Source organism: Rhinolophus ferrumequinum, chromosome 12, assembly GCF_004115265.2.
Source record: "Rhinolophus ferrumequinum isolate MPI-CBG mRhiFer1 chromosome 12, mRhiFer1_v1.p, whole genome shotgun sequence".
NCBI lineage: Eukaryota > Metazoa > Chordata > Mammalia > Chiroptera > Rhinolophidae > Rhinolophus > Rhinolophus ferrumequinum.
This window is the reverse complement of record NC_046295.1, coordinates 50,215,894-50,337,850: the sequence shown is the minus strand read 5'-3', so window position 1 is coordinate 50,337,850 and position 121,957 is coordinate 50,215,894. Positions and strand designations below refer to the sequence as shown.

At 45.5% G+C, this 121,957-nt stretch overlaps 2 protein-coding genes and 2 pseudogenes across 2 annotated transcripts; 3 read left to right on the top strand and 1 right to left on the bottom strand.

Annotated features, from left to right (window-relative positions):
- Positions 1 to 24,171: 24,171 nt before the first annotated feature.
- On the top strand, positions 24,172 to 24,270 carry LOC117032594 (uncharacterized; annotated as a pseudogene).
- Positions 24,271 to 38,525: 14,255 nt separating this feature from the next.
- LOC117032574 (uncharacterized) lies at positions 38,526 to 38,674 on the bottom strand (annotated as a pseudogene).
- Positions 38,675 to 52,169: 13,495 nt separating this feature from the next.
- Positions 52,170 to 53,029, top strand: LOC117032001 (vegetative cell wall protein gp1-like). Its single transcript, XM_033123115.1, has 2 exons — positions 52,170 to 52,214; positions 52,367 to 53,029. The coding sequence occupies exon 2, from the start codon at positions 52,391 to 52,393 to the stop codon at positions 53,009 to 53,011; it is 621 nt and encodes a 206-aa protein (XP_032979006.1). The 5' UTR covers positions 52,170 to 52,214; positions 52,367 to 52,390; the 3' UTR covers positions 53,012 to 53,029.
- On the top strand, positions 52,886 to 102,721 carry B4GALT1 (beta-1,4-galactosyltransferase 1). The gene is made up of 6 exons (XM_033123114.1): positions 52,886 to 53,454; positions 79,348 to 79,583; positions 94,392 to 94,579; positions 97,334 to 97,456; positions 99,464 to 99,568; positions 99,780 to 102,721. The coding sequence occupies exons 1-6, from the start codon at positions 53,043 to 53,045 to the stop codon at positions 99,910 to 99,912; spliced, it is 1,197 nt and encodes a 398-aa protein (XP_032979005.1). The 5' UTR covers positions 52,886 to 53,042; the 3' UTR covers positions 99,913 to 102,721.
- Positions 102,722 to 121,957: the final 19,236 nt, after the last annotated feature.

Genomic DNA, 121,957 nt, shown 5'->3' with positions numbered 1-121,957 from the left:
CCCTACCTTACTATTCCCGTGCCCTGGCTTCTGTGGGGCGCAGAGAGGTACAGGGAGAGAGTTCTGGGCCAGGAATAGGAATAAGGTGATCTGGGTTTGCTCATTCCTTCAATATTTATTCCATACACTGCTCTATATTCCATACACTGTTCTAGTCACCAGGGATTCAGCTGTGAATAAGATGGAGAAAGTCCCTGCCTTCAAGGAGCTTACATTCTAGTGACAGACAACAAAGAAATATAAAATAAACACGCAATATGCTACGTTGAAGAGAAATGAAGTGGTCTGAGGAGAGAAGGTGACGAAGCGGAAGGAAGCTGCTCTTTTAGATAGTGACACGTGAGCAGGAAGGAGCAAATCCTGCAGCGATCTGGGGGAAGAACCTGCCACGCAGAGGAACTGCACGTGCAAAGGCCCTGGGATAGGAACAAACTTGGCGTGCTCAGGAAGTAAACAGCAAGGAGTCCATTATCACTAGAGTAGAGTGAACATGGAAGCGAGTGGCAGGAGGTGAGGGCCAGCAGATGCTCAGGTCCCAGCCCAGCCAACAACTTGCTGGGCGAACTTGGGTGCATTCCCCTCTTTGGGCCTGCGTATATGCTCCCATCTGAGAAATGGGCCCGCTGATACGTACCAACACCAGCCTGACTCCCAGAGCAGCTGCGAGGGCCTAGGAGCGGAGAGTGTGAGGTGAGATGTATGCAGCCATCATCATGCCAAGGAAGAGCCCTGAGTGGGGATTCCTGGAAGCAGGCAGAGGCCACACCCGAAAAGCCCTGGGTACCTACACAAGTGCTGGAATCAATACAACAAGGACAGAGATGCCTTAAAACTATGGCTTGGGCAGGAGAGCAAATGATTCCTCCATCTCCTGCCCCAGGTCATGGTGAAAGCTGGAACATGTGTGCCGGCTGAGCCAACACTTCCCAGCCTCACCCAGTAGCCTTCACGCTGCCTGCTAAGACTTGGACTGGTGCCCAGCTCCTCCAGGAATACAGCCCCTCCTTGATGACGACAATGCAGGATCCATTAGGTCTGAATCACAGGCCCGGCTGATGCATGGAGAGGACAGTTTGACTTATGGTGGATGAGCTGAGCTCAAGCAGGCCTGGGTCTGCCAGATGGCACAGACAGCATGGCCAGCTGGCCCCGGGACTAGCCCTGGCCCTTCAGCCCACATCCTGTTCCACCCTTCCTCCAGCCTCAGGTGCTCCCACCTCCCTGTCTACCAGCTGAGAAACCCAGGAGGCATGGGTTTAGGGTGGCATGGTCCGGGAACAGCCAGTTCCAAAGCCTGTCCAAAGCCACCTGACTCTGTGTCCCAGGTCTGGCCACTTCCTCATTATGCCTGGTCCAAAGCTGCAGGGCCCCCACACAATGGCAGTAGGAGGAAAGGGCACCCCTCTACTCCTTCACGGGGAGATTTCATCTACCTGTTTGGGATATGGCTCCAAGGAGGATTCAGTGGTAGAAATGGGCTAAAGTTATTCCTCCATGTTGGCACCCACCCTGCCATTCAATGGAGCACCTACTCCTGGGCACCAGTCATTGTCAGGTTCTGGCACCACAGAGATGAGTGAGAAACAGACCCGTAAGCTCCAGGAGCTTACAGCTCATAAGTGGCGGGGAAGTGGAATGGACACATGGACAGAAGCAGGTTTTTATAAAATGCTGTGGTTAGAGCAGTGCTAGAAACAACGAGGGAGATATTCATGGACCACTCACTCATTATGTCCCATCTCCTCCCCACCCAGAGATGCCCTACCTCCCAGTGTTGCCCAGGTGCCCTAAGCAGACCTGGACGTCACCCCACACTTCTCCCTTACCTTTACATTCAGGGAATCAGGTCTTTCTGATTTCACTTCCTCCGCATTGCCTCCTCTGCATTTCCTCAATCATTGCTCTCGTTTGGCCTCCGTGACCTTTTGCCTTCATTACTCATTATCTCCCTGCCTAAGATCTCACCACCTGCAATTCATCCTCCGTTCTGCTTCCAGAGCAATCTTTCTGAAATGCCAAAATGACCACGTGATCCCTCTGCTTAATGTTATTCAATTATTATTGCTAAATTCAATTAAAATTATTCAATCTCTATTGACTAAAGGATGAAAACCAAACTCCATGGTGTCATGCAGGGTGTCATGCGGGGTCTCAGTTCCTGCTCCACACATAAGAACGCAGGACATGGTGAGGCCAAAAAGGAACACCCACGGAGCCATAGACAGGGGAGTCATACCGCTATAGTCTCACTGGTGGCTGGGTTGGAGACACAAGAAACAGGATCCACACGATCTGCAACCTGCCGTCCGCTTCTCTGCCAACCAACCAACCCCACTTGCTAACTGCAATCCACCGTGCTAACTGCAATCCGCGCTTGCTAGCTCAGCCACCATCATCTGCTAGCATAGCCATGGCAGTTATATTAGTGGCCCATGGCTCACTGGTTACAGCTGACGGCCAACTAGCCACAGCTGATGGCCATCCAATCACAGTTGATGGCCATTTACTACCCAAGCCAGCACCTTTCCATGTGAGGCCGAGAGCCTGGAAACTGCACTTCGGGCTCTGTCCCCACACCTGGCATACACATTCCTCCATGACTGGGTCTTTGCTGGCCTCTCTACCTTCGTCTCTGGACACTTAACTGTCTATTCCGTCAGACGGAACCACCCACTAGGCTTTTCTGCCTCCAGGCCTTTGCTCATGCTGCACCCTCTGCCCGGCATGCCCCTCTATCACCTCCCTTGGGTGCTTTTCCTGGGACCTCAGCCATTCCCAGTGTGGTCGCCTCATCTGTACAGACATTTATCCCAGCAGCACCTACAATGTTCCATGTCTTTTTCTTGCTTATGTGAATATCTTTCATATTTCCTTAGAGAGAGGAGTGAGAGGACATTTGATCCACCTCATATCCCCAGTGCCCTGCACAGAGCCTGGCACACATATGTGACCATATAACTACATCTAGAACTGAATGCAACATCAGGACAGCAAGGAGCCCAACTCCAGATTCTCCGTCAGCTGGACATGAGGGTGTCAGAGAGCTCTGAGGTCTAGGTTAGACTTCAGTTGGCCCAGTGGGTCCAGCCACTGATTACCTTATGCTTTGTCCATATGTCAACAGAGGTGACACTCTACTCAAAGGAACACCTTTTTCTAGCTGAGCCCATCCGGCTGGGCCTCCCAGTGTCCAGCATTTCCTCCAAGACCTAGGTATGGTACTTCACTCCAAAAGCCTTCCCAAGCCTCTCTACAGAGCTCACAGACAGCAGCTTCAGTTCCTGACTTGTCTCTCGGTGCGTGGAATCTTGGCTTGATCACCAAGGGGAATTTTTAGGCTATTCGTCACCCTGTGAGTGACCTGGGGTCACAAGAGACCTGGTGTTCTGGAGCCATGTGCCATCCAAGCAGTTCCGTTCACAGGCGTAGCTCAGAGCTCAAGTCCTCTAAGCTTACATATGAAAGAGCTTAACAAAGGCTCATGAGACCCTCTTTCTCCCCTTCCAGAGCTCTGATGGTCTTTAGAAAGAAGACCGTAGGTTATTGTGGTCAGGCTCAATGTAACACCACCTCAGACCTCTATTAATTCTGAGAGGGTCCATGGGTTGCAAACAACAAAAACAGAGTTTTGCCAGCTTAAGCAGACTAGGAATTTTCCAGAAGAGTATGTAGTTGTCTTAGGTTGGACTCACTCAAGAGCAGACACAGAGATACTAAATCCCAAGTGATTTTCTGGGGAGTGATCCCAGGAAGCACTGGTAGGGCAATGAGGATAAGTGAGGCAGGGAAGGGAAAGGAACCAATAGGGTGCATCACTGAGGTTACCATTGTGGGAAACCGGGCTTCAGTCCCACTAGGGATAGGGGGGACACTGTGTGGAACACACCTCAGCTCTGCCCACTGAGGGGTGAGGGAGCTGGGTATATATCCTCCAACTCCCATCAGCCACTGACTGAGGGCTGCTGGAGGGTGGACCTTATCTCCCTGGCGCTACTGACCTGCCTCTCTCGTGTCCCTGGGCACCCAGAGAAAACCCTTAGTCAAAGGATCGCAGGAATGGAGGATGGAAGTACAGGTATGCCAGGAATGGTGAGTGCCAAGGAAATGTGTGTGGGGCACTGACCATGCCTGCTACCAAAGCTGCACAGAAAATTAGATGAAAATCTGAACAGCTAGGCCCAAGAAACAATTGGGTCCCCCAAACCTATCTGTAGTCATATGTCCACCTCCTGACCAGGGAAGATGAGACAGTTTGATGCACAGCCCCACAAAAATTGTATTCCATGGAGGACAATAGCTCTCCAAAGCATACTTGGGATCCTGTTACCAGAAGAAAGGCGAACGTTGCTGGTCAGACAAAAGCCACAGGTGTCACTAAACCTTCCCCATATGCTAATCTTTCACCTGGAGGATGAATTCGCCCACAGGAGACCAGGGCTTCTGAGGCTGAACCAATTAGGGAACCCACGAAGTTGCCTGGATACAGGCGCGCTACACAGAATAACAGTTCCCAGGCTCATGTGGGTTAGCTGGAGTGCTGAGTGCTGGCTCTCCTCTGGTCTGTGCAATGCCTTAGGGGTGAGTGAGGAAGCAGTGGTGCCATCAGAGCCTGTTCTCTGGAGTCTGGAGGCTTTGCCTGTGCAACCTCTGTCAAGTCCTTTCACCTCTGAGCCTTAGCTCCTCATCTATGATCAGGGCTACCACATGTGGTTGTGTGGAATGTGCTCATCTCCAGGGGGTGCCGTTCACATCATACATCATTGGTGCTGCAGTGTGCAGTGAATTGGAGTGGGGACAAGTAAGGTATTTAACATCCTTAGTGGCAACCACCACAGGTCATGCAACACGCCCACAGGATCTCCCTGGTGCTGGGACCACCAGGGCTTTGTTCCCAATCTCTCTCTCCCATGTGTCTCTTTGGAGGCTGCATTCAGTCCCAGATGTATTCATATAGTCTCCTGCTGTTGGACAGGTTTATTCCTCTCAGTCAGATTGCAGCTTACTTCATCCCAACTTTGTGGACTAAAAATACTGAAGGGGCTTCTCTCTTCTTTCCATAACCTCCTTCAGTGTACCAAATCCCAAGAGAAGACTCTGATTGGACTGGATAAGTCACATGCTCATCTCTTGGACCAATCAATGTGGTCAGGAGATTGGGCCTTGATAATTGGCTAGGCTAGGGTCACATGCATCCTGTTGTTGCCAAAGCAGCAGGATGAAGTGATTAGTGATTGTTTGGCCTGGAAAAAGACAGGACCTAAGAGCCCCAAAGGCTAAAGTCCTCAGTGCTGGTCTTGGGAGTCCTGGAAATTTTCTCCTTCATGCGACCCCCACCTCTGTGTCCAGTGTACCCATGGTGGTGCACACTTTCTGCAGGCAGTGTTCCCACTCCCAGCCAGGAGCTGTCAGCAGCCCATGGGCATTGGTCCAGAGAGGAGAGGGAGGGTCTGGTTCTCAGGTTCAAAGACACTTGATAAATATTTACTATGTCTTAGTGTTGACAGGTGAGGCCTCAGACTTTGTCTGACCCTCCATGGTGATTGTCTCTTGCCAAGCTCTGCAAGCCACTCAAAGACCCCTGCTGTATGTCGAGTATGTCATCTGGGCCAGTCCTGCCCACAGCCTCCTGCCCACTTCTTCCTTCTCAGTCTAGAGGAGGGGTCCTCAGACCCTCACCAGGATGTCCTCTGTTGATGCAAAGCATCAAGTTTCCTTTTTGGAAACTTTCCTTTTTGGAAACTTTCCTCCTTGGAAGAAGGAAGGCTAGTTTCCTCTTTTATAAAGGGAGATAACAATACCTATTTGACAGGATTAAGGGGATAATTTTGTTAAGTGCTGTAACCAAGCTTCTGGCACACTGAGAGCACTTCCTCATGGTCGCTCGCATGCTTTGTGGACCTGGTTTGGAGGAGGAAGGGACCTTTTGGGTGTCTGATCTTCCACCAGACTCACTTCACACAAGTCACAAATCCTCCCCAGCAATAACACCTCCTGCAGAACCTGAGAAATGTCTCCATGTGGCAGGAGCTTCTCGCTTTCCATGCCAGAGGTTTCCACCATCATCATAGGCCAAACCCCTGGACCATCAGATACTGAAACTGGAGGGCAACCCGCGCCACTCAGCCAATATACTGACACAGGAGTGGGGCTATAAGGTAAGCATTTGTTGTCAGAGCACCAGTGATCTGAGTAGACAGCAGGTTAACACCTTCAAAAAACTGCCTTAACATTCTCAGACCGGCTTGGTGTATTTAAGGGAAAATCTGGGCGTTCCTCCTGAGACTACGTGATGGCTCCAGGGGTCTGCGTGGAGCATTCCCTCTAGCAACGCAGCTCTCCTGTGGCTGGCGTCAGCAACCCAGGAATAATGACAGGAGTAGCCAGGAAAGAATGCTAGACCTTAGAGATTGTGATCAGTAAGCCTAAGGGTATTACTCATAAGTTTCTGGGTAATTTTTTAAAGCAGGGAACTGGGACAGTGGACATTCCAAGCTCAAGCCACAGGGGGATGACCTATTGTTAAGCTATAGGTCAAGGAAAGGTCAGGCCTGGACGTTGTGACGTCTCTACTACAGGGGTTCCAAGCAGGCCCTTCTTCAATACATTCGAAGGTCCATGGGGTCTCCAGGTTTACTGGGCTTTGTTCCCTGATTTTCCTCCTTTGCTGTCTTGTGAGTCTCCCAAATCTAGGAGCTTAGATATCTATTCAATCCTGCCCCCTTTTGGCCTCCTTGGACCAGGCCTGGTATTACGGAGCAGACATTGCTAGCTTCCCACAGAGCCTTCTGGTCCCCTGAAGAGCTGGAACAGATGACTCTGAAGGCATGTCACTCCACATCACTGGGCATTGCTATGGGAAAACCATGCAGTTTGACCACTTAGGCCAGAAGAAATGGTTGTCATATGTTGGCAGTTTATTACCATCTGCTCCAAGCTTGTGCTAAAAACTTTACATGTATTTTTTTTTAAACTTTTTTAAATTGGGGAATATTGGGGAACAGTGTGTTTTTTCCAGGATGTCAAGTCGTTGCTTTTTTTCAATCTAGTTGTGAGGAACGCAGCTCAGCTCCAAATCAAGTCATTTTTTCAATCTAGTTGAGGAGGGCGCAGTTCACTGGCCCATGTGAGAATCGAACCGGCAATGTTATTGTTAAAAGCTCGCGCTCTAACCAACTGAGCCATCCGGCCTCCCAAAATTTACATATATTAAAATAAAATAACATAAAATGAAACATTTACATGTATCATATAATCTTCACATACAAAAAAAATGGTAAGACTATCATTACATCCATTTTACAGATGAGAGTAAGGCTCAGGAAAATTAAATGGCATGTTCAAAATCTCAAAGCTTGTAAGCAGCAAAGTTGGCATTCAATTTGTTTGACTTTAAATCTTATAATTAGACCAGATTTCTCCACCCACTTGAGATTCTGGTTTCAAATGTATACACCCAGCAGCCCATCTTTGGTCAAGTAACTGAAATGGCAGGGACAGAAGGAAATGCACAATTTGAAGTGAGTCTTCTGGAAAATCCCTGTGGTCCAGTCTTGGCAAGAAGTCTCCAAAATCTCCAGGTATGGAGCACAGGTAGAGGGAACCTCCTTGCAGTTGGGCCTGGATGAGGTCCAGAGGTCCCTGCAAATAGGGCTGCTCCAGAAGATGATCAATCCAGGGGTCCAGGCAGAAGAAGGGAGGCACTGTCACACGTGCTCTGCAGCACGTAGGTTCAGTATTCGTGACCCACGTGAGCCCCGTTGACGTCTTCCCAGACATGACCTCCTGCGGCACCTATGGCCAGGCTAAGGTTAGACACTGAGGACACAAAAGACTGCCTCTCCCTGCCCCCTGCAAAGTGCACCCTCTCCCCAGCATTTACATGGCACCTGTATTGTATCAGGCACTGTTCTGAGCCCTTTCCATATATTAACTCATTTAATTTTTATGAAAACTCTATGAAATAAGTACAAGTATCCCCATTTTACAGATGAGGCAATTGTGGTACCGAGCAGTATCTTGATCTTGGTCACACAGCAGGGATTGGGGGCAGGTAGCTTGTCTCCAGAGGGCAAGGAGCTGTGGAGGCCTTTGGGAGTTTGCCCAAGCAGAGGTGGAGAGACGAGTTGCTTCTACTGCTCTGAGCCTTGGTGTATGGACAGCTGAGGCCTCAGGGATGGTACCGCTCCCTCTCCAGTCAATTTGTCCTGCCTGGAACTGAAGGCCACCCCTTCCCTTGCTGCCCTCCCTCTGACTGAGTGTGATCAGGCCATGGAGTCTCTTGTCTCCCTCTTCCTTCCTGGCTTTGGAGAGGGGTCCTTGGACCCTTACCAGGAACTCCTCCTCCTCATATGTCCAGCCCTAGGGTCTTCTGCCACCCTTTTCTCTCTGGGATGCTATGCCTGTCAAGGATCCAGCGTTGCTCCAAGGAGAGGAGGAACTGAAGGGTCAGTGTAACTTAGAGAAAGATCACTGATTTAGGAATAAGGCAGAACTGAGTTTGAATCCTGGTTTGGCCACTCACTAGCTATGGTAGGCAGAATAATGCCCCCCCCCAAAGATATTCACCTCTGAATCCCCAAACTCTGTGAATATGTTACCTTGCATGGCAAAAGGGACTTTGGAGATATGATTACGTTAGGATCTTAATATGGGGATGTTATCATATTATCGTGGATTATTAGGATGGGCCCAATGTAATCACAAGTGTCCTTATAAGAGGGAGGCAGCAGAGCCAGAATCAGTGAAAGAGATGAGACAATGAAAGCAGAGGTCAGAGTGATGCAAGGCCATGAGCCAGGGAATGCAGGAAGCCCCTAGAACCTAGAAAAGGCAAGGAACAGATTCTCCACCTAGAGCCTCCAGGAACAGAGAGCCCTGCTGACCCATTTCAGACTTCTGACCTCTAAAACTGTAAGATAATAATTGTATTGTTTTAAGCCTCTAAGTTTGTGGTCATTTGTCACAGCAGCTGTAGGAAACTAATCCACTAGTTATGTGACCTTGAGCAAGTTCCTCAGCCCCGGAAGCCCAAGTTTCCTCACCTGTGAAATGGAATAATAAAACCTACCTTACAGGATTGTTGTGAGTATTAGAAAAAGTAAGTATTAAAAGCCTGTTTCATGATTAAACTTAATAAATGGTGCTGTTATGAAAAGGAGGAAGAGAGTGAAGAGAAGCAGACAGAAGAAGAGGAGAGGAGGGAAAATGGATGGCAAAGGTACAGCAGACCCCCATTCTGGGCAGTCCCAGGTACACATGGTTCCCTGAAAACCTGCTTAGCTCTACCCTAGACCCATCATCCGGCTTTCATTTGTTTTGATTTCAGGATACTCTAATCTTCCTTAGAAGGGTCAGGGGGCAAACTGCTAATATACCCTTCTGAAAGTTTTGCCTCTTGAATGAGTAACTGAGATGTCTTAGTCCATTCAGGCTGCTATAACAAAAATACCATAGACTAGATAACAACAAACTTATTTCTCATAGTTTCAGAGGCTGGGAAGTCCAAGATCAAGGCACCGGCAGATTCAGTGTCTGGGGAGGGCCTACTTCCTAGCTCACAGATGACCATCTTTTCTCTGTGTCATCACATTCTAGAAGGGATAAGGGAGCTCTCTGGGGTCTCTTTTGTAAGGGCGCTAATCCCATTCATGAGGGTTCTGCTCTCATGACCTAATCACTCCCCAAAGGCCCCAACACATTGGGGATTAGGTTTCAACGTATGAATTTGGGAGGGGACACAAACATTCAGTCTATAGCATGAAGTAAAGAAGTTACAAGGGCCGGTGCCAATATATGTTTCTGGCCCCATCAGTGGTCCTACCGAACGGATGGAAAACATCCTGTTTGTCTTCTGACTTCTCAGTTTTCCGGGTTTGAACAACTGTGCAAATGTGGGACTGTGTACATCATTCCGATGTGCTTGTATGTCTGTGTGATAGCCGGTAGCCTCCAGGTTCTCCACGTCTTCCACATTTGGCTCTTAGCCTTGTAGTTAAAAGCTTCCCCCTGCAACCCGCCCCTTGTCCCCACAATGAGTGTAAAATGATATTGCATTTTGGGTTTAATTTCCATCTTCCTAAAGACTAATTATGTTGGACACTTTTTCATGTGCATTTTGGCTATTTGCATACCTTCAAGTTTCTGTTTAAGTCTTCTTGCTCATTTACACAAATTTGGTTTTTCATCTTTTTATTGTTGATATAAATTCATTGCTGGCAGATGTGTAGAATGATACAACTGCTTTGGAGAATTATTTTGGCAGTTTCTTAAAAAATAACAAACACATCTATTCTATGATCCAGCAATTCCACCCAAGATGAATAAAAACGTGTGTCCACACAAAGGCTTATCCATAAATATTCATAGCAGTTTTTTTATTCATATATTTTTTTATTTAATACCTGCTATATTTAGAATTGTTTTTATGCATTGCATTTATTTTTTGTTTCTTTTTTCTACATCTTTTTCTCCCTTCTCTTCTATATGATTTCATTCTCTCTCTTCTCTTATGATAATTATTCTCTTCCTTTGTAAAAATGATAGTGGTTACTGACTCTGGGTTGTGAACACACAATGGGATCCATAGATGATGCAACACAGAACCGCACACCCGAAATCCATGCAACCGCACCAACAATTGTCACCCCAACAAATCAAAAAAAGAAAAAAACTCAGTAAAAAAAAAAAGAAAAAGATACTGGTTGCTCTCAAATTTACAATACACAGTTTTAGCTAATCTAAACCCACTTTCAATTAACACCATATCAATTCATACATATTGAGGTATTCCCAGTTCCACTTTTTCATCTCATGACATTGCTGTCATTCATTTCACTTATTCCTATATTTGCCATATATTATAGATTGTTACTATTATGGCTCTAAACAGTTATCTCTTAGATCAATTAATAATAAGCAAAATAAGATATTTTATTTTTCATTAGTTCTTCTCCAAATAGCAGTTTTATTTGTAATAGCCCAAAAGTGGAAACAACCCAAATGTCCATCAACTGGTGAATAGATGAACTCTGAAACATCCATACATGCTTACTACTCAGCAATAAAAATGAATTATTGATATGTGCTATATGGATGCATCTCAAAAACATTGTGATTCTCAAAAGGAGGCAAACTCAAAAGAGTACATACTGTATAATTCCGTGTGTATGAAGTTGTACAATAGGAAAAGTTTTTATGTGACAGAAACAAACCAGTGATTGCTTCTAAAGTAGGGTGTGGGGGGGCTTTCCGGGAAAGAGCAGGAGGGAACTTTCTGGAGTGATGGAAATTTTCTATATATTGTTTAGAGTGATGATTATACTGATTTATACAATTTTCAAAATTCATCAAATTAAACATTTAAGATCTGTGCATTTCATAGCACGTAAATTATATCTCATTTTAAAAACTGAATTTAAAAAAAAAACTTCAATTTTAAATTGCTACCACCAGGTGGCAGTGGTACCTAATACCCAAGAGACTAAAGTTTGCAAAGTGTTCTTGAAAGCATGAGGCTTTGTTTTGCGGGCATGTATTTTTAATTTCAATCAATAGTATTATGCTGGAGGTCTCTTTCTGTTCCTTACTCTTCCCCCACCCCTTTCAGCATTGTGTTTTAAAGACCTATTTACATTGCTCTGTGGATACCTAGTTCATTGCTCCTTACAGTAATAGAATATTCTAGTGATGAGTGCCTTATTGGGTCCAGATCTCCAACCAGCACAAATAACTTTAGATAAAATACCTTCTTACATGTCTCTTTACGGACCTGTGTGAGAATTTCTCTAATTATATAACCAGGAGCGAGATCCTTCCCACCTTATTCATAATATTTATTTATACTTTTAAAAATCCCCTTTTACTTAATAAATTTCTTCCAAATTCCTTGCGCTAAAACAGCTGAATCTAAGCAATATCTGAAATTTTTAAATTAAAGGAAATACTTGCTGTGAGTCCTTTCATTTTCTGTCACCTTGCAAACCATGTAGTTATTTATGATGTGATTTAAATTTACAAAATAGTATTGTTGACTAAGATTTGGGCCTTCACATTGATAATCATGGATTTTATTCTACTTCATAAATTTCTCCCAATTCTTTGTGGTAAAACAGCTAAATGTAAGCAAAATCCTAAATTTTAAATTACAGGTGATGTTTTAGAACACCTATTCAGGCAAACTTTCTCAACAGTGGCACTGTTGGCATTGGGCTCTAGTATAGGGAGCTGTCCTGTGTATTATCGGGTGTTAAACAGCATCCCTGGCAATTACACACTAGATGCCAGTGACATTCCTCCTCCTCAGCTGTGACAACCAAAAATGTCTCCAGATATTGTCAAATGTCCAATGAGGGGGACAAAATTGCCTCCAGCTGAGAACCACTGTTTTTTGTTTTTTTTTAAATTAAAGTTTATTGGGGTGACATTTGTCAGTAAAGTTACATAGATTTCAGCTGTACAATTCTGTATTACATCACCTATAAATCCCATTGTGTGTTCATCACCCAGAGTCAGTTCTCCTTCCATCACCACATATTTGAGAGAACCACTGTTTTAAGGTAAAGGAACTCTGGGATTCACTTGGGGTCTTTTTCTGGACTCTTCCTCTCTTTGTCAGTTTATTTCAACCCTAATCTTAGCTACAGACTTGCATTTTGTGGTCCTTTTAAAAACATTTTCTCACCACCACCACCACCACCACCCTTCCTGCTTCCTAGCTGGAATAAAGCTCTTCCTGGAGATACGTTCTGGAGATCCTTAGCCTTATAGTGGACTGAGCACCAAGCCCCCATCCAGGTTTTCTTCTCTTTAGGTTTCCTGGCCTCCCTCTCTCAGCCCCTACAGTGCCTCAGAGGAGGAAGAGGGAGGCAAAATTCTCCCTGTGTTCCCCTCCCTGAGGTATCCAGAAGAGCTGGGAGAGCCCCATTGTGGCTGATAAGGTCTTAAAAGTCGCATGATTCAGTCTGCAAGGGGAATAGGAAAGGGATCTCTCTTTTAAGTTCATATCCTCTTCCCTCTCTTTTTAGTTCTCACAGCTATTCTCCCTCTAGATCTCCTTTGTAACTTCAATTGTATTTACAATTCTTTGATGAACACCCAGAGTGATGGCTGCCTCTATATTCCTCAGCACACTAGCAGCGTAAGAACCTTCTCAGGAAAGTTCTTTGTAGTCAAATCAGTGAGGATAATGCTGCCTACTGGATCCCTCTTTCGGACCCTGGCAATGACCATTGTTTATTAAAGCTTTTGAGAAGCTCTTCGGTTGTTTATTTCCCAGATTAAGTGACTACAGAACCCTTTCTACCCCTCCCACCATCATTTAACAAATATCTATTAACATGCCCCAGAATCGGTGTCCTAAATTGTCCCAATACAATTTAGGAAATGTCATCTTAGCTATTAACAACTTATATCTTTTGTAAATTGCCTTCAAAAGCCATTAATGTGTTCATTCATTTATTTAAAAAAACCCTGGAGTATCCACCATGCTAGGTATTAGGGCTACAAAGATTATTTGTCCCAGAAGTCCCCAGACTAGGAGGGGGACAGATGAGTCAGCATGTATGCCAGGGTCTAAGCCAGATGTTAAGGAAGAGATGGAACCCAGGGATTAGTTCTGACACTGGAGTTCTGATAATCTTCACAGATTAGGCAATACCGCACTAAACTTAGAATACAAGACTGGATCCCTTACATCATTTCAATATCAGGAGCCTGTTAGGAAGGCAGAATCTCAGGCTTCACTTTAGAACTACCAAGTCAGAACCTGCACTTTAACAAGATCCCAAGGTGATCTTCAAGTGAATTACTATTTAAGAAGCACCACCTTAAAATGAGCATACTTTCTGACAAGAATGTAAACAACCAAAATGCATTCCTGTGTGGTGTCTTTGCCAAAGGCTGACCTGGTGTCCTCTAGGCCAGGCTAGGCAGAAAGAATAGGAAGGGAAGACTGGTAAAGGCAACAAGTGTCTTCTCTCCTCTTGTAGCCCTCCCCTCACCTAGCAATGACTGATTCACCAGGTAAGGCTGCAGGTATGTCGTCTAGGAGCAAGGACAGGTAACGAGGTCATTCCTGTGATCCTTCCTGCCTAGATGTCTGCCTAGGCATAATGGGTATGACTGGGAAAAGGGGAATGAGCTGTGTTCAGAGGGGAAAGGGATACTTCCCGTTACTCTCCCAAAGACACCATCTCTGCTCTGGACTGGGCAACTGACCAGCCACAGGGCCACAGAGCCCCGGGCTCAGGGTTCTGTATAGAGAACTGTGAGCTTCTTCCTCTTGATCCTCAACACTGGTTGACAGAGGAAGTACAGGGAGGGTTCACGGCAGCCTGACCCATCAGGAAGCAAAGAAATTCAGGGTGAGTGTACCTAGAGGCTGAACAGGTGGTCCAGTTTTGCAGTCTTTTCCCCTCCCAACAGGTCATGCCCTGGGCACTGGTGGGGCGAGCTCTGCAGGTTACAGCGAGACTGCAGACCGGCTGGGCCACAGCTAGGGGGGCCTTGGTGAGGACCCAGGGAAAGTCCCTCACACACTCGGCTTGTGATGGGTGGAGGGTTACTAGCCCAGGTGTGGGGTAACTATGAGAAAGGAAACCACAACCTCAATAACCACAGTGAAGGAACAGAACATGCCACTCCAAAATATGCCCCTTTGTTACAAGTAGTCCCCCTTACCCGCGGTTTCACCTTACCTGGTTTCAGTTACCCATGGTCAACTGCTATCTGAAAATACTAAATGGGGAATTCCAGAAATAAACAATTCATAAGTGTTACATTATGTGCCATTCTGCTCTGTCCTGCTAGGTTGTGACTCATCCCTTTGTACAGTGTCTCTGCTCCCCGCTCGTTAATGACTTAGTAGCCATCTCAGTTACCAGATCGACTATTGAGGCATTGCAGTGCTTTAGTTCAAGTAACCTTTCTTTACTTAGTAATGGCCCCAAAGCACAAGAGTAGTGATGCTGGAAGTTCATATATGCCAACGAGAAGCCTTAAAGTGCTTCTTTTAAGTGAAAAGGTGAGTACAGTATAATAAGATATTTTGAGAGACTGGACCATATTCACATAACTTTTATCACAGTATATTGTTATAATTATTCTACTTTATTATTTATTATTGTTACTTTCTCTTTTTTTTTAACTTTTATTCATTTAAGTGTGTTTTTCCAGGACCCATCAGCTCCAAGTCAGATAGTTCTTTCAATCTAGTTGTGGAGGACACAGCTCACAGTGGCCCATGTGGGGATCGAGCCGGCAACCTTGTTTTTAAGAGCACCACGTTTTAACCAACTGAGCTATCTGGCCACCCCCTACTCTTAACAAAATTTATTTTTTATTTTTCATTAGTTTCAGGCGTACAAAACAATGCAGTAGTTAGACATTTCACCCCTCATAAAGTATTGTTACTCTTTACTGTGCCTAGTTTATAAGTTAAACTTTATCATAGTATGTACGCATCTGTAAGGTTTGGTACTATGCATGGTTTCAGGCATCCACTGTGGATCTTGGAACATATTCCCTGAGGATAAAGGAGACTACTGTATAGATTCTTTTGAGCTGAAGGCACTTGGAAAACAGCAAATGCAGGAAGAGGTTTTCTCTGAGCTCCCTTTATCTGCCTAAAGATAGATCCTCTAAAAGGAGCTCATTTGTCATAGATCCTCTTCCCAGAAGTATCATTAACCAGGGAGATTACCCCCTACCACAGGAGAGAAGACTAGAAGTCAACATCATCCCCAGAAGACAAACTTTGTCACTAACGATCATACGGCCCATCTATTCTTTTTTTTTTTTTTTTAAAGATTTTATTGGGGAAGGGGAACAGGACTTTATTGGGGAACAGTGTGTACTTCCAGGACTTTTTTCCAAGTCAAGTTGTCCTTTCAATCTTTGCTGTGGAGGGTGCAGTTCAGCTTCAAGTTGTTGTCCTTTCAGTCTTAGTTGCAGGGGGCACAGCCCACCATCCCTTGCGGGACTCGAGGAATTGAACTGGCAACCTTGTGGTTGAGAGCCCACTGGCCCATGTGGGAATCGAACTGGCAGCCTTCGGAGTTAGGAGCATGGAGCTCTAACTGCCTGAGCCACCGGGCCGGCCCCCCATCTATTCTTTTAAGGGCCCATTCATCTTTCCTAAAAAATCATTTCCTCTCATCTAAGAGGCCTACATCCCCCTCTGCTTTCCCTATTAAGATGGTATTTAATCCTGAATTCTAAGCCACCTCAGGGACTCACTTGTTTTCCCCTGGGTATTTCCCATGTATACATAAGTTATACATGTGAATAAATTTCTCTTTGTTTTTCTTTAATTAATCTGTATTTTATAACAGGGATCTTATCTAAGAACTCAGAAGGGAAAAGAGAAAATAATTTTTCCACCCCTACAACAACAAACCAAAACATCGAAATACCAACATTCTGTCAGCATATTTCCCTGCCTGAGCCTAGAGAAGGAAGATCTTACTTGTGACGCACCCGCCCCAGCAGGGGGCGCCTTCCATGCCCTCAAGAGGGCTAGAACAGCTGAGATGAGCATCCAAAGCCTGAATCCACCAGGATGAGGACTTCTTGCTATTCTACCTAAATACTCCAAAGGTAGGTCAGCAGCAATCAGGTAGACAGAGACAGGATAAGGAAGAAGGCATTTCAAGTGGAAAGAAGGGCCCAAGCAAAGGCCCAATGGCAGGACTACACTTACCTGGGCGGGAACAGGGACATCAACTTATATGGCTCCATCCAGACCTGATTAAGCTGGCCCTGTTGTGTTTTCCACTCTCCAAGGACACCATTTATACCCTGTGCATGTCACTGGTGGTAGAGTCCTATGTTTGTTCCCCACGGACAAGACTGACTCAACTTGTTTTCTAGCAGCCGGGTACCAGTATCCCACCCTAACCCTGACTGGAAGACTAAGAACTCCAAATATCTCCTCAGCAGGTGCTCAGCACAATTGAAATCACTGTAGCAACCCCATTTCCACAGGCAGCCCTCATCCTCTCCTACTCTTTTCTGAAGGAAGAGTGAAAACTTGGAGAGTTGTTTGCTGAGGCTCCTGACTAACCAGGGCAAAGCATACCTGGGGGTGGATCCCTTGGCCAGGGTCAGTCTGGTTTGCTCCCGATAACATGAGCAGAGCATGATGTATGTGTTCTCTTTAAAAAAGTTCTGGCTATAAAAATAATTTATGCTCATTGTAGAAAAAGTGGGAAATAAAAATATATATAAAGAAAAAAATCCTATCACCTGAAGGCAACCTCTTTGTACATTTTGGTGAATTCCTCACAAGTTTTCTTTTTTTCTATGCATATATGTGTACATATTTAACATAACTGAGATCAAAATAACTGTAAGTTTCATGCCTTACTTTTTTACTTGGCAGTTGAGGAATAAAGAAATAAAAGGGAGTCACTACTGTCAAGCTGCTGAATTACTGGTTGAAGCATGAGGAAATGATTCTATTCTTGTTTTAACTAGCCTAGGAACTAAAACTTCGGAAATTCCTAGCCCTGTATCAATGCCTGGATATATATCAAACCTCCAGATAAACCTCTGGTGACCCCTGAAGGACTAAGGAAAGAATGTTCATGTATCCAGACTGCTTGACATCCATTATCCAGACTACCAGTCTTCTAGAGGATTACCAGTCTGCACCAATCGAGAGGCTAAGAATGCAGGACTTTTTACTGTGAGAACTCTTGGCTTTTTTTTTTTTTTCCTGTGGTACACTCTGGGTATTCCTTGGTTGTGTTTCTGATTTGCAAACCCTAAGGCCCTTGAATAAATCTTTATCATTTACTTCTATCCAAATCCTTCAGATTCTTTTTCAGTTCATTTGACAGAGGTACTAGCTAGCCAGTAAGAAGTAAAGAGAACACTAAAGAGTATAAGAACAGCAGTTATGAGCTGCAGCCACCCCGCTAGGGTTGAGTTAGAACATCCAAGGTAGAGCCCCCCAACCCACACCCCAGGGCTGAGATCCAGAGCTTGTTAGAGAGGGCATAGTTGTGGTTTACTGTATGGTACAGAAATCTCTTTGATGCTGCACTGGTAGAACTTGCTGGAAATCCATCCTCTAGGGTTCTTGTTCACTGAAATTACTCCTCTACAAAACCACCTGTAGGAAGAATGCCAGGGGAAGCTGCTGGCTTTTGGATGATGCTGGCCACCATACACTGTTGGAGCTGGATACTAAAGAAGCCATCTGTCCTGCAAGAACCTGATGCAAAAGAAGTCACTTCCATTGCAGGAAAAGTCATCCAAGCTGAAGGAGCCAGGTGCCACATGCTACAGAGGCCTGATGAGTGGATGGAGCACACCAAAATCAGGAAGGAAAATTCTTCCTACAATGTCTCTTCAGTGTCCTCTACTGACAAAGTTTAACATCTATCAGCTGGCAAAAAAAGAAATTTTTAGATGGTCCATTACATTTCTGCAGAGCAAACAATGAAGGTTCAATTTTGAGCTGAGAGGCAATAGATTGATGACTAGCACAATTCCACGTCCATATGCCCAGAGAAGTGATGATGATTGGTCCAGCTGGTGGTACCGCTGGTCTGGTCAGTCACCTGTGCTAAGAATGGAACTGCATTAATAAAAAGGGAAGCAGTGAGCATGGAAAAGCAGGTGCAAGAAAGCCAACTGGTCATCAAGCAGCCTCCACTCTCCAGGGGAGAGAAAAAAGCATGTCAGTCACTATAGAAATAGTCTCTCCTATAGATCAGGGACTTTCATCAAGCCTCACCATGGTTTGAAAAAGTATTCCTCAAGGCTACCATTTTCTTTTATTCAAATATGCATCTCACCAAGCAACTTTCTGATTTTCTTTCCCATTCACCACAATGCCAGCTGGAAGACAAATCTTGAGCAGTGTACACATACATTCTGTTGTTTGGAAAGGGGTGTCATCCACTGTGGTCTAATAAATTGGCTTTGATGGCTACATCAGGCTTCAATGGTGTTGATGAGAGTAAGTCTGTCATCAAGAGTATGCTCTTATCTAGTGCAGTAAAAGAAAGCCAGATTTTGGGGTGGCTGGATGGCTCAGTTGGTTAGAGCCTGACCAGCAGGGTTGCCTCTGAACAACAGGGTTGCCGGTTCGATTCTCACATGGGCCAGTGAGCTGCCCCCTCCACAACTAGATTGAAGCTGATGGACAACCTGGAGCTGATGGACCTGGAGCTGATGGACCCTGGAGAAACACACTGTTCCCAAATATTCCCCAATTAAAATTTTAAAAAAGCCAGATTCTGACCCTGAGACACTGAGAACCAGGTTTTGGACTCAATCTCCTGAAAGATCTATTGCCTGCATGCTTGACATCACTGCTAGTACATTCCCCAAGGAAGAACCCTGCAGAACATATAATTGGGCATGGATAAATAGTATTCTGCAAGTGTCTAACTATTATAACAACCATTCTCTAGCAGTTGCTACCCTTCAGGCTGTTTCCAGTCTTTCACTATTATATATAACACAGGGATGAACATCTTTGTGATTAGTATTCTTTTAGCTGTTGTCTGGTTTGTTTTTGTATTTCAAGTGATTTCAAGTGTATTTCCTTAGGACAGATGATCAAAACTAGGACAGAATTAATGTCAAATCACATCCTCCTCTTTTTGGGGGAGGAAAAGCATGAACATTTTAAAGACACTTGAGGCCTACTGTTCAATGTTTTCAGAAATGTTGTACTAATTACAGTCCCACTAGAGACCATTTCAGGACATTCTGACTCATACAGAGTATTATATTTAATATAAGAGGTCAGACAATTAAGTTCGCAAACTTGTTGCAATGATGTTGCTAACCTTTTTTGATAGCAGAGGGATTATTCATTATGAATTTGTACCAACTAGACAAACAGTTAACCAAGTTTACTATTTGGAAGTGCTGAAAAGGCTGCATGAAAAAGTTAGATGACTGGAACTTTTCGCTAATAATTCATGGCTCTTGCATCACGATAATGCACCAGCTCCCACGGCACTGTCTGTGAGGGAGATTTTAGCCAGTAAACAAATAACTGTATTGGAACACCCTCCCTACTCACTTGATCTGGTCCCCAATGACTTCTTTCTTTACCTGAAGATAAAGGAAATATTGAAAGGAAGACATTTTGATGACATTTAGAACATCAAAGGTAATATGACGGCATCTCTGACGGCCATTCCAGAAAAAGAATAGCTTTGAAGGTGCACTAGGCCCTGGCGTCAGTGTATAGCTTCTCAAAGGGAGTACTTCAAAGGTGACCATAGTGATATTCAGCAATGAGGTATGTAGCACTTTTTCTAGGATGAGTTCGCGAACTTAATTGTTAGACCTCGTGCGTGTGTGTGTGTGTGTGTGTGTGTGTGTGTGTAGTTTAAAGTGTGTGTGTGTACATGCATACATATGAACTCTTGCTTTCTTTAGTTACTATTAGGGATAGATATTCATGCCAACATTTGTTAATCTCTTGTCTTCTTTTGAGAGTCATCTGTTCAGGTCCTTCACTATAGAGAAGTATTTTATTTCAATCTCTGGGGAATTTTGTGTCCTAGATTCTTCATTCTGCCCTCTTTTGGATAGAAAGGGGCTCTTCTCCTAACTCCATATCCTTTGGAAATTCCCCTTTGAATTCAAGTTCCTTTGGCATAGGAGGACTGGATTTGGGTCACTAAGAGATCCAATGAGACTGGAAACAAGTGTATGGAAGTATGAAACACGGAAAGCTAGTTGAGCTTTTATCCCAGGATGGAGAGTCTTCAAAAGGAAGGAATTGGTCTGTAAGTAGTTTTCTTTTTACTCTCCATTTTTAAACACTCTAGAGGGGCTCTGGATGTTTTTATTATTATTATTTAATTCAAATTTAGTCTCTAAATAAACCATGCTCCTCTTAGGAGCCTAAGACACACATTTAGAGGAAATGTGCCATTTAAAGTGTTTTGAAGTCACAAGATATCTCCTCACCACCCTCTGAGCTGTGTGCCTTCCTTGGCTCAGGAATATGAGAAAAACTTTCTCTTCTTCCTTCCTCACTACTTCTCCCTTCTAAGACACACAGAGAGTATGACTTGCCCTGTGAAACTTACACACAAGTGGTTAGTAGGTGGCAAACATAAAACAGTGGTACACACTAAGTAAGTGTGGCATGCATGGGAGTGCAAGAGGTGACAGCAATTCATTCATGTGGGGAGTGCAGCTTAGCAATGGTAATCAAGAGAGCTTTGGAGAGAAGGGGCCATTGGTGGTCACCTTAAATGATGGACAGGGCTTGGAAATATAATAAAAGAATCAGCTAAGTTTCTATCAGTTTCTACTCTTGTCTCACTGGTAGCATTGTGAATCCTGATTCTTTGTGTTTTTGCCAGAGACAGTCACCCACCCATCTATTATCCATCCATCCATCCATCCATCCATCCATCCATCCATCCATCTACCTATGTATGCATGCATTCATCTGACATTTCATTCATTCATTAGTTCATTCTTGCAATGATTCCTCCATCTTTCCTTCCATTCGTACACTATTCACCAAGGCCCTACTCTGTGAAGCATGCTGAATGCACAAATATTACTAAGACAAGATTCTAGCTTTCAAGGAGCATGCTGATGAGTGGTTAGCTAGACAATTTGAAAAATAGATAATAGGATAGAGACTCAGATATGGTGCCCACCTTATCTGCAAGCTAGGTAGGAGAGGGCTCAACAAAGAAATAATGGATTCTGCCAGCACTTCTTTCTGGGAGAAAGATGCCCCTCCAGTCCTCACTCTGAAGTCAGACAATTCAGTTCCTCCCTGTATGTCCCTGGCACCTTTCGAGCTGCTGCCCCAGTACTGGAACTCAAAGCGAGTGACTCCATCAGCAAGTAAGTCTGTGTTCAGGCCCTTTAAGAAGAATACCTGGGAGTCCAGTTACTCTCTGTTTCAGCCACATCTCTGCTGGTTTTCACAGCCAGAAGACTTCTCTTCCTGGTACTGGAACCCTGGGCTGGGGAGCCTAGTGTGGGGCTGGGACCCTTTGCTCCTTCAGGGGGTATCTCTGCAGCTGAGATAATCCTCCCTATTTTTAAGAGCCACACATGGATGTGTGTGTGTGAGACTAGCCCATTCAGCGTCTCCGCCCCTCCTACCGGTCTCAAGGTAGCTTCTTCTTTATGTCCTTAGAGGTAGGACTTTGGTTCAGCTACACTTCAGGCAATTCTCAGTGATGGCTGTTCTGTAGTTTAGTTGTAATTTTGATGAGGTCGTGAGAGGAGGCAAGCACAGCATTCACCTACTCCACCATCTTGACTGGATGATGTGTAATAGTTTTTGTGCACCTGGGAAGCCTGGATTGCAGGGGAGATATAAACAACTCTGGCCATTAGTTTGACCCTGTGATTGATTAATGGATGCCAAATAGACAAACACAGAATCTAAGAACACAATTAGATCATTAAGGGAGTTAAAGAAGCTGTCAGTCCAGTCTCTCCATTTTACAAATGAGGAAATTGATATTTATAGATGTAATGTCATTTGTCCAAAATCCAATGAAGCTTTTTAGCAGTGCTGCATGAAATAGAATTTCCATGCACTACTCCCAACTCTGTGACTTCTTTGCTACATTCTGTTGACTTATGCTAATATGCATAATTACTTATGCAATTCCCTTCACCATTGCTTGAGAATGTAAAGCAGAGATTGTCAAACTTTTTCTGTAAAATATCAGGTAAATACGGTAAGCGCATGGTGGAAAGCTCGTGAACTTAATTGTCTGACCTTATCTTAGTGTTGCAGATCATACAGTCTCTGTCACAGCTACTGAACTCTTCCATTGCAGCACTAAAGCTATAGACAATATATAAGCAAATGGGTGTGTTCCAATACAACTTTATTTATGGACACTGAAAAAAACATTTTTCACCAGATAATAATACAGTGCAATAAATACATCCAATAGAAGTTTGTTTAAAATACACCTGTATAAATGTTCCTTTCCCCGCAAAGGCCTTACTTGACAGCCCATTCTGTAATTTCTTTTTACTATTCTTTTTCATAATTTTCTTTTTCTTTTCCTTTAGCGTATTTATCACAATTTATTATTGTATACCTCAGACTCCTATGGATTTTAGCACATAGACCAGAGAAATTATGTCTGAATTGGAGAATACTTCAAGAGAAGGTGATATTTTCAAGGAAGCCTGGAGCTAGATAAGCCAGGGGAAGGCAATTCAGGGAGAGAACTGTATACCCACATAAGCCTGGATTAGCCTGGCCTTGGGAAGGATCAGTACAAAGCTCTGTGTGAGGGTCCCCAGCAGGGAATGGCCTGAGGTGAGAACTGAGATGTAGGCAGGGGTCTTGAACACCAAGTTTCAAACTGGGAGGTAACTCAGCATGCCATTTCCCCTCCCTACAGCTGTCTTGACTGGCCTGAGTCAGACTTCTGAGAGCTCAATTCTCGCCTGCCTTCCTTCTTCCTCTTTCCCCTCCTCCGTCTTCTCTCATCTCCTCTCTTCCCCTGAGAGTGAGACGCCCAGGTTCCCAGGCCAAACCCCCACCCCCATCCTGGTTTACCCGCTGACGTCAGCTTGGCTAGCGGGGTGTGTCTGCTTTGCAACTCTGAGCCAGATCTGGCCTGCCCTTTCCGGCTTTGGGGGAACTCCCAGGATGCTGATGTGCTCAGAGGGAGCCCAGTGGACTCGGGCACACCTACCAGGGGGCTCACCGGGGGCTTCCAGGGCTTTAGAGAAAGAGTCCCTTCCTCCGAGACATCTTGCTCTGGGGGAGGGAGCGGCTGTGTCAGCGCTGTGGTTTCTTGCAACCCAGGCTTGCGTCACTCAGTGCCACCCTTCCCAGGGGAACTGTCTCTAGGCTGCGCCCTCCAACCACACCGCTGACTCATAGCCGGACTGGTCTCGGGGTCTTCAAGTCAGTTGTGCCTGGAGGTGACAGAGAGTGATAGCAGCCTTAATAACAAATAGTTGGTACTATTTATCTAGCACTTAGTGTGCTGGCACTGAGTTACCTACACCATATAGTTCTCCACTTTGCGTAACCCAATGCCCCTTTCTTATAATAAATATTTTTCAACACCACTTTTAACATTTATAGATAATGTGATCAACCTACATCACAATTTCATAATATTAAACTGTAAAATGCCACAATGTAAAGGGGGAAATAAAATAAATTTACAATACAAGCACATATATTTGGTGCTCTCTTAGGCAGCACGTACACTAAAACTGGAATGATACAGAGAAGATTAGCATGGTCCCAGCAAAAAGATAATTCATAAAGCATTCTACATATTTCTTAAAAGTACACATATTTCAATATGGAAATGTTTGGATAGACCCCCACTAGAAGATATAATAAAGCAGTCACATACTGTGAATATGCAACTAGGAATATAGACTAATACAGATATGTTACATTATTGGCACAAATACTGCCAGCACTTGCCATTTGGTTATGATTTTCTGCAGGGGTGAACTCTCCTGCTAAAGTTCCAAATAAAACAAGAGTCCAGTCTTCCCTTGATTGACATAGTGTGCCTCTATCTTTATTTTTTTTGCCCCTCCAGGTCGATTCTAGCCCCCTCTCTACCCGGCTCTTGGCCCTGGAAGCCTGACCTACCAACCATACTCCTGCCCTCTGATTTTCTATTGCGTTTGGCTAATGAGAACCCTGGCAGGAGATGGAATGAGGAAAGAGAGATTGGAATACTTATTTTTCTGCCTACCTCCCTGGCTATATCCCTCAACCTAAGGTCACTGCTGCTTTCAAGGTGGCTATAGTAGAGGCTTCCCTTTCTTTCAGGCCCCTTTTGGCAGAGAATGCTAGCTTTCATCCTAATGGCCATACCCCCACCTTCCTTACTCTTGTATCGGGGGCAGCAGTGTGCCTGGCTGATAAAACCACATTCCTTTACCTTCCTTACAGGTGGGGATAGCTAATGAGAAGTCCGTGGAATTGATTGGGTAGGGTTTTGAGGAAGCTGTTGTGGGGACTGAAAAAACAATACTTGCCCTCTGACCTTCTAAGTTCTTCTAGCTGGCCTAGAGATAGATTAACAGGAGAAAATAAAATTTTAATACATGCACATGGGGAATTCACATAAGCATGAAAATTCCCCAAACAGTGAGACAACATTGGGTATATGTGACATTTTGGACAAAGGAGAAAAGGAGGGAACAAGGTCTTAGATTTCAGAAGTGAGAAGGGGAGATTTACAGGTAGCTGAGGAAGCAGGGAGCACATAAGCCTGGCAAATTTTTGCTAGGCAACCCAGAAACAATGAGAAACAAGAGGCAGGGGGATCTAGTAAACAGACCTCTGCCTGAAGCCCTCCCATTTACCATACTTAATTCAAATTAGGCTAAGGCAGTATCCTAAGAACACCTTCCTGGAGCAGACTCTTTCATCTGAATTTCTTAGGCAGGAAGCGGAGGATCAAAAGGTTCTTTCTGAGTCTTTTGTTTCTTAATAAACAGCTTAAAATCAATATCGCAAAAGACAGCTTCAGGGTGACAAAACTGTCCCCTTCACTGTTTAAAGGGGTTAACTTAGCTACCAAGCCCCCCTCTGCTCTTTTCCCCTATTCTTGCATCTTCATTTCTGTGCCATGAACTGGATAGGTGGAGCTCTAGCAGTTATATTTCATCCATGAGGTGACCTTAAGGATTGAAGTTATGTGCTGAGGATGGCAGAGTAGAAGACAGAAGAATTCCAGCTTCTGCGCCTTGTAGAGTCCCCAAATCAGCCTGGTCCGGTTTATCATGTGAGAAGAAAATAAGCCCCTGTCTTATTTTAGGTCACTGTTATTTTGGCTCTCTCTTACTAGTGGCTGAACAAAATTCTTCATTGGTGTAACCCTAAAAACACTCTCATAATTCAGTTTCTCTCCACTTAATAGTTCCCAAGTCATTCATTCAATTAATCATTTAGTCACTACTCACTCAAACACTCTCTGATTAAAGAGAACTATCCTATACAGTCATGTGTGGCTTAATAACAAGCATACGTTATGAGAAATGCATTGTTAGGAGATTTCTTCATTGTGAGAACATCATAAAGTGCACTTCCACAAACGTAGATGGTATAGCCTACTACTCACTAGCTTATTACTCCTGCAATCCTATAAAGCATGTTACTGTACAAAACAACATGAGATTACATCAAATAATGCAATCAAAAGACAGAGTAAACAGGAGAAGTATCAGGCTATTGTCCTAAGTAACAGGGCAAACTAGTTTACAGCTAACTTTTTAAAAGAGAGATAAAAAAACATAGTATAGTAAATACATAAACTACTAACAAAGTTGTTTATTATCATTATCAATCATTATGTACTATATATAATTGTACATGCTATACTGTTATACAACTGGCAGCACAGTAGGTTTACTTACCTCAGCATTACCAGAAACACTTGAGTAATACATTGCACTTTAGGACAGCTACATCATTAGGCAATAGGAATTTTCAACTCCATTATAATCTTATGGAACCAACTTCATATATGTGGTCTGTCGTTGACTGAAACGTCATTATGCAGCGTATGACTATTCTAGAGTCAGATGAGATTGTGTATAAAAGAATGCTGTAAATACCAATGCATTAAACCCATATTAGATTGTGTTACTATTAATTTTATTAATATTATGATTTGTTGTTACTCAAGTGTCACAGTTAAGGAGTTTTTAGTATGTGGTATGCAATTTGCTGGGGGGGAACTCCTGTTAAGTGGTGTTAACCTAAAAATAAAAAGCCAAAATGAGAGGCAACAAGCGTTTATTTGGGATGAAAGAATTGCAAGACTGGAAGCACAGATTCAGGAAGAAACCCACGTAATGTCCTGATTACAGGCTGAGGGCAAGGGTATTTTATGAGAAAATTGTGGGAATAATTACATGAATAGAAGAAATTCCTATTGGTGCTGACAAGCTGAGTTACTCTTTAGTTAAACATGGTAGGTTCCTGATTCTATCTTCAGAGTCCATAATCAGCAGTTCTTGTGGTCAGGATGTCTGCTTTCCTGTTAGCTTCACAAAGTTGTTTGGAAGACAATGTTTGAGTGGCTCAGTTCAAAGATTCAAGGAGCAAGACATGCAAGACATTCCTCTGGAATGGCTGTTCTGCCTCCATTTTAAAATGGTTCCACTTATGTCAATTTTCACAGTGTGTGAATTATTGAAACCCAGTGGTATTTTATGTTGTAAATAAAAGAAATAAAGGGTGACCTAGTGTGAGTGCTTCTCAAACTTTAATATGCACAGAGAAAAATTTGGGGGTCTTATTAAAATGCAGATTCAGAGTAAGAGGGCCTGGGGCAGGGCCTGATGGTGTCTATTTCTAGCTCGCTCCTAGGTGATGGGGCTGGTATTGGACCTTTGAATAGCAGGGACCTGTGAGATCTTTCCAGGTGCTGGGGAAAGAAATGATGAAAGAGGAAAAAGGTAAATTGAGAGCAGAGAGGAGAGAGTTTCTGAAAATGGGAAACGAAGTTATTTAGAGGCTCTATTTTCAAGCAGGTTAATAACTTAATTAATAAAAGCCATGAAATGTGCGTATGTTATTTCATCGGATTCTTACAACTTTACGTAAGGGGAATCACAATCCTTATTTTACAGCTGAGAAAGTGGAAGCTCAGAGAAGTTAAGGGATGTATCCAAAGTCACACAGCAGGTCAGGGGTGGGAATAGGATTGGGACCAGATTTTTCAGAGGCCAGAGCCCGTATTATTTTCTAACTACCCTGCTAAAATTCCAGAGTGAAGCTTACTCCTTTTTCTAACATCTTCTCCCTCACCCAGGAAATGCTAGTCAAGGGAGGGGGACGGGCTACCCTAGAAAACCAGGCATACCAGTATTTGCATCTGTTTGGCTCAACTCTTATCTATCCTAAAGGCTTTCTCTGACTGCTAAACTTTGTTTTCAAACACTAGGGTCTGGGAGCTGGAAGTGGGAGGGTCCTGGCGGGATGTTTACAAGTTTTGTTGGATAGTTTCCACTTCGTAAGCCCGGTCTCCTCTCTGGAGGTTGCCATATTCCACAGGAGCAGGAATTTAGCCTAAGAAGTGGGAGTCACAGGGGTGAGAGCAAACCCTGCTCGGGCTCTGACCTGGGACTTTGGCTTCTGATGCCTGTGGTCTTTGAGGGACTACTGAAACCTTAAAGTTTGGTCCAGCAATCGGCAAACTGGCAAGTGCCTGGCCCCAGTAAGGACCCTCTCTTCCTCCCAAGACAGGAGACAAACGGGTACTCTGTGTCCCCACAACGGGTCAGCACTCAGGGCGGAGGCTCTGTGATAGGCTCCCTTTGCCGGTGCTGATCCCCGGGGCTCTGGCGTAAATCTGAGCCGTTTCCTTCTCCAGTTTCTCACATGTGACTAGCCTTTGTCTAATTTCACCACCGTAGGGAGCTGGGGAGGGTTCCCTGCACAATAAATCTTTGATTGAGAAGGTGGTTTTATCATTTGAAAGGGTCATGTTAAAGAATGAGAAGATGTAAATGACTAATGTGTCCAGGTAATAATGAAAAGGAAGGCCTCAGGGATAAGCCTGCAGTGGCAGAGCAGGGGTGAGGAGGTGCAGGTGGAGAGAATCATGGAGGCACATCAGGAATGCCAGTCTGAGGCCTGATTGCAGAAAAGTGTGAAAGAACGTCCCAGCGAGAAGAGAAACCAGGACACATAGTGTGGTTCCTCTCTTCTCCAGTGGACAAGCTGTGGTCCACTTTGACGTTAGCTCCACAGATGTGCCAAGGTTATTGGATGCATTGCTTTCAGGCCTGGGGTCCAGCTACAGCAGCAACCCCAGAGGTGGGGAACGAGGGGGCAGTGCCCAGAGGTACCCTAGTGTGTAGTGTCTGCAGAAGAAAAGACTTAACAGCATCTACTCTGGCTCAGCCAAAATCATCCTCCAGCCTTCACTTCTTCAGAGGTGTTTCCTGTTCCCAGGCTCCCATCTCCCGTTGTTTCTGAGACAGCGTCAGCATTTCCAAGTCAGTGAAGGCCAAAGCCACCAGATGAGCTGCAACACTGAATGGTGTTAGATATTCCAGATCACTCTCACTCTGGCTGGTCTGGTCCTAGAAACAGAGGAGAGCCAGGAAAACCCTGCCTGGAGCACATGGCCTCCACTTGCTCCCGGGCACCACTGTCTTCAGGGCCGTGCTACTCCTAATGGTTGACAATACTTGCTGCCTCCACTTTCTCAATTACCATTCTCCCATCACTCTGTAGACTAACTTCTGCCCTACCCCACTGAAACTGCTCCCACCACTGGCACTAACAGTCTGGAGCTAAATCCAAGGACCGGTCCTCAGGTGTTACCTTTTCTCTGAGCCATTTGTCTGTTGATTATAATCATTTATTCTCAAAAATCTCCATTCTAGGGGTTCTTAACGAGGGATCCATGAGTCTCTAGACTGTCGTCAGGAAGAAACACCATGCAATCTCTGAAAACTGTTACACAGTGTTGTACAAACATGCATTTTTCTAGGGAGGCTGGTCTAGGGAATTCATTGGCTTCTCCAAGGGATCTGCCAAAATGTTAAGAACCAGTAGTACCCTTGAAATCTGTATTGGTATAGATGAGGTTCTGCTGGGAGTGATCCAAGATAACAATGGTTGATTTATCTATCTTTCAGGTATACAGCAGTAAGTCACCAGAGCTGGAGTGGTGGCTCTGACCTATGACGTCCTCAGGGACTCAGGCTCCTTCTAGCTCTGCTCTGCCAACATCAGGGGGTAGCCCTCAACCTCTGGAGCATCTCATGCTCCAGGCAGCATGTTGGAAGGAGGGACAAAGAAGGATGTAAAAGACATGCTCCTGCTGCCTCTCATAGATTCCTGGGAGCTGCCATGTGACATTTCTACATCTATATTACTGGCCCAAACTTAATCACATAGTCAGATCTATCTGCAGAAGAGGCTGGGAAACATCTTATTCTGGACAGTCATATGACCAGCTAAAACTTCATTACCATGGATGAAGGGGAGAATTGATATTGGGGGACATCTATCAAGACCTGTCAGAGCTTCTGGTGGATACTGGGGACTGGCTCACACAACATCCCTTTCCATTTCTTTCCATGGTATGGCTGGGAAGCCACACTTTCTAGACTCCTTTGCAGCTGGCATTACAAATGTGATTTAGGAATTGTCAGTTAAATGAACGTACATAAGACTTGAACATGGAACTAAGTTAAGTGGGGAGAGGCAACAAGTGAGGCATCAATTTTGCTGGCATGGATCATGGCGACTGTTTTCATCATGGTCACCAGCTTTCTGGTTCAGCAGCTTCTTGTAGTAATAGTGGTGGCGGCTTCTTTCCTGATCATGATGGCAAAGGCATGGTGATTCTGAGGGCTTACAGTGATCTCTGGAAGCACCATTTTAAGTCCACTTCTCCAGCTCTTTCAGCAACGTGGTAAACCAGAGCTTCCCAAACTATCATATTCATATGAATGGCCTGATGATCCAGCTAAAGAGTAGATTCTGATTCCATAGATATGGAGTGAGATCTCAGATTCTGCATTTCTAACAAGCTCCAGGATAATGTCTGATAGTAGGATGAATTTTTGAGTAGCTTTGTCCTGCGGTGTCCTCTGCTCAGCTATACCTCATCATAAATTCCTTTCTGCTTTAACTATCCAATGATGGTGTGGGGACAGAGCCAGGAGTGCAGTTTCCAGGCTCTCGGCCTCACATGGAAAGGTGCTCATTCGGGTAGTAAATGGCCATCAACTGTGATTGGATGGCCATCAGCTGTGGCTAGTTGGCCGTCAGCTGTAACCAGTGAGCCATTGGCCACTAATATAACTGCAGTGGCTATGCTAGCAGGAAAATGGGGGGCTAGCAAGAAGATGGGGGCTGAGCTAGCAAGCACGGATTGCAGTTAGCACGGCGGATTGCAGCTAGCAATTGGGGTTGGTTGGCAGAGAGAAGCGGACAGCAGGTTGGGGATAGTGTGGCTCCTGCTTCCTGTGTCTCCAACCCAGCCACCAGCGAGACTATAGTGGTATGACTCCCCTATCTATGGCTCCTTGGGTGTTCCTTTTTGGCCTCACCATGTCCTGCATTCTTAATGTGGGGAGCGGGAGCTGAGACCCCGCATAATACCCTGCATGACAGATGGTTTCTGACTGTCCTAATTTACTGACTGTTTCTTCCTTGTCTCTTTTAAGGAAACTTCTTCCTGTGTTTGTCCTTTAATATTGGTGTATGCCAGAAATGAAGCTTAGGATCCTTCTACAGACTCTTCTTGGATGATTTCCTGCAGTCTCTAGACTTCCATCACTATATATTTCTCAAATCCCCCAACTGTGTAGTCCAACCAGCTGCTTGTCCCTCCATCTTGGATTGTTTCCCATCCTTTCTTGCCACATTTTCCTTTTACATCATTCTTGAGGCTTTGGGTTTGCACCTCCACGACAAGTATCAGTATATAATCCTTGCCTCAGGCTCTGTTTTCTAGGGAACTTGGGCTAGTACAGCTTTCAACAAACTCTTCCACCCTTCTTTCATGGAATGTTAGTATCTTCTGGAACTCAGGTTCCTAGAACACGCTTTGGCAATGCTGTGTTTGTCATCTTTCCCTGTATATCACAGGCACCTGAGATTCAGCATGTCCGAGATGGAAATCAGTCTGTTTTCCTTTATATCTGTTCTTTTCTGGTCTGACCTTCTGGTCTGAGTCTTTCTGGTCTGAGACTTTTCTTCTCAGTCTTAGTGACTGAGACCACATTTGCCCGTCACCCAAGTTACCTGTGGGTCATTCTTGACTCCTTCTTTTCCTCTTTCATCCAATCTGTCACCCCCCTTCCTCCTTTCTTCTTCTCATCTGACTACTTAACAATTAGTCATTCTTAAAGAGGCAGTGTAGGTACCATCTTCTTACTACATTTCCTTGGTCTGGATGATGTACTCTGCTGAGCTCCCACAGGCCCCTGAAATTATCTCTCTTATAGCACCATACTTTATGGTAATACATTTTTTTTTCTTTTCTTTCTTTTAATGAATCTGTCTCCCCCACCACTTTTGGTGTTTTGTTCAATTCTTAATCTCCAGCACCTATGATGGAGAACTGATTAATTGATAGATGAGCGTGAATTAGACAGGTGGGAAAGAGAAAACTCAAATTTGTAATTTCCTCCTGGGGTAGGAAAAATAATTTCCCCTCTACCCTTCTGAGTTTTGGCTGAGATCTTTGTAATAACACACAGATTAGCAAGAGAAAAACAAACAGAAGTTTATCAACATTTTATCCTTCATGTGTATATGGGAGATACCCAGGGGAAAATGAGTAATTCCCTGAGGTGGCTTAGAATTCAACATTAAATACCATTTTAATAGGGAAAAGGGAGGGAGATAGAGGCCATTTAGGGGAGAAGAAATGATTTTTAGGAAAGATAAATGGGCCCTTAGAAGAATAGATAGGAGATACGATAATTTGTGACAAAGTTTGTCTGGGTGTGATCTCCAGTCTCCTCTCCTGTGATAAGAGTCAATCTTCCTTGGTTGATAAAACTCCCTGGGAGGGGATTTCAGACAATTGATTTCCTTTTGGAGGATCTGTCTTTAGTCAGATAAAGGGAGTTCAGAGAAAAGTCCTCCCTGCATTTGCTATTTTTCAAGTTCCTTCAGCTCAAAAAAATCAATATACCAAAGTGGCATGTTTTGGGGTGGTGTATCCTGAACTCCTGCAGTCATATTTTGGGGTGACATATCCTGCTACCCCTCTGCCTCCACCTTAAGTAAAGAGGAAGTATTATGAGATGGTGAGAAATATGTGTTTGCTCTGCCCTGGGTTAAAGTGGCTGGAAATTATACTTTATAATCAGCTCCGAAGCACCATTCAAAGATTTTAGATAAGTGTTCAAGGACTACTGCCACACAGTCCAGTAGAGCCACAGGTGCCTGGCTTTTAAGGAGGCACTCACTCCCAGGGTCAGCCCTTACAGGGACCTAAGAGTGAGTACCTCCTAAAATTCTGGGCACCTTACATGCCTAGCCCCTGTCCTGGCCCTACAGGACTTAAGCTGGGATTCCCACTGACTCATGTTAAAAATCAGAAATTCATACTTGATATAAAATGAAGTTCCATTTAGGGAGTGTATTCGTTTCCTCATTTGCCATAGCAACATATCAAAAACTAGGTGGCTTAAAACAACAGAATTTATTGTCTCCCAGTTCTGGAAGCTAGAAGTCTGAAATCAAGATGTTGGCTGGGTTGATTCCCTCTGAGGACTCTGAGGGAGAATCTGTTCCATGCCTCTCTCCTAGTTTCCCAGGATAGCTGGCAACTGTGGCATTCCTTGGCTTATAGATGCATCACTTCAGTCTCTGCCTCTATCTTTAAATGGCATTCTCTGTGTCTTTCTGGCTTAACATGGGGTTAGCCCCCTCCCACTAGCCCCCCTTTGGAGAAGCTGTCTTTATAGAGGACAATCATTCTTAGACTTCCTTTTTGGTTGCTCTTTTGAGAATTGAATACTTGTTCTAGATCCTCTTCCTAGAAAAAAGCAGTTAGAAATGTATGAGGATGGAATAAAATTGCTTGGTATTTCCTTTATGCTCAATATTCTGCAATTTCATCATAAATACACTAGGCATACATCTTTTTTTGTTGTTTTTTTGTCTTGGTTTATTCTTCTTGGTGGTCAGGGGGCCATCTCCGTGTGAAAGCTTATGCCTTTTTACACCTGTAGGAAATATGCTATTACAATTGACCCTTGAACAACACGTTGGGTTAGAACTGCACGTGCCCACTTATAGGCGATTTTATTTTTCAATGAATATACTGTTGACCGTCCATATTCCCTGGTTTTGCATCTTCAGATTTAACCAACTGCGGTTCAAAAACAGTATTTTTTTATCTGAGGGTGGGAATCCACAGGTGCAGAGAGCCAACCATATGCATTGCTCTATATACTATTTTATATAAGGGCCTTGAGCACCCTTATTTTGGTATTCGTGGGGGGTCCTGGAACCAGTTACCTGCGGATACTAAGAGACAAATAAGTTTTTGGGGCGTCAGTTATATGCGGATTTTCAACTGTGTGGGGGGTCAGCGTTCCTAACCCCCCACTTATTCAAGGTCAACTGTATTTATTTTTTTATTTCCCCCCCTCTATTCCCTCTGTTCTGTTATTCTGGATTCCTTTTAAATAAGACGGTAACACATGTGGATCCATCCTCTATGCTTCCTAACTTTTCTTTTATACTTTTCACCCTGTTCTTTTGAACTTAATTTCAAGAGAATTTCTCCACTTGATCTTTCAACTCTGTCATTCGCTCTTTAGTCATATCTGTTTTGTGATTCAGCCCATTGAATTTTTATTTGGAAAACTGAGTTCTTAAATTTCCAAAATCTCAGTTGATTATTTTTAATAAATGAAATATCCTTTCACATTTCTTGTGAAGATATTAATTACACTCAATTTAAAGTCTTCTTCTTTAGTACTTATTAATTCTGTTTCCTGGATGTCAGTTTTTCTGATGGTGGATTTCAATGGCTCTGTTTCATAGTCCTGACTTTACTCAAATGTTTAGTTCTAGATATTTGTTCAGCTTTTAATTGTGCCTTCTTGCTCTTCTCTGTTTTGTAAACTGTCCTGTGTATAGTAACTTTGTGGCATGAGTGGACTGTACTGGTTGGGTATAGATATCGGGGTGTATGTAATAAAGAACACAGCCTGTCTTATCTTTTGGATACAGCAATTCTCTTCCCTTCCTGGGCATTAGTTGTCATCAGGAGAAAGCTTTGCCTCTGGCCTAAGAGCCCACACTCACTGGATTGGTCTGAGATAAATCCCTCCTGCAGCTGGCTGATTAGTATAAATGTGAGGAGAAGAAAGGGGATAACTTCATCAGAGACTCCAAATGCAGTGTCCCGATTAAGCACCCCAAGGCCTGGCCCAGGGGTCTCTTTTCCTCATATCCATTAACTCTGAAATTGGAGTTCTTTTTTAAACATTTCTGCTTTTGTCCCAGTCTTCTTGTGCATATATTTTTTTATAAGTGTCAGTCTTTTCTTTATTGTATGCCTTTGGTGCTAAACTTAGAATGTCTTCCATACTCCCCTCCATTCCAAAATTATAGTCATCTACTTTCTTCTTTTACTATTTTTATGATTTCATGTTTTACATTCAGATATTTCAGCCACCTGGAATTTGTTCTAATGTCAGCCATGAGTTAGAGCACTAATTTAATTTTTTTCCTAATGGTGAGCCAGTTGTACCTACTATGCTTTCCATGTATGGGCTTTTAAAAGGCAGCTTAGGGGCGGATGGATGGCTCAGTTGGTTAGAGCATGAGCTCTCAACAAGGTTGCCGGTTCAATTCCTGCATGGGATGGTGGGCTCTGCCCCCAGCAACTAAAGACTGAAAACGGCAGCTGGACTTGGAGCTGAGCTGCGCCCTCCACAACTAGATTGAAGGACAATGACTTGGAGCTGATGGATCCTGGGGAAACACACTGTTCCCCAATACTCCCCAATTAAAAAAAAGTGTTTTAAAAAATAAATAAATAAAATAAAATAGAATAAAAGGCAGCTTAGCCCCATAGAGCTCCATAAAAGCCTACGAGTTAAGAATAGAAAAGCTAGGGCTATAACTCAGTCAGACGCTCATCTCTGCTCCATTACTGCTTACTCTGGGACTCTGGCAGAGCTCAGTTCTCCTTTGGGAAAAAGCTCCAACCAATGATGTAAGGCTGGGAGGGCTGAGGCAGTGAGAATAGGATTTGCAGAGAACCCTCTAGAGGAGGTTAATAGTTGCTGTGTCCCTGCCACTGTGCGTAACCTCTTCATGGGAAGAGCCTTGCAAGAAACTCCAGGGGCCCCAAGCTCTACCCCTTAACTGTTCTTTCTTTAACCCCCATGTCCTTTCCCTACCACTCACCCAAAGTCCAGCTCATGCTGCTCCAGTGTGAAGCCTTCCTGATACACCCAGGTTGGCTTAGGTGCCCCTCCCCTTGGTCCCCACTACATTTTGCACCGACCTCTAGTACAATCTTTGTAATTGTTTGTTGTCATGTCTGTCGTGGATGAATAAATTAATTAAAAAATAAACTGAGTTATCAGGCATGAAGCGTGCTATCTGCCAGGTACAGAGGAAAAAAAAACAACTACCAATGGACGTGCAGTTGCTGCTGCCCCCGTAGACATGTTCATCTGCAGTATTTTTTGAGACACAGGTGTTCGTGGCCCCGTGGTTGGCAACATAGAATGGCTGTGACTTTCATCAGGCTGCCCGAAGCTGAGGAGTCTATTCCCTTTTGACCAAGTGTTATGTCCCAAAGGTACCAGGAAGAGTCGACTTTGTCTCTTTCCTCGGGGAGCTAACAACATGGTGTATAAGTGTGTAGAGAGAATCTTGGAAGAAACTTGAGGAAAGGAAGAATCAGGGACATCATGACGTTCAAAGAGAACAAGGAATGTAAGGAATGTAGGTGAGTTGGAGAATGCTCCCCGGTCTATAAAATATGTGCACCAACAGCAAACCAGTATTTCCTGTATGCTGAATGTATGTGCATCTCTAATCTCTCAACACACTTTATCTCATTTCATCCTCATGAAAACCAGTGACTGACGTTATCAGTTCCATTTTGTAGTAGAGGAAACTGACGCTCAGGGAGGTGAAGCGATTTACCTACTGTCACAATTAGAAAGCCACAATCAGCAGCCCAGGTAAGGAAGGAGTTACAGTAACTACAGAAAAGAGAAGGACCTAATCATTGGCTGTCTGTACTTCCCAACCCTTTCCTTCTACTTGGAACTACCGGGTGGGGTTAAACAGAATTTTCAGTTTTGTTCTCTGGGCCGTTTCTATAGCAGTTTCCTCTTCCTGCACTGCCCTTCACAGCCCGTCACCTCTGATGAAATCTTAGCTTTACTTTAAAGCCCATCTCCAATGTCCTGGCCTTGGTAGGGCCTCTTCCTCTTCTTCTTCCCCTTCCTGTAGCCCTTTAGACAAGGGTCCAGCCGACCCTTGATTCACACTCTGATGTACATATCTCCTCAAGGCCTGCCTTCCTCCAAGGCTGTTTGTCCTGAGACACACTTGAACCTTTTGGTCTCTCCAGGGCCTAATACAGGGCCTGGCACACATGCTTGTTGAATGATGGCGGGAAGAAAACCAACATTTTTTGATCAAAGTCAATGTGTCAGTCTTGGAGCTTGTACTGTTCATAATTTATCCCTCTGAATCCTCACCTGAAGATTATGTGAGACATAGCCAAGAATCATAAAAATTCTCATTCCTTTGACTTGTCTTTTGCACTATATCCTTCGAAATTATCATTTTTTTAAAAACAAGTTATTTACAGGGGGGAGTGGGACAAAAAACCCCACAAAACACAAGTTCTTTACGCTTTGAGAATTGACAGAGAACTTCTTAAAATACACAGAACACAAAATGTATCATCTCAACCATTTTCAAGTGTACAGCTCAGTAGTGTTTAGTATATTCATGTTGTTTGTGCAATAGACAACATTTTCATCTTGCATTACCAAAAATTCTATACCCATTAAACAACTCCCATTTCCCACTCCTCCCAGTCCCTAGAAATAATAATTCCACTTTCTGTCTCTATTAAACTGACTATCTAGGTACCTCATATAAGTGGAATCATATGGTATTTGTCTTTTTGTAACTGGCTTATTTCACTTAGCATAATATTTTCATTAAAGTTTATTCATTTGTAGCATGTATCAGAATTTCTTGTCTTTTTAAGCCTGACTAATATTCCACTCAGCTGTCATTTTTTTGGTTTTGTTTGCCTAATTTTCTACCTTTCTATTGCTTTTCAGTTTCTGATTTTGCTATTAATTCCTAGTTTAAGTACATGGTAATTAGAGAATGTTATCTGTACTCATGCTACTTTTTGAAATGTATTGAGATTTTTGTTTGTTTTTGTGGTCTTAACAAATGTGGTCATTTGTTAATGATCCATGGGCACTTACAAAGAGTATGTTCTAGGTTTTCAAGATAGATGGAGTTTGATGTCTTTTAATTTGATCTACCTTACTAATTTAACAAATCAGTTCCTCTATATCCTTAGTTATTGTATGGTTTATTGATCAGTCATGGGCTAAGAGAGGTAAATTAAAATTTTCTACTATTACTGTCTTTCTGTCCATTTCTCCATATATTTCTTACTGTCTTTGCTTTATGAATTCTGGTGCTATATTATTTTGTGCATAAATATTTATGACAGATCTTTATTGTGGCTCTCAGCTCTTAACATTGTAACATTTTCTCCTGTGTTTTGCTTTCTGATTTTCTGTAAATTCAAGCATGTCTGATATTAATACTATAATGCTTGTTTTCATGTTGTTTAAATGCATTTGTATTGCATTTGTTTTTGCTTTCTATTTTTTTCCTATTCTTTTACTTTCAGTCTTTCTGAGGAATATAATTTTAGATGTATCTCTTGCACATGGCACTAGTTGGGTTTTATTTTGTGACTCCAGGAGCTGTTTCTAAAGAGTGAGATTACCAGGTCAAAGCTAGAGAAAGCTTTTATAGCTCTTGTTTTTTACTGGTTGGACAACTTTATCCTGTTACCAGCCATTTAGAAGCAAACTATCTCCTCACCATTGCCAGATGGCTGTTATACTGCTGCTTTAATTTTTTTTTTTTTTCAATTAGCAATAATCGCGCCTCGGATAAACCTCATTGGCTACGATACTGCCACTGCGCAAAGCTACTGCTTTAATTTTTAATAGGTGAATATGGGACCTCACTGTTCATTTGCTTTTCTTGGCTTTATCAAATTCTATGTTAAGTAAATAAAGGTTGAAGAAAGAAGAGGCCAAAATGAAACATTCCTTTTCAGATATCTCCAGTGAAATTAAGATGGGTGGTGGCATTTCTTATTCCAGATTCACATGACATTGGACCAATCACTTACCACAGATTTCTCAGCTCAGCCCTTGGATCTTCCCAGGGGAAATTGTCTAGGCTCCTTCCTCACAACGCTATACCTCGTTTTCTTTTCTTCTGTAGTGAATAGGCAACATTACATAATAGGAAGATATAGGCTCTGGAGCTAGAGTGAATGTATTTAAATTCCAGATCCATCTTTGCCATTTACTAGCTGTGTGATTTATGGCAATTACTTACCCTCTCTGTGCCTTAGTTTCCCCAAGGTTAATAATGATTTTAGAAGAGTAACACCTATTGGAGTTGTTGAGGGAAATAATTTATGCAAAGGATTCAGAAAGATTATTTCAGGCTCTACCTCTGGGAAATACTCGTTTTCCTCTCCAACTATGAGGTTTTGGTGGAAGCTTTTTCCTTCTTACGTGACCCTGCTTCTTTAGCCACTGCATTTAGTCTTAGGCCAGAGGCAGGCTCCTGACACAAGCAGAGTCAATCAGAGTCCTTTCCTAGGATCTCTGAAATTGAACATGAGAAACGAAGCCTGCAGTATTTCTCTGGTAGGGACTCTCCCAAATGTGAGACCCAGGCTACTGGCAGCCACTTTTCCAGCCTGTGGAGAGAAGTAGACATTAGAGATGGAAAGAGTCTGACATTGTTGGAATCCTTGGTTCTGGCTGTCCTCAAATGCACCTTATGAGCCAGTAAATATCCCATTTTCCCTAAGCTCTCTTGCAACCAAAAGGGAGTTTTAATGCACCTCCTAAGTCAACTTAGGACAATATAGATCGTGAGGTTTCCTATCTGTCCACTTCTCTCTAAAAAAGCCAAGATCTCTTGTAAGCCCCTCCTACACACACACACACACACACACACACACACACACACACAACACACACACAGAACACACACAGTCAGGGCAATTTCCAGCTTCTTGTGGTTCCTTCCCTGCCCATGCTGCCTCTACTTTTCCACACATACCAAAAGACAGCTGCATTGATGCCCAGTCCTAAGGAACTGTACTTGCTAAACAGGATGTTATCCCGGAAAGCTGTGGCCGTCTCTGTACACTCCTTGTCCTTTTTTTCACTGCCCTATTCAGTAACTTCACAAATATATAATGAGCACCTGCCAAGTACCATGTCAGGCCTGGGGCCCCAGAGAGGCAGCAAACAGTTTCTGCTGTCAAGGAACCCGCAGCTTGTGGGGCCATCGGGCTGTCAAAAGACAACTCCAAGAGAGACAGTGGGATGAGTGTTGAACAGATGTTACTACCAAGTGCTGCAGGAGCTCAGAGGAGGCACCGACACTGGTTGCCGGGGACAGCCGTCTGGCGGGCCTACCCGCCTCCAGTTTCTCTCCCCCCGGGCCCCCCCAGCCCACTGCTGCCAGAATGCCTTCCTCAGCACAGCTCAGCTGCTCCACTGCCTCTTCCTCCACAGGCTTCAGCCCACATTCCTTAGCCTGGCAAGATCCTAATCCAGATAGTGCCTCAACCTACTTTCTCAACCACATTGTCCACTCTTCCCCATTCACAGGCCTTCCTCACACGTCTGACCACCCCACTCCCTTCTGTCATACGCCTTCAGCATCTTCCGGTCACTGTGCCTCTCCTCACCGGGTTCCTCCTGTCTGCCATCCCTGCACCAGGTGTAGCAAATGCATTTCATCTCACACGTGCCGGCCCTCATCGTCTGGCTGTATTGCTGTGTAGAGAAGGATTCTGTGGACATACCTGGGCTCAGTGAAAGAGTAAAGGGATTAGGTAGCAAAACCTGCCATAGACACCAAATTGGGTATATGTTGGCTGGGAGGGGACAACACACTTGGGAGGCATTTGCAGACTTTGTTCCAGGTCCAGGTCTAATGACACCCCTGTCCCCTATCGCCATGGAGATTTACTTGCACCTCCAAGTGAAATTAATTAACCTTTCTTTTCTGAACTTTTATAACCTTCTCTCCATGTCTCTGTCAGAGCATAAATTGCCCCTACCTTTTTATGGGTACATCTTTTCTACTTGAGGAGACAGATATACCATCCAAAGGAATATGGTACAAAACATGTTAACTTAATGGGTAGAACCATGTAGAACACCATTGCCATCCAGCAGGAAGGGTGTACAGCTACTGAAGAGCTTCAAGGGGCCTGTCCTGAGTCGCTATGGGCCTCTGCCCAGCGCAGACTTAGAGGATGGTATTATTATGGCTGTGTTCTCACTCCTGAATCCATTTCCTGTGTTGTTACTTCTGTCGGACCAGTGATTTGCTATCTTCTTGTGAGTCTGTGACCACTGAGGTCTGAGCTGCCTGCCTTTTGCGTTCATTCTTTTACTCAGTAAACCATTACTGATGCCTCCTCCATGGCCAATTCTGCGTTCACTGTTAGGGGCACAGGGATGATGTCCTATCTTCAATCCAATCACTGACTTGGGGAAAGTGAGATAGAGGTGGAGGAAAGTCTGAGACCTGAGTAATAGAAGACAAGGAGAAGTGACATGGGCCCTATGAGAAAAGCAGGGTAAGTGCTGAGGGAGAACAGCAGAGGCTTCTGGGGTGGGAGGTGGAGGAGTGGAGGTTATTGGCACACCCACACTCACCATATTGCTTCTCCCTCTATACTCCTCAGCAAATCATAATGTAACCTCATAAGCAGGTTGTCTGACTGCCACGGCTGCAAGCTCTGTCCTCCACAGTCCCAGGACTTATATAGATGGTGTCAGCAAACATTTAAACAGCCTCAGTACATTTTACCACCCAGACCCCACTCCACAAAAGCATGTGAACCTCAAGAGCCCAGCACCAATTATCCTCCAGACCTGGGACCCTCAGGCCACCCACTGCACTCCCTTGAATCTCCTTTGCTGCAGTTCACACCTGGAACCCTGGGTCCAGGTAACCACCCAGGCTCCTGAGCTCCATGGGGCCCTATTTTTCCTGTCCCCAGGTCTGGGCGACCATCGTGGGCATCTATGATATCCCAAAATTACTATAGAGGCTCCAGAACTATTGGCAGATTCGCTAAGGCTGCTCCACTCCTGTGGGTTTCTGGTCCCACCACAGGCACTTCCCCCCTCTGCCCCTCCCCCGCTCCCACCCTCCCTATCCCCGTCCCGCTCCCCACCCCACAAACATGTTTAGGCTGCAGGCCCAGCTGCAGAGCTGTATAGCCCTGTTGGCAGGAGACGGGCTGGCTCCAGAGAGCTGGCTGAGGGGAATGCAGCAGATCACATTTCTTCAGCTCGTGCCAAATATTATTCAGATGTAGCTTTTCAGACAGACACAAATTGCTCATCCAATAAACACAGAAGAGCTAATCCCAGGACATTTATCAGAGTGGGGAAAGACAAGAGAAAGGGACAGTCACAGGAGGCCTTTGAGAGCTGGCCTGGTGTGGCTGGCCTAAGCGGAGGTGGTGAGATCTCTGTGCACTCCTGGGGTTTTCTCCTTAGAGGGCCTGAAACCCAGCACCGTGGCTTTGGGATTTGTTTTCATCGTGACACACAAAGCCTGTGTTGGTACATATACTTCCTGTAGTGAACAGCAAGGAAGAAATCTACATGGGCTAGGGAGCCTTTGTGGGCAGACAGAGCTCACCTCCAGTTGTCAGTGGTCAGCGGATAGCTGGCTGCAGGGACTTCGTAGCTTCTGTCACCGTGCACACACAAATTCTCCTCAAGGCATTCTACATTTGTTTGCAGAGTTCTCAGGAGACATCCCTCCAGGACTGGAATCTCTCACTTCTGGCTGACAGGTGTGAGAGCATGGCTGCTGAGAAAGCAGGTCGAGGCTGACCACATGGCAGGAGGCCAGAGACACAGGGGTCCTCTATCCACACCAGAGGGCTGGCTAAGCCACTGAGGTCTTTTGCCAGCCCTTTTCTTCTAGGCTCTTCTAATGGGCCCCATGAATTTTCCCTTTCAGGGACTCAGCCCAGAAATGAGAGAAAGCAGGCCTTGCTCTGAGGCACAACCTTGGAGCCCAGGGAGAAGAGGGCCAGGTTAAGCCTCTGGAGACAGCCTGGGTCCTCCCATGGCCCTATGCCAGGCTCTGTGCCATGCCACTGGGACTCTGAAGTGTGCCCAGGGGGGAAGACGCCCTGTTGGTAGGAGGAGGCAGTGACTGGATCAGGGTAAGGGCATGAAAATAATTGCCAACCTTTATATGGCCAGGCACTATTCTCACAACAGCACGATAAGGTAGGTATACTATTATTGGATCTACTTTTCGAGTGAGGTACTGAGAGGTTAGGTAACTCATCCAAGGTCACCCAATTAGTGAATAGGAGGCTTCAGAATCTGTGCTCTTAATTTGGCTCTACCATACTTGCCTAGAGGCCAGTGAGAGATGCCTTTGTTTCAGAAATTCCAGTTGTGTGGGAATCCTTAGGAGGGTTTGGAGGTGTGGAGGAACAGTGCTAAGGCAGGCATCCATTGAGGGCCTGGAGGCCCTATAATTAGGACGACTAACTTTCCCAGTTTATTTTCAGAACTGAGAGGGTTTCTGGGACATGGGACTTCCGTTTTAAAACTGGAACAGTCCTGGGCAAACAGGGATAAGTTGATCATCCTATCTCTAACCAAAAGGCTGCCAAGGACTTTAGGACCCACCCGCAGGCCCACCTCCTTCTCACACCTCCCAGGATGGGGACTCACGCAGGGGCAAGTGGCGTGCTGATTAGGAAGATGGGAACAATACCAATCGGCTGGCAGCAGCTCTTCCCAGACTCTTGGGAGAGGCAGACAGTAAAGTTAGGTGGCAATAGAGCAGGGACGCTGTGGCCCCTGAGCTTATTGGGAACAAGGTACCTTCTGGTGTGGCCAATCCTAACACAATCAGGAAGACGGAGGGAATTCTCAGGTGAGGACTGGCAGGCAGGTAGCAGCATGAACCGGGTGGCCTCAAAGGAAGCCAGAGGTAGGGCCCAGCCTATTCTGATGGCAGGAAGGAAGTTTCTTTTCTGGTTTCTAAGACTTCATTCCTGTCAGGAACGGCATCTCTTCTACCCACTCGAAACCTAGACCCACACTGACCTACATTCTTGGGCCCAGCAGCCCTTACCCTTCTCCCTCTCTGACTTTCCCCTACTTGTGTCTATTTGTCAGTCTCTTCCATTGTGAAGATCTGAAACGTAGAGAAGCAACACCTGGAAGATTTCAGTATCAGGAGATTGGGTGTCGAGGCACAGATTCCAAGGGCAGAAATACTGTATGCCTCCAGAGGGACAGAAAAGGGGGTAAGAAGCCCCAGGAACACAGGAAGTGCTCTGTCTTCATTTCCAGGTCTCCATCTCTGTGGTCTGTTCCATTCTCTCAGCTTATTGGCTTCTCTGTATATTGGCAGAAGGTGGAATGTTTATATAATTTCAATTCCAGCCACACCCAAGGACTGACTGACTGTCTTGAATGTCAAATCCAAACTCTCAGGAGAGACCATCTGATTGGGCCAGCTTGGGTCAGATGCTCATCCTTGGTCCAAATAGCTGGGGCTGGTGGGTGGGGTCAAGCAGTACAAAAGTGGCTACAGAGGACCCATCCCAGGGGGGCCAATTTTTTAGAAAAATGAGTCACCGTGAACTGGCTAGACACTGTCATTCTCTGTCACATAGATTTCCTGGAATTGACAGTTCCTGAACTGTGCCTTCTCTTCCCAGAGTTTATAAAATTTCTTTTGTAAATCCCTCAGTGCTCTCACACTGGAATACTGTAAAAATCAATTTGGGTAACTGTGACCTGCTATTTAAAAGCCAGTTCTTAAGCCCCATAACCCATCACCTCTAAAAGACAGCACCCTGTCTTTTCTCCTCTGCATTAGGGGTTAGGGCCTGGTTACTTAAATTGAAATCCACAAGCCACCACCATTGCTAGAACTGCAGATTTCCCCTGTCCCACCTATTCCAGCAGCACCTGCATTTTAACGTCTCCCCAGGTGATTTTACCTTCAGTTTGGTAAGCACTGGACAGGGTTCTCAGATCTCTGACTAGATTGAAAATTCTGAGGGCAAAGACTATTTAACAGTAATGGGGGGACTTAAAGCTCAGGATAGTGGTTGAAGAGGATAAATTAATAATCTGGCATCTGAGCTTTGCTTTGAAATAATCCTGTAGGAGGTGGGGGGAAGTTGGGGATATAGATGAAGCAAATGTGTGGTGATGGAAACATGGGGGTTCCTTATACTATGCTCTATACTTTTGTGCATTTTTGAAGTTTTCCACAATAAAAATGAAAAGAAAGGAATAATGGCGGAAGACATCCTAAGAGATCATCTAGCTGCTCAAAATAAATTTGTTTCCTGGCCAAATGAAACAAATCCAAGGCGCTAAAAGAACTTCCAAGTGAGATTGCTCAATCCCTGACAGAGACTTTTGGAGGACATGTACAGAAGGAAGAAGCTTGAAACACTGGTCATATTTACTATTTAAATGGGCCTAATTAATTTAAAATTTATCTAGTATAAGGAGAGTGAGAACAAATTTTTGAGGTATGCCAGGGGCCTGTTGGAATAACCCAAAGCCATTTCCAGGTTAAGAAAAAAATCTCCTTTTAAAACTTGAACCCTGGGAAGTTTGTCAAAGATACTGGACGAAAAAAGATCATATATCTTTATGAAATAATATTAAATTATTCATTTATCCAAAGTGATGACAAAAGATATCAAAGACAAATATAGGTTACCTACGGTTAGCAAAACTAGTTCTTAGGATTGAGAAGATTGTTTTCTTAAGTAATCAAGGACCTGATTGAGATAATATAAAACACAGAACTATTTTTTAAAAAACTTAGAGTCTTTGTTTTCTAGACAGAAAACTTTTCATAATAACTTAACTGGAGTAGAACAATAAATACAGGAAAAATTTTTTATCCTTTTAAGAATGAAAAAGAACCAAACTCTAAGTCTTTTGATATTTAAATTCAGGGTGACCGGTTAGCTCAGTTGGTTAGAGTGTGGTGCTGATAACACCAAGGTTTCTGGTTCAATCCCTGCTTGGGCCACTGTGAGCTGTGCCCTCCTTAAAAAAAGAAAAGAAAAGAAAAAAGATATTTAAATTAATTTACTTAAATTTATTCCAATCTTATTCAGTTTAACCACATATAAAATTTCCTTTCTAATTATTCCTTTTTCCACACAACTTCTACAACTTTCTTCATCCCTCTTAGTTTGCCACCAGCATTAGGACAAACCACTTTCTTTTAATTCTCTTAAAAATGTACCTCCATATCTTATACCTTCTATTACCAAAAACACAATTTGTTTCCATCTTAATTAGAATTCTTAACCCTTAGAAACCTTAATTTCTAGTGACAACTAAAAAGTAAATAATCAGCATTCTTTAGATTGGCAAATTTATGAATACATTTCACAACATTTAGAAACTTTTGCCTCTTTCATTGGCAGATATATTCACAATTTTTTTTAGAAACATGCATTTTTAATAAAGTATAAGACATACTCATTAATAGATCAAATTTATCTTTCAGTTTCTCTGTACTAAGAAGCCCAAAGTAGGTAAACTTAGATTAGTCTAATAATTAATGTTTTAGAATTTCATGTTATTTGAGATATCAAGATATTCAATCATTTTTATCATTTAACTTAGTAAAACTAAAGTTTCAAGTTACAAAAGAATTTGGGAAACTGTGTTTAAGCATTTACATATATATGTCATATAACATTTAATTACTGAAAAATTTTATCTAAAAACTGTTTTATTTATATCTATTTTTTAGTTCTTAAATCTATGAGATTTTAAAATCAGTTATTACCCAAGCTATTTTCTTGACAAATTTTTTACAGTGATAACTTGAACTTATTTTTGTAAACCCAGGTAAAACAAAAATATATTTAATGTTAATAACTCTTAAAGACATGTCTATTTAAACAAAACTTAAACAAGCTTTATGAATGGTAACCTGTTAAATGACTAGAGTGGTTTTTCTAGGCTCTGAGAAAGCAGCACTCGAAGCAAAGAACTTATCCCAACAGACTGTGGGCATATCTTGTCCTGGGTATAGATGTTGCTAGAAACGGATGGCCAAGGTCACTGTGTAGTACCTAGACCCAGAGTTACAGGCATTTTGTGAGGATTAGGGTAAAGAGGTAAGGAGGAAGCCAACCACTCTTTAGGTCAGGGGAGGAAGTCCAGCTGGGCATTCAGAACAGTGTTGATGGGGGTAGCATCCTGACAGGATTTATTTGTGTTGTGATAGATCAAAATTAGCCACATACTCTTTACCACATCTCTCATGAATAGATTAAGTCTATTTCCCCTCCTCTCGGATCTGGGCTGGCTCTGTGACTTGTTCTGACCAATAGACTCTAGCAAATGTGTCACTGGATAACTTCAAAGCCTTGACCTTAAGAATCTTCCACTCCCTCCTACCTCTGCAATACTCCTTGGAATCCAGCTGCCATGCTGTAAGGGAGCCCAAGTAGCCACGTGGAAAGGCCCACATGGAGGAGAACTGAGACCTTTAGCTAACAATTTTAGCTAAGCTCCTAGCCAGCAACCAGCAACAACTTTCTACCATGTGAGCGAGACCATATTTACCTTCCAGACATTCTATTACCCCGCCAACACTACATGAAACAGAAAAACATCTGGTTCATGCACAGAATTTTAAGAAATAATTTGTTGTTTTAAGAAACTCATTTTGGGATAGTTTTTTGAATACCAGGGGTTGGCAAACTTTTTTGTAAAGATCAGATAGTTGTGGATGAAAAAAAAAGGGGGGGTTTCTATGAAAAGTAAACTCACAGGCTGATCTGATCATAAATTCCTAACTGGGCAGGTCATGGTGGCTAGTCATGCCCCAGGCATATAACTTTTTAGTAAAACATTTATTTTTGCCTTAAGCAAGCCCTGTCCATTGTTTCTGTGAATCTTGGTTCACACTTTTGAAATAAGCTATAACCACCTTTAAGAAGGCACATAATCTTAACTATCCTGTAATTCAATTACCCTCCTTGCTTTTTCCCATCTTCATGTAATCTTCCTTACATTTCCTCCTTAATTACAAATGCATAAAAGAAGCTGCAAAACTGTTATTCTCTGGAGCATTTGAGATCTTGTTCCCTGGCATACGTCATCAGTTTGGCTCTAATAAACTCATAAAAATTCTCTACAGGTTTGGACATTTCTTAAGTCGACACAGTAAATATTTTTAGGTTTTGCAGGCAAGATGGTTTTGGTTGCACTACTCAATTCTGCCATGGTAGCATGAAAACAAACACAGGTAACAAGTAAACCTATGAGTATGGTTAAGTTGTAATAAAATTTTCTTTACAAAAACAGATGGTGGGTTGGATTTGGCCCATGGAACCTATTTGCCAACCCCTGCAATAGGTAACTGAAACAGAAATTGGCACCTAGAAGTGGGGTGCTTTTGTAACAAAAACCTAAACCATATAGCATTGACTTTGGAACCAGAAAGTTTGCAGAGTCCTGAAGAGTAGTAAGGAGATTCCAAATGCAGTAAGGAAATTAGAGGTTATTAGAGACCTAAATTGTATACTGGCAACATGCAGAAACATGGATAGACAAAATGTATCCAATGAACTTGTGGTCTTGCTATGGAGATTTTCAGGCAGTATCTTCAAAGTTCCAAGTGACTCGCTTTAGCTAAATTTAGATGAACTACAGAGAGCCCAGGATAGTCTCTACAGCCAGCGAAAAATTAGTCAAAATAAATTAAAACCTAGGGGGAAAGATTAATTCCAGGATACTCCCGATAAAATATGGCCGAATACCCAATACCTCATGGATGCCCTCTGTAATCTGTTTGGGCTCCTACACCCTGTACTGCGCTGCTACCCTCCCCATCCTTCACCCCACCCCCTCCTCCTCATTTGGTTGGACTTTTACACACTTCTATGTTGTTTGGACTCCTACCTTGCTCATCCCTACCTAGTAGTTTTTGGACTGAATTGTCCAGAAAAAGGAAGAGGAAGAAAGTAACTTTTAGGGTTTTAGGGTTCATAGCTCCCTGAACCTGAGGAACCATACCTAGTCCTGATTCAGATGATGAGATCGATTCTGGACCTGGAGCCTGAGCCTGAAGTCGTAATGGGATGAGCCTTTGGGGGAATCTTTGGAGGAGATTAATGCATTTTACATGTGGGAGGATTATAGATTATTTGTGGCCACAGGGCAAACTACTATAGATTAGAAAAGATGGCTGCAATTCTGTACTCCTTCCATCAAAAGGTGGGGTTTATTTCTACTCCCCTTGAAGCTGGACATCCCTGTAGCTGTGTTAACTAAAATGCCCACACAAGTAATGTTTAAGGCTGGGCCTTAAGCAATCTACATCTTCCTGTTCTTGAAATGCTTTTTCTTGGAACACACCCTGCAGGTTGTGAGGAAACCCAAGCAGCCATGTGAGGGGCCTTTGTGGAGAGGTCCATGTGAAGAACGGCCAAGGCCACCGACCCACAACCCATTCTGACCCAGCCCCCAGCCAGTACCAACTGCCAGTCATGTGACTGAAGCCATTCTGGAACTTCCAACTGTGACAGTGCCCCACCTGACACCATGTGAAGCAGAAAAGCCCAGGCAACCTACACAATTGTCAAAAGAAATTGTTAGTTTTCAGACACTAAGTTTGGGGGTGGTGTGTTATGCAGCGATAGCTAATTGAAGTAACTGTACCATGTGCCAGGCAGTAGTCTATGCTCTTTTGATCTACTAGGGTGAAACGTAAATGTCAACTGACAGGAGCACATGAAGGCACTGTGAAAAGGCAGAGGAAATGCCACTAACAAGTTGAAGGCAGCCTGAGGAAGCAGCAGAGATCTGGGTGATTCTGGACAGACCAGCATGGTATGGGCAAACTACCAAATCTGGATCCCAACTTTTGGCCAGTCAGCATGGCAGGTTCCTCCTCCAACTATCTCTCATGATGAGGTTAATGTTTCACCTGACAAAGGCGAGCAGAAAGAGCTGGAGAAAGTTGCCTTGGGTCTATCTCTCTAACACCAGTTCATGCTGACAGTTGGACACTGTTGTCCTGAAGGCTGCTCACCATCTGGACCTTTCTGAAGCAAGAAATTGACTGATTCTACGTATCTCTGGATGGGGTCTGGGGAGGCTGGTTCTTGACTCAGTGGACTCTGCATGTTCCTGAGGAATAGAGCAGGAGGTTCCTTTTTCTCACTTCCTGGCCACAGAAAGGGTCCTGGGACAGGTCTCTGACCTCTAACCTCCCCTCAATCTTTGTCTCCTGGCCATTATCTAGACATATGGAGGACACATCTCCATTTTTCCCTCCCTTCGTTTTTCAGATGGGGGGCTAATTTGACCCATCCTCACTCATTGGCTAAGCATTTTCCACTAGGCATAGGCTGTTAGGTCAGTTTTATCCTCACCAACTCCCCGGGGAATAACTCTTGACTTTGGTGTTCTAAAATAACTTAGCAACAGTTCTTTCCTTCTTCCCTTCCCACATTATCACTATGACCCAAAATATTCATTTAACAGATATTTTAACAAATATTTATTCAGTGCCATGTATGTGCCAGGTTCAGTTCTAGGAACTGAGGATACAGTAGTAAACAAGAAAGTTCCTCACTCATGGAGCTGATCTTCTAATGAGGGAGACAGACAACAATAAATAAATATCTAATGTTGGGTAGTGTATCTGCTCTGAAAAAAATCAAGCAGCTTAAGCCGATTTGGGTGGGGAGCTATTCCACATAGAGCGGTTTAAGAAGACCTCTTTCCTAGGGTGCCATTTGAGTGATCTGAATGAAATATGGGGGAAGTGTATTTCAGGGTAAGTGAACAGCAAGTACAAAGGCCTTGAGGCAGAAAGAAATAGGGTAAGTTTAAGGAATAGCAAATCAGTTAGTGCGGCTAAAGCAGGTAGAGAGTGACAGATAAGGGTGGGGAAGAGGTAAGAACCAGATCAGATAGGGTTTCTACAGATTTGGATTTTGTTCTGAATGAAATAGCATGGTCTGATGTACAGTGATAAACACTTCTGGATGCTGTTTGGAGAAGAGACTGGGCAGGGGCATGGAGGAGGTAGAAGCAGGGTGACCAGTTAGGAGGCTTCCATATAATGTAGGCCAAGATGATGGAAGCTTGGTCCAGAATGGTTACAGCAGAATTAGTGAGTGATGAATTCTGATGATTTGAAGGTAGCACTGATAAGACTTGCTGAGGGCCTGGAAATGTCATTTGGGAGTAAGAGAAGCACACTGAGCATACCTTTTAGGTTTTGGGCCTGGGGAACTGGATGGACAATGATGCCATTCTCCGAGGTAGGTAAGAGTGGGAGTAGAATGTAGGGAGTAGGTTCTTGAGGGCAGGACGTGTTTAGTTTGAGATGCCAGTACGATAGGCAATTGAATATTAGTCTGGAGGTCTGGGCTGGAGACAGAAATGTTGTAGTCATCAGCATATAGATATAAATCAACCCTAAGGAGTGAGTGTAGGCAGAAAAAAGCATCATGGACCCTGGCCTGGAGCCTACAACAACTGGGGAAGAAGTGGAGAAGCCCACCAAAGAGACAGGAATGGCCAGTGAAGTGAGGAAGATCAGGAAAGCCTGGAGTCCAGGAAGCAAAGTGAAGAAAGTGGATTCTGTATGATCACAACCAAGGATCAGTCAACTCCTGAGCCTGTTTTCTCATCTGAGTAATGGGAGACAGTAACAACCGCCTATTTCACAGCATTGCTGGGATTAAATGAGATAGAACAGGCATGTGTGTGACTGGCATACAATAAACTCTCTCAATCTGTTATCCTTCCCCTGGACCACACTGCAGAGTTAGCTGCCAAAGCCCTCAGCTTCTCCATCCACATAAATGACAGCACCTCCATGAGTCCTTCTCAGGGGTGAATGCCCCGACTCACTCAGGCAGCAGGTGGGGCCTGAGGAGTGGCCGCTGGGTCAAATTTGAACCAAGGGACTTCAGTGCCCTAGTCTCTCATCCACACAGCCTCCAACCCTTACTTGTGAATCAACAAGGAGTACACATGTGGCACATAAAAGTTTTGGAGCCAGAATTCTGCCTGTCTCTTAACAGCTGTGGGATCTTGCGCAAACTTAACCTTCCTGAGTTTTGAACTTTTTATCTGTAAAATGGGGACAATTCCTACTTCCTAGGATTGTGTCCAGGCCCATGCAGACTAAATAAAGACGGCTGCTTCCCTCCTGCATGCTGGCCTGGGAGTTATTGAGGCTTCTTGCCACCGTCCCACTTAAAGCGTGTATTCTCACGGGGGGGGGGGGGTGCACCAGAAGAGGCACCGCCCGCAGCAACACACACACCCAAAATCGAGCTGGGCGGGCCTCTGAGATTACAAGGCATGGGCTATCTGAGAGAAGCGGAGACTCATCCACTTTCTTCCCCGCAGGTCGGCAGGTGAGTCCCCTACATCGGTAGCCCCTAGCCTGGCTAATGGCACGGCTTCCGGACGTCCCAGTGAATCCCTCCACAGCTGTCCCACCTCCCGCCGGGCGTCGAAGCCCGTTTCCTGGACAACCTTTCTCCATCCCTCTTCCTGATCCCCCCAGGACTACTGAGGCCTACCGGCTAGAATGCCGCCACGGCCCCCAACCCCTCAAGCCAGCGATCCGCTAGCTCTCTTCTCCGCCTTCTTTGCCGTGGCATCGCAGGCCCAGGCCCAGACCCCAACCCTTGAGCATCCCAGGAAGTGGCGGCGCCTCTCGAGGGCGGCTCGGAGGAGGAGGAGGCGCGGCTTGCTCCGACTAAAGCCCGACGACGAAGGCTCGGGAGGACTGCGGTTCGCGGCTGACCATCGGAGTCAGAGTCCGAACCTGGGGCAGCATCGCTGGCGTGCCCCAGGGCTCAGCACCGCGCGGTGCCGGTTCCAGCTGCCCTCTCGAGACGGCTCCGCCCCCTGCAGCCCCGCCGGCGTCTCCCCCCACTCGGCTCGACCCCGCCCCTCCATCCCGCGTCCCAGAGGCCCCGCCCTCACGCTCTCAGCTGAAAAACCCCTCTCCCGGCCCCGCCCCTACCGGCGGCCCCGCCCCCGCCCCCGCCCGCGCCCGCGCCTCGGGCGCACTTCTCCTTGCTCCGCGGCAGGGCCCGCGCGAGTCTCCGCGCTCGGTCGCCTCCCCTTCGGCCCCTCCCCCCATTGCCGTGGTCTGGCAGCGCCTGGCCGGCGGCCCGCGGGCGGGCCGCCCTACCCGTTGTAGCCCACCCCCCTCTTAAAGCGGCGGCGGGAAGATGAGGTTCCGGGAGCCGCTCCTGGGCGGCAGCGCCGCGATGCCCGGCGCATCCCTGCAGCGGGCCTGCCGCCTGCTCGTGGCCGTCTGCGCGCTGCACCTTGGCGTCACTCTTGTCTACTACCTGGCCGGCCGCGACCTGAGCCGCCTGCCCTACCTGGTCGGAGTCCCCACACCACTACAGGGCGGCTCGAACGGCGCCCCCGCCATCAGGCAGTCCTCCGGGGAGCTCGGGCCGCGAGTGGCAGCCCCGCCGCCGCCGTCTTTGGACGCCTCCGAGCCGCGTCCGGGTGGCGATTCCAGCCCAGTCGCGGACTCTCGCCCGGGCCCCGCGAGCAACTTGACGTCGGCCCCAGTGTCCCCCATCACAGCACTGTCGCTGCCCGCTTGCCCTGAGGAGTCCCCGCTGCTCGGTAAGGACTCGGGTCAGCGCCAGTCCAAGGACTGGGACTCGACCGGGTTTCCCAGATGGGGCCCTCGGACGTTCGCCCACGCCTTCTCCCGCGGCAGCCAGCCTACCTATTCCGGATTAGAGTCCCGAATCCCAAACAGAGGTTCCGGGCTGGGTGGGGGTGAGAGATTGGGAGGTGAGTCCCTTTGGATTCATGTTGGAAGCTGGGGCAGGGGCGGTATGGGGAAGCCGCAGGCCCCTCTGGTCCCAGAACCCGAGAAGGCCTTGGAGACTTCCCAAACCTCAAGAAGTTTTGGAGTTTGAGTCTGCCTAGGGCTTGGAGCAGGCTTCGCCCTGCTAATTCTGGTGGGGATCACAAGACAGCCCGGGGTAACCCACTCCATTTTGGGGGACGGATGATGAGGCCGGTGGGGAAGGGAACTGATCTCCCAGTTCGCATCTGTCTCCCATAGAACCACTCTCACCTGAGTGTACCTTAACCTTTTTTCTTGAGCTTTTGGGCAAGTGACTTAAACAAGTGTTTACATCACTGAGGGTAAACCCTCAGTAAACTGTCACCGTTGTGTTCAGTTCCTCCGCTGTACAGATCCCTGCCCTGGGGCCCTCCTCCCCTGCTTCCTGCCTTTGTAGGTTCCCAAAACCTCAGTGAGCTGGGCCCTCCCAGGAGCCATAGGTGTTTGAGGGAATATAAAAGGTATACTCTGGGGACTGGAGGGCTGAAATATAACAGGTTAACACACCCGAGTTGTCCCTTTCTGGAGTTGTCCCTTTCCTGGAGCCTCAATGATCTTATCCAGAGGATGTGAACCATAACTTGAAGCCTCTGTTTCAGCATGGGCTGGAGCTTGGGTGAGTGGGTCAGGAGGAGGCTGAGCCTGCTCCCAGACCTTTCCTTGACCTTTTATGCACAGGCAGTGAGGCCCAAGGCAGCCACACGTTGCTCCCAAGATTATCAGACAGGTGGCTGCTCATTTCTAAGGCTCATTTCTAATGTTGTTCTGAGTGAGGGGCCCTGAAAGGCAGGCAGGCAGGCAGGCATTCTGCCAACAGGAACGCTTACACTTTTCCACAGAACCCTGGCAGAGTAGGCCTTCTACATGCTCTTGCTCAATTTCTCCAATAATTACTTCAATATTTTTATATCCAGTTTGGGAGGAAGCTCTAGCAATTGGTCAGACCTGAACTGTGGTAATAAGGGGGGGCTTTTTTTTTAAAGCAGAAAATTGAATTCCTTTGGACTTGATTGGGAAGTAGATTAGTCCTATAGAAAGAAGTCAGATCTTGGCTCTGCTGCTACGTGCGTGATGTAGAGTTTCTCAGCATCTCTTCCTCATGTGTAAAACAGGGTTGTCTGTGCTTAACTCACAGGGTTACTTTTAGGACTAAATGATATTGTGTATGTTAAGTATGTTGCAAATAGGACAACTTAAAGTTTAATTTCTCAGACTCCCATGGAGAGTCTGAGAAAAGGAAGAGAAAGTGAATCCTCTTATCCCAAGGGCCAGATTTTGTCCTTTTATTTTTAATTGTTGCCTGGACTTTGTGCAGAAGGAAAGAGAAATTAATTAGCAAATTACAGTACCCCAAAGTTCATTAGATTGGTGTTTGAGGGGTAGGGTCTTTTCCATGAAGCATGACAGACTGTGGTTACTCACTTCCGCTTTGTTTTGTAATGGTGTTGCTAGTGATCAGCGACCAGTTACTGGTGTTTCTGAGTTGACTCTGAATTGCCGTTCAGGGGACTTCCTGAGAGAGAATGTTTTGGAGGGTGAGGAGAAAGGCCCTGGGCCTTCTCTAGCTTGGCTGCCTTTGTGTGACAGATACAGGACCATGCTGTTTAGGTGGCTTGCTAAGGCAGCCCCAGAAAGTAAAGGCAGAGGGTTTTTCTTCATTTTAACTGAGCCCTTAAGTTTGAGTGGTTGGGTGCAGCTCTCGGAGAAGTTCCTGGCTGGGAGAAGGCCTTCAGAAAGCTGAAAGTCTCTCTGTGTGTGTGTTGGGGGGGAGGGGGTGGTTGAGCCCATCTGTTCAGCTGGGCAGGTGTCTACCAAAGCCCTTGCGGGGTGGTTTTGAGGTTGGTGGGAGAAAGCGTCCGTGGGGTTTAGAGCTGTGGCCTTTTCACTACTTGCAGTTCCTTTCCACAACTTGGCTCCACTTTCTGGTGTCCAGGGGTCTGGGCCAGATTCTTTGATCCCTCCTGGCCGGTAGGTGGTGACTAATGGGCATGGCTTTTCGTTCAGGAGCCAGGCACCAGACTAAGCTGGTGACGGGTCACTGTTTGATTTGTTGTGGTTTATCAGAGCCTTGGAATTGACTTTAGATAGACTTGGGTTTGAATCCTGTCTCTGTCTACACCATCTGTGTGACATAGAGCAGGGCAATGTGTTTAGAGCCATACATAGTAGGCCCTGCCCCAGGCGCACCCATGGGCTAGTGTGAGGCCGCCCAACAGAGTGCTGCAGGGGGAAGGTGGGCCATTCCTGAGGATTCTTACAAGTTCCCCAGGGATTTCTCCCAGGGAGATCAGGCCTTCAGGGGTTGTCTTCTCAGCCCTCAGGGGGCTGTGCAGCATCTACTCCACTGAACTCCCTTTTCTGGGTATTTGCCTGCGACATAGCCAGCCTGGGAGGAGCAGTGTCCTTGCATTGCGTTTCTTTTCCCGGAATGTTATCTCTGCCTAGATTTGGCTGCAGCTCAATGTGACTTGACTGGTGCTGGCACTGCCAGCCCAGAGAGGGGCTGGGTGGAGGGTGGGCAGTACCTCAGGTTGAACTGGTTAGAGAAGCAGGGCTGACCTGAGGGCTTGGTACGGTTGGTACAGTCCCCTCAAGGGTGAATGGGGACAGGGGGCTGTGGTGAATATAGGACTGCTTAACCGGCAGAGGCAGGCACCTCTTGCCCAGCTATGCTATGAGGAGATCCTCTTCATTTGTTCAAAAGAAGACTCTGACTTAGAGGTGGGCACCAGAGATTCATGGGCACATAGCAGCCCCAGGTAGCCAGGGCTCTGGGGGCCACTTGTCCATGAGCCAGTTTCCGTGGCTTTTGTGGGGGCTGTCAGCTGAGCCCCTGCCTCTGTTTGTGCCCTTGGGAGGACAAAGCACTTGCTGGGTCTCTGCAGGGCTCTCTGCTTTCAGGTGTTTCTCCACCAGCATGCTGTCCCCCTCCCCCCTTCCCTCATATGCACACATGTGGACACAAGCCCAGGACAATGTGTACTTTAAGGACATCTATCCTGGCCTCTGCTTGGGGAAGGGCTTTCTCTCCCTTTTGGTGATGAGCCTTGGAGCTTTCCAGTTTGGGATGGAGGCTCATCTTTGGGGTTGGGGGAGGAGGTGCAAGGAGCCTCCCCTGAGTCCAGATCTTTAAGCTTTGGGAGGTTAGGTAACTCGTCCTTTAAAGCAGTTTGCCCTGTTGCTTTTCCTGGGGAAAATATTTACTGACCTACACACAGACATGCCTTTCCTTCCAACAGGCTGAAATTGAGAAATATCCTGCATGGCTGTCTGGCTTTCTGATAGTGGCAGAAGTGATTCCTGCCTATTGTAATTCTTCCCAGACTCTGAGCAAGTGTGGGGGTCTTCTCCTGATGAATTGGGTAGAAGCTCCTTAGGGCACAAAGAGCAAGACCCAAATGTGAGATTGGACTCAAATTGCAGCGTCTTGGAGCCCTAACATCCCAGGAGGTACTATCCAGTCCCCTGGCCCCCATCCCTCACTGTGCTAGAGGGGAAGGTTCCTGCCTCAGGGCATGCAGCCTAGGAGTGGCTGGCTAGGGCTGGATCCCAGGTCTTTTCCCATCCCAGTGCTCTTTCTTGAGGTTATTGCCTAGTAGGCACCTCGTGCAGAGGCTCAGGGTAGCCTGATGTGGCCTACAGATTGGGAAGATCCCTGCTAGGTGTGTTTGTGGGTCCATCTGTATGGTGGCAACTTGCCTGGATGTCCTTGATGGCTAAAGCATCTGGTAACTTCATTCATTCAATTCATACAACGTGCCTATCAGGTGGTGGGCCTTCGAGCTACAAGGAAAAGGATGAGAAAATGCCTCCTCTTTGGGAACTCACAATTTAGGTGGAGAAGGCTGACATAAACTATGCTGATGTCATTTAGGGAAACGTGTGTGTGTGTGTGTGTGTGTTTAGTTGTCCCTCTGCCTCACTATCCTCCTTTCCTTCGTTTCTTCTTTCTTTCTTTTATTCAGAAACCCAGAGTTGATATCAAAGTTCTCCACTCCTTCCAGTGCTTGTGAAAATGTTCTTCTAATTTCTGAAGCCTCACGTTAGCTCTGCTGGGTAATCTTTAACTTGCTGCTTTATAAAGACTATAATGAGACATCAGCAGCCGTATGGCTGGGTATTATGGTCTTTGGGTAGCAGCAGGGTAGGGATTCCCAGGCTGAGACGTGGCTAATTTAGGGGTTGAGAATGATGGAACCGCTGACGCCACGGCAGTCCCAGCCGTTCCACAGATTCTGTCCCAGGGGCCTTCCAGACTTTGGGGGCTCAGCTGGTCTCTGGTTGTATGGGAAAGGGGCTCAGTCATCCTGTGGTCAAGGCAAACTGGTGATTTCTCCACTGCCACTTACCCATTGCTCCCTACTCAGTGTCCCCTCTCTGTTTCTGACAAGAAGCAGAGATTGGAATTCTGCTTGAATCCTCATCCACCTGGAAATTTCCATTTTTTCTCATCCAGTTAAGGAGCAAACCAGTTGTCTTAAGACAAATGGTCCGCTCTTTCTGCTTAAATCCCTTGAGGGCCTGGCACTGAGGCCATTTTACATTTGGCTCTGGCACTGCCCTATGTGGTCTCTGGGCAGTGAGGTCACAGACAGACCCTGTAAAGGTCACAGACAGACCGGGTAAAGGTCACAGACAGACCCTGACTACTGTGGCATGGGATTGGATTCCGTGACCTCCACAGGGCCCTTGCTGTCCCTTAACTTGGTGAGTGTTCTTGGGATCCAGACTGTGGCTGTGCTTGTAAAGGCTTCAGTTGTGAGGGCCTCTGTGTTTACCTGGGCCCACGCAGGTCACCAGCTTGGGGAGAGATCTGGAATCCTGTTCTAAAGGTCAGAGACCTTCATTCAGGTTGGACGGTTGTGGTGACTTGGTAGGGGATGGGGTCTGGCAGGAAGCTGGTTCTGGGTGAACGTGGCCGAAAGGCAGAAAGAAGGGCTGACTCACTCGCTTTGCTCTTTGTTTCAGGTTCTACTTTCCAGCCTGGCCTCAGCCCGCCCCTTCCCTACAAACATGAAGGCCAGGGGCTATATAATTGGCTGAATTACTTGGCAGTGATTTTAATGTCTGACCTGGGTGTGTTCCTTGCTGCTTTTCTGTCACCCTCCTGCCTCTCCAAACCCCTCAGGAAGCCCTGAGAGAGTGGAGGAGTCGCCTTAGGGATGCCAGAGACTAGGGCTGTGGTTTTTTGCTTTTGCCTGTTTCTTTGAGGAACTGGTAATCTCTTCCTCCTTTTTAAAAAAAGTAATGCAGGTTCCTTGAAAATAATTTGAAAAAAGGTGAAAAAGCACACCTGTATTCCTGTCACCCAGACAAAATGTGTTGGCATGTTTCTTGCTAGTGTTTTTTCTTACACATGTTTAAGAATACAGCAGGTTATCTTCATAGATGGACAGATAGATTGGTATAGATATAGAAAGCCTGGTGTCTAGCATTTTTCACTGAAGACTGTTACAAGCTTGGTCCTACACTTTGAAAAGCCACAAAGGCTACATTCTGTCAGCTGAATATGCCATCGTTTTTATCATCCAGCAGTTGTTGAACACACACATACATAGACAGACACACACACACACACACATACACACACACACACAGAGTTTTGGGGTTTTTTTTAGTGGTTTGGTGAAGCTTGTACATAAAGCTTCGTGTGTTTTTGAATTGTTTCCATAATAGAGTTTTCTAAAAAAGAAAAAGGGGCGAGTGCTTTTTGAGAAGGCCTAAGTTTTTAAACCAGTTTTACTACATGTTAGATCCATTGAAAATTACATGTTTGCTTGTTGCTGGCAGATGGATATCGTTTATTGCTCAATGAAGGATGTTTCTAGAATTCTGATTAAAAAGGAAACTAGGTGCAGGAAGTGCCTGGGGCAGGGCTGGGGGCAGGCTCTTGGGATGAGGCTGAGCCGGCAATAGAATCAGTAGGGGTGATGCCTCAGGAGTCAGCTTTCTCAGTAACTTCTACATTTGTCTCCAAGTCCCTGGGCTAGGCTTACACAGACTGCGGCACTGGGGCGTGTTGCTGGATGAACAACCAGCTAGCTAACCTAGCTGACACAACTGACTTGACTATTTCCACAGAAGGTGTGGGAACAAGCTAGCAAATCAGACGCTGAAATAGATAGCATAGCTCTCCTACCTCCTGGGGGTCCTGACATGTAAGGAGGGTTCATGAAGTGAAAAACCCGGAGGTTTCCAGGAATTCCTTTCAGGAGAAGCCTCAGAGACCAGGAGAGTCTGGCACTCAGTAGGGGCTTGTTCAGGTGGGTTAGAGCAACTCAGCCTTCAGGCCAGCACACCAGGCTTTTCCCAAGGTGTCTATTTTGAAGTTACTCCCCTTTGAGTGTCTTTACTGGAGCTAAATTCTCCTCTTTGAGAGCTGCTTTGGGTTTGGGAATCTGCCAGGGGTCATTTGGCACAGAGCCTGGGGATCAGGGGGAGGCTACACTGAAGGAAGGGGCAGGGTTATGTCAGACCAGCGGGACCAGTATGGTATGAGATCACGGGACCAGTGTGGTATGAGATCATGCTCCTTCCTGCCTCACCACAGGGGTCTGGAGGTCATAGGGAGGGGCCCTGGCAGGGGGTTCAATCACTGCCTGGCCTTATGACAGGGTGCATTCTAAAAATGACTTTAAAAATTCTTTAAAAGTTTCTTCCTGTTTTGCATAATGTCCTTTTGCCTTTGACATCCTGAAACAGCAGAGCTGTTGTTGGTGTTTCAGGATACCATCAGCTGAAAAAAAAAAACAAGAGGAAAGGACTCTGAGATAGGGTGGACCTAGGGAAACTGATACTTGCATCGTCGGAGATACTAGGTAGTTCCTGGAATTAAGATGAGCCCCCAGACAACCTGAGCAGGGTCTCTGCCTGGCCTGTAGACTTGAATCTTGGCCCCAAAGTTACTAAGAGAGGCCCCAAGGAAGAAAATGAATGGGGACTCACTTGCTTATTCAACAAACTTACTGGTAACTATCCTACATGAAACGTGGGCGTCAGACATGAACAAGGACTGGCCCCTGTTCTCAGAGTCAGAGAGCCCCTCACTGGTAGAGACTGGCATTGCTATGTGGTCAGAGAGGGGAAGGGTGGCTGCTCCCAGGGCTAGGCAAAACGGAGGGCCTCTCTTCCAAACACCGACTTGAGCATCCGTATCTCAGTCTGTTTGAACAGTCTCCCTGGTGGGGAAGGGCAGGGGTCTACAGCTGAACACGGGTTATAATTACCTCTAGTTGCTGTCACATGGGCAGGACATCATAACTGAGGGCCAGCTGTTGCGAACAGTCACCAGCAGGGCAGGAGAGGACAGGAAGTAGAGGCAGAGTGAACAGAAGATGATAGAAGAGAGAAGCTGGTGTAGTTGGGACCATGTTGGACGGGAAGACTGAGGATAGCTAGACTGAGGGACCCAAGAGAGGTGAAGGGAGAGAGAGATACAGAAAGAGAGGTTTCATGGTCTGCAGAGGGTAGAGGCAAGTCTTGAAGGCCACTGGAGTGAGGATTCCTAACTCATTACGGTATTTTGGGCAAGTACTGGCTCTGTTGGTCCCCCTCCCCCTCTCTGAAGTTTGAGTGGGCTGGACCTTTTGGTCTTTGGTGCCCTCCTTCTCTTCCTCCTAGAGTCTAGGTTGGTATGGGGAGAAATTCCGGTTATCTCTGCAGCATGAAAGGCCTCTGAAATTCCCTGGGAAGCTCACTGCCCACTACCCATTTCAAGTGCTCTTGTAGTGAGGCTTCTGCTGAGGATTTTATCATCTCTGACTAAGCAGGCATAAAGATTTTAGTTGACGGATGATTTCTGAAATGGCATAGGGAATGTTTCTATCACTGGCTAGCCGTGTGACATGGGAAAAGTGTTATTATCCTCTCTGTGCCTCAGTGTTCTCACCTGTAGAATGGGGATAATAATAGTATCTACCTCACAGATGTGAAGTTTAGGTAGTAGGCATAAAAGGGCCTAAAACAGTGCCTAACAGAATAAGCTCTGAATATATGTTATCTATTATTGGTAGTATTTATGGTTCTTATTTGTGAGGATTTTGGCTTTTGCTTTGTAGGATTTCTTCCTTTTTTTTTTTAGTTGAAAATATCATCAAATTAAATATTTAAAAACAATTCTCCTGTCTACCATTGTAACAAAACACAGAGCCTACCACTGTAGCAGAACTTGCATTTACTTTCCAAATGCATACATATTATACTTTGTTGCAATCACAGTGTGAAGCTATTTTGTACCTGCTATTTTCATTCAACATACTAAACCATTGTATTAATAATTATCCTAATTGTCTTTTGTAGTTGCTCGCTAAAATTCTTATGGATGTTCCCGTAGCAGTCAACATTCCAGGTTTCACCATTATAGATAATCTTGAACATTTTTGCTGAGTGTAGTTCTTTGCTTACTTGAATTGTTTCCTTGGGATAAATTGCTGGAGAGAAGTTTCTAGGCCAGAGGATATATATGGTCACCTTTACGACACTCTTTCACATTGGCACTTTGTTTTCTAGGAGGATTGGAATAATCTACAGGCCCTAAATTGTGAATTCCTGGGCCAGGGATATGGGCTTTTAAAGAGTGGATTCCCAAGGAGAGTCAGGTCTGTCTGGAGTCTCACACTCCCAGCCCTTGGGCCTTGTACGTTAAGGTCCCTCTGTAGAGCCTGGGGCCACTCTGGACTTGGAAGCCTTTGTCTCTGGGCAGTTACTGCTGAGGATACACAAAGGTGGCTCTTTCGACACCTTTGCCAAAGAGTTGATTTACACAAGATGAGAATCTTTCCTTTTTCCTTTATTACGGAGCCAAACCTATAGAATGGAGGCAGACCTTGGTTTTAAAAGCTGCAGAAACTGTGGTAGGTTCTGACAGGCTAGCCTGGGCTTCTGCTGAGGATTTTTATCATCTCTGACTAAGCAGGCATAAAGATTTGAGTTGACGGATGGCCTCTGAAATGGCATAGGGAGTGTTTCTATCACTTTGGCTAACCCGTGTGATATGGGAAAAATGGTATCCTCTCTGTGCCTCAGTGTTTTCACCTGTAAAATGGGGATAATAATAGTATCTACCTGGCCATTTAACCCATGTGACTGAACTCTGATTTGACAGCCCTGGTTCATTAGATCCAGAAAGGGGGTTCAGACAAGGAAAGGCTTTTAAATTATATTGGGTAAAAATAAGTTAATCAGTAGTAGCCCAAGGTCTGAACAGAATTGCCAGTTGTGTCCCTATAGCTACTCCTTGCCCCGCACCATACACACACCCCTTTTGTACTTGAGCAGGAGCCTGCTGACTTGCATAAATGGTAGAATGACTTCTGAGCTAGTGATTTTAGTGACCAAAGATTTACAAATTTAGAAGATGGGGAGTATTCAACTTGGGACAGCTGCTCCCTTTATCCTATAGCCAGTCCCTATGTCCTGTCTTCTGCATTCCACAGCAATCAGCTCTGACTTAACAGGGTCCATTTGGAATCAGGCCAGAGCTACTGTCCAGCGTATTGTTCCTAGAGGAAGACTTTCTTCCTGTGCAAAATGGGGAGATAATTTTTGCCTCAGAGGGTTGGTAAGAGGATTGAATGAGATGAGGTTTGTGGAACTGTCAGTACTCTTTTGATCAATGCCTAACCTAGTCCCTTTGGCACAGAAGGCATACAAAGTAGTAGGCTGCAGCATATAATTTCCTCCAAAGGCAGTTTTTTTCTTCTACAGGGGGGCAGAGTTAGGAGGAAGGAAAGGTGTGAGGCTGTAACCACAGCTCAGGGTCAGGGTTTAGCCTGGAACCAAGTTTAATGGAGACTGGCCTGACATATATGAACACACCTACCCCAGGCCACAAGGGGAAGACCTCCACCTTGTTGAATTCCCAACCCTGGGAACTTGGAGTGTGTGTTGCCTTGTGTCAGGGGTACCGGGATTCTGTGGTGATCCATAGCCTTCCCTTCTCCAGGTGGACATTGTTTGCCAGTGTCCTGGGGAGATGCATCATAGACAACAAATGGCTGGTCTGGAGGAGGAGCTGGGGGGGAGCGTTGGATGTTTGGTGGAGTCTCAGGAGGTGAGAAGGGATGTGATAAAAAACAGGGGCTGGACGTAGGTGGGTGCTAGCGACCTGTGCCTGGTGTGTTGTTAGAAAAACTTAGGCACAGGCCTGTCTTTACCCAGGGGCTGGTGTTGGAAGCCAGGATGCCAAGCCCTTTAGTCCAGCTCTGGTGCCAACCTACTGAATAATCTGAGAGAAGTCATATCCTCTCATTGGGCCTCAGTTTACCCATCGATGAAACGAGGTGAGGGGTTGGCTTGGATGCTGTCTGGAATCTCTTCCTGCCTGGGATTCTGATATAGCTGTGCACTCCTGCTCAGTATGTCTACATGGCTTCCCTGCAGGACAGCTGAGTGCTGTCCCCACTAGGGCCAGCCATGTAGAGCCAGGTGACTCTCATTGGGCCCTGTGAGCCAGGATTGAGTCTTACTGGATGAATCCACAACCACCTGATCCTTTTAGCAATTCCAGTTTCTAGGGACAAAAATCGAAAGTCGGAATGAGTTAAGATGTCAGTTTGAAAACCCAGTCGGCGGGAGCCAGTTGTGAGGGTAGGGTCCTGGGCTCCAGCAATAATGAATCAGCCTCTCTCACAACAGATAATGCTTAGTCAGCACTTATCAAGCATTGGAAAAATACTTCATATGTGTTATTTTCATTAACTCTCACAGCAGCTCTTTTTCTTGCCTAATTGCCCAAGTTAGAACTTTTAGTACAATATTGAATAGATAGGATAAGAGAGGACATCTTTGTCTGGTCCCTGATCTTAGAGGGAAAACTGTCAGTCTTTCACTATTAACTGTAATGTTAACAGTAGGATTTTTGTAGATGGTCTTTATCAGGTGAGGAAAGTTCCTAGTTTGTGGAGTATTTTTATCATAAATAGGTGATGTATTTTGTCAAACGCTTTTATGTGTCTGTTGAAGTACATCTTGTGGTTTTTGTTGTTTATTCTACTGATATGCGTTTTTTCGTTTGTTTTTTTTTGTGCGATTTTTTTAGATATAAATCAATCTTGAATTCCTGGGATAAATCCTACTTGGTCATGGTGTATTCCTTTTTATATGTCGTATTCAGTTTACTAGTATTTTGTTGAGGATTATTATTCATAAGAGATATTGATCTGCAGGTTGTTTTCCCCCAGCATTATTGAGGTATAATTGACAAATAAATGATCTGTAGTGTTCTTTCTTGTGATGTCTTTGTCTGATTTTGGTATCATGATAATACTGATTCATAGAATGAGTAGGGAAATGTTCCCTCTTCAATTTTAGGGAGAGTTTGTGAAGGATTTGTAGTAACTTTAAATATGGAGTAGAATTCACTAGTGAGGCCATTTGAGCCTGAGCTTTTCTTTGTTGGAAGTTTTATGATTACTAATTATTATTATTATTATTATTTTCTTTTTTACTTGTTACAGGTTTTTCAGATTTTCTATTCATTCTTGAGTCAGTTTTGGTAGTTTGTGTATTCCTAGGAATTTGTCTACTTAACCTGTCATCTAATTTGTCAGCATACACTTGTTCATAGTATTTCCTTAAAATTCTTTTTAATATCTGTTAGGTTGGTAGGGATGTTCCCTCTTTCATTCCTGATTTTGGTAATTTGAATCTTTTTTTTCTTTCTTTTTTTTTTTTTCCCAAACTAAAACTCTTATGGGTGACAATGGTTAGTAAAATTACATAGGTTTCAAGTGTACAGTTTCTGTAATGCAGCATCTATATATCTTGTGTGTTCACCATCCAGAATCAGTTCTCCTTCCATCACCATATATTCACCTCTGGTCATTACCTCTGGTCAGTCTAGTCAAAAGTATGCCATTTTTGTTGATTTTTTCCCCCCCAAAGAACCTGCTTTTGGTTCATTGATTTTATTTTTCTCTCTATTGTTTCTCTGTTCTCATTTTCATCAATTTCTGTTCTAATCTTTATTATTTTCTTCCTTCTGCTTGCTTTAGGCTTGGTTTGCTCTTCTTTTTCCAGTGTCTTAAGGTGGAAGTTTAGGTTATTGATTTGAGACCTGTAGATCATACACTTTTAACATTTTGATAGATGCTGTCAAATTGCCCTCCAATTTATACTCATCAGCTGTGTATGAGAAGTGCCAGTTTCCCGTATCCATGCCAGCACTGGATGTTATCAGGCTTTACATTTGCCAATATGATGGTCAGATGTGGTATCTTGTTTTGTTTCTCTGATTACTGATGATGTTGAGCAAAATGTTATGTGTTTGTTGACTATTTGTATTTCTGTAAGGTACTTGTTCATATTTTTACTCTTAGTTTTTAAAATATGTCTGTAGGATCTTTTAATAGTATGGGTATTACTCCTTTATTATATTTTGTTTGCAGATATGGTCTCTGTCACCTGTCTTTTAACTTTATCTCTGGTAGCTTTGACTATACAGAAATTTTGAATTTTTATGTATTTAAATCTGTCTTTTCCTATATCACTTCAGATTGTTTTTTTCACTTAGGAAGGTTTTCATCATTCCAAGATTATAAATTTTTTCTTCTGTATTTTCTTCTAAGCTGGTTCTTTAACATTTTGGTACTCATCCCTGACAGTAAAAGATGAACCGAATCGCTGTTCAAACCTCATGTGTTGCAGGAAGACATTTATACCCAAAGGACACTTTGAGATCCTAGGCTCTTTTTCCAAATCGACCACTGTTGCCGGTGGATCAGAGTAGAAAAGTGAATTTTAACCACTTGTGATTGTAGAGCTGCAATGATTATTACAGGCAGGCTCTGAAGTTCTAGGGAGTCAGTGAGAAGGCAAACTAATATTTATTGAATATCTATTAGTGTCAAGCACTGTAATAAGGATGTATATGTGTTATCCCATTTACCACCTGAAAAGAACACTTTATACCCACTCCTTGGAGAAGGAAATTGGAGCTGGCTGCATTTAAAGTAGTCCTGATACCAGAGAGGTAATGCCCGGAGTGCATGGCCAGCAGACTGCCCAGATGGTCTATAGGGAAGCAGGCTCTCCGCACCCCCAAGGCTGATTCTAGATGGAGAGAGAAGGATGTATTTGTAACCAGCATTACTGGACCAGAAATTTAGTCAAGGCTCCAGAACATCAAAGGGGCAGCTAACTGATTCAGTTATAAATCTCCCAGGAGAATTATTTACATGCTGGAATTTCTGATTTACCAGGAAGATTAAAACTTTTTTTGGGCGGGACTGGGGGGAAGGGGAACAGTGTGTACTTCCAGGATTTTTTTCCAAGTTAAGTTGTTGTCCTTTCCATCTTAGTTGTGGAGGGTGCAGCTCAGCTCCAGGTCCAGTTACGTTGTTAGTTGCAGGGGGTGCAGCCCACCATCCCTTGCGGGAGTCAAACCGGCAACCTTGTGGTTGAGAGGACGCGCTCCAACCAACTGAGCCATCTGGGAGCTCAGCGGCAGCTCAGCTCAAGGTGCTGTGTTCAATCTTAGTTGCGGGGGCGGGGGGGGGCAGAGCTCACTATCCCTTGAGGGAGGGAGTTGAGGAGTGGAACCAGCAACCTTGTGGTTGAGAGTCTACTGGCCCATGTGGGAATCGAACCGGCAGCCTTTGGTATTAGGAGCATGGAGCTCCAACCGCCTGAGCCACCAGGCCAGCCCCAGGAAGATTAAAACTCTTGTCAAGTGTCTTAGAATTCTCTGGCTGCAGGCAGCACTACAAGGGAAAGTGTATTTTAGTTAAACAGCTAGTGAGTTAGAAGTCAGATCAGGGAAGTGAGTACTCTAATATGGGTGGTGTCAGGCTGTCATAGCTCATGGAATCTGTCCCCACAATATTGAAGACCTTCTCAGGGACTTTGGTCTGGTCTAGAGGTCAGGGCTCCTTTCTCTCCTATATAGTCCTGGAAGGACACATTCAGTGCCGTCCTCTATCACTCCTCTATTTATTTCCTTTTGTACTTTCTTCCTTCTTTCCATCCATCAAACTGTTTCATGGCCCATTATCATCATGGACTCTCTTGCCTGATTTATTTGTTATCTTTCATCCTCATTCCCACTTCCATTTCCCAACCCCACCATGGGCAACCATTCTAATGTGTTTAATATGTATCTGTTATTGCTCTTGCCAAATGGGAGCTGTTGCTTTACATGTATGCATTTTTTTAACTTAAAAAAATTATATTTTTAAATGAACATACAGCAAAATTGGCTTTTTTTTGGTATATAGTCTATGAATTTTAACACAAGTATATATTTGTATAACCGCCACCTCAGTCAGAATATAGCACATTTCTATCACCCCAAAAATCCCCCTTCGTGTTTTCCTCCTTCCCTTAACCCCTGGCAACCACTGATCTGTTCTCCATTACTATTGTTTTGTCTTTTCGAGAATGTCATATAAATGGATCATATAGTATATGTACATATATATGTATATTTTTTAAAGATTTTATTGGGGAAGGGAAACCAGATTTTTATTGGGGAACAGTGTGTACTTCCAGGACTTTTTTCCAAGTCAAGTTGTCCTTTCAATCTTAGTTGTGGAGGGTGCCGTTCAGCTTCAAGTTGTTGTCCTTTCAGTCTTAGTTGTGGAGGGCGCAGCTCAGCTCCAGGTCCAGTTGCCATTGCTAGTTGCAGGGGGCGCAGCCCACCATCCCTTGCGGGAGTCAAAGAATCGAACTGGCAACCTTGTGGTTGAGAGCCCACTGGCCCATGTGGGAATCGAACTGGCAGCCTTCGGAGTTAGGAGCATGGAGCTCTAACCGCCTGAGCCACCTGACCGGCCCTGTACATATATTTTTAACTTATGTAAATAGTATTATTGTATAGCTCATTTTGATTCTAATTTTTTTTTTTTTTTTTTTTACCTAGCTCTTTTTATCTTTTTTAAAGTTTGACATAACTTCAAACTTACGGAAAAGTTGCTAGAATTACACAAAGAATTTCTGGATATTCTCTGGATTCCCCTAAGTTCCTCAAATGTTAACATTTTGTTATATTTGCTTTTTCTTTTCTCTTTCTCTTCTTTCTCCATGTGCGTGCTCGCGCAAGAAAGAGAGAGGGGGGGTCGGTATTCTGAACCATGCCCCTTTATTTCTAAATACTCAGTATGTCCTAAAAATAAGATTTTTTTTATATAATATAGTGTATTTTTTACATTATATAGTGTAATGATCAAAATCAGGAAATCACCATTGAAAAATTCCTATCTCATTACAGATCTTAAGATTTTTGTCCATTGTCCCAAAAATGTCCTTGTGAATGACAATGCATTGCATTCAGTTGTCATGTCTCTCTAGTCTCTTAATCTGGAACAGTGCCTGAGTGTTTTTTTATATTATATAACACTACATTGTTGAAGAGCACAGGCCAGTTATTTTGTAGAAGGCCCCTCAATTTGGGCCCATCTGGTATTTCCTTGTGATGAGGTTCTGGTTATGCATTTTGACAAGAATACCACATGAGTGATACTGAGTTCTCAGTGCACCATATCTGGAGACACATGTATCAATTTGGGCCTTACTGGCCATGTGAACGTTGATAATTTCATTATGGTAGTATCTGCCATTTCTCCATTATCAAGTTGTGATGATAACCTTTTTAACTGAAAAGTATCTTATGGGCATTTACTTTGAGACTATATAAATACCCCGTTATTCCGCAAACTTTCATCCTGTTTTTTAGCATCTATTGATGATTCTTGCCAGAATCAGTTATTATGGTAGTTGGTGATCTCATTCCATCATTCCTTCTACATTTATTAGTTGGCATTTTCCTGTAAGGAAGCACTTTTGCTTCTCCCCTATTAGTTCAGTGCAGAGTTATGGATTCTTACTTTATTTGATAGCTCATACTCTTTTACTAGAATTATTTATTTTGATGCTCAGAATTATTTATTTTGATTGGCCAATGCAATCCCCTTCAGGCTGGTTCCTACGCCCTTTTGAAATATTCCCTCATTCTTTGAGCACTTCGTTTTAGGCACAGCAAGATGTTCTAGGCTCCTTTTGCTCATTCCCTGACTCAGCCCTGGAATCAGCCACTTTTCCGACAAGCCCTAGTTCTTTTTAGTAGAGAATGGTGTTTAGAAACCAAGAACTGTTTTTAAGGTCCATTCACATTGCTGTGTATACGTCTAGTGTCCATTCAGTGTTTTTTCTCCCTTCCTTAATGGTAGACTCCAACACGGTCTTCGAAAATACTGCTGTAAAGAACAGCCTTCTACTCAGCCTTTATGGACCTGTGTATGTGTATTTATGTAGATTTCGGGAGTGACAGATACCACTCCAGAATGGCCATCCCCATTCACCTTTGTACCAGTGGAGCATGAGCGGCTCTGCCACCACAAATATTTGGCATTGACCAGCTTCCTAATTTTTGCCAAATGAATAAATGTGCTGAGAGAGCTCTTGTTTTGACTTGCTTTTCTCTGATTACAAATAAACTTGAGTATCTCTTCATATGCTTGATGGCCTTTGAGATTCTTCTCTGGCAAATTGCTTATTCATAATAATCCTTTAGCTTTTTTTCGACCGAGGTTCTTGTATTTTTCTTGTTGATATACAGGATTTTAAAATACATCCTGGATACTAATCCCTTGCTGTTCTCAGACATTGCAGGTCTCTTTGAGTCTGTCATCTATCTGTTCATATTGCCCTTGCTATCTTTTATTTGAACATGACCCTTTTTCCTTTGTTTTGTGCAGTCTCTCACCAGCACTCTTCTTTCTTCTGTCACTATGTTAATAACCTTAGTTCCTCTACATTTTAGGTGTGCTGGTATAGCTCAACTCAGCTAACTGTCCTCAGTAAACAGTCAATCTTTATAACTCCTCAGACTATACGAATTCTATTGAGAATGACTTTGCCTCTTAGAGTATAAGACCCGCAAGCAAGTATTATTGGTATATTTATTCAGCAAATACGTAAATGTTGTAGGCCTATGGTGTGTTATATGTACCGTGCTGTCACTGACAAGGTTCAGAGGTAATGAAACTTGCCTATGCCAGGCCCTGGGCTACCTGTTGGTGACTGCAGGCTGAGAGTAGAGGCCCCAGAGGAGGCAGGGTACTGTCCAGCCTGGAGGGGAAAGTCTTAGAATAAAATACCAGGCATTTGTCATTCTAATCCTTTCTGAGAAGTTCAAACCATTCTTCTCAGAAGTGCTATAGTTCTAAGAGGAGAGAGATGCAGCAAGATCTTCCTTGGGCTGACATAGAGTTTCCAGGCAAGTTGGCCTTCTGAGCTTTTCCTGGTAGTGATAACTAATAATTGTGGGCAGGCTTTCCTGGTAGTGCTAACTGATAATAACTGTGGTCAGGCAGTTTTCACAAATTCCAGAAGAGGGAGAGAGGAAGAGTAGGAGAAAGGGAGGGAGGGAGGGAGGGAGGGAGAAGGGCTGGGTGAGGAGGAAATCCGTTTTTGGGCCAGGACCAAACAAAGCAGAAATCCCTCCTGGGATAATTTTCCCCAGTGGACAAACACTGGGAAGGCTGTTAAGTGGGCTTTAAAAGCCTGTGATCCCTGGCACTGTTTCTTGACCTCAGGGCCCTCCTTGCATCTCTGTGGTTTTACTGTTGGTGAAAACCTTTTTTGGGTCACCCCAGGACATAAGCGTACTGTCATACCCCCAGTTCTGGGATCTCCCAGAGGTTTCCCAGTATTCTCTCCTTGCTTCTCCTGCCCCTGAATTTGGGAGCCACGACTATGTATAGTATGGAAATGGACTTGAGAAGGGTTTAGGTCAGTGATGTCAAATAAGATTCTTTTTTATACCACCTGGGATCAGTTGGTATCTCCCTGGAGTCCTAGGCTGAGAAGGATTCTGAGACAGAATTCCCACAGGCACAGTGAAGGGAGAGTAGAGAGGCATGTGTGCTGTGATTTGCTGTCCACTGTGTGGATGCATCCATGAACATTAGAACCCTAAGGGAGTAATAAGGGCGGCTTTTTTGGCAATCCAAGAATGTCCTTGAGGAAGTCTGTCAATCTCTCTGGCCTTCAGTTTCAAACCCTTGTGTGTAACCGTGTGCCTGAAACATAATTCTCAAGGTCCCTCCAGCTCTGGTCTGCCAGGGTTCTTCTGGGGTCTGGTTCAAGGAGGATCCGGACCCATCAAGGTGATGAAATCCGACCATGTTTTGCTCCCTTAGTTTTAGGCCTTGGCACCGTTGGTGACAGGACCCTGGACTGAATGATCATCCAAAGCATTTCTGGTGATCTCACAACCTGCATCAGACTTTGAGCTTTGGGGATATTCTGTCAAACAAGTGGTATTTGGTGAAGCACCTGTTTGATGCAGCAGTGTGAGGTTTAGATGAGGAAGTGAAACATTTTCACCAGGAGGTTAGGCTGTCCACTGCCAAAAAGTTTCACATCGTAGGCCTCAAACCTGGGGGAAACGTATTTTCAAATTGAGGATGGGGTATGCCCATCCATCACAAATCAGGTGCCTGGAAACCAAAGGCATCTTTAGAGTACAGAAAGGAGAGTGCTTTTGCCTTTGTTTGCTTTGGTCGTAGATGTGTATTAGGATAACAATCTAGACTCTCAAATATTGAAGGCAAGATGGTTTCCTGCTCTGTTAGCTCAGCTTCTGAACTCGTAGTTGAGCAAGTGCTGTGTGGGTCGACACACATTTGTGGATGCTTCTCTGCCAGAAACTGTCACAGGTACAGAAAAGAATGGGACACAACTCTCGCCCTCAAGGAGATGAGAGTACAATGGAAGAAGCTGGTACCCTCGTCCTGAAGGGCTCAAATGTTGCATAAAGGGTATTTTGGGCATGTGTTGCCGGGCCTGATTGGCCCAAGGGGCTTGGGGAAAGTTTTGAAGAGATGATATTTGGTTTGAACTTGGAAGGATTGTTACCTCACCACTTTCACAAAGGTTTTCGAGGTAGCTTTTGAGATTACACACCATAAAAAGGACCAATATAAATAAAGTCAGATGTAGAGAAAATGTAACTTAAAAACTGAAGACCGAGGGAGAATTAAAATGTAGACATTCAGACCACGTGGCCCAACGTGGTAGTTAAGACATCCGTCCCTTTACAAAGGCAAAAGTGAAACATACTGTTACATAACCTACGTTGTCAGAAAGGAGAAATACACAGTAGTTCCTGAATGTAAGTTGTTTTCCTTGATACCTCACTCTTAGAGAGCTTCGTGGGTTGGAAGGGAGGTGGTGGTTAATGAGTGAACCTGTAAACTAGCACTTCTCTAAATGTACTCCAGGGACCCACATTCAAGTTACCTGGAGTGCTTGGTAAAATGTGGACTCCTGGGCCCCAGCCTCAGACTTACCATATCAGAAGCTCTGGTTAGTAGGACCCAGGAATCTGCAGTTTTATGTGCTTCCCCCGATGATGATTCTTCTACACCCCAGCTTGAGAACCTCTGCAGTGGATGGAAAGCTCACCAGCATTTTGAAAGCAAATAGTAGCAAATGCGAATGCGTGGCCTTTGTTTGAAGGTTGGGTGGGAATTGATAACGGAGGAGAGAGCAGGGCACAAGAAAGGCCAGTTTCACTGAGGTGGGTGGTCCACTGCTGGCCCACTTACTTTCAGGTCATATATTGGAAGATCTACAAAGTGTGGCAGTTTAGGCACATGGCAGGGCTGCTTCTCAGCAGCGATGGATAAAGGAGCAACTAGCCCTGCTATACCCGATTTGTCCCGCTTCCTTTTGGCCACCTGGGCTCTGCCAGAGGAGATCTGCCGAGCAAATACTTTGTTTTTCTCTATGCCCCCAATGCAGGGTTCTGAGACCACAAATGTGCTCTGCTTCCTGTCGAAAAAGCATTTCTTTCCCCAGGGTATCACAGGGGCTTGGATGGTGAAATGGCAGAAAGAACAGTGGTTGTTGAAATTGTGTTCTATGTGCAGTGTGCCTGAGACTATCAAGTCGGCATTAGGGATAGATTATTCCTGTTTTCTGGTCACTGAGTAGTGCGTTTTGAAATCTGTTTCAGAATACACTTCCTTATTGGGAAAGAGTTGAAGGATGGGGTCACATTTCTTGTTCTTGGGTTATATTTGAAAATATTTATTGTTCAATTTTAAAGATATACCCAAAGGTATAAATAAAAATAACATGAACATCTGGTTTAAGAACCAAATCACTTCCAGTACTTTTGAAGTTTTTGTGAATTAGATTTTAAAACTCAATGAGAGTGAGGGGTGTAAATGTCTCATCATTATGTGTTTTGTACACCTGAAACTAATATAATATATATAAAAAAGTAAAGAACCAGGGCGGCCGGTTAGCCCAGTTGGTTAGAGCGCAATGCTCGTAACACTAAGGTTGCCGGTTCGATCCCCACATGGGCCACTGTGAGCTGCGCCCTCCACAACAAGATTGAAACAACTACTTGACTTGAAGCTGATGGGTCCTGGAAAAACACACTTAAAATAAATAAAAGTTAAAAAACAAAATGGAAAAAAAAAAGTAAAGAACCAAGTTTTACAGTTGGAGGTTTCATAGTGCACATAGTAGGCACTCAGTAAAGAAGGGTTGAATGCATTAAAAAAAAACAATGCGAAATTGAGAAGTCCCTTCTGGTGGCTCTCTGTCCTATTCCCGTCCATCAAGTTTCCTCGAGATTTATCGAAATCCTCTTTGTTGCTTACATCAGTGGCAGGGACACAGGGAGAATAGCTGTGCACCATCCACTCAGCTAAGATTCGTTGGACTCCGGGTCCATGGTGGCCAAATGGACGCTCATGATTCTGTGTGATAAATTCCTGGGGGGAGGGAGCTGAGGGACACAGTTCAGGCAGCTGCTTCTTGGCAAAGCTTTCCTTGATTCTCATCCCTGGCCTGGAGTTGACTCCCCTTCCTTTGGCCATGTCAGCTGTTTTCACCACTGTCACCCTCACCATTGTTGTCTGCTTTGCTGGTCTCCCCCGCACCCGCTGCCAACTGCAAAGACCTCCTCTTAACCCAGCTCCATCACTGCATGTTTGGCACCAGGTGGCACGTGTTTCATGCTAACTGGATACATGTTTGGATGTGCTACTGTGAGTACCTGAGGTGGAGGAAGAATAAGAACCAACCTTGAGTACTCTGAGAAGGCTTCCTAGGGGTGGTGATGTTTGAGCTAGGCCTTGGAGAACTTCAGAAAGCTTCTCTTCTCTGAAGGAGAGGTTTGAGATGCGCCTCGTGCAGATGGTGCTTCTCATTCCTAGCGTGAGGGGCCACAAGTGCACCATGAGTTTGTGGGACCACTGCAAACAGCTGTCATTCCCACGCCTGGGGATTTGATGACGCCTGGCTGTGCTTCCAGTGCATATCTGGCTTTGGAAAGATTGGCTCAGAGAAAAATGGCCCACCCATGATGCCTGTGGAACAACACTAGTTGGGGAGGAGATAGCTCAGAGAGGGGCTGTACCACGTACTGTCAGGACTGGCTAAGGAAACGGTCCAGTATCCCAACTTTCAGAACCACAAAGCTCTGCACACTGTCTCATTCCACAGTTCCCAAATGTTTGAATTTCACTGCCCAGGAAAATTTCAGAAGAAACTGAGGGGCGACCCATGGATGCTAAGTAAGGATTTTTAGAAAATGAAAAAAAAAAAAAATAAATAAAGAAATCAAGTTTTAAAATCCACCGTGATCACTTCATAAAAGAAAGGACATTTTAACGTTTGCTGTGCTGGGCAAGGGAGCAGTGGAATTTGTCTGAGTTGAGCTCACACATTGAAGTTATTGAGCGACTTACACGCAAGGCCGTGACCTGGACTCCCAGCCGAGAGGCCCACGTGGCGAGGCTTTAGCTGGGGGAGCCGAGGACAGGCTCACATCTGCTCATCTGCTTACGTAACCCTGCTTCCCAGCTCCCAGAGCCAAGAAAACACACAAGCCAGCCCAGCGGGACCGAGGGCCTGTGGTAGCACACGCCATGCGCCTCACAGCAAGGGAGTGTTGGCTCAGCCGGAGGATTGTCATGAAGCCCTCAGCCCTCTGCTTCCTCCCCTCACCCCTCCCTGAGACCCTGAGCAGTGGCCCTAAGACCTGGTAGCAGGTTTGCGAGGTTCTGGGCAGAGCTGGTCTCTGCCCTCCTGGAGTCTGAGCTCAGTGGATTTTCTCATTGGGACAGAGCCAGGTGTGCAGCGGAGGATGGCTCCAGCAGTGTGGTAGGTGTGCAGGGCATTCTGGGAGGCCTCCGGGCTGGCCTTGGACCTAGGAAGGCATTCAGCTCCAGGTCTGGAGTTGCCACTGACTGCCAAATGCTGTCCACGCTCAGAGGTGTGAGCCACAGGATTCTCAGAGCTGTGGAGGCTTCACAAAGAGAAGGTGGGGAAAGAGTTGCCAGATTGGGCAGGGAGGGCAGGTTCTGGGGGTCAGGGTGCTCTCAATGTGTTGGCGACATGATGGTGGTTGTGAGAGGGGTGCAGAGAGGAGCAGGAGAGTGAGAGGCGGCTGTTCAGACATAAAGCTCTACGTGGAGCCCTTGGGGGAGCTACTGGGGGTGGTGGTGGGTAAGAGATTGTGTGGGGCAGGTTGAGTTCCAATCCCTGTAATTTACAAATGGAAACCCGGTATCCTGAGAGCAGATGGTACGTGCCTAAAGGTCACCCAGCGAGTCACTGGTGGAGCCAAGCCAGGGCCCAGGCATCCTCTTTCCTGTCCAAGAAACTACCCCGGGACCACCGTTCTGGAACTCCTGAAGGGGCAAAACTAATGCTTTCCAGCCTGCAGGTGTCTGCTCCAAGAGGCTAGGCAGACCTAACATGAATTCCTGTATTCTGGGCTGGTTTCAAAAGGTATGAGCAGGTTGGTAGAAATGACAGTCCAGATGCCTCTTGGGTTCCCGAAAATGGGGTTTTGTTTAGCAGTATCTTGAAAACCAAAGGAGGGGTGGGGCTGGGGGTTTGCAGATGTCATGGGGCCCTCTGAAGTGAGACAAGCCCAGTGAAAGATCTTATGTGTTTTTCACAAGTACACTGTGCAGCAGGGCTTCCCAGAAGGCTTTGCCACGGGGCTGGGGGGTTGAGCAGCCCAGGCCTAGCGGGCCTTGTGGGGAAGGGCTGCCTCCATGAGGTGTGAGTTGTAGGAGACTCTGAGGACCCTCATTGCCTGAGAGCCCCAAGACTTGTAAAGATGGGAGGTTCAGCTCCCCATTGCCCAACTTGCCCAAACAGAATCTCCTAGGCTCCTGTTAATTACTATCCACTTAGGTCCTTCCCAAGATCTGCCAAGTCAGGCTCTCTAGGGGAGGGGCCTGAGATTCTACATTTTTACAGATTGCCTCAGGCAAGAATGCTGGTAAGTTTGGGAAAAACTGGTCCAGGGCGACCCCTTACTTAGTTCTAGAACGTAAAGCCTGCTCACCTGAGAGCACCCTGGCAGGTTGGAGCTGAGTAAGCAGCAGTCTTATGAGGGACTGATCTGTGAGGGCCCTGTCCCTTCAGAGAGAGCAGTGAATGGCCAGGGAGGGACCCAGGTTTCTGGAGCTCTGAGGATCCCCTTCCTGCCCCAGGGGATCTGCTGTCTGAACTCTGGTAATGGAGAAAGGAAAAGGAGGAGGCCAGTTTGCTGCTTTGCTTTTAAGATGCTGGCCCATCTTTCAATGCAAAAGTTTGCTGTTAGAGGAAAGAGGGAAGGGCATTTCTAGCAAAGGGAAAAGTATGGACGTAGGCATAGTTTATAAGAATGGGGAGGGAGGGAGAGCTGAGACTGAAGGGCCTTGTTACTAAGCTAAGAGGTTTGGCTTTACCTTGTCCAAGGCTACACAGCCCTAGAGCCGTTGGAGGTTTTTAGCAGGAAAGTAATGATCAGAGCTGTATCTCAGAATGAAATAAATGGGAACAGGTCCCATGATGATGGAACTGGGTCAGTGCGGGAGGGAGGGAAGGTGTGAAGAGTACTGGCGGGGGCTGGGGAGGGAGCGGAGGAGATGGTGAGTGTGCACCTGCGGACAGGCTCACTTCTCTCCGGCTGTCTTGTTTCAGAGGGTGAGTGATCCCTGGGGACAGGGCTGCTTGGAGAGCCACGTATTGATAAACAAACAGGGTGACTGACTGGGCCTTGGTTGGTTCTCACCAGCAAGTTTCAGGTGAACTTGTTCTGCATTTGTGGTCAGTGTTCTCACCTCTGTTCTGTAGGTTCCTTGCTTTGCTTTTGGGGCTAGTTTGCTTCACAGGTGAAGCTGGTTACTCTAGAGTAACAATTCCTAAAGTGTGTCCACTGATAAAATGGTTCTATGGCCAAGTTAAGTTTGGGGAATGGGGGGTTGAGTACAGAGAAAGAAGTTTCTTGACTGCACTTCTCAGAGCCTTTGGTGTATGTCATAACTTTCCAGAAACAGGATTTAGCAGACAAGTTTCCCCCCATTATTTGACCAGGGAACATATTCTTCCACCGAGCATCTTGCTGGGATTAGTGTTCCCTGGAACCCACTTGGAGAAAATCTGTCCTACAGGGAATACTGGGGGCCTGGGTTCGAGTCATGACTTTGTCCCCAATTCCCTGTGTGTCCCTGGGCCATTCATCTTTCTGCCCTCACCATGTGTGCTGCAGGAGGAGCAGTCCCAGCCTCGAGGAGTGCGGCCCTCTCTTAGCTCCACCTGTTTCTACTTAGGAGACAAAGATTTCCATGCCTGTATCTGGATCTTGACCTTTGCTTTTCCTTCTGCTCCTGACTTGCCACTAAATCAAAATCCATGTCTCATCAGTTTTTCTTCTAAGCCAAAGAGCTGTCTTACTAACTTATTTCTCTCATCTAGAGCCATGTTCTTCCAGGCCAGAAACTTTGCAGTCATTCCTGACTTTTCCTACCTTCTTCATCCCCTTTGTTATTTCTTCATCCCTTCTGCTAAGCATTCTTCTTTGATGTTCTTTCCAACTGTTTTTTTCCTCTCATTTTCCCCTGAGTCTCCTCTGGGGGTCTCATTTCCTCCAGTCCCTCCCCATGGAGTTTGTTTCATCCGTGCGTCAACCCATGAGACATGGATTATTAGTTATGCCACTTTTTGCTACTTTCTGATGTTCCCGACACTGAAAACACACACACATACACCCCTTTCCCTAACCTGGCTAGATTCAGAGAGAACCTATCCAAAGGGGTGTGGTGGCAACCTCAGGATTTCTGAGAAAGTGCTTTCTCTTTAAAAATTCTTTTTCCCCCACATCATATATATATTTTTTCAGTTACAGTTGACATCCAATATTATTTTATATTAGTTTCAGGTGTACAGCATAGTGGTTAGACATTTATATAACTAATGAAGTAACCCCCTTGATAAGTCTAGTACCCACTGGGCACCATACATCGTTTTTACAATATTATTGACTATATTTCCTAGGCTGTGTACTTTACATCCCCATGACTATTTTGTAACTACCAATTGAGAAAGTGCTTTCTCATCCATGCTCTCTGATCCTCACAACAGCCTGTCAGGAAGTCATAGCAGGAATTACCCCATTTCCCTTCTACAGTTGAGAAACACAGTCTGAGGGGGGTGTCTTGGATAGGTCAGTGCTTCCTAGGCTTGCATGGTACTGACGAGTGTCCTGGGATGGTTGGTCACACTAATGCTGGGTGTGAGTGCCTTTTTCCACGGCCACACTGCCTCTTAGGAGGAGCTGTCTCCTGCGGCCTGGCCATCTGACACCACCTGTAAAGCCGCGAGTCCTGTGGCCTGCTAACTTCTCCTTCCCTCCACCTCTCTAGTCGGCCCCATGCTGATCGAGTTTAACGTGCCTGTGGACTTGACACTTCTGGCGAAACAGAACCCTGAGGTGAAGGTGGGAGGTCGCCACGCCCCCAAGGACTGCATCTCTCCTCACAAGGTGGCCATCATTATTCCGTTCCGAAACCGGCAGGAACACCTAAAGTACTGGCTGTATTACTTGCACCCAATCCTGCAACGTCAGCAGTTGGACTACGGCGTCTATGTTATCAACCAGGTGATGTCTGGGAAGATGGAGTGAGGGAGGGAATGTGTGTGTACGCCAATGTGTGAGTAATGATGGGGGCGAAGGACAGGAAGGGATTTCCTAGACATCTGGCGTTTCACAACCCCTTGACTGCCATCCTCCTCATCTTAAACGTGTAGGTGAGCTCAATGCCATATAACTTGCCTGCTTGTTGCTATTAATTCTCTTGGGCAAGGAAAATCGGTGAGGTGTTTTGTTTGTTTGTTTGTTTGTTTGTTTTGTTCTTTGGAAGCAGCCTTCCAACAAAATTGACAGAAAAATGACAACCCTAATTCTTCCCAAAATAAAGCACTGATTTTCCTGTCTTTGGGTAGCTGTGTATTTTCCTTTTAAAAAATAAAAACACCCATTTAGACGTCCGACTCTTAGGCAACTTCAAAGTTATTTGGTCTAACGACGTTTTCTGGGGTACCCACAGGAGACAACACCCTTAGTTCAGGCCTGGATGCCAGGCTCCAGCTAAATGTCTGGGGAAGTCTGATTTGTGGGCGGCTGAGCATCCCGTGACTGGGCTGAGTCTGAGGGAAGAGAGCTCACTGTCTGAGCCACGTGTGTGTTGGGCTTAGTGCTGCTTAAGAAACTAATGTTGAAGACATGTCAGCCTCCAGCACCATGACCTGGAGAATCTGATTCACCTAAGAGGCAGCACTGCTGAAATGTCTTTGCTTATTTCCAGTCTGAGAAGCATTATTATTTTTCCAAGAGTATAACTTTGATATTTCAAGTTTATTCTGAATACTTAAATTCATATCTTTAGACTGTAACCTCCTTGGTACAATAACACGTCGATCTTATCTATATACCAAATTTCATTGAAATTCATCAGAAGAGACAGAGTATGCCCATTTCTAAAAGTCCCAGTGTCCCTTTCATTTCTGCTTGAGGCAGAAAGATTGTAGGTAGTTGACAGCTTCCATCAAAGTGAGGGACTTTGTGTGCCTTCCCTTGGACCATAAGGAAAACTGGTATCTGCAGCGGTGTGTCCATCACGCATTTCTGAGGACTGCCGTGCATAGTGCTGTACCATCTGCTGCGGGGAGATGTTAAAAAGATGTAAGGTCCCAGTTCTACTTGCCCCGAAGCCTCCCTCCCCACTCATAGCAAGTGGAGCCCTTCCAGGGAATAGTTTGTTAACAATTCCAAATAGCGTATGACTGGAGGGAGGCTGCCAGATGCTCTGGAAGTTCAGAAAGGAGAGAATGAGGACCTGGAAGACCTAGGATACAAACTAGGTTCTAAGGGCTGGAGGGAGACATGGGCATCTCAGCTGGGGGCCAGTGAACAGGAACTGAAAGGTAGACATGAGCCTTGCAGGCTCCTGGAGATCTAGATAAACTTTGGGTATAAAAATAGCAGAAGTCAAAGGAGAGGGCCAGGTGTGGGAGCTGAGTCTGTCAGGCAGGAAAGAGCAGAACAGCGCCGTTACGGGGGAACTGAGCCCAAGGTTGGGAGGGCAGCTGGCGGGCAAACCCCTTGGGGCTGTTTGAGTCCAAGCTTGGCCAAGTGAAGCAGGGACAGAAAATCTGTGAGCAAGACAGTTGTGGGTCACCTTCTAAGAATATTGGAGAATGTAAGAGAGAACAGGTAAATGCCCAGGCCACTTCAATCCTACAAGTATTTGTTTAAGAAAAGCCCTGTTATCAAAGAACGCTTGTCTGATGCCGATGAGCATGTACTGATCATGGCCAGAGTCCGGAGCCCGTTATTAAAGCAATGGCAGTGAGTGCCTGGGAGAGGGAGACAGCACCACCCGGAGCCAGTAGGGATTGCTAAGAACAATCCTTGCCCCGGCTGCATCTCCTTTCGCTCTGTAACAGTTACAGCACCAGTAGATGAGTGATACATTTAGTCACAATGTTGTCAGATCTCATTCATCAAGACATCTGACGGTCTCCCACAAGTCTTCCTGAGCAGAAGATGGATATTTGTGGTCTGGATGGCATCTAAGTATACACTGTAACGTATACTTGGGTAAAGAAGGCGAAGGAGAGTTAGTGATGATGCAGACTTTTAAATTTAGGTGACTACCTATGGTCAAAGAAGACTACAGGGGAAGATGCTAGTGTGGTGTGTATGTGTGTGTGTGTGTGTGTGTGTGTGTGTGTGTGTGTGTACATACAGAGGGTGCCAAAGAAATGCATACATATTTTAAGAAAGGAAACTGTATTAAAATTGTAATAATATATACCGATGACAAAAGATGAATACAAGTCACGTGTCTACATTTTTTTGGCATCCCACATGTATAGTATATTTTAGGTGAATGTAAGACTTCCCTGTTCGATTATAAAGTCAAAACAAATATTGGACCAGTAAAATTCAGCCACCATCTTAAATTCCTATGACATAATTTATATAGATAATCCTCAGGTTTCAAACAACGGATTTCCAAATGTCCTATACCAGCTATATACTCCTGCCTGCCCCAGTCCAAGCTGGCAGAAACGCTAAGCAAGCCAGCATGGACCAGTGGCACCGCCGAGCTGGCTAATACTAGACTCTGCCTAAACCGGGGCTTCTCTCCAAAGTGTGCTTTCCAAAATGGAGATGAGGCCAAACGCATTTGAGGAATGTTGGCCTGAACAGTGTGAAGCAGGTCCCATTCCTGCAGAGCCTTCAGGTACCAGAGTACGTGACAGCCTCCAGAAGTGCTCAGCACACGGTGTCTCCCGAGCCTGTTTGACTGGAGAACTGTTTTCCAAGAACCATCTCAAGTAATGAATGTTTTTTGGATCACATTTTGGGGAAAGCAGGCAGCCCCCCTCCACCTCCTTACTTTCTCTGGGATGCTGAGACTCCCCCATTCTCCCTCCCTCCTGTCTTTCCTACTTGCTGTTTAGCATTGGAAATATTTTATTTCTAGTTTTTCAAACATATTGATGTCTTTTTTTTCCCCTCTGGCTTTGTCGGTATCATCTCCTCCCTCCCTCATCCACGTCTTTTTGCCTCTTCATCTTTTCCTTCTCTTGCAAGGATTAGCTTTTCACCTTAGGAGAATCTTGGAGAATCTTTCCTCTTTATCTCCCGGTCGTCCAGCTAATTTTATTTCTTCTGCTTCAACTCCACTCTGGTTATTTGTCTGGGAAAATACAGGCTGACGTCCAGATGACCATTTCTAGGAAGGAACTTGAATTCTGCCCTAGTTTACCTGTAAAGAATATTACCTGTGTCATAGCTGTAAAGAACACGTAATACAGTGATGATAGGAAACTGAAACCTTTTAAAAAAGAGGCCAAAGGAGAAACGTTTCCTTTATTCCCCCATTTACAACTTAGAAACCTCCCGTGTCCTCTGTTTTATAGTAATTTTAGAGGCAGAAAGGGAGTTTATGGCATCTGGCTTTGACCTTTGTGCTGAGAGAAGAGGTTCGTTAGAGTCTCTCAGTGCCTCCCTGTCGCAGTCACCCACCCCCCACCCCCCACCCCATTTAAGATTAGAGAGAAAGAATTCTTAAAATAGGGGGGGACTCTGAGACATCTAGTCCAGGGGTTTTCAAACAAGTTTTTAAGAACAGAACCTCTTTTTGCCCCATTAAAATGCTACACAACCCTCCATCTACAGTGGGTCACAGTGGTGCTACGTTACTTGAAGAGGGGCCATGTCGCCATCTCTATCCTTTAACTTCCCCTTCAGTCTTTGCTGGGATTTGCCTGGACCCCTGAGGCCAGATAGTGTGACAACATCTGCACTATTTCACGAGTGAAGAAACTGAGGCTCAGAGAGGGGAAGTAGAAAGTCACCTAAATAACAGTAGAGCTGTAGCTCAAACCCCTGTTCCTGACTCCAGAGCCCTCTCCCTCCCTGCATGGGCAGTAGCTCTCCTTCCCCTAGAGTGTTTCTCAGAGCCGCTGTCCAGTGATTGGCGTGAGCTCCAGCTCAGACTGCGTGGGTTCTGACTTGGCCACTTCCCAGCTAGTGACCTTAGGCTTGAGTTCTTCACTTTACATTCAGTTGAGTTCCTCAGTCTCCTCATTGGTGGGAGGACAAGATTTTAGCACCTATGGCGTGGCGCTGTGAAGCACCTGGCACGTGATGAACCCTCAATACACAGGAGCTGCTATTGCTCTGATTTGAGTTTCTTCTCACTGCCGTACCCCACCGCCATTCTTCCTGCCTGTTCCCTCTGCCCAGTACTGTGGTCATAAATTCTGACTGCTCTCCCTGCCTCTTGCTTCATCCTCATTCAGTGACTCAGTACCAACATCGAGACTCTCCTTCTTGTGTGTGTGGCCTCCCTGGGGTCACAGGATAGGGGATAATGACATAAAAGAGAAAACCATCAGGTGACAGAATCTCAGGGGATGTAGGGACCGTGTCAAGCCAACGAGCTCCTTCAAAGTACGGTGGTGTCTCAAGCGCCACACACACACGGGTGAGCTTTCACGGGACTTTGTGGCTCCTACCTCTGTCCACATGAAGCTATTAACTCCCCCATTTTGGTTTAGGCCCCTCCAATCACCGTAACAACTTACATCTCATGTTAGTGCGGTTGGGTGCTGGTTTCCCGGTTGAGATGGAGAACAAGCATGGCTGTTTGTCCTCAGGTCCTAGCCCACCAGTCTTGGAGAATCCTGCTAGGGTTTTGACACATCCAGCCTCTTGGAGCCAAGGGTGCTGCTCTGAGGCACCATGTCGTACCTGAGGTTCAGCACTGGGACCTTCGTGCAGAGGTCAACATCAAGATAACATCGCAGATGCAAGGGTGCATATGGCATTTCCTCGTACTTTAATCAGGAAAGGAAGCTCTTAAAACCACCCAAGGTAACCGGAACATAGATTGCCATTTAACAACACTAGCCCTAATTACGAAATACAGGATGTTGGTTGAATTAACCATCATAAAAGTTACCACACAGGTGAGGAATACAGGCCCACCTGGCCAGGTGGGTTTGTAATCACCATGGCAGATCTTTGCCCTGGAGCCAGCGCCTAGGACTGTTCTCTCCAATTTCGTTTATGTGTCCTCTGGCACCTCTGATCTGCCAAGACCTTCAGACCCCCAGGCAAGGGTCTGAAGCGCCTGAAGCATTGAGCTCAGCACCCAGGACCCTCTGCAGTCCAGCCCTGACCTACCTCCACCCATTTCCTTCTCAGGCCTCCGTCACACCCTTTGTGTCACAGCCCTGCTGGCATCGCCATCTTGACCCAGACATTCCCTGTGCTCCTGCCTGGTGCCTTTGCTTATGCTGTCCCCTCTGCCCTGCGTGCCTGCCTTCCCCTCCCACTCGCTGTCCATTCAAGGCCCCCCAACCTCATTAGCTCTGTGAAGCCCTGGGTGGAGCTGACTCCTCTCTCCTTGATACTCCCAGGCCACTTAGCGCTTCCTAGGGAGGGATGAGGGGTGCTTGCCCGTGTGTGTGCTCACCCCAGCTGGTGGCCCCTGGACTCCCAGTCCCCCAAGTCTGACTGCGTTTGTCTCCCCGACCACACAGCTCCATGCACATTCCAGTGCTCATTTGGAGTTTGGGGCACAAAGCTGTTCCCTGTAACTCCTGCCTATGTACTGACACCCACTCTCAGGACCCCTTGCTCCCTGTTCTCTGACAAGAGCTGTGCCTCTTGGCAGTGACGCCTCTTTTTCCCAGTCAGGCCAGGTCAGAACCTGCCCGGCCCTTCCCTGGTTTCCTGCTCCTTGCTAACCAGAGCAGGCTGCCTGGGACGCAGCCCTTGGGCTGGCCTCCCTTTTCAGGAAGAATGCAGAGAACCTCCTTTAACTCTGTGGTTATTGATAGTCATTTAACTTCTTTGTGGTTCTGGTCCTTTGGACTGAACATCATTCATGGTCTCACTTTGAAGTTTGACCCTAAGCACCCTCCAGTGAGGCAAATGGTTATTCTCATGGTTCCTGCCGAGGGAAGGCTCATGAAGGGATATAGCTTGCTTGGGTCCCATGATGACTGGGCGGTGAGGCTGGGATTGGACAGAGATCACCTGAAGCCTAAGGTGACGCCTCACCTTTCCATGTTTATTCTTTGAGCATTCAGTTCCGTTACTGGGGAACAAATAGCTCCACATCCACTTGGCAATGCTTGAGTCCCACTGCGTCACGGGCTGGGGAGGGGCGTAGCTTTGGAGTAACAGCCTCAGAACCCTCTGGGAGACTTGCCCAATTATGCTAACAGCTAAACCCTGGCCTGAAGGGCTGGGGTGTGGGGGCAGCAGAGGGGGCACCTGGTTTTGTCTGGCTTTGGAATTTTGTCCCTCTTCCTTTTCATCTTTGCACTGTTGTGAGGTGGTTCCAGGCTGCTTGTCTGGGACCAAGTGTGGGCAGGTTTGGAGGGAACCCTTTGGACCCTCGTGAGGAAGAGCATCTGTCACCAGACCTCAGCAGTTTATCTCTGTCGCTGGGCCAGCCAGCTGGTTCCTAAATGAGGCCCAGATGAACTGGGGTGAAGCCGACTCCTGAGTCCATCCCATTACTGAGGACAGCTGCCTGGGCCTGTGGCCCCCATGGGTTTGGTTTCTATCTTGACCATTCATCTCTGTTTACCATCCTCCACCCCTGCCTTCCATTTCTCTGAGCTGTCAGCATCCAGATTGATGTGTGCAGGAATGGGGCTCGGGATGGGTAGGCTGATCCTGTCCTGCAGCACCCTCTCTGTAGAGCACTGGGACCTTTTGGAGCTTGGGGCCCCGGAGAGTTGTGGGAGGGCTGAGAGTGTCAGTGTCCCAGTACTGTTTGTGCGCTGCCCCAGTGATCCGATGTCTCCTTTGCTTTGTGTTTCCCCCTCTCTGTCCATGACTTGCTCCGTTCTCCTGGGGAATGTGTCGAAGCACTTAAAGGTACTCACCGGGCTGGTGAATCACCTCCCTGGACATTCTTCTGGGAAATGCCATTTTCTCTGTTCACCCTTGACTTGGGGACGGAATAACCGCTTATTAGGAATTTGCCTTTGCCCCAGAATAAGGGTGGTCAAAATGGGCCCTTTGTGCTCTGCAGCCTTGACAGTTGCCTCTTCCCTTATCTCTCCCCTTGCATCCATCCTTCTCTTTTCTTTTTTTTCCTTCCTGTGATGGCCTTTTGCCTTTACTTAATTCTGTTTGTAGCAAAGCCAGCTGAAGGAGGAGATTCTCTCTGTGGTCTGCTTCTTACTCTCCACCTACCTCCTCTTCTATACCCTCCACCTCCGAGAGAGAGAGAGAGAGAGAGAGAGAAGAGAGAGAGAGAGAGAGAGAGAGAGAGAGAGAGAGAGAGAGAAAGGGAGAGGGAGAGGGAGAGACAGAGAGAGAAAGGAGTGTTGACCTAACTACTGCTGTGACTGCTGCTACTGCTGCCACCACCACCGCTGCCACCCTGGTAATGTCCACATGCCCCCAAATCAAACTCAGAGCCCAGGCCCTGCTGGTCAGGGGGAAGCTGTGTAACAATCCTGCCAGTGTGCCATGCCTGGGTCCCGTGGTCTTCCAGGCAAGGCCGTGAGCTCTGTGGGCTTGCTTAGAAATGTCCGCCCATTGTGTAGAGGTCTAAGAGACTTTGCCTTCTTAAAATCAAGTCACAGGTGAGCTCATACTGTATGTATATAGACTTTTATATCCTGCTGCTTTCTTAAATTCTGTATCATCAGCATCTTCCCATGTTGTTTCATAGTCTTCATAATCGTCACTTTCCATGCCTTCATAGTAACTCGGCATGCAGTTCTACTGTAATTAACTTAGCCTTTCCTCTGCAGCAGGCCTGGAGGTCATTTCCGCTTTCTCACTAGTGTCAATAATACCAAGATGAACATCTTTGAGTGTGAAGCTTATTCTGTGTTTGCATCTGCCACATTTACGTTTCCCCAGGCTAGGTTTATCGATACAGGATTACGGGTTCAGAAAAGGTTTAAACATTTTTATAGTTCTTAAGATAAACAGCCAAATTGCTTTCTGAAAGAGAAGGCTTTATTTTCTAAAGTGTTTTTGTGCAGAAAGTCAGTGCCTCAGGAACAGGGAGACAGGCAGACATCCCGCTATGGCTCCTCTGTGTTCACCTTACCCAGAATCCCTGTGGACTGTTCTTTTAGCTCAGTTCTTTCTGAAGGCAATTTACAGCCTCTGACCTATGTTCTAGTCTGTCGCGGGCCAAGGATGTACTCACTCTTGTTAGGAATTACTTTGTCAAGCAGAGAACCAACCTGTCAGCTTCCTGATCCTGAAGGGCCCATTCGTTTCCTTCACTCATGGAGTGAAAAACGTAAGTCTCAGATCCAGGTTTTGTTGAAGGCCTGTCCAAGCTCCAGGCTACCGTATTATTATGGTTAAAAACCAGAGGCCCAACTGCTGTGAAATCATGGGTGAATTGCTATTAGCTCTCCACACATTCAGCATTTGTATAATCCCAGGCCCTTCCCAGCAATCTCTGGGGATCACCTCCCAGCCAGCCTGTCTGTCTACCATCCCCAGGTCCTGCTGCAGGACTGCCAAGCCAGAGCTTCCTCTGCTTTCCTACCACCCGTTTTGTCCAGGCCTCTCCTCGGTGTCTCAGTGGGCACAGAAAAGCATGCGGAGGGTGTTTCAGCAAACATTCCCATTGACTGCAGAACTGCTTCAGGATTGAGGGGGTGGGAGCCTTGGGACAGAGGGGAGTGGCATTGTGATGGGCAAGAGCCTGTGCCCAGAAGTGACATTGTCTCTCCCATCACAGAAATTCTGATTCCTCGAGTGTCTTGGCTTGGGGCTGATGTTTCCAACCTCACTGCTGCTGTGTCTTTTGCTGGAGAGGGGACCAGGCATGGTCAGTCCCCGAGCCATCATGGTCTGGGGACACGTCTGCTGCTGAGCACATGTGTGCCTGACATCCAGGGAAAGCAGGGTGGTTTGACAGATCTTCTAGAGACTATTAGAACTTGGACAAGCAGGAGCCATGGCTTTTCTTACTTGGTTGTCTGTCCCCTGTTGGAATCAGGGGAAGGCTGCACTTGGCTTAACTAGTCAGAATTTGCCTAGGGATTGGACCAGACTTGGATATCTGTCCCACAAGCCCCACAAAGGCTGCTTGCAAGTGCAGTGCTCATGCCCAGGGAGCAGGGGCGGCATGAAGTGGGGAAGTGGGGGCCCTGCCTTAGCCCCAGGGCATGCCTTCTCCACTTGCCCACCATTACTGCCTGGTCTCCAGGTCTCACATGAATCATGCAGCAGCTTCCAAACCGGTCTCCCTGCCTTCAGTTGGGGGGTGGGGCACAAGCCCTTTTTGACGTGTAAAACATAATCCTTGTTTAAAACCTTCAAAGGCTCCCTGTGGCCTAAATCAAAGATAAAGCCTGAGTATTTTAGCAGAGTCCTCAGCCTGCCCCTCCATGCTATGATTTGGCCCACCTCTCCCTTCAAGTCTTATTCTGGCTTCCACATTCTGTCTTTCTTGTAGTTCCTTGAATGTTCCCTTTTCCTTACAGCCTTTACAAATGCTGCTGTCTCCTAGGGAATACTCTTATCAGGCCTCCCCACTAAACTTGGCTAACTTTTCTGAAGCCTTCTCCAATCCCCTAGGACTAGATTAGTGTCTCCATCGCCACCTTTCCCGTTTGTGCTTGGCTGAGTACCTCCGCTCCCCCCTCCCCTTTCCTCCCCTCCCCTCCGCTCCCCTCCTCTCCCCTCCCAGCTGTCCAACATAAAGCATTAATCATCTACTACAATTGCTTATTTAACTTGAAAACGCCTAATAAGTGGGCCTATGTCTTTTCCTTTTCTGTATCTCTACTGATAAGTATGAGGTAGACACTCAATAAATATATGAGAGAAGGAGAAACAGGATCCTCTGGTCCTCTTCTGTCTCTGGGGCTGGCTTGCTCTTTTCTTTTTTTGGTAACGGCTTTATTGAGATATAATCACATCATGCAATTCACCTATTTAGAGTATATAACTCAGTGGCTTTTAGTATATTCAGAGTTATGCATCCATCACCACAAGACCAATTTTAGAACATTGTCATTATGCCATAAAGATACCTCACGCCTCTTAACTCCCAATCCCTCTGTTCTCCCCAGCCCTAGGCAACCGCTAATCTTTCTGCCTGTGGATGTGCCTGTTCTGGACATTACATTTAAATGGAGTCCTAACAAATATGTGATCCTTTGGACTGACTTCTTTCACCTAGCATAATGTTTTCAAGGTGCATCCAAGTTGTAGGATGTGTTTGTATTTCATTCCTTTTCATTGCTGAATAATATTCCATTATATGGATATATATCACATTTTGTTTATCCATTCATCTGTGGATGGACATGTGTGCTGTTTCCACTTTTTAGCTTTTGTGAATAATGCTGCTGTGAACACTGTAAAAGCTTTTATGTGGACATATGTTTTTATTTCTCTCGGGTATGTACTTAATTTCTGGGTCATATGGTAACTCTTTATCTATCTGAGGAATCGCCACACGGCTTTCCAGGATGGCTGCACCGTTTTACATTTCCATCAGTAATGTAGGAGGAGTCCATTTTCAGTGGACATACTGTTTGCTCTTTCTCGTCTTTACTGTAAATGAGGGCTCCAGAAAAAGGTTTTAATAGCCCTTGAGAGCCATCTGATACTTCTTAAAGACACGCCTCTCTGCCACCCAGCTCTGCCAGAAGGTTTGCTGCATGATATGTCTGAAGGTAGCTTCTTTCTTCTGTTCTCTCCTCTGAGGAGCGTGGCCTTCAGGCCTGTGCCGGGCCTCCCACCTCAAGTCTCCTCATTCTACACCAGGCCAGCATGCCTGACTAAGCCCAGGCTCCTGTCTTCTCCGTACTGGCCATTATTGGTTCTGCTGGACCAACTCATACACCCGCTGTGAGGATTGTATGCCAAGTCATAAAAGGCTTCTCTGTGAGCTTTGGTCAGTGCGACAGCTGCCCTGTCCAGTTGTAGAAATGCCATGTCATTTTTGCCTTTCTTCTTTCCTTTTGTGCTCTCCCTCTGTTAGGAGGAGCCAGTTGTCCTAGAAGGAAGGGATAAGTATAACTTGTGTCTACTAACATAAAATGAAGCCTATGCTTTAAAAAGCTCAGCCTTTCGTAGGGTCACCATCATCTTCCAGTGCACTAGATCCCATTCACCAAGTGCGACTTCCCAAGCATTTCACGTCTCTAAAGGTCTCTTTCCTCTGCTAGTATGTATAGAGACTCTAATGTGAGCCAAAGCCTGACTCACTGGAGCCTTGATCCTTTTAAGAAATCCCCCTCCATCAGAGAAGCGGGATTTGGGGAGGAATCTTGAAATTGAGTGGGAAGGACACACACAAATATGAGAAGAGGAGGAATCGCCAGGTTGGATCTCTGGGAGAAATTTGAAAGTTCTGAGTATTCAAGATGGATGGGAAAACCTATGCTGTCATGATGATAGCTGACGTTGTCGCCAGGCAGTGTGCTCAGGCCTCTCCATGCATTGTCTCTTTAACACAACCTACCTGTTGTTGCCCCATGACCAAATGAGGAAACTGAGGCCTAGAGGTATGATTTGCCCAAAGTCACATAGCTAATGAATAAAAACGCTGGCATTCCTGGGATAAAAATGCGTGTGTCTGTCATACCATTTTAGCTTGGCCAACAGTAGGTGCTTGATAAATGTTTACTTGAGTGAATGAAGTAGCAGGTGCACTGGATGAATGTGCCAGTGAGGAGGGGCAGGAATGATGGCTGGGCATCTTCCTAGCCCTTGAGAGGAATGGCACCTGCTGTTGGCGGTGGTTGGTGGACTTGCCAGGGCCTTTCTTGTCAAGAAAGTTACCAAGGTGTTACAGCATTCCACCCAAAGAAGCCTAGAGCGGACGTTTCTGTTATCCCAGGGGAGGAAGATGAGGATGTATTCTTTCCTTATCATTCTGCTGATCTGGTGTTCCCTAGGGGCGAACACCTACAAAAATGTACATTGCCATTCCCCACTCCCAGGATCACGTAGGTGAGGCCAGGCTGGGAGGAAGGATGGGAGGAGGGATGTGCAGTTCAGGTTCTAAGTGTGGGCCAGACACTGGAGAGCCTTATTGAGTCGCAGGAACTATTGCATCACACATGGGAACGGGCAGAACCCGGTCTGCTCCTTGGTTTCCTCCTCCAGGCTGCCATTGTTTTAGGAGCTTGGCTCCAGAGGTGCCCATTTATGGCCCCAAATTTCCAGTTCCTGGGAAAGAAAAAATGCTTCGTTAACAGTCTCAGTCAGGCAACAGTTGTGGCCAGGAGACCAGGTCCTGTGGGTAAGAGCCCCCTGCCTCTGTTATTGGGGAGTGTGCTAAGAGAAGGGAGTGTGGGGCAGCCACCCTCGGGGTTCTGCTACACAGGTGTGGAGAGGTGATGTTTAGACACTGCCCTTTCACTCGTTGGAAAAGTGTTCAGTGGGTCTGAATTGTGTTTAAAAATGTTCAGAGAAAGATAACTCTTTTCAGGTCTTCATGGGACTGGAGGAGCAAGATGGAAATTACCAGGTGCAGGCCTTTCCCCATCACTGAAAGGTCGAAGGGTGTGGGAGGAATGAAGTAGATCTGGGTTGGGGTGAAGGTTGTCACAAGGTTGTTGAAGATGATTAATGACACGCCATGCATGTAAAACACTTATCCTGTGCCTGGTATAGCGTATCCCCCCAGTGAATATTAGCAATGTACTGTTGTAATGATGATGATGATGATAATAATAATAATAATAATAATAATTACAACTTCATAGTTTTCACATGCAGGCCCTAAACTTTGAACTTTTTGCCTCATGACTTACACAGAATTAGCTGAAGGCAGAATTCTAGATAACTTAACTGGTGGGACAGCCAAAGAATACAGTGTGTGCCATTGGTCAGTGTTCTCTTTTCACCGTATATGGTTAGAAAGCTTTGTCAAGGGCTGAACAAGGGGCTCTTGTGTAAGAGCTTTCCTTAATTCATTCAGTATTCTCTGCGCTGCTTGTCTGGCTTCCTGGTACTTGTTTTCCTTAAGTGGTTCGTTTCCCTGAGTCACCCACCTGAGGCGGGGTGGTTGTGGTGCTGTCCTCCCGCTCTGTATTCACACAGGTAGCCTTGTGGAGCACCAGTTTGCAAGTCCCCTCGGGCGTCTGGAGAGAGGACTTTGGGCATCCCCCTTTTGAAACTGTGTAGCCACTGCAGGCCCTGGTGGGACATGTTTTTCCCCATGGGGGCCCTGATCCTGTTGATCCCAAGAGATACTGGCAAAGAGCATAAAGTGAGGATTCCGGAGTGTTGGTGTGGGGAAGAGTCCCAGAGAGCGGTTTCCAGGCTCGGCCTCACGTGGAAAGGTACTGGCTCAGGTGGTGTGAGTGGGTGGCCATCAGCTGTTACCGGTTAGCCATTGGCCGCTGATATAACTGCCGTGGCTAAGCTAACAAGCGCGGATTGTGGATTGCGGATTACAGAGGCCGACTGCAGTTAGCACGGCAGATTGCAGTTAGCAAGTGAGGTTTGTTGGCAGAGAAGCGGACGGCGGGTTGTGGATTGTGTGGCTCCTGCCTCCTGTGTCTCCAACCCAGCCACCAGCGAGACTATAGTGGTATGACTCCCCTATCTATGGCTCTGTGGGTGTTCCTTTTTGGCCTCACCACATTCTGTGTTCTTACGCGGGGAGCAGGACCAGAGACCCCGCATGACACCCTGCATGACAGTTGTGTTCTAGTCCCAGCTGTGTCCCATATGTAGCCTTAGTTTCCTCGTGGCGTTGTTACGAGGATTCCGGTCAGGATGAGAGCATGTGTGTGGAAGGGCTTATGAACTGGTAAGTGTAAGGATGGCAGGGTTGATGCTGTTGGTGTCCTTACTAACTTAGGGCCATGGGACTTGGTAAGATCAGGGATGCATGCTGGTGACCCTGAGGGGACCGTTTGGTTGGAGCTTCACAGGAAGGATTGCTCTCAGCCATTGCACGTTGAAACTCAGTCATCAGTGTGTCACCCATCCATCCATCCATCCATCCACCCACCCATCTATCCATTCTCCCATCCATCCATCCATTCAGTCATCTATCCATCCAGTAGTTATTTATTGAGCTCTTATTTTATGCCAGGCAGTGTTCGAGGTAGTAGGTGAATAAATAATAAAAAATTCCAGCCTTCATTGAGCGTACATTCTAGTGGGAAAGACTGAAAATAAACAAGTAAATAAAATAAACACCTTTGCATGAATAGACTTGGTGCTTTGGGACCCAGTGGTCAGCATCCTGAAGCAGGCTTTGTCCTCTCTCATACACCCTGTTTCTATTGTGGTGTGTGTGCCACACTGCTTCCCACCATACTCTGTGAACACCGTAAGGGAAGAGGTTGAGTTGGATTCGTCACATTTCTCTGGTGCCTAGTTAGTGACAGATACCTGATAGGCACAACCATTTAAACAGGGTAGAAGTGAAAAGTCCCATAGGCACTGGTTTCCTGAGTCTCTTTCCTAGAATTAGTCTACATACAGTAGATAAATAAATGACACATGTTTAAATGCCTTTTCACCTAACAGTACTATTTTGAAGATCATGTCCTTTTAGAGCTTCCATATTTTTTTTAAATAGCTCTATTCCATTACATGGATGTGCCATGATTTATTTAACCAGTTCCCTCGTGATGCTTATGTCATTGTTTGCGATCTTTCGCTATGATGAACACCCCATTGGGAACAACATTGTTCATATATCATTCGCACATTTGTAAGTCCTGCAGGATAATTCCGAGAAGTGGGGGATTGCGGACGCAGGGCATACCACTTGGTATTAATTTGTAAATGAGGACAGAAAAATGAGGCCTGAGAGTGGACTAATGACCCTGTGTAGTGGCCGACTTACCAGTCCCTGTGTTCTGCTCAAAGGCCTTCTGGCATCTGATCGCCCTTCTTTTGTTTCTGCACTAGGCCGGAGACTCCATGTTCAATCGTGCGAAGCTCCTCAATATTGGCTTTCGCGAGGCCTTGAAGGATTATGACTACAACTGCTTCGTGTTTAGTGACGTGGACCTCATTCCAATGGACGACCGTAACACCTACAGGTGTTTTTCACAGCCACGGCACATTTCCGTAGCAATGGATAAGTTTGGATTTAGGTAAGCGCTGTTCACCAGAGTCCACAGAAAACACGTTTCTCTATGATACGACAACTGGAAAATGCAGTTCCTCCAGCCCAGGAGTGTCTCTTTAGGCCCTGGAGAAGAATGCCTCCGCTGAGAAATGGGTGCTTTTTAAGCCCAAAGTCGGTTATTACTTGAGGAGCAAAATGGAGTCCAGAAATGCCTATAATCTCTGCACATCGAAACAAGAAGAGTTTTTCATGTTTGGGATGGCTCTCGTCTTTAGGCTCCAGATAGATGCTATATTTCCTTGCTTCTCTCCCCTTCCCTACCCACAGTTTGGGAAGCAAACTGGAATGATTTTCCCCCAGTAAATGCTTGGACTTGGATACCTCAGCAAATGTTCCTTTGTACTTTAAGAAGGAACATGATGCTGTTTCTCAGCAACGCACAGGCTTTTGCTTAAACCTGGGGCCCAAATGTTTCTACCAAAATACCCCTAGTGAGGAAGCCAGCTGATGCCTGCTCCCGGGACACTGGTATAATCCAAAGCATATTGTCGTAGGTGGAAAATTACCTTGTAGTACATTGTTTTATCTTAAAAAAAAAAAAAGTGTATTTTGTTCCGTAATTTACCCACATTTGTGTTAACATAAAAATGGTTTAAAAATTACCTATCAGTTGCATAACCTGACCTTTCCCTTCGTGCTGTAAGAAGCTTCAGGAAGCTGTGCTACAGGTGCCACATGTATGGACTCCCTTCCTCGGCCGATTACCACAGTGTGGCTGGCCTGGGCCGGCCAGCAGTCCTTTGGTTTAGATACAAATGCCTTCTTTCGTACTCATTTTATTCTCATAATCCTTTCTGTCCTCCCTTGCACAGGGCATGAGGTCTTTGAGATGAATATGGGGATGTTATGAAGTCGCTCCTCCAGATCAAAGGCCTAAACTTGCTGTCTTAAAGGGGGAAAAATTGACTATAAACGTCACTCTCTGCCCTCGTATCTTCCCTCCCTCCCTGTTTGTGTATCTTCTCTTTGAGACACATAGGCTCATACCTTGGCTCTTAATTCCTCCCTTGAAGTATGATGGTGATGACTTAATTCTTTACCACAGCACCATGTCTGTTTTCCCCAGAACCTCTTCGCCTTGGGGGATGGGGCAGGAGGAGGTAAGAGAAAGCAGCACAGACAGCAAAAACAGATCTTGCCAACTCAGCTTGTACTTCCTCTTGGAGTGGCTGAGTCCATTTCTGTAAAAACAGATTATCAAAAAACTTTATTGGCCGGGCCACCTCTGGTTCAAACAGTCCCATGACAAGTGCAGACTGTACTGGGAGGTAAGCCGAAAAGTGGATGACTTGGCACCTCAGTGATGGTGACACCTTATTACAAATAGATCACTTTAGATTCATTAAAGCAGACCCTCAGGGATCTTTGCCTGTGGATACTTACAGTCAGAATTCCTACATGTGTTTGAAAATTATAATGGTTTTCTTTTTTTTTTTTTTTTTTTTTAATGTTCTCTATGGCTTGGCTGACTTCTCCCTCCCTCTCTCCAAGTCTGAGTTAGAGTTTTCCATAATGGGTAATAGGCTTTGGTCTCTTTGGATTCCAGTAAGAGCCTGAGTGTGGTTGGAATTGCACACACAAGGGTCGTCACAAAACCACAGCCATTAAAGGACCCATGTTCTTTGTACTCCTGATTCTTAACATTTCTCATCGGTGTTTCTTCCTCTGCATCCCTCACGAGGCCATGATGCTTAACCATTGAAATATTGAAGTACAAAAAGCCTTGCACAGATGAGAACCCAGATGTCCTGCTGCTTAAACATTTTACTATGTCAGGATATGGTAGAAATTTCTAAGAAAATTTTATTTTAGAAAATCTTCAGAAATGCTATCTTGGTTGTTGGAGTCAGTGTTCAAGCCACTATACCTTTGGTATACTAGACTGGTAGGTGGGACAGCGCATAACAGGCCAGGCACACGCAGGCTCTAAATCACTCTCAGATTCTAGGACCTCCTAGATAAGGTTTTCCTGCCCAGGAGCAGGATACTTGGGAAGCAGTTTCCTGAGTGGTGCAGAAAAACTGGGCTTATGTTCGTGTCAGTCACTGACTAATTTTCCTAGATCACCACAGAGGCAACATAGTATTCTTAGAGGAAGACTCTACTTTTTTTCTTTTTTAATTTTTTATTGAGGAATATTGGGGAATAGTGTGTTTTCCAGGGCCCATCAGCTCCAAGTCTTTGTCCTTCAATCTAGTTGTGGAGGGTGCAGCTCAGCTCCAAGTCCAGTCGCTATTTTCAATCTTTAGTTGCAGGGGGCGCAGGCCACCATCCCATGCGGGGATTGAACCAGCAACCTTGCACTGGCAACTTTGCTATTGAGAGCTTGTGTTCTAACCAACTGAGCCATCTGACTGCCCCTCCGGAAGCTCAGTGGCAGCTTGTTGTCTTCAATCTAGTTGTGGAGGGCGCAGCTGACAGTGGCCCATGTGGGAATCAAACCAGCAACCTTGCTATTGAGAGCTTGCGCTCTAACCAACTGAGCCATCCGGCCGCCCCAGGAAGACTCTACTGTTTGCTATCTGGATTGTCTCTAAAATAATCTGCATCTGCTTAAAAAAACAACAAAAAAAAAACAGGAAAAAACAAAACAAAGAAAACCCTCATAAATCCCCAATTAAAAAATTTCAGAGAATAAAAATAACTGTAGAAGTGTTTCTGTTTTGAGAAAGTCAAAGCTTATTAACCATTAATCCCTTGTGTGTGTTTTTCCCCCCAGCCTGCCGTATGTTCAGTATTTTGGAGGTGTCTCTGCTCTAAGTAAACAACAGTTTCTCACCATCAATGGATTTCCTAATAATTATTGGGGCTGGGGAGGTGAAGATGATGATATTTTTAACAGGTAATGGTCACAACTTAGATCTCCTTGTTCTCTGTCTCCCTTCACTTCCAGTTTTTCTTTCAGTGCTTGGTTATTCTGCAAGGATTGGCCCTCAGGAGGGATGCAGTCCCCACTCAGCCAGATTTACACGTGCCCTGTTGTAGCAAGGTGCTGAAGATGTCTTTAGGAAAATCAGCTTCTGTGATGTTTGCATCAGCCTTGGAAAATGTAAAATGAGAACCTAATAAAGGGGTGATCTTGATGTGATGTATGCCCCATGCCATTTTGTACTGAAGGAGTAAACGTGCCCTCTGCAAAAATTCAGCAGCTCAGTGTGGTCCAGTGTGAGTGTGAAACAAGTTTTTTTGGGCAGGATCCCAAGTTCTTCACAGAATCTTTGTACTATTTTTATTTTATTTTTATTTTGGACTATTTTTAACATACACAAAAGAGGACAGAGTAGTGTGATGAAACTCTGTGGATCCACCCAGGCCCAACAACCATCATTTCATGGCCAGCCCACTCCATCCATACCCTGGGGCTCTTTGGAAGCTGGTAAAACCTTTATCTGTGGGTTTCGTTGCAGATGGTAAAAACCCATCTGTCAGTAGCATTTGAAACCAACCACATTCTGCCCAGTCCTCCCTGGCAATGGAAGCTTCAATCCTGACAGCCTCAGGGAAGAAGAACCTACTTTCTATGAGCCAGTCTGAACTTGTCACTGAGTTTGGTGTCAGAACACACCCTTGTGCCTTCATGAATCAGAGTACACTAATTTGATCAGTTAACAGAAGGTGTCTGTCAGAGTAGCACCCAAGTCAGTCAAGGTTAACTTCGTGTGAGAACTTGGCAGAGACCCAAGTCTTTAATATAGGCCTTGAAGAAAACTTGAATTTTCGAGTATGCAGATTGGTTATGAAGCATGCACGTATTGAGTATCTGCTGCATGCAGAGCACTGTGTCGGGTAGGCCCAATGGGGAGGACACCGAAGACCTGAACTTGGGGTCCACACAAACAAACTCGCTTCCACAGTACCACACCTGGGCAATCACTGGGCCCGTATGATGGCATACAGGGCTGATGTGACACCACAGACCTTAGTGGTTGGAAAGGTTGGGGGCTAGGGAACACCAAGGACGGACACCCTAGGGTGGAGGGACTAGAAGGATGGGCGATTTGGGGAGCAGCTTTCTTGAAAAATAAAAGACCTAACTCTTAAATTATGCACCTACTTCATTGTGTGCCAGGTACTAGGTCAGCACTGGGTGGTGATGGTGGTGGTGGTGGTGTTGGTTCTCATTCCTTTCCCCCAAACCTGCACAGAATCTTCCACCCTGTTCTGGCTGCGTCTCTTCTTATTCCCCGCTCTCTATTCTTATATTCCTTACCAGAGAGACGCCTCCTCAGCCCAAAACCTTTGGGAAACACTGCATATTACATCCCTTTGGACGCTCACAGCTCTGAAAAGGCCTCCATGATTTAGCCTTTGCCCTACTTTCCAGCCTCGTTTCCAGCCGCTCCCTACTCCCTACTGCAGACCCTTTCACTCACTAGTCGGTGGAAGCTTGTGTTGCTCCCTGAGGGTTCTGTGCTCCCCGCCTTTTCCTGTGCTGCCTGAAATGCTCTGGCAGACACTCATTCATTTTTCACAACTTGGCTCTGCCTAGTTTTGCTCCAGGTAGAGTTAGTTGCTTCTCTGTGCCCCACAACCCTACCTTCTCCTCTTCACCTTCATCCTGGCACTGACAGCCCTGTGTTCTAAGCATCCACACTGAGTGTCAAGAGGGCAGACACCCCTAGAGCCTGGCACATAATAGTCACCAACACAAACCGTGGAACCCGTGGTAAAAAGACATGGGGAAGGGCTTGTGAGTTTTAACCAGTGCCATGCTGGATTTGGGGTATGGGCCAAGTGAGAACAGTAAGGAGGATGGTGGATGGGGCAAGTCTTGGCAGCTGGGGCTATTGGACCCCAGCCTTATGGCAGCTCTGTGATAATGATTTGTCTGTCCCTTTACTCCTTACAGGTTGGTTTTTAAAGGCATGTCTATATCTCGCCCAAATGCTGTGGTTGGGAAGTGTCGGATGATTCGCCACTCAAGAGACAAGAAAAATGAACCCAATCCTCAGAGGTATGTTCTGTGTTCATTTATATTCCTTTCCCCACCTTTAGGATGAGAAGGCTGCAGGAATGAGACTCTAGAGAGAGCTCCATGCCTCGTGGAAAAAGGGAGGGCTCAGTCTATGGGGTGGGTGGGGGACAACGAAGTACAAACATTTAATGGTTTTGTTCTTAAGATTTTTGTTTTGACTCCAACCACTTTTCCCTTTTTTTCCTTGTAGGTTTGACCGAATTGCACACACGAAGGAGACAATGCTCTCTGATGGTTTGAACTCACTCACCTACAAGGTGTTGGACGTAGAGAGAAACCCGTTATATACCAAAATAACAGTGGACGTCGGGACACCAAGCTAGCATTTTGGTGCACTGATAAGAGACCTAAAAATGGCCAGGGACCTCTGCTGTGTCTCTGCCACTGTGCTGGGCTGGTCCCTCTCATTCTCACCAACCAGAGTGATAGCCCCCTCCACCCATCACTCACATGCCTTTCCAGGTGACCAGAAAGAGTGGGATATTTTGCCCCCAACTTGGCTAGGCATATGATTCCTTAGCTCTATGAGGTGTTTGTAAGTGTAGAAACTGTCAGCCTTTGGGGGGTTCTCAGCATGTTCACAGTGTCACCCCAAAGAATCTGAGCTGTATACAGCCCCAAATTTGCTGACTGTGGGACTTGTTCCCAGCGATAAACTGCTAATTTGTTGTGAAATAGGTAAGAATTTTGCTTTAAATCGTGTATTGTTATTTTCTGAAAAATTGGAGAGTGCTGCTGAAATTGGATTGGTATGATGTTTTTTGGTTGTCATATTTTAACGGAAAAAAACACAGTTTAACCATTCTCATTTTACCTCCTCCCCCACCCTCTACTAGTGGTATACAACTATTGCAATCACTGTGTATGTGTCTTTTCTTAGCAAAAACATTTTAAAACTTGAGCCCTGGACCTTTTGCCCTGCTAACGTGTGAATTCCAAGGTAACGTTAGCCACCAGAGCAAAAAACCTTGGGCATTCTCACATTCAGTGGCCTTTCTCCAGATTGTCTGATTTCTGAATGTAAAACTTTTTAAACATAGCAGTTTGTAGTATTTTAAAGACCAAATGGGATTCTGATTCTGATCTAGCTTGATTTTGTGTTGATCCAGATTTGCATAGCTGTTGAGTGTTAAATCATGGCAATTTATTTTTCTGAACATGCTATGTGAACTTGAATTTCCTATGTATTTTTATTGTGGTGTTTTAAATGTGGGAAGGGAACTGAGCATTTTTTTAGGGAAAAAAAATGATGCTGTAGTGGCCACGACTAGGTCTCTGATTTAGCTGGCAGGCTAGGTTTTGCCAAGAGCAAAATCACCATTGGGCCCTTTGATGAGAACAAGGCCTCCCGGTCAGTGTTATCCTGTCTCCTGTCGTACCTCTCACCTCTGCAGGGAGGTGGAAGCCGTGGCCTGCCAGTTAGAGCTCCCTGCCTCCTCCGTGCCTTCCTCTCGCCTCCTCCCACTCTGTCCCCATCCTCGCCTTCCCCAGGCTGGCTGGGTGGAGATAACACCACCTCCTTGGTCTGACCCCTCCCGCCCCCCACCTCCCATTCGGGCCCTAGGCTGTGGAGTTGTGAATGACAGCAATCAGGTTGTTTATTGGCCCTTAGCCTTGGGAGGTGGAAGGAACCTCAGTTCTGGCCCCCATGGAGTCTGGGGTCTGCTTCCCTAGTAGGTTCTGCCTGGCCCACCTTGTAGGACCAGTTCTCCTTCTTCCACCCCCTTTTTCCCTCCCCCTTTTTGTTCCTTTGTCTCTTGCCTGTTCCCTAAAACTTGCCTGTGGCACTCAGGGTCAAACAGACTATTCATTCTCCAGCATGAATGTGCCTTTTAATTAGAGATCTAGAAAGAAGTTCAGCTGAACCCACCCACACTCCCCAACAACCACTCTGGTGCCTAAAGCCTCCCCTTTGCCCTCAGGTTTTTAGCAGGTGCCTTCCGCTCCAGGGAGGCTGACCCCAGGGGCTGTCCTCCCCAAACCCACCTCTGCTGGGAGAGGCTTAGCCTGTCTGGGGTGAGATGCATGAGGCAGTTTCTAAATACAACTGGGGGCCCTTGCTGGGTCCAGCCTGGGCTAAGAGCATGAGATGCAGCTGTCTAATCCCAGAGTGGACCTTTTAGCTGGTGGCAGCTTGGACCCTATCACTGACCTCCTGGGAAGCAGCCCTCAGCGTGGAGGTTGCATCTGGCCCCGGTCTTATCTGTGCCTTTATTGCTTTGAGCATCTTGTATGCTAACTTGGTTCTTTTTCTGAAGCCTTTGTATTAAAATTTATTTTTCACTGCAGAAGCAGTTGGGCTATGCAAAGAGTATTCCTTCTGTCAGCTCCTCACTCCTTAATAGTGATGTTCGTAAAACTAAGAACAACTTAGAGGGAGTTTTGGGAAATGCAAAGAATTCTGTCCCCAAGCCTCTCTTTCTGATCCCAGATCCTGACTTTTCCAAAGTGCCTTAAAAGAAAGGAGACAAATTCCCTGGGTGGTAATTTCTTTGTTACCTTACTCTTAAAAAAAAAATTCAGATTTTTTTTTCTGTGTTGTTTTCCTGTTATATTTTCCTTCATGTTGCATTGGAATAGTCACATATGTGGTTCATTCTGAGAACCAAGGGAAATCCTGTGTCACCCGTTCCTCATTTGCTGACCTTCTGGTGCTCCCAATGTTAGGCCTGGACGCTTGCCTGGTTTGAGATGCTGTGGGTCCCTCAGGGCTGAGGGTTCAGGGAGCATTTCCTTTACCCGGAAGTTGTCACCATGGAGTTGTCATGTGCTGTGCCTTTCTCTGTTTCAATCCTTCCTGTTGCTGGTGGCCCTGTAAAGTGGCCTTTGGCAAAGATCAGAGAGCAGAGGTGACACAGGAGGGTAAAGGAAATTCTGGTGCTGGCTCTCAGCCTGGGCAGTCTCTGCTGACCTCAGGGCTGGCCAAGGGGTGCCCCACACAGCCAGGACAGCACCTTTCCTGCCCTAGAGACCTGTTGTGCTGTGTATTTTGATTCCGTGTGTGTGCAAATGTATGTATTTACTATTGTAAGTGGGAGGGGGGAATGTCTGACTTTGGTGTTCAAAACAGAACTGTATTTTTGCCTTTAAAATCCAGTAATATAACGTGAATAAATGATCCTATCTTTGTAACTGCAGGTGGTTTCTCTTCTGATTTAAGGGTTTTGGGCTCTCCCAGAGCTGGAGGGCAAGGACTGGGGTTGCCTGCTGGGAGGATCTGAGGAAAGCAGAGGCCTGCCACCTGTGCCTCCCTGGCTCAGGGGTGTCCTGGCTGGGGCATTGGGTAGCAGGAGGTGGTGGTAGATCCACATAGCACCCAGGAATCACACAGCTGGAGTACACACACTTCCCTGGAATCACCTGATAAGAAAAATATTGAGATGTTCTAATTTAAATTACAACGGCCTGAGAGTGAGAGAAAGAGATCTATTACTCTTTCATGGCTTTAGGCCAGCTAACAAGACTTCTCACATTCCTATTTTACCTGTTGGAATTTCAGATTAATTTCTAGGTGGCTGTTTCACAGCTTATTTTAGCCAGGCACCATTCCAACTCTAGGAGCCTCCGCTTGTTGACAGGTGGGCTTTCCAGAGCCACTTCACAGGAGCGGTCATTTCTTTGTTCAGACTCTGCTATCCCAGAGTTGTTCCCACTTCACCTTCTCCCAGCCCTTTGCCTATAACTTATGTAAATTCTTTCAGACTAGCTCTTTCTTCCCCCTACTTGATGTATAAAAATGCTTTCAGAACTTGGGGATGACGGACATGACTGGCTAGCCATGCTGCTGGTAGTTTAGACTTCATGCCCTAAGACCGGTCTTTTGGCTAACATTGTTGGCTCAATAAAGCCCTGTTTACAAAAAAGACTTCAGGGGCGGCCGGTTAGCTTAGTTGGTTAGAGTGTGGTGCTCTTAACAACAAGATTGCTGGTTCGATCCCCACATGGGCCACTGTGAGCTGCGCCCTCCACAGCTAGATTGAAACAACTATTTGGAGCTGATGGGTCCTGGAAAAACACATTTAAAATAAATAAAAGTTAAAAAAAAAATAGGTAGTTGCATTAAAAAAAAAAAGACATCAGTCATAGAAGTTAAAGATTTTTAAGTTTAACAGCCATTTCTGCATTGGAACCTCATTTTCTTCTCTGTATAACGGGAATAATAACACAGAGATTTTTTTGAGGCTTAAAAGGAATGATGTATCTAAAACAATAACTGACACCTTACTACATAGCAGCTAGTGCCACTTCAGAACAGAATTTTCCCTAGCAGTTCTCTGGCCACATTTCTGCTGTTTTCAACAAATGCCAGGATAGTTCTGAGATAGTTCTTATATACAAGGTGTCCACGGTGTCAATTAGTGTTATCCAAAATGAGGTTACTTCTCAGCCGCAGAAAATTTAACCAGATGTTCTAAAGGGTCTTAGTTATGACCCAAGGAAGTGAGACAGTAAGTACCCCGGGTGCTTCCTCCTTCCCTGGGTCAAGCACCAGCATGCTGCTTGGATCGAATTGGCATCTGGAAGAAATGGGTCAGAGGGAACCAGTGTGCGGGAGAGGTTGCCCCTGCTGTCCAGGCTGGTGGAGCTGCAGGCCCTGCTAGGATAGAGCTGCAGAGGTGGGACAACTTGGGAAACAGGAGCAGGAAGGGCAGCCCCTAGTAGCCTCCCTCCTCCTCCCCAGGCTATCTGACTGTCTCTACCCATCCTTGTGACTCCTGGAAGGAACCTTAGTGGCCCCAGGCCTGGGCAGAGGTGGCCTGGGGCTCAGATCTGATCTTTGAACAGGAGACTCTGGTCCTTTGGACAAAGTGCTGCCTTACAAGGCTTTGTAAGCTGTAAGGTCTGGATTAAGTGCAGCACCCTTCCCTCCCCAAAGATACACATACCCACACAGATGCATGACATACCTGACATGTGCCTATGAGAGGTCAGAAATCCTGGTTTTAATTCTTGCTGTTGCCTCTTGCTAGTTCTATGACCTTGAGCAAATGACTTAGCCTCTCTGTGCCTCAGTTTGTTCATCTGTGTAATGGGGATGACTACCTGTTTCATAGGGTAGTTATGAAGATCAAGTGAGTTAATACTTACAAAGCACTTATAACATGCGTGGCTCATAATAGGCATTGTATGTGTTACAAATGTTAAATTTTTTTTAAACACGTGGGCACGTGCTGATGTACATACAGACTGTTGTGTACACATTACCAACATACACGCCAGATACAGTGGAGATAGGGCACATGTCTGGGGCTTAACCATGTGGCAGTTGGGCAGGTGAACTTCAGGGTAAGTGACCACCCCTCTTATGGAGACACCCAGGTATTTCCCCACCCCTTTCTGACCTCACCTGAGCGAATGTGTTTGGAATGACAGCCTTGGGGAGGGAGGGGCCTTGAACCCCCCTTGGTGGGCTCCAGGCGCCAGGAAGGGAAGAAGGTAGGAGGAAGGGGGCCAAGGACAGGTTCCCAGAGTGCTCTGTCTCTAGTCTCCTACTTCACATGTGACCCAGACCAAGGGTGGCCAGGCAGAGCCCAGTAGTCATGAGTGTGGGTTTGGTGGGTGCCAGATCCCTCTCTCCCCCCTATAGTAACTCTTTTCCATGGGAGAATGTGACCTGGATGCCAAGCCACTGACCCATAGATGTCCTTTGGAGACAGGGCTGTGGTGCCCAGCTACGTGGGTGCCCATGTAGGTATGTGAGTGGAATCTCCCCAGGCAGGAGTGTTTGCTGCTGGTGACAGAAGCTGTGTGTGGGGAGAATGGGGGAGACAGAGGTCAAAGAAATGAGAAGATGACCAAGTTCTAGGTGTTACCAAGTTTCCACCACACTCCCAGTCTCATGTTTCTTCCAGGAGGTGGGAGTTCGGACATTCCTAGGGGCCAGTTTCTTAGAACTGGAACTTCTTACCCCTTTAGAAGGGAAATGAGGTTTGTTTGGCTGAACCAGTCATACCAGACAAACCTCATTTCCTTCTGGCAGAGTCCCCAGACAGGGAACGTGGCTGCTGCTTTTGTCTGGGCTCTGGGACCTGTACCCAGGCTGGGAGGCAGAGGAACCTGCAGGGCACAGTTGTCACGGGGAATGATAGTGTCAGTAGACCAGAAACCAGAGAAACATGGCACTTGTAAGGACATTGGCACTGGAGCAAGATGTATACCAGGTCACCAGGCAGGGGTTCTGGAAAAAGCCATACAATGATCGTTACCTCTGGCTCTCTGCCTTCCCACTCACTGTGTAACTCTGGGCAAGTTGATTCCTCTTTCTGAGTCTCAGTTTGCTCTTCTGTTTTATGAGTTGCTCTCAGAATCTGTACCTAGTCTCCCCATAGTTCTGTCCAGCAGGAAGTGCCCTGGTCTTGGGTAAAAATAGCAGGATCACCCTGGCCTGCCCTCTTCCCTCTGAGGGCTGCTTGAGCATGGAGGGATAAAACTGTTAAAGCTTTAGCTGGTGGGGAGGGTGGGGGTGTTGTTTTGATGCTATCTCCCTCTTCTGCCTGAGGCCCCTGTAGGTTCAGGGCAGACCCCTCTCACCTGCGTTCCCCTAAGTTTTCAAAACCCAGGCTTCCTGATCATCCCACGGGACCTAAGGAGAAGGACAGGCATGGAGGCAGGATGGCTGAGCCTCTCTGCTCAGCTCCTGGGAGAAGAAAGTGGGATTAAAGCTGATATGGGAGCCTACTTCTTACCCAGGCTCCTTTCAGGTGGACCATCTTACCTGTGAAACGGACTTGGAATATCCTGACTTTAAGAAGGTTTCCTGTGGAAATGCAATTCAAAACCACACTGGGATACCACTTCACACCCATTTTGATGGCTGTTATCAAAAAACCAAAATAACAAGTGTTGCTGAGGATGTAGAAAAATTGGAACCCCTGTGCACTGCTTGTGGGAAAGTAAAATGGTGCAGCCCCTGTGGAAAATGGTGAAAAATTAAATAATAGACTTACCATATGATCCAGCAATTCTATTTCTGGGTACATATCCAAAAGAAATGAAAGCAGGAACTTGAACAGATATTTGTATACCCATATTAATAGCAGCATTATTCACAATAGCCAAAAGGTAGAAATGACCCAAGTATCTATTTTTTAAATAAATTTTTTTATTGGGGAATGTTGGGGAACAGTGTGTTTCTCCAGGGCCCATCAGCAACAAGCTGTTGCCTTTCAATCTAGCTGTAGAGTGCACAGCTCAGCTCCAAGTCCAGTTGCCATTTGCAATCTTTAGTTGCAGGGGGCACAGCCCACCATCCCATGTGGGAATTGAACTGGCAACCTTGTTGTTGAGAGCCCGCAGTCTAACCAACTGAGCCATCCGGCCACCCCTCTGGCAGCTCAGGGCAACTTGCTGTCTTCAGTCCAGTTGTCTTCAATCTAGTTGTGGAGGGCGCAGCTCACTGGCCCATGTGGGAACCGAACCGGCAATCCCATTGTTCAGAGCTCACGTTCTAACCAACTGATCCATCCAGCCACGCCCCCCCCCAAGTGTCTATTGATGAATAAATGGATAAACAAAATGTGGTATATACTTAGAATACTATTCAGCTTTAAAAAGGAAGGAAGTTCTGACACAAACTACAACGTGGATAAGGATGAAACTTGAAAACATACTAAGTGAAATAAGCCAGTTACAAATTGACAAATACTGTATGATTCTACTTACATGGGTTACCTAAAGTAGTAAACTTGTAGAGAAAGAAAGTAGAGTAATGGTTGCCAGGGGCTGTAGGGGAGAGTGGAGTAGAGGGAATAATGGAGAGTTAGTGTTTAATGAGTACAGAGTTTTAGTTGAAGAAGATAAGAAAGTTCTGGAGATGGATGGTAGTGATGGTTACACAGTATGAATGTACTAACTGTACTTTAAAAATGGTTAAAATGATAAATTTTATGTTACATATATACACTATAGACTGCATGTGTTCCCCCAAAATTTGTATGTTGAAACCTAATTCCCAATGTGATGGTATTTGGAGGTGGGGCCTTTGGGAGGTGATTAGGTCCTGAGGGCAGAGCTCTCAGGAATGGGATTAGCGCCCTTATAAAAGAGACCCCAGAGAGCTCCTTCACCCCTTCTTTCATGTAAGGTTCTAGAGAGAAGGTGCAGTCTATCAACCCCTCACCAGACACCAAATCTTGCAGCACCTTGATCTTGGACTTCCCAGCCTCCAGAACTGTGGGAAATAAATGTCTGCTGTTGGTAAGTCATCCAATCTATGGTACTTCCGTTACAGCAGCCTGAAAAGACTAAGATAGTATATTTTACTATTTTTAAAAAAGGAGGGTCCCTGTGGCCAAGCTGGACCTTGTCCTACCACGGAGGTGTCTGAGTATGGTGGTATGAGTCCAGTATCCACCTGGTGATTTAGAGAATGAGATGGCGGAGCTGTGTGGGGTGTGATCGTGGGCACTCAGCTTGGCTGCCGAATCCAGCTGGGTGCTCTGCCCCCGATGACTGGCTTCTCAGTTGCTACCTTTTCCCAAGACAAACATCCTTCCCTCAGGAAGTTTGATATGGCAAAGCTATGACATTGGTACAACTGTCCCTTAGCGGGGGTTGGGGTTTGGGGGGAGGCTTGGGTGGAGAAGATGAAGCCTGGACTCAGGCAGGATCTCAGAACTGGGGGGCAAGGAGGTGCTTATTCCCAGAGTGCCCACTTGGGTATTTACTGTTGGTATAAACTAGGGATTGAGCTAGAAAGCAATGACAAGGTGGGGCCAGATTACACCTGGGGATGAAAACAGTCACCTAGACGGTTTCTGTCTAGATGGGGAGGAAGGCCCCCAGGTGGCAGCAGGGAGAGCCTGAGTTCTGGAGCTTGGAGGACAGGAGGGACGTGGTATTGGTGACAATGGGGGAACTTCCACCTCCATTTTGCTACATTGGAACAGTCTTTCTCGGAGTGGACTGTAGATAAATAAATCTTTTAAATGGACCTATCCCTTGACCTCGCAATTCAGCTTTTAGGGATTTTTCCAAAGAAAATAATCAAATCCATGCTCCAAGATATGCAGCTGTATTTGCCCTGCCGCGGCTTGTAACGCTGATACACTTAGAAGCCACCATCAGTGGGGGCTCTGCTAAGTAAAATGGGGGGCATCCAGTTAAATACTCTGTTACCGTTGAGAATGATGAAGTGGATTTATATTTATTGACTGGAAAGAGGTCGAAGGGAAAAAAGCAAACTACAGAATGGTATTTCCATATATGGCAGGGGAACTGTATGAATAATTTGTGCAGACATACTCTGTAATTGTTTGTAGGAGCAGATGCATGAACAATAAAATGAAGAGATGATCTTCCCTTCTCTGCACCGATATGCAGCCAGGCTCCCGTTTGGGGGTAGGTAACAGCGTTTATATCCAGGGCTGCCTGAGGGCCAACGCCTTTCACAGTGCTGGCCCCTTGAGAGGGCAGCTGGGTTGTCCCCCAGGGGGGGTTGCAGTCCCTGAAAGTGCCCAGACTTGGAAGAGAAGATGGGGCTCCCTCCCACAAGGGATGGTGGGGGCTGTTCTGGGACACGGCATGCTGTGGGGGTTGTCTGGAGGTTGGACAGGGTCAGGATGGGGAGCTTCTAGTGATTCCCTCCGATTTAGAAAAATTCAGCTTGGACATTTATTACCACTCTTTCCTGAGTGCAATTGAACATTCATGCCTGTTATACACGAATAATAAAAATGTTAAGGAACAGAAAGAATGGTGGTGGAGGGCATGGTGCCCTGCCCCTGGAGGGGCAAGATTGGCCTAAGGCACCTGATCTGGCTCTGTGGGAAGCATGAACCCAGAGGAAGTGAGGGGAACCCCCATTTCCCCCTGGATCTTTGGCCCCAGAATCCAGAAGCCTGCTGCTGAGGAAGGGCCCCTGACATCTGGATTTTGACACCAACCCCAGCCTGGAGCTATTGTAGACTTATTTCTGGGCCAGATGGGAGTGCTGGACAGTCAGCCTGAGCTCCTGGACCCGGGTCCCTGCCTGGGAGGCATGTGCCAGGGCAGGGGTGGGCCACCAGGCCGTGACCAGGAAGAGGGCGTGCCTCCTGTCTTTGAATCTCTATCTGGTGGGGGTTGCCAAGAGTTGTGTGCCCCCGCCCTCCCCTGGCCAGCTGGAGCTTCCTGCTTTGAGAGCCTTGGACATAGCCAGGGACTTGGGCCATGGTTGGGTCCTTCCGAGTGCTCCCTTTCTGCAAAAAATGTCCTATTGCTATGGGCTGCAGTGACTTTGGTCTCCCTTGACGACAGCAGCACAGGAGACAGGCCAGCTCCAAGGCCCCAGTCTTGTAGTTCCCGGCTTCACCAAAGGCATGTTGTGGTGAGAGCAGGAGCGAGTGAGGGTGCAGGCAGACTGGGTGCAGTGCTGCCTGCCCGTAATCCTTCACATGTTCTCTCCTGATATGCCACACCAGCGCTTCCCCACCTGCCCCCTGTTTTGCTGTTATTACAATCCCCATCATGGAAACATAGGCTTAGGGAGATCACGTGACTTGCCACAAGGTCACACAGAGGTTAATGTCTGACCTAGGTCTCCGAATAGCAGTCCAGGGCTCTGGCCACTTATCCAGCCACAGCAGCAATCCCTTACAAAACAGCATGGGAGTTGGAGGCTGGAGGCTGGAGGCTGAGCCATGCCCTGGCCCACGCGGGAAGGCATGGCCCTCACTTTGACGCTGGCCTCAGCAGAAATGCACAAGGAAGTGCACTATAGACGGAGGGCTGGACCCAAGGCATGGTTTTGTTTTTGTTTTGTTTCCCTTTACGGTTTTAGAGGACTTGGAAAATGGCCACTTTCATAGGTAGCAGCTCCCTATACCAGGGAACGTCCATACACCCTCCATCTTGGAGAAAACACAGGAGTGGTTCACACTGAAATCATCCATGAGGATGCAGAAGCCTGGGTCGTGGGGTACAGGAGGAGGGAGGGACCACGTGGACCTGAAGAAGATTGCTTTCTGCCTCTGGGACAATTGCTCTGGGCAACAACTGGACCGGGCTGACACCTGGTGCCAGGGAGGCTCAGCAGTCTTGTCCCAAAGCTGTGGGGACACGTGGGGAAGGGTGGAGAGACAGGCAGCTCCGCTGAGGCCTGGACTCCTTAACTCTCTCCTTTCCTTCTTGGCATCTCTTCTCCCCCACCGTATGCCTTCTCCCCAAAGGAGGATAGTTGCTACACCATTCCCAATCCTCCTGAATGTTCTCAGCTGAGTGCCTTTTCCTAAATGAAGCCAGGGATTGTGGTTTGGTCTGATGCTTCATGATTTTAGACAGGCCGAACCAAGAGCTCTAAAAGGCAGGTCGTGGAGTTTAACTTCATCAGACTCCAGACCTTAGTGACTTATGTTTCATGTGGTTTGCTCTGGATAGAAGCTGACCTAGCCACAATGAAACTGGAATGAGGAGAGAAGAGTTGCTGCTAAGGACAGAAGAAATCTCCACCATGACCAATTTGTCAGGCAATACATCTCAGATGCCAGCCCGAGCCCTGCCAGCCAGTTGTGAATGCTCTGCCTTTGACTCAGGTGCCGGGGCTCAACTTTGTCTCTCACAGGCCCTGGGTGTGGTGACTAGTGGGTCTGGCAGATGAGCTTGGTTCTGCTGGATCCCCAGGACCTGTGGGTACTCTCTCCATCTTGGGCAGTCCCCATCTTCCAGGTTCACTGACCACACTTTCTAGAAGACTGTTCCAGGGCTTTCTCCCTGGGAAACAAGGCCTGGCAGGCCCTGCCCTGGCTCCCTAACAACCCAAAAGTAAGCACACATCTTTAGCATACTGCTTTGGGGGATGCAGGCAATATTGGGAGCTGAGGAAACCCTGAACTGGGAGACCAGTGTTTACTCGCTGGGTGATCTAGGCCAGATCATGTCTGGTCTCCATCCAGGAACTGGGAGGAAAGGCTGTGAGGGCCCTTCAGGGATGCCAGCTTGTGGTTCTAGGAAAACTCTTTATTCCTCCAACCCCCTCTGCCTTTTTGAGGTTGCTGCTAGGATGCTTAAGACAGGACGCAAGGCCAGAAACAAAGGTTCTTTTTGCCAATCCAGGAAACTAGAGAGGGTAAGGGTGAGCCCCTGGCAGCCCCTGGCAGTCCTCAGGCAGCCCCAAGTACACATCCGCGTCCAGAGGGAAACTAGGCCTTTGCTGCAAGACTTCCTGGGAGGCACTATGGCTTTTCCTTCTTCAGTCTGTCTCACCATCTGGATAGAAGCTGCAAAAACACAAAGTTCAGTTCACAAAGTGAAACGCAAAATTTGTCCAAGGGTCTCTGGGCCTAGCTCCTGCTCCCTCCCAAACACTGGGGGAGGCAGACCTTAAGCGGAACATCAGAGCACTGGCCTGTCACTGGGCTCTGGGAGTGTTCCAGTCCCGAGCATCTGTGCTGGAATGTCAGCCTCCTGCTCAACTCCTCGTGCTGCTGGCCAAGCAGAGGGCCGCCCTTTTAAGGCGACTTGGTGCTCAGGTGTCAGAGAGGAGAGAGACCTACCAGGGGCTTTGGGGCTATTGGACAAGGCCACTCTTACTTAAAAGTTTTGGTTTGGTCCTCTCTATCGTATTTTATTTCCATTTCATTAATTTCTGATCTAATTTTAAAGATGTCCTTCCTTCCACTTTATTTGAGTTTAATTTGGTTTTCTTCTAATGCTTTGAGATTGATGCTTAGCTCTCAATATATATTTAAATATATTAATTTAAAGCTATAAATTTCCTTCTAAGTACATATTCAATGGCACCACTTTATTTGAGTTTAATTTGGTTTTCTTCTAATGCTTTGAGATTGATGCTTAGCTCTCAATATATATTTAAATTATTATTTAAAGCTATAAATTTCCTTCTAAGTACATATTCAATGGCATTCTGCAATTTTACGTGTCATGTTTATTACCATTTTTAATTTGAAATTTTTCTAATTTCAATTGTGATTTTTTTTCTTTCATCCTATGTTAACATAGAAATATGTATTTTAAACGTCCTATCATGTGGATTTTCAAATGATTGGGTTTTGTTGTTGTTGTTGTTGTTAGCTTTCTAGCTCAATTGTACTGTAAGCAGAAAATATCCTCACTATGATGTCAATCCTTTTAACTTTGTTAAGACTTGCTTTGTGGCCCAGCATATGGTCAACTTTTGCAAGCGTTCTTGTATGTAGGAAAAGACAATGTAGTCAGAATTTATGGGGACAGGATTTTGTGTATTCCCATTAGTTCAAATTTGCTAATTGTATTGTTCAAATCTTTCCCAACCTTAATTAGTTTTTAAAACAAATCTTTATACCCTTTACTTGTTAAAAATCTTTCAACATGATTGTATTTTTTTGGTTACTTTTGTAGTTTTAATGATTCTTTCCTCTTATGTTTTGAGGCTATGTTACTAGAGGCTTCAAATTTAGAATTGTTATATGTTCCTGGCTTAAAGCTTTTGCCTTAAATTCAACTTTCTCTAGGCATTAGATAGTGGTGATTGTTGCATAATCTTGTGAATATACTAAAAAAAATATCATTGAATTGTACACTTTACAAGGATGAAAAGATCTACTTTCTCTGATATTAATATAGCTAAATCAGCTTTTTTTGGTTAGAGTCTTCCCACTCTGTATTTTCCCATCCTTTTACTTTTAATTTTTCTGTATCCTTATGTTTTACCTGTGTCTCTTGTAAAGAGCACATAGTTGTTTGTTTTTTTAAATTCATCCAATAGTCTTTGTATTTTAACTGGAGAATTTTATCCATTTACATTCAAAGTAATTATTGATGTATTTCAGCCTAAATCTATCATTTTGTTAAGTGCTTTCTATTTGTCTTTTATGCTCTATATCCCTTTTTCTCTCCTTTCTTGCATTATTTTTGAATTGATTATGTATTTTTAGCTTTTCTACTTTTCCCCAATATTGGCTTAGAAAATTAAGCATTCTTTTACTATTCTTTTAGTGGTCATTGCAGGGATTACCATTTCCATCCTTGATTTATTAAAATCTAATGGGAATTTACCTTTTTCCAGGACAATGCAAGAACCTTGGAACACTTTGACTCCATTTACTCCTTCTTGACTTCTGTGTTATTGTTGTCATGAGTTTTAATTTCACATATATTTGAAACCTCACAAGAGATAATTATTATTGTTTTACATGGTCAGTATCGGTTTGAGTTTATCTATATATTTGTCATTTTCACTGCTCTTCATTGTTTTCTGCATTTTCAACCTTCCATCTGGAATCATTTTCCTTTTCACTGAGCAACATTTTCAGTGTGGCTCACCTGGTGACAGATTTTCTCATTTTTTGTTTGTCTGAAAATGTCTTTATTTGATCTTCATTCTTTTTGGATAAAATTCTTAGAATGGAAAATTTCAAACAAATGCAAAAGTAGAGACACTTGTATAATGAATCTCTGTATCCATCATTGAACTTCAAAATTATCAGCACCTACTCAACTTGTTTCACTTCACCCATCTCCATTCAGTCTCAGATTATTTCTAAACAAATAATTAACATTATAATATTTCATCTGTAAATATTTCAGTGTCTATCACTGAAAGATAAATACTCTTTTTAAAACACAAAAACAATTAAAAAGAATAATTACTTCATATCAAATGTTCAATCAATGTTCAAATTCCTCCGATTGTTTCATGTTTTTTGAATCAGAATCCTACCTTTTTCTGGAAGGATATTTTCACTGGACATAGAACTGAATTTGGCAGTTATTTTCTTTCAGTGCTTTTAAAATATAATTCCAATTCCAATGTCTACTGGTTTCTTAACAGAAGTTAAGTATTAGTTTAATTGTTGCTTTTTATGTTTTAAGGTAATTTGTCTTTTTTTACTCTGGATGCTTTTAAGATTTTCTCTTTGTCACTGATTTTGAGCATCTTTGCTATGATGTGGCTAGGTGTGGATTTTTTTATTTTTCGTATTTGAATTTCCAGGACTTCTTTAATCTCTGGTTTGATGTTTTTCTTACATTTTGGAAAGGTTTTAGCCATTAACCCTTCAAGGTTTGCTTCCATCCCATTCTCTGTCTCTTCTGTCTTTCTGGAATTTGAATTACTCATGTGTTAGATCTTTTCATCACACCTGTTATGAATTGTTCCTCTCTTCTGTATTTTCCATACTTGTGTCTCTCTGCACTTATATCTGTCTTATTTATTTATTTTTTATGATTTATTTTTCAATTCCTGAATTCTCTCTTTAGATTGTCAAATGGACTGGTAAACCTATCCATGATTTCTTTTTATTATTGTATTTTCAGTTATTCAATTTTCATTTAGTTCTTTTTTTATTCAACAGTCTTCTGTTGAAATTCTCAATATTGCCTTTGAACATGGTAAACAGTTCCTTTAAAGTTTGTGTCTTACAATTTTAATATTTGGAGCCCCTTTATTTCTGTTGTCTACTATTTTTGCTGGTTTTCATTTATGTTCTATTGTCTATACATGGGCCATTGTATTTGAAAACTTAATTCAAAAACTTATTTCTAGCAACAATTTAAGGCCTAAGATGTCTTCCTCCAGTAAGGAGTTAAGTTGGCTTCTGACAGGCTCTTGAGAGTCACTGGCATTTCAGAATTACTTTATTCCCATTTTAAGGATTGAGATGATTTGAATCTGATCTCTATGAGGGTCTGTCTACTTCTAATTCACTCTTTACTTCTAAGGTTCAGTCTTTCAGTATCTTAACACAAGGGAGGTGCATCAGGATTCCTCCCTTTGGCCATTCCTAAACTCTAATCCTTGCCTTTCTGTTCAAAAAAGCCATCTGCCTCTTGGTCACCCATTCTGGCATCGACAAATATTCCCCAGGGAAAAAAATCCCAAACACCAATTTATTATCTCTTCTGGCCTTTCTAGTAGATTTGTTTTACCTTCTATAGTTGTCTTCAGTAGGAGGGCTGGGCCAAATGGCAAGAAGTGAAATTCTGCTACAGCTTCTGAACCTCAGTTTTCTCAAGGTGATCTAGATGTCCCCTGCTGGAGTTGGCAGCATGGAAGTCCTCAGTGACCTTGACATGAGCAGGCTTTGTGGAGTGGTAGAGATGAAAGTCAGGTTAGAATAGCTTAGAAGTGAATGGGGGGCGGGAGGGGGTTGTAGTAGAGGGTTAGAGTGGTAAGGGTAGTAGTTAGAATAGAAAAAAGCGTTTTGGGAGGTGACTCTAGGAATTCGGTTGTGAAAGAAGGCTGCAAAATGAAGTGAGTAGTGTAGAGGGATGATATGGGTCAAAGAAGAATTTTGAGGGTGAGCGATATCAGAGCGTGTTTGTATGCTTACGATCACGTATATGTCTACCATCCTCATGACAGGTAGATTTCATACCCACATGACAGGTAAATCAACAAGTTGGATTTCTATGTCTTCCTCACAGTGCTGTTTTAATTAGCATGAGTCAAAGCCCATGGGTCCTGCCACTGCTGATGTCAGCTATAGTTAGCCTTTCTTATCACATCCGTAGTCAATTCCATTTCTTCCATTACTCACTCCTACATCATCCTTGGCCCTAGACTAAGCCCCCATGCACTTTTACCTGATCTGATGCTCCCGACTGGGGTTCCTACCATTAGGGTCACCAGTTTTCAGCCCTTTCTATAGGAAGCCACCAGAGCCATTCATATTTATTATGTGCCAGGCACTATTCTAGGTATTGGGAGCTCTAAAGTGCAAATGTAAACATCAGTCTCCACTTAGTAATACCTCTTGGCTCCCCATTTTCCTCTAACTGAAGCCTTAATTCCTATCTCTCTCTCCAGCCTCACCCTGTTCCCTTTCTCCAGCAGGCTGCTATGTGGAATATGGCTGGCCTATCTGGGAAAGACATGCTTGGGTTGGGGAAAGTGAGGGCACTGAGTGTCAGAGCTTGTCTGCCCAGTCTGGGCCAGCTGTTCCAGGGCTACTCTGTGCCCGGGGAGGCTGTTTTCCTTGGATAGGAGCCCCTAGGGCAGCATTTAAACTAGAACTCCAGTTCCAGGGAGACAAATGTAGGAGCAGACATCCTGGACTGCTGAGCCAGAGGTGGCCTGTGCCAGGGTGTTTGTTTCTAACTTTGGAGAGGCTTCAGGTTTCTGTTTTTTTTCCCTAAGAACTGAGGATGTGCCACGTGGCCACCACAGTGGCCAGAATCAAGAAAAACAATACCCGAGGGAAAAAATTACTCTTTTAAGTCACAAGATTATGGTGTGTGTGTGTGTGTGTGAAAGTCTCCGTGTTACATATGTATTTCATATCTGTGTATATGCGTGTCTCTGTGTGTGTACCTGTCTGTGTTGTATGCTGGGAGGGGGAAGAGGGGAGGGTCTGTCCTGTGTCCTGTGTCCGTGAATTAGTTGTATGCCTGTCTGTGCTGCATGTCTGTGTATATCTGCATGTATGTCTGTATCCTGTGTCTGGGTATATCTGACATATGTTTGCAGTTGTTTCTAAGCGTATATGTTTATATGTATTTAGTTCCCAAGTTCCATGACTTCTTCGACTTCAACTTCTTTCCTTCGCTCTACGTCAGCCACTCCCTCTTGTGGTCATGTCCTGAATCTTGTCATCAGCGAGAAGGGCTCCCCCTCAGATGTCTCAAAACCCAATGTTTCAGGCTCTGACATGCCCTGCTCTCTCTCCAGTTCTCCACAGTCTGATTCTCACCACATTTGTCTTCTACCTCATTGGGGCCTCCAGCCTTTCATGGCTCCCTATCCCCTTCAGCCTTGACCTCCAGGTGTATCACTTTAACAGCTCTCTCCTCAGCACCCTCAATGTTCCAACCTTCTCCCACTTATATCCCACCGAGCTAATGCCCAACAATGTAGTTGAGCCCTGCTGGAGCAAAATCATATACAGTTGGATAGATGAGCCTACCTGAAATTCATCACCTGGAACCACAGCTGTGGATTCCTCTACCTGATGATATAAATCTCCTTTGCTCTTCTCTTTATAGTTATTCTTCCAGCTGCACCTGATTCCCCCACCCCAAGTGCTCCGTTTGATCTCAACACAAAGACCTTGCCTCCTACCACCTCATAGAACTCCCTACCCAGGTTAACCCCCCCACCTACGTTAATTTCCTCCATTTCCTGCCCCCTTTCATCACCACCTTCAAACTGTCTGCAGCTGCAACCATTCTCATCTCCTTTTCCTGTATCTTGGTGTCATTCCTTGCCTCCAAGGCTAGATCCATCCAAAAGAATCTATCTCAGTTCTCTTCTGTGACAGAATCCCAACTCAACACAGCTTAAGGAGACAAAAAGGGATCCTTTACCAACTCACACAATTAGGAGGCCCAAAGTTGTATTCTTTTTAGGAACAGCGAGACCCAGAAGCTCGTGGGACACTACCTGGATAATGTTATTATTCTGTGCCCCAGTTACCTCATCTGTAAAATGGGATATTAATAGTCTCTACCACATAGAGTTTTTGTGAGGAAAAAAAGCCACCAGGAACTCAGATATCACCCTTGGTGGCTCTCATCTCTCTTTTTCTCTATAGCTGGTTTCATTTTTTTTTTCTCTCTGCAGTCTGACTTTCTTTGCTCTGCAGTCACATGAGAGAAAGTGACTACCCACAACTCCTCAGCATATCAGGCCAGTTAGAACTAGAATATTTGAATCCCAATTCTTAACACTTGGGAGAGAGAATGCTATTGGCTTAGTTTGGGTCAGTGTCCACCACTGAGCCATTCAGGTATGGGGGGAAGAGAAGTACCTGGTAAAATGTGGCTTAGCAGGCCCACCCCTGAGGGTAGTTGGAGCACCACACGGAGTAAGGAGAATTGTGAGTTCACCAGACGTTCCAAAAGGTACTCATTGCAATTGGGGATAGAGGAATCCCAATCTGCTCTATGCGTAGGTATAATATGGGGAATGAAGCTAGAACCTTCCCTTTGATGTAGATAAAGAAAGGCCAAGCATTCCGGGTGTATACTTTTGGTCTTTATTCTATGTCCTAGAGTCCCTAGATGTTAAAGGAAAGCAGTCTGGGCAAAGAGATCAGAGATGCTATTTAAGAAAAAGGACAACAGTGGGACGTCCCTGTGGGAGCAGTACAGAAAGCTGCTGGGGCTTTTCCTGGGTAGGCCCTGTGGATTCTGTGCTCAGATCCCAGATCAAAGATGTGCTAAGGGAAGCTCCTGGAAACCACAAGTGCTAACAAGTCACGGTGTGGGGAACTGGGCTCTCCAACCTGGCCTTCCATTGGAGCCCTGGGCTTGAGGAAAAACCCTCTGTGTAAATAAAGGAAGTGCGGGCCACACACCCCATTGTGGCTTTGTCTCATGGAGGATGACTGGTCAGTGGGACACAGACAGGAATTCCAGGGGTCAAGACAAAGTGAAAGATTATAGGAGGACCAGCCATCCACCACCTAACTGCAATGAGCAGGGTACAAACCCATCTGTGAGACCAGCATTGTACCCAAGAGGGGAGGAGTCTCTACCTCCAAAACTGACCAGTTTCAGACTTTATTTTGACTTTCAGTATTAATTTTATTATTGTGTTAAGAAACATAAATAAGGGGCGGGCCAGTGGCTCAGGTGGTTGGAGCACCGGGCTCCTAACACAAGATCTCCGGTTTGATTCCCACATGGGCCAGCGAGCTGCGCCCTCTACAGCTAAGATCGTGAACAACAGCTCTCCCTGGAGCTGGGCTGCCGTGAGCAGCCGGAGGTTGACGTGAGCTGCTGTGGGCTACTGTGTGCCGCCAGTTGAACTGGACCGGGGTAGGGGAGGAGGCAGAAGGGGGGAAAAACATAAATAAGAGAAGGGCTTTTACGTTTAATATATAACAAAAACAACATACTCTTATTCAGAGCTAACGTATATGCTAGGCCCTACTCTTAAGTGTTTTATAGGTATTAACTCATTTAATCCTCATAACTTTTGAGGTAGGGACTAACATTATCCTTATTTTACAGATGAGGAGACCAAGGCACAGAGAACTTAAGCAACTTGTCTAAAGTCACACAATTCATAAGTGTCAGAGCTGGGATTCCAACCCAGGCAATCTGTGCCCTTAACCAGTCAGTACTGCTGCTCTCACTCCAGTGGTGTGTATTGGTTAGGTTCTTCTGGAAGCAAGAAATAGTCTCCCACAAGCTACTTCAAGGAAAGGAAAAGTTTTTAAAGGATAGAAGTGGGGCTAAAAGAAAGAGATGGAAGCTCAGAAATCTGAAAATAGGTACCATGTTGCAACCAAGCCTTTAGGAGGTTGGAAGTAGAGGTTCTCTAGGGCTCAAAAGCATCCTTCACAGCAAGGTGGAATCCAAGGTTCCCCACTCTGGAGTCCCTTTCTGAACGCCACTCAGCATATTTCAGGTGTCTGCTCCATGTTCGCCTTATATACCCACTGGCTTTCTATCCCTCAGCTCAATACCTTTTCTCTCTCTCAGCTAAAGATGCCTCACACTTTTGTCTTACTCATCTCATTTCTCCCCCCACTTCACAACCTTTCAGTTGTTCCTACTTCTAGCTGCCTGACCTCTCCACATTTTCAGAGTCATAATTCTGAGACAGAGAAAAACTGACTGGCTTAGCTCATCTTTTTGAGCCAGTTCAAGTCGTAGGATGCTGGTCAGTCTATAGTTTGTCTTTTCTTGGGTCAGTTATCAACCTCTAGTCCAATCAGTTTGGACTGGGATGGGGTTTGGAGTCACATGGTATAAAACATGGTCATCTACAGTTGCCCTTTTAAGTGGCAGTGGGGGTGAGGCTGTTTCCTTAGAAGGTGCCTCCATGATAGGCTTGTGTAGTTCAGGTCCTGTCCAAGTGTCATCTCCTCAGGCTAGAACTATTCTCTGTGCCCCAAGTCAGTCCCATTTCCTCGGCTTCCAAGAAATGCATATTTTCCCACTGCTTCTCTCCAGTCCTATAAGACTGGACTTGGCTAGTCCATTGAAGACAACATCAGCAGCCTTGATTCGGACATTGGTCAAAGAAGGAAGAAAAGAGAGGAGTCAGCAGAACTGAGTTTTTATAAGCCTGGGACTCACTCACTGTGAGATCTGTGTGGGGCCCTTCAGGTCCTCCTCTCCACTTTCTTATCTATGTGAGAAGAGCCCTCACTCTTCAGTGCCTCCTACCAGCCTCACAGGCCAGGCCATGTGGACAGGTTTGCCTGTCCACCCAACAGTCATTCCAATAGCTCCAGCTCCTCTTCCTTGCCATTTGATCTGCAATTATGTTTGGATGCTACGGAAAGTTGTCTCTTCACAGCCCCAGGGGCACATGTCCATGTTCAGGCCGACCATGGTTAATTCCATTCTCCTTGCCAGTGATGGTGTCAACTTGATAATGGACATATGATGCTACTTTGCCCAATGTTATCAGCTGAAGGAGGAAAGTTTTCTGAGAACGATTCTTGTTTGATAAAAATTAATCCATGTGGAGAAACCACTCTCCTCTGACTCTACGGCCAGGCAACATTGCAATCTCAGAAGGAAACAGGCTTGTTCTTTGGGAGTCACAGGAAAGCATATTTTTGTGCCAAGCCAGAAGAGGTGGTTTTCATTCAAGTAGGTATACAAAAAATATGAAGGTCTGTCATCAGGGATGATGTAGTGATTGAATTAGATGTAAGTCATGTTGTCATGAGCAGAATTGTGTAATACTTTTTCTTTAAACTTTGCCTTATTATCATGTTAGCTGAAATTGGTCTAGTTTAATAGGAAGCACCAAACTTTGGCTCCAGTTTGGCACACAAACATTGTCCTTGCTTTCTACCTCCTTTACCCATTGGACTGAGGCTCTCTCATCTCTACACCTTGCCTCATTAATATCCAGTTAGACACCTGGAGGTCCAGTTACAATGGCAGCTTTTCTGTGGGCGGCCTGCCCTCTGCTGGTTAAGGAGATGGATTGCGGAGACGGGAACTTCCTGGAAGAGCCAATTTTTCCGGAAAAGGGATATGATCAGTAGACCGGATTTCCTTTGGGGTCACTCTAGGCCTTTTGTTCAACAGAAATAAGATCTAAGAGGCTGTGACCCAACCTTTGACAAGGTGGTGTGAAGCTTCCTGATGAATACAACTGCCAGGTCCAGGTGTAGATGTTAAAAAATTGTCTGCCTGTTTGAGTTTCTTTATCCACACATGATGGAGAGATGAGAGAGACTTCATTAGTCTAGTGTTAAAAACAAAATTCCTAGATAAACTGATCTTCAGCAATTGTTTACCAACTTACTAATAAGGGATCAGCAAGATGACAAAAGCTTATACTTTCGGTATAGAAAGGATATGGAAATTTATGGGTTATATAACTGATACAGAAGACATACAAGCAGCTAGTTTTTTGGGGGTGACCTCCCTAACTAGGTAAATATTTCAGTTTCATTACATATATTAACAAAAATGTCACATTCAAATCTGTTATTACAGAGGAAACATGGATGAAGAGAATTTGTGATGCCAGGGGCATTA

Excerpts from the sequence above, each read along its gene's own strand:
- LOC117032001 (XM_033123115.1), top strand. The coding sequence starts at position 52,391 with ATGCCGCCACGGCCCCCAACCCCTCAAGCCAGCGATCCGCTAGCTCTC.
- B4GALT1 (XM_033123114.1), top strand. The coding sequence starts at position 53,043 with ATGAGGTTCCGGGAGCCGCTCCTGGGCGGCAGCGCCGCGATGCCCGGC. Across the intron at positions 79,584-94,391 it reads GCGTCTATGTTATCAACCAG|GCCGGAGACTCCATGTTCAA; the intron begins GTGATGTCTGGG and ends TTTCTGCACTAG. Across the intron at positions 97,457-99,463 it reads GATGATGATATTTTTAACAG|GTTGGTTTTTAAAGGCATGT; the intron begins GTAATGGTCACA and ends TACTCCTTACAG.